This window comes from Indicator indicator, chromosome 29 (genome assembly GCF_027791375.1).
Source record: "Indicator indicator isolate 239-I01 chromosome 29, UM_Iind_1.1, whole genome shotgun sequence".
Taxonomy (NCBI): Eukaryota; Metazoa; Chordata; class Aves; order Piciformes; family Indicatoridae; genus Indicator; species Indicator indicator.
Window position 1 is genome coordinate 7,925,696 of NC_072038.1, and position 134,310 is coordinate 8,060,005.

General features: G+C 56.1%; 13 protein-coding genes across 15 annotated transcripts; 4 read left to right on the forward strand and 9 right to left on the reverse strand.

Annotated features, from left to right (window-relative positions):
- Window positions 1-2,243: 2,243 nt before the first annotated feature.
- Window positions 2,244-5,900, forward strand: FSCN2 (fascin actin-bundling protein 2, retinal). Of its 2 annotated transcripts, none has more exons than XM_054393936.1 (5): window positions 2,244-3,066; window positions 4,650-4,806; window positions 5,252-5,415; window positions 5,448-5,618; window positions 5,695-5,900. In XM_054393936.1, exons 1-5 carry the CDS (start codon window positions 2,244-2,246, stop codon window positions 5,898-5,900), a joined length of 1,521 nt encoding a protein of 506 aa, XP_054249911.1. The 2 variants fall into 2 exon arrangements, with proteins under 2 accessions (XP_054249911.1, XP_054249912.1); XM_054393937.1 differs by having other exon boundaries at window positions 5,252-5,373; window positions 5,451-5,618.
- Window positions 5,901-7,907: 2,007 nt separating this feature from the next.
- On the reverse strand, window positions 7,908-17,303 carry FAAP100 (FA core complex associated protein 100). Its single transcript, XM_054393933.1, has 9 exons — window positions 17,139-17,303; window positions 16,054-16,172; window positions 14,316-15,280; window positions 13,074-13,224; window positions 10,988-11,760; window positions 10,020-10,156; window positions 8,741-8,857; window positions 8,150-8,236; window positions 7,908-8,033 (listed from the first exon to the last, which is right to left on the reverse strand). Exons 1-9 carry the CDS (start codon window positions 17,301-17,303, stop codon window positions 7,908-7,910), a joined length of 2,640 nt encoding a protein of 879 aa, XP_054249908.1.
- A 457-nt stretch (window positions 17,304-17,760) lies between these two features.
- LOC128976727 (uncharacterized) lies at window positions 17,761-18,907 on the reverse strand. Its single transcript, XM_054394074.1, has 4 exons — window positions 18,817-18,907; window positions 18,487-18,616; window positions 18,210-18,406; window positions 17,761-17,996 (listed from the first exon to the last, which is right to left on the reverse strand). The coding sequence occupies exons 1-4, from the start codon at window positions 18,905-18,907 to the stop codon at window positions 17,761-17,763; spliced, it is 654 nt and encodes a 217-aa protein (XP_054250049.1).
- A 1,913-nt stretch (window positions 18,908-20,820) lies between these two features.
- Window positions 20,821-55,254, reverse strand: NPLOC4 (NPL4 homolog, ubiquitin recognition factor). 2 transcript variants are annotated; one of them, XM_054393748.1, is made up of 17 exons: window positions 55,227-55,254; window positions 51,997-52,077; window positions 49,436-49,548; window positions 47,666-47,845; window positions 44,485-44,533; window positions 43,617-43,711; window positions 42,181-42,304; window positions 41,404-41,583; window positions 39,385-39,471; window positions 37,213-37,284; window positions 36,399-36,525; window positions 34,165-34,325; window positions 25,952-26,023; window positions 23,828-23,923; window positions 22,724-22,840; window positions 21,369-21,471; window positions 20,821-21,059 (listed from the first exon to the last, which is right to left on the reverse strand). In XM_054393748.1, exons 1-17 carry the CDS (start codon window positions 55,239-55,241, stop codon window positions 20,902-20,904), a joined length of 1,830 nt encoding a protein of 609 aa, XP_054249723.1. In that variant the 5' UTR covers window positions 55,242-55,254; the 3' UTR covers window positions 20,821-20,901. The 2 variants fall into 2 exon arrangements, with proteins under 2 accessions (XP_054249723.1, XP_054249724.1); XM_054393749.1 differs by having other exon boundaries at window positions 34,165-34,336; window positions 36,395-36,525.
- Window positions 55,255-55,881: 627 nt separating this feature from the next.
- On the forward strand, window positions 55,882-57,377 carry TSPAN10 (tetraspanin 10). Its single transcript, XM_054394076.1, has 3 exons — window positions 55,882-55,959; window positions 56,375-56,976; window positions 57,071-57,377. Exons 1-3 carry the CDS (start codon window positions 55,882-55,884, stop codon window positions 57,375-57,377), a joined length of 987 nt encoding a protein of 328 aa, XP_054250051.1.
- Window positions 57,378-57,653: 276 nt separating this feature from the next.
- On the reverse strand, window positions 57,654-58,159 carry PDE6G (phosphodiesterase 6G). The gene is made up of 3 exons (XM_054393733.1): window positions 58,014-58,159; window positions 57,847-57,887; window positions 57,654-57,730 (listed from the first exon to the last, which is right to left on the reverse strand). The coding sequence occupies exons 1-3, from the start codon at window positions 58,157-58,159 to the stop codon at window positions 57,654-57,656; spliced, it is 264 nt and encodes an 87-aa protein (XP_054249708.1).
- Window positions 58,160-59,947: 1,788 nt separating this feature from the next.
- OXLD1 (oxidoreductase like domain containing 1) lies at window positions 59,948-62,192 on the reverse strand. Its single transcript, XM_054394077.1, has 2 exons — window positions 61,941-62,192; window positions 59,948-61,257 (listed from the first exon to the last, which is right to left on the reverse strand). The coding sequence occupies exons 1-2, from the start codon at window positions 62,190-62,192 to the stop codon at window positions 60,850-60,852; spliced, it is 660 nt and encodes a 219-aa protein (XP_054250052.1). The 3' UTR covers window positions 59,948-60,849.
- Window positions 62,191-65,107, forward strand: CCDC137 (coiled-coil domain containing 137). Its single transcript, XM_054394078.1, has 7 exons — window positions 62,191-62,236; window positions 62,290-62,428; window positions 63,011-63,141; window positions 63,335-63,545; window positions 63,868-63,950; window positions 64,079-64,158; window positions 64,898-65,107. The coding sequence occupies exons 1-7, from the start codon at window positions 62,191-62,193 to the stop codon at window positions 65,105-65,107; spliced, it is 900 nt and encodes a 299-aa protein (XP_054250053.1).
- A 2,805-nt stretch (window positions 65,108-67,912) lies between these two features.
- GPRC5C (G protein-coupled receptor class C group 5 member C) lies at window positions 67,913-71,060 on the reverse strand. Its single transcript, XM_054394079.1, is given in 10 exon segments — window positions 67,913-67,945; window positions 68,143-68,289; window positions 68,503-68,597; window positions 69,199-70,264; window positions 70,422-70,526; window positions 70,528-70,575; window positions 70,578-70,630; window positions 70,633-70,759; window positions 70,762-70,851; window positions 70,986-71,060. Coding segments are annotated over 10 exon segments (1,839 nt in total).
- Window positions 71,061-80,841: 9,781 nt separating this feature from the next.
- Window positions 80,842-83,983, forward strand: BTBD17 (BTB domain containing 17). The gene is made up of 3 exons (XM_054393922.1): window positions 80,842-80,935; window positions 82,155-82,431; window positions 82,903-83,983. The coding sequence occupies exons 1-3, from the start codon at window positions 80,842-80,844 to the stop codon at window positions 83,981-83,983; spliced, it is 1,452 nt and encodes a 483-aa protein (XP_054249897.1).
- Window positions 83,984-85,896: 1,913 nt separating this feature from the next.
- Window positions 85,897-93,291, reverse strand: DNAI2 (dynein axonemal intermediate chain 2). Its single transcript, XM_054394080.1, has 13 exons — window positions 93,109-93,291; window positions 92,377-92,538; window positions 92,139-92,260; window positions 91,430-91,572; window positions 90,687-90,800; window positions 88,475-88,614; window positions 88,110-88,232; window positions 87,563-87,786; window positions 87,192-87,330; window positions 86,723-86,869; window positions 86,339-86,554; window positions 86,080-86,250; window positions 85,897-85,905 (listed from the first exon to the last, which is right to left on the reverse strand). Exons 1-13 carry the CDS (start codon window positions 93,289-93,291, stop codon window positions 85,897-85,899), a joined length of 1,893 nt encoding a protein of 630 aa, XP_054250055.1.
- Window positions 93,292-95,953: 2,662 nt separating this feature from the next.
- On the reverse strand, window positions 95,954-102,934 carry TTYH2 (tweety family member 2). The gene is made up of 14 exons (XM_054393845.1): window positions 102,806-102,934; window positions 101,931-102,103; window positions 100,571-100,682; window positions 99,965-100,185; window positions 99,778-99,873; window positions 99,617-99,689; window positions 99,459-99,528; window positions 99,247-99,302; window positions 99,062-99,154; window positions 98,890-98,982; window positions 98,658-98,800; window positions 98,360-98,545; window positions 98,180-98,258; window positions 95,954-96,034 (listed from the first exon to the last, which is right to left on the reverse strand). Exons 1-14 carry the CDS (start codon window positions 102,932-102,934, stop codon window positions 95,954-95,956), a joined length of 1,605 nt encoding a protein of 534 aa, XP_054249820.1.
- Window positions 102,935-103,851: 917 nt separating this feature from the next.
- On the reverse strand, window positions 103,852-105,998 carry RPL38 (ribosomal protein L38). Its single transcript, XM_054393902.1, has 5 exons — window positions 105,960-105,998; window positions 105,707-105,739; window positions 105,300-105,360; window positions 103,996-104,118; window positions 103,852-103,911 (listed from the first exon to the last, which is right to left on the reverse strand). Exons 2-5 carry the CDS (start codon window positions 105,707-105,709, stop codon window positions 103,886-103,888), a joined length of 213 nt encoding a protein of 70 aa, XP_054249877.1. The 5' UTR covers window positions 105,710-105,739; window positions 105,960-105,998; the 3' UTR covers window positions 103,852-103,885.
- Between the last annotated feature and the right edge of the window lie 28,312 nt (window positions 105,999-134,310).

Genomic DNA, 134,310 nt, shown 5'->3' on the forward strand with positions numbered 1-134,310 from the left:
GTGAGTAAGGACCGGGCAGGGCAGGGCCGGCCCGGCCCCCGGGGTGCCCCCGCGATGCGGGGCGGGCGCAGACAGAGCGTCCCGGCCGTATTTGGAGACATCAGGCCGGTGGCACCGGGACGCCCGGCCCCGACACCGCCCCGTGGACCTTGGCCTGGCCGGGGAGAGGAGGAAGGGCCGCACCCCGCCCCGCCTCGCCGCCCGTCACCGTGGTGATGCGGGTGTGTCCCTGTGTCTCCGGCCCCCTCCCTCGCTGGTGCCAGTGCGCAGGCTCCGTCGCCGCGGTGACACAGTCACAGTACCCTCCCGTCGCCCTGGTGACGGCCGGGTGTTGGCGCGGGGAGGGCTAACAATGGGGTGATGGGGTGGGGTCCCCAGGGCACCAGTACCCGGCACCCCTAATGCTCCACCTGACCCCAACCTCATCCCCAACCCCGACACTGATTCCATCCTAACCTCTCGGACTCCCACCCCAAGCCTCGGCGCTGACTGCCCTCGGGGATGTCAGGCACAGCTGAGCGTGCCCCCCGTACCGCGTCACCCACCAGCTCTACATCAGGACTGGCACCACACTCGGGGGGCATCCAGCCCAGCACGCCTCAGTCCAGCACACCCCAGTCCACCCAGGAAGGGCATCGAATGGAAACCAGGGTGGGGCCTCCAAGTCCGGGTCCCTGTGATGCTGTTGTGAGGAGGGAGGAGTCCAGCTGTCCCCAGGCTCTGGTTGTGCAGGGACAGGCTGCACCATGGGAGAGGGCCCCCCCGCGATGGGAATCTGACCCCCACCGGGGGGGGGCAACATGTATAAATACAGCTCACCGTTGCTCGGCCAGGCAGGTGCTGGTGGGCACCCGCCAAGAGCTGGTACTACCACAGTGCCAAACCCTGGGGGATCCATGCCTTTCCCCCCTCCCCAGTCCTGGACCCACTGGACCCCCTCAGCCTTTGCAGGACCTTGACCCACTTATTCCCCCCCATAGCGAAAGCTGACACGTATCTGTTTCGGCAGGGGTCAGTTACACTGTGGCACGCAGCACAGCCATGGCTCGGGTAACGCAGCAGCCGGGGGAATGCAGTGCCCCCCCCCCCAGCATGGTAAGAGAGAGACCAGCCATGAAAAAGTCATGAGGCACCCAATCCCCAGGACCTATTTTCAGGAACAATAACTGGGCACCGTGCTGACACCAGAGCTTCCAGGCTGGGGGGAAGGTGACAACAGAAGCATCAAGACCTGGTCCTCACTGTGGTACAGCAACATCACTGGTGCATGGCCATCACAGGTGGACTGAGTGTCTCAGTGCTCCAGTAGCCATGTCCAGTGCCAGCGTTGCCAGAGCCCATTCCTGAGTGTGCCCAGGTGTCTCCAGTGGAGTGTGGACAAGGACAAAGGTCCCTCCATCTGTGTCTGCTCCAGCTGAGGGGTCTCAGCTGGGCAGGGCAGGAGTGGGGACTGTCCTCTGCACCCCTGTCACCTGCCAAGACAGCACACCCACACCAAGGTCGTGAGCTTCAGGTGGTCTCAGTCCCATGGTGGTGGAGGACTCCACAGACTGGGGGATGGGGGATCCCAGCCATCGCCCTGGTGGGATTGTTGGGGGGGCATCTGTGACCCCGATCCTGCAGGAGGGATTTGGGGCCACAGGACAGATGGAGGCCAAGGGCCCCAAAGCAGGATAAAAGGTTTAAACTAATCAAAATGCCTGGCTAATTGGTAAAGGCGCTTAGGGGCTGGCCGGGAGGCGGCACGGCTGGAGGTGACCTGCTGCTGAATCCGAGGGGCTGGTAACCTTAGCCTGCCGGGAACGGATACGCCGGCCCGTGCCCGGATCGGGTTCCCACCCAAGTTTTCCACCCGTGGCTCTGCAGCAGGACTGGCAAGAGCCGGGGGCCGCGGTGACGGACGGTAGTGTGGCCACGCTACCTGCGGAGCCAGCCGAGGGCTTCTTGCGGTGTCCCCTCGCCCAGGGTTTCGGTGAAAGCCCCACTCCAGGTAGCGGCCACGTCGGTGCCCGCCGCAATCTGGACGGATTTCGTAATCCTACCTGCGGCTAATTAAACGGTCTGCGGCCCCCGGTGCCCCCCCCGCCGTGCCCATCCGTGCCAAGCCATCCCAGTGGGACCAGTGCAGCAGCGGCATCAGGGCAGCACAGAGATCAGCCGACCGGTCCCGCCGCGGCGCCTGGGTTCGGCAGGGCCGGGGAGCCCCTGCCGGCCCCCTGGGGGCCATCCCACGCCTGCGGAAGATGCCAACGAATGGGATCCACCAGGTCCTGAAGATCCAGTTTGGTCTGATCAACTGCGAGAGCCGGTATCTGACGGCAGAGAGCTTCGGCTACAAGGTGAACGCCTCAGCGCCAAGCCTCAAGCGGAAGCAGATCTGGACGCTGGAGCAGGATGAAGCCGACAGCTCGGTTGTCTTCCTCAAGAGCCACCTGGGCCGGTACCTGGGTGCTGACAAGGATGGGAAAGTGCGGTGTGAGGCCGAGCAGCCGGGCCGGGATGAACGTTTCAGCATCATCACCCAGTCGGACGGGCGCTGGGCGCTGCAGTCGGCCCCGCACCGGCGTTTCTTTGGTGGCCGGGAGGATCGCCTGTCCTGCTTCGCCCCCAGCGTGACGGAGGGCGAGCTCTGGACCGTGCACTTGGCCATGCACCCCCAGGCCAACCTGCTGAGCGTCAGCCGCCGCCGCTACGCCCATCTCAGCGCCCACGAGGATGAAATTGCCACCGATAGCAACTTGCCATGGGGAGTGGATGCCCTCATCACCCTCTGCTTCCAGGACAAGAAGTACAGCCTGCGCACCGCCGACGAGCGCTACCTGCGCTGCGATGGCACGCTGGTGCCCGAGCCTGGCGCCGGCACCGGCTACACCCTCGAGTTCAAGGCAGGAAAACTCGCTTTCAAGGACTGTGATGGGAAATACCTGGCACCCACAGGGCCCACTGGCACCCTCAAGTCCGGCCGCAGCTCCAAGCCGGGCAAAGATGAACTCTTTGACCTGGAGGAGAGTCATCCCCAGGTGGTTTTCACAGCGGCCAATGGCAGATATGTCTCTATCCGGCAGGGTAAGGGCTGCCTGCAACCCACTGTCTGCACTCTGCTCCTTGCCTGCACCCTGCTGCTCACACCCTACTGCCTGCTCCCTGTATGCACCTTGCATGTGCAGGGCTCTCTGGATGTGTGTAATGGGATGAACAGAGGGTTGAGTGGGTGTGCAGGGCCCCATGGGTGTGTGTAGGGGGATGTATAGGGGTGTGTGGGTGTGCTGGGCTTCATGGATGTGTGTAGGAAATGTGTATCTGTGTGTAGGACTCCGAAGGGGTGTGTATGTGTGTGTCAGGCTCCATGGGGATGTGTAGTGGCTGTGGGGATGTGTAAGTCTCTGTGGGTGTGTGTAGGGTTCTGTGGGTGTGTGCAGGGTTCCATGGGTGTGTGCAAGGGTGTGTAGGTGTGTGTAGGGATGTGTGCATGCAGAGCTCCCTGGGTGTGTATGGGATGTGTGTGTACCCATGTGTGTGAGCAGGGTCCCGTGCAGTGCCTAGGTGTGCATGCATTTGCGTGTGATCCATGTTTGTGCATGGATGATGCTGTGTGTGCACACATGTGAAGAGCCCAGTGCAGCCTGGATGTGTGTGTGGCTCTTCCCAGCATGACGTGTTAACAACTGTGTGTCTGTGTGTGTGTGCACAGCTGTGCAGTGCTGCACGTGTGTGTGCATGACTCTGCAGTGCTGCATGTGTGTGTGCACAGCTGTGCAGTGCTGCACGTGTGCATGACTCTGCAGTGCTGCACGTGTGCACAGCTCTGCAGTGCTGCACGTCTGTGCACGGTTCTGCAGTGCTGCATGTGTGTGTGCACAGCTCTGCAGTGCTGCATGTGTGTGATGTGTGTACAGCTATGCAGTGCTGCATGTGTGCGTGTACGGCTCTGTAGTGCTGCACGTGTGTGTGCACAGCTTTGCAGTGCTGCATGTGTGTGCGTGCGGCTCTGCAGTGCTGCACGTGTTGTGTGTGTACAGCTCTGCTGCATATATGTGTGCATGGCTCTGCAGTGCTGTACGTGTGTACACGTGCACACAACTCTGCAGTGCTGCACAAGTGTAGGACTCAGCTGAGTGCTGTGGGTACATGCGTGGGGCTCTCTGTGGTGCAACGGGTGTGTGAGGAGGTGCGTGGGTGTGTGTTTGCACACACAGCTCTACCTCTGCCCTCCCCTGGCACCCCACTGCAGGCTGGAGATGCTGGGCAGAGCTGTGCCCACAGCTAGACCCTGCAGCTGGGCACAAGGTGTTGATGGGCCCCTGGCTCCTAGAGCACACAGGGGTCCTTGAGGGGCCCTGCTTGGCCAGGCAGCAGTGGCTGTGTCGTGCCCTCGGCTGCCCTGTTGTCCCCGCGGGCACCAGGAACGCAGCATCCCTCTGCCAAGCAGCTTAGCGCCGGGTGACGGTGGCAGGCAGGCTATAAATAGGGGGTTTGTGCGCCGCGGCGCTGGCCAGATGGACAATCAGATTAACCAACCCAATTAGCGCGATTGTTCGCAGAAGGATTTACCGCTGCCAGGGAGGGTCTGGGGGAGGGAAAGCGCAACCACAGCTCCTCGGCACACCTGGCTGGAGCATGGCAGTGCCAATGGCTGCTCCCACCTGCAGGCGTCAACGTCTCAGCGAACCAGGATGAGGAGCTGAACCACGAGACCTTCCAGCTCCAGATTGACCGTGACACCAACAAGTGCAGCCTCCACACCAACACTGGCAGCTACTGGACCCTCGTGGCCCATGGGGGCATCCAGGCTGTGGCCACTGAAGTGTGAGTGGAGCTGCATCATGGTGGGGGACTCTGGGGGAGGGTGGGCAGGAAAGTGAGATGGGGCAGATTTCACTGGCTCATACTTATTGTGGTCTTCCAGTATCTTAAGGGGGCCTACAAGAAAGCTGGTGAGGGACTTTTTAGGGTGTCAGGTAATGACAGGACTAGGGGGAATGGAACAAAAATAGAAATGGGTAGATTCAGATTGGATGTTAGGAAGAAATTCTTTACCATGAGGATGGTGAGACACTGGAACAGGTTGCCCAGGGAAATGGTGGAAGCCTCATCCCTGGAGGTTTTTAAGGCCAGGCTGGATGTGGCTCTGAGCAACCTGATCCAGTGTGAAGTGTCCGTGCCCATGGCAGGGGGGTTGGAACTAGATAATCCTTGGGGCCCCTTCCAACCCTAACAATTCTAAGATTCTATGCTTTCCCTTTGCCACCAGCGGTGCCAACACCATGTTTGACATCGAGTGGCGTGGGCGGCGGGTGGCCCTGCGCGCCAGCAATGGCCGTTACGTCTGCACGAAGAGGAACGGGCAGCTGGCAGCCGTCAGCGATACTGTAGGTAAGTGCCAAGGGTGGGCAGGGAGTCCTGGCATTGATCCCCTACCCTGGGGTGCTCAGGGCCAGGCTCCCGCACAGGGGAGGACGAGGAGTTCACTCTGAAGCTGATCAACCGCCCGATGCTGGTGCTGCGAGGTGAGCATGGATTCGTCTGCTACCACCGTGGCTCCAACCTGCTCGACTCCAACCGCTCCGTCTATGACGTCTTCCACATCAGCTTCAGCGATGGCGCCTACCAGATCCAAGGTGGGCAATGGGGCAGGAGAGGGGGATACTAGGCTGGGGGACTACTGGCCAGACCTCACTGACGGACTCTCTGCAGGCCAGGGAGGGAAGTTCTGGTACGTGGCAAGCAGTGGGTCGGTGTGCAGTGATGGAGACCTCTCCGAGGATTTCTTCTTCGAGTTCCGGGAGCGGGGCCGCGTTGCCATTAAAGCCAAGAACGGGAGGTACTTGCGCGGGGACCCCGCCGGCACCCTGCGTGCTGACAGTGAGTCCGTGCTGCGGGCCACGCTCTGGGAGTACTGACGCCCCCTGCCGTGGTGTCGCCCGGCCCACCCTGCTCTTGGGCTGGCTGTGGGCACCAGCTCATTCCCTGGCAAAGGATGGCAGTGGAGCCGGTGGTGGCACTTCTATGGCAGCTGTGTTCTTGACTCATGGCATTAAAGTCGCTCTGTATCACAGCACCTCACCTTCCTTCCCCCTCCCAATGCCCAATCCAGGGTCTGTGACCCTGGACGGAGGTTGCTGTCTTGTGGGACCCTCCCACACTCCAGGAACAGGCTGATCCTGCCCTTTGATGACACCAAGTTGCACTGGAGTGTTGATCTGCTGGAGGGCCGGGAGGGTCTCCAGAGGGATGTGGCCAGTCAGGATCAATGGGCCAAGTCCAGTGGGATAAAGTCCAACAAGGCCAAGTGCCAGGTCCTGCACTTGGGTCACAGCAACCACATGCAATGCTCCAGACTCAGGGAAAGAGTAGCTGGAAAGCTGCTTGGTGGAAAAGGATCTGGGGATGCTGGTCAACAGCTGGCTGACTATGAACCTGCATGTGCCCAGGTGGCCAAGAAGGACAACAGTTGCTGGCCTCTATCAGCAACAGTGTGGCCAGCAAGAGTAGGGCAAGGATTGCCCCCCAGTACTCAGCACTTGTGGGGCCGCAACTCAAATACTGGGTTCAGTTTTGGGCTTCTTACTCCAGGAAGGACACTGAGGTGCTGGAGCATGTCCAGAGAAGGACAACAAAGCTGGTCAAGGGTCTGGTGAGGAGTGGCTAAGGAAACTGGAGTTGTTTAGCCTGGAGAAAAGGAGGCTGAGAGGAGACCTTATGTCTCTCTACAACTCCCTGATAGGAGGCTGCAGTGAGATGGGGCTTGGTCTCTTCTCCCAAGGAACAAGCACTAGGACAAGAGGAAATGGCCTCAACTTGTGCCAGGGGAGGCTGAGGTTGGATATGAGCAAAAATTTCTTTCCTGGAAGGGTTGTCAAGCTCTGGAACAGGCTGCTCAGGGCATTGGTAGTGTTCCCATCCCTAGAGGGACAGGAAAGCCCTGTAGATGTAGGTGATGCTGAGGAACATGATTTAGTGGTGACCTGCCAGTGCTGAGTTTATGGTTGGACATGATGATCTTAAAGGTCTTTTCCAACCTAAACACTTCCATGACTCTTCAGTCTTGTCATTGGCACTGCTTTGGGCTGCAGAGATTCCCAGGCTGCCACGGGTACGGCTGCCAGGGGCAGTAACCCCTTTGTAAGCAGCACCATGAGGGGCTGTGCAGCAAGCTAGGGCCCTCAGGGATGCCCATGGAACTTCTACCAGGCTAGGGAAGCAGGAGCAGGGGGGCTGGCAAGGGCAAGGCCCTGCTGGAAGATGGAAAGCAAAAGAGACTGGCACTGGCTGAGCAGCACACAATCATTTTCATGGCAGACAACAGATTTACAGACGCTGGAGTGATGCGGGGCAGGACTGGGCCAAAAGCCCCTGGCACTGCCACAGAAATACAAGATCCTTTATAGAAACAACGGGGGAGCGGAAAACCCCCTCCCCTGCCCAGCAGAAAATGGGGCTCCCCCGGGCGGGTGCCCGCTGGGCACCCTGGCACAGCACCCTGTTTGTCCTGATCCTGAAAGGCGAGGTGGGGCAGGGGGCACAGCCCACAGCCGGCACGGGAGCCACCGGGAGAGTACTAAACTACCACAGCTAGAACGATCCACAAAACAAGCACGGCCCTAGGGAGCTGCCCACCGGTTGTGGCCAGGCTGGGGGGGACGACGGCAGAGCAGAGCCGGGCCAGCCCAGCAGCGCCCCCTCTGCCGCCGGCCCCCCCCTCGCCCCTCCGGTGCTGCCGACAACACGACCACAAAACACGCACAGACACCCCCACCCCCACCCCACCATTGCTGCGGCCTCTCCAGCCTCGCCGCCGGCCCTGCTCATCCTCCGGTGGGATTCTCTCCCCGCTGCTGGCCCGGTGGGCTCCCAAACCCCGGCCAGCGGGGCTCATGGCCCCCAGGGCAGGCTGGCCACCCCGCTGCTCACAGCAGAACCAGGCTGGGGTTGCGCAGCTGCCTGTAGATGTTCAGGAGCTTCTCAGCCGTGGCAGGTCCCTCCTCGCCGAGGGCCGGTTGGTCACGCAGGGTCTGTGCCTCCTTGAGCAGCATCTGCGGGAGGGAGATGGAGCTTGAGAGGTGTGCAGCCGCAGGAAAGGGGGTCCCAACATTGTGCATGCCATGGGGAGGGGAGCAGGACACGGGGAGCGCCCACCCTTGCGGCTTACCTCATGGTTGGCTTGGATTTGGCGCAGATACTGCATGCGGAGGTCAGGGGGTCCTGAGCCCTGTGCTGCCTGCTCCAGCACCAGTGTCTGTGGGGAGCACAGAACTCTGCTGGGCTGGGTGCTGGGAGAGCTGGCTGCAGCAGCAGCTAATGCTAGTGAGCCCCAGTAGCACCCAGCCCCAGGAGAACCAGCTGCAGCAGCACCCAGTGCCTGGGAGTCCTGGCCATGGCAGGAGGTAGGTCTCTGCTTGGAGGCTGCACTGCCCAGCCTTTCCTAGGCCTGGCACCCTGTTTACTGGTGCTGAAGTGCTACAGGGAAAGCTGCCAGGCTTCCTTTAGCTGCCAAACTGACTGCTCAGGGCAGACAGCACCTCCCAGGGCTCTGTAATCTGAATGCTCAGAGCTGAGGCTGGAGCTCAAGAAGGGAATGAGCTCCACCAGGGTCCCACTCCCCAGCCATGCCAGGCTGGTTGCCACACGGTGGTGCCAGTGAAACCCTCTCAGAGCCCCTGACTGCACCCCCAGGCCTTGGCTTGCTCAGTATTCCCTTGTCCCAGGAACACAGCCCAGTTGTGGCCCTGGTGAAGCATACCTGGATGCGGCGGATGACAGCGTGGTGCATCCTGCACATGTGGGCCAGGGATGGGCTCTCCATCAGGATCTCCACAGCCTGGATGGGGCCTGCAGGGCTAAGGTCATTCATGGCCACCTAGAAGAGCCAGCACATCCTTGCTGCCATCATCACCGGGCAGAGGAAGGGACGAGGGCAGCCCTGGGTCTCCTCCCTGTGGCCACAGCATTCCCCAAGGGCTCTCCTCCTCTCCCTCCCCGCAACCCATTAATTCTCCAGCCTGGTACAGGTAAACAAAGCAGAGATGCTGCCAGCCCAATTGGTCACATTGGACCCTCTCATCCACCCCTCTGAGGGGAATTTGTCCCCATCCCAGCGTCAGTGCCCACTGGGTCAGCAAACCCTTGTGAGCTCATTCTGCCCTGGAAGATGTGGCTACTGCAACTGGTAGAGCAGCTGCTGGGGATGAGTGGATGCCTACTCCCTGCCACCCCAGCAGATTTAATCCTGCAGGCTTAGCCCAAGGAGAATTAACTCTCTCACTAATCACTGTGGCCATATTAGAGCTCTCAAGCATGATTCAACTTGTGCCAGGACACTGCCACGCACAGAGCCCCTCAGCACAGGGTCAGCCAGCCATGGTGGCAAAGCTGGGCAGCTTTTCTGTGTGAAAGCGGATGGGCTGCAGTGAGCAGATCTGCATCCCAAATCCAGCCATGTGTTCCCCTCACTTCACAGCAGCCACCCAAACCAGCAGGGAAAGTCCCTTTTCTTCCTGCAGCCGAGTCCAACAGCAGGTCAGGGCACCTGAGGCTGTTGTGGCTCAGGCAGGGCTGGGCAAGAGATGGCCAGGAGCAGCAGCCACAGAGCTCCTGTGGAAAGGCAGCAGCCAAGACAGCCTGCAAGGGTCTTGTGGGCCAGTGAAGGGATACTGGAAGGTGAGTGGAAATTGCCTTTGCCCTCCTGAGGCCAGGGTGCTGTGCAGAGACAATACAGCAGCCCAGTGCCCTGCCTGGCAGGGAAACAACAACATCTAGGGTATGCAGACCCACCAGAGAGGAAAAGAAGTGGCCACAGCCTTTGGGAAGTCCCAGTCTGGGAGAAGGGAGACCAGCAATGTAGCCCAGTACACAAACAAGCCCCAGCCCCACAGAGGCTCCCAGGCTGAATCTGGACCCACAGACTAGGGTCAGTATGGTGAGGCCACGTATCACCAAGCTCCTTGGCAGAAGGGAGGGGCTGAGGGCCAGAGATGGCTGGGTGGGATGGAGTTTCTCTGCAGGGCTAACCCCTTCCTTGCCTCTCGGACAAGCAGCTGAACCTCGCCTCCGTCTGGTGCTGTGCCGCGCACCGATGCCACCTCCCCAGTGCCCAGCTCCTGAGCTCCAGGGTTCTCAGCCAGCAGCCAGTGCAGCATGGCACAGCTCAGCGGGACATCTGGAGACAGAAGGACAGAAAATGGAGCTTGTTACATGGAAGAATGGGCTCAGCAGACCCACTCAGGCTGGAGCAATGCCTGAGAGAGAGCAGAGCCAGGGAGGCCAGGGATAAGGCAGGGACTTGGTCACACAACAGCCATTATGTTTATCTGCCAGACGTGTGCCCAGGTGGTAACTATGAGGGGGTCCTGCAGCCCTCTTGGCCCAAGGAAGGGGCTGGTGACCCCTCCAGACTGCACACATGTGCTGTGATGGTTTTGGGCCCCGTGCTCCAAGGAGGACATTGAGGTGCTGGAGCATGTCCAAAGAAGAGCAATGAAGCTGGTGAAGGGTCCAGAGAACAGGTCTGGTGAGAAGCAGCTGAGGGAACTGGGGTTAGTTAGCCTGGAGAAAAGGAGGCTCAGGGGAGACCTTGCTTGATACGACTCCCTAAGAGGAGGTTGGAGTGAGGTGGGGGTTCGTCTCTCAAGGAGCAAGCAACAGGACAAGAGGGAATGGCCTCAAGTTGTGCCAGGAGAGGTTTAGGTTGGACATGAGGAACAGTTTCTTCCCTGAAAATGTAGTCAAACCCTGGAACAGGCTGCCCAGGGTGATGGTGGAGTCCCCATCCCAGAAGGGATTGAAAAGCTGAGTAGATGTGGAGCTGAGAGACATGGTTTAGTGGTGACCTGGCAGTTTGACTTGATGATCTGCAAGGTCTTTTCTAACCTAAACAATTTTGTGATTCTTTTCCATGATTCCATCCCAGCCTCTCCTGAGATAGCCACAAGTGCCTCTGCCCAAGGACACACCCCAGGAGCTCCTGGGGTGCTCCTCTCTAGGAACCCACCTGAGCTGGAACTTTTCAGCGCATTTTTCAGCAGCTCTGAGGACACCCTGATGGATGCTGCTGAGGGTGGCAGGTTCCCCTCTCCAGGGGCTTTTCTCTCCTCAGTCTCAGTCTGCTCCTGGGACACTTGGAGAAAGGTCTCCACAGGGTCTGGGGGAGTTGGGGGAGCAGCTGCCTGTGGTGAAGCATCTGGCCTGGGGGTGCTGCTCTCAAAACGGAGGCACTGGAGCATGTCAATGGTGCATTCGCTGAGGGGCAGGCAGATCCCCTCTCTGTCTGGGGAGAGGATGGGTGAGTCGTCAGGCAGGAGATCATCCAGGGCCTCAGAGGAGTCAGAGCCACTGCCCAGAATATCTCTTAAACTGTAGTAGAGGGCACAGGAGATGGTCAGAGGCAGGTCCAGCTTGGTATCCGCAGAGGAGCCGAGGGGCAGTGTTAGCTCCCTCTTGTTCCCAGGGAGAAGCTGGTCAATGGGGAAGGTGAAAGTGGTGGCTGAATCCACAGAGTCCTCCTCTAAGGCACAGGGGCCGGCCAGGAGCTGAACACAGAGGGTCCATCCCTCCTCCAGGCTGTACTCGCTGCAGTTCTCCAGCAGACAGGAGATGGTGACAGTATCTTGGAGCAGGAGGCAGCTCCAGTTGGCAGTGACAGTGCAAGCAATGGGCTTCTGGCCCTCTTGGCTGGACAGCAAAGCTGCACTCACATTCATCACCTGGTTCAGACTGGCCAGGGCTCGGTTCTTCTGGTCCACTGCCTTCTTCAGGAAGGAAACTCTGCAAGGACAAAGAAGACGGGTTTCTCTCTGGCCAAATCCCCAGCCTAAGGAATTTCAGCAACAGCAAGTGCAAGGTCCTGCACCTGGGAAATAATAACCCCCTGCACCACAACAGGTTAGGGGTTGATCATCTGGAAAGCAGCTCCACAGAGAAGGACCTGGAAGTCCTGGTGGAGAAGCTGCCCCTGAAGCCCTCGTGGCCAAGAAGGCCAATGGTCTCCTGGGGTGCATTAAGAAGAGTGTGCCCAACAGGTTGACGGAGGTTCTCTTCCCCTTCTACTCTACCCTAGTGAGGCCACATCTGGAGTACTAGGTCCAGTTCAAGAGAGATAAGGAACTTCTGGAGAGAATCCAGTGGAGGCTACAAAGACGATTAAGGGACAGGAGCATCTCTCTGATGAAGAAAGGCTGAGAGCCCTGGGGCTGTTTAGCCTGGAGAAGAGCAGACTGAGAGGGGATCTGATCAATGCTGATCAATGGCTAAAGGGTCAAAAGGCTGGGGCCAGACTCTTCAGTGGTGGCTATTGGCAGCACAAGGGGTAATGAGCACAGACTGAAACCCAGGAGGAAAAATATGAAGAACGTGAGGAAAAACTCCTTTGTTTGCTTTAGCAGGGATGTTGGGCTAGATGATCTCCAGAGGTCCCTTCCAGCCTCCACCATGCTGGGATTCTGCAGGCATTGAAGCAGCAGAACAGATGGTGGCTGGGATGCTGGTTAGCACTGGGAACGTGGCAGAGGTCAGTGCTAAAAGGTGCTGAGCTGCTGTGGTAGATGAGCTGAGCAGCCTCTGGCACAAGCCTGGTACCCTGAGCCACCCCAGAACTTCCCAAACTCCTCCTCAAGGCAGCTCAGACTCACAGCACTCTGCCCACAACCCCCATTGGCTGAGCTGACCCTGGGGAGCAGCTCCAGCCAGCCACAGCCCAGGGATCCCCCTGTAAAGGGAGGGGGACTTGTCTGTGTCTCCTCCCCATGCCCCAGATGGCGGGGGGGGTGGAGGCACATGCCTGTCCTGCCCGTTACTGCCGACTTGGCAAGTGCTGCCGGGCATCTGGGAATGCCTGGCACCCTGCCTGTGCCACCTTCTGCTACCGAGGCTGTGAATAGCAGCCTGCCTGCAGCACCCGCGCTGCCCTTCAGCACCTTTGCTACCCTCTCGGGGTCACACTGAGCTTCCCAGCCAGGCTCCTGTGCTCTGCAGAGGGAAGTACCAGAGCAACTTCTTCCAGAAACCTCACAGGTGAGGCGCAAATTCCAGGTTGGTGCCCAAAAACCTGGCAGCTTGCAGGGTACGATCAGGAGCTTTACCTCTCTGAGGTGTTGCCTATCCCGGACAGCAGCTCCTTAATCCTCCGTCCAGCCTCAGCGGGCGTCAGCTCCGCGTCGGTGTCCTCTGGGCTGCATAAGCCACAGGACATGAGGCGGCCTTTGGCCGACAAGGCCAGCAGCTCTGATTCACCTGCAGGCAGAGATGGAGATGTGTCAGCTTGGGAAGGCTTCCCTGATGGCTCTGGGGTGGATGCAGAGGAATGGGGGAGCACAGGACAGCACTGGGTGCTCCAGGACAGCAGGAGCTGGAGATATCACCTCGGCTGCTGAGGGATACAACAGAGACAGGACACAGACCATGACAACACAACCACCTCCCTGAGAAGAGGCTGCTCCATTGAAGCGGGTAACACCCACTCCTCATGCCTGTCCTGTCCCCGCCACCCCAGCCATGCTTCCCAGAGCTGGCCACCCCACAAGCCAAGCTGGGGGAGGCACTGGGGAGGCCGCAGTGCCCCAGGAGCCAGTACTGCCATGCAGGGTGCCCAGTAGTGAGAGGCATGCAGCTCCATGGGCAGTGAGCAGGGCTGGGTATGTGCAGGGCTGCCTGCCTTGCCCTCGCTTGGGTGCCCCAGGAGCCTCTCCTTGCTTGCCAGCCTGTTCTGGCCCCGTTTTGCCCCATGCCATGGCCTCAGCTACAGCTATTGGATGTTTTAACCCCCATCTACACCCTCTCCTCCTGAAAACACCTTGCTGTGTGCCCAGGCCATGGTCAGGCACTGTAGGCTGCCCTCGCTGAGGTAGGGGGACACAATTAGTGCCCAAGCTGTGGGGCTGGAGAGCGCAGTGCGTGCAGGCTCCGAGCGGCCACGCAAGAGGTCCTGATGCAGACAGCAGTGTGTCTGAACCCTTTTGCTGGAGCGAGCCTCATCCCGGAGCTCGCTCAGAGCTCCCCATGAGCTGCCCAGGGCGACACGCAGGGCTGGTGAAAGCATCCCGTGGGAAGCTGCGCGGACCGGCCAGCTCCTGCAATGCCGAGCAGAGGACCTGCGAGCGGGAGGGGATGAGAGGAGCCGGAGCTGCCAGCAGGCCTCGCGTTCAGCCCGAGTTGGCATGCTCGACAGAAATGACTTACAAAAACGAGGGGAGTCAACAAGAACGGGTGGAGGACGGAGCCTGATCTGGACCGTACGGAGGGGTGGAGGCGTACGGGCCGGGATAGGCAGCTAGCCTGCCCCGCTCCACCCCTTGCCCCAGTGCACGCCCCGCTGCCAGCAGTACCTTCTGATGCCCGAGAAGACAAGGAAAGAGCCACAACGCTACAGATACTTAAACTGGCCGGGGAGAGGACGGGAGGCAGGACGCCGGTGCAGCTCTCGGCATCCTCGGGGTCGGAGGAGTCTCCGCCCCAGTCCAGGTCGACGGCGGAGATGTCCGAGTGCGTGCTGTAGTACATGCGGCTGCCGCTGCCACAGGCCGCACACAGGATGGGCCCACGCAAGTAGTACTCCCTGAGCTCCGGCACTGTTGCCTCCTCCCTCTGATCTGCCTTGACGGCCACCATCTTCCCGTAGTGGCCCACGGCCACCACACAGTCACAGCCAGTGTCTCCAAAGAGCTGCTCATCCTCGGCATCCTCGGCTGCCCTCCGCTCCGTTCTCAAGGCCCCGATGAAGACGATGGGCTCTTCCAAGTGATGGAGGATCTTCACGGGAGGGTCTTGGTTTGAAACGTCATGGCAGCCGTCGACAGCCGGTGAAGAGCTGAGGGCTTTCAGTGGCACGGAGCAGAGCTGTCCATCCGGGAAGCCGCAGAGGATCATAGGAGACTCCAGCATGGCAGCATCGATCCCAAAGAGCAGGCTGAAGAGAGGCTCTTCCAGCACAAAGCCTCCTGAGCACCACAGCCCCTCCTCGGTCCCCACAGTGCCTGGGGAGGAGGCGCAGCAGAGGACAGGCAGGAAGCAGGAGGGTGGCCCATCCCCGTCATCCCCAGGCTGAGGGCCCGGGCAGAAGCCCACCTCACTGATCTGCCGGTATGGAGGACTCTCCTGCTCAGGGCGAGGAAGCTCATGAAGCTTCATCCACCATTTGCCATGAGCCTGGGACAGGGTTATGACAAAGTTGTTGAGCAGAGTGAACATGGACAGGCTGGAGTCTGGGAAGATGCAGGCATCTGAGTCCACGGGGAAGACGCCGGATGGGCAATTGCTTTCTTGGCCGTCGCCATCCGTCTGCTCCATTAACCTTCAAGCAAAGAGGGAAGAGCTCTCAGCCAAGCCATGGGGCGAAGCCAGCGCTTCCCTTGGCTGCCTTTTTACCCTGGCCCTCAGAAACAAGCTCCCTGCAGCACAGCTTTTAGCATCTGTTGCAAAAGCAGTGACAAGGAGAGAGAGACAGAGCTTCAAACCACACAAAATGCTCCCTATGCCTTCAGGAGGACAGGAAGGGAGATGGCAATGGTGGAAGGACCGAAGAAGGAATGAAGCTGGTGAAGGGTCTAGAGTACAGCTCTAATGAGAAGTGGCTGAGGGAAGTAGGGTTATTTAGCCTGGAGAAAAGGAGACTCAGGGGAGACCTTCTCACTCTACAACTCCCTTAAAAGACATTGTAGTAAGGTGGGGACAGCCTCTTCTCCTAAAGAACAAGTGACAGGACAAGAGGAAACAGCTTCAAGTTGTGTCAGAGGAGGTTTAAGTTGGGCTTTAGGAACAATTTCTTCCTCAGAAGGGTTGTCAAGCCCTGGGCAGTGGTGGAGTCCCCATCTCTGGAGGGGCTGAAAAACTGTGTAGATGTGGTGCTGAGTGACATGGTTTAGTCGTGATCTGGCAGTGTTGGATTAATGGTTGGACTCGATGATCTTAACATTATTTCCCAACCAAAATGATTCTGTGAAGATGGACAGGGACAGGGTAGCAGTAGAAGTCCAATGCTTCACCCGAGCTGGAGAAGCACCCCCAGTACTCCAGGGCTAACAGCATGGGGCTGGCTTGTGTCTCCAGGGATGGTAACTGGCTCACCTGCTCTGCTGGTCGAGGGAGACACAGTAAATGCCGCTGTGGGCGCAGAGGATGTAGAGCTGCCGGGGCTGGGGCAATAGCTCCACATGCCACACCTGGTCAGGGCACCGGTACACAGCCTGAGGGGAAAAGCAGAAAGAAATGTCACTTTCCTAAGGGGTGACAGCAGGTGGACAGGGCTGCAAGCACCAAAGGAAGCATGAAGCCCATGCTGCCAAGCTGGGCAGAGCTCTGCTCACCCACACTGGGCAAAGAAAGAAACCACTCATGAGGCAACGCTCCCTCCTGGGCAACCCTAAGGCAGCTGTGAATTAAAGCTGTTACCTCCTGCTAACGCAGCTTACAGGCAATTTCAGGAATGAATGGATAGATTTTTATCTCGAGGACCTAGCTGGGCTTCCCTGGGTGAGGGGCTCTAAATAAGGACTGGAAGGGGGTTGGAGGAGAAGGGCTGTGGGGAAGGAGGCAGCTGGGGTCCCTCCCGCTCCCTGAGGGGAAGGCAAACAGCAATCAGAGAGCCAGTACATGCTCTACTTTCCTGCAAGGGAGCGCAGTGTAGGAGGCAAATCCTGATATTACAGCACTGGCTTTCTTAGAAATGATAATAAGAACGAATTAAAAAAAGCAGCCCTGTAGAATTCAACACTAACTGCTGTTAGTCACAGCACAGACAATAGCGAAAGCCTTTGTAGGTGACAAATCAAAGAGACGTCACCTCACCCAGGGAGGACGAAAAAAAAACCCACCCCTCTTTCTGGTTTAATTAAACATTTGCCTTGCAAGTTTAGGAGAGGGGCCAGACGGCAGCACACCATCCCACCCCACCCCCGCCCCCAGAAGGGGCTTTGCAGCTGGGTAAAGTGGGTTGGTGCTGCTTATGAAGTTTGTGGATGGGGGACCCTGATGAAGGGATCCCAGGAAGGTCTCTGGTCCCAGACTGAGTGACCAATGACAGGGAACATGATCAGCATCCCTGTCACCTTCGTTCTGCCCCAAAACACTGGTCCCACAGGTTCCTGGCCCCAGAGCACCCTCCTATCATAGGGGACATAGGCTGAAGCCCCCAACCCTGCCAGGCTGCTCACCTTCAGCACCTTCCCCTCCTGGTCGTACACGTAGACAAACTCGCTGCCGTTGGAGAGGTAGATCTCGTTCTCGTGGCACAGCACCCGGGGCTTGCCCGCCACCAGCCCCCCCACCGGGCAGCAGAAGCCGGCCAGGTAATCCACCCGGTGCCCCACATGTGCCATGGTGCCAGGAGGGCGCGGTGCCAGCCTGAGGGGCACAGGGATGGGGGTCAGTGGTTTGAGGAAGGCCCTTATGCTCTAGCGAGCACCAAGGCAGAAGGGGATGGGGCGCCTCTGTGTGCACCTCGGGTGCAGGCTGAGCCCGGACCCCACCCCGGACAAGTGACAGCCACAGCCCCTCAGACCGTAGGCCAGTACCCGTGCCTGTCGTCCGCCCCCATACCTCGCAGGCCCAGCCTCACAGCCCCACCCCAAGCACCAATCCCCGTCCCCCAAACTCCCCCAACCCACATCCCAGCCCCCCACGGGCCTCAACCCCACAGGCCCAGCCCCTGCATCCCAAACCCTCCCAGACGCTCCCCTCTGCCCCCATCCCATCCCACACCTCGACACCAGCTCCCCTCCCACGGCCTCACTTGTCACCCCCTCATCACCCCACGCCTCGTCCCGTCCTCCCCCTTCACCCCCCCGTCGCCTCCCGGTGGGGCTGCGGGTACCGGGCGGGGGGCGCGGGCGGCTCCACTTTACGGCTGCGCGGCGGCGGCCGCCGCAATGGGCGGGGAGTTTGCGACAGGCCGTAAAGCTGCGATGGGCGGAACGAGGCTGGGTGGGATCTCCGGGGACGGTAGCGGGAGACGGTGGGGGGACGGGGGTAAAACCCCCCATCCCGGGTGCGCAAAGAGGAGTGAGGCGATGCTGTGCTGGTGGCAGTGGCTTTATTAATGGCCAGTAGAGGCCGGGCTGGACAGGGTCCTCCCGGGGGTAGAGACTTGCCCCACGGCCGACCCCCTCTGTGCCCCACCCCGGGGGTGCCAGCACGACCCAGCCCACGAGATGGACCCCCCGAGGACTTGGTTGCGACCCCTCAAGCCGGTGCTCGTCGTGCCATGACCCCCCCGGCGCCGGGGCGTGGGAGTTCAAGGGGGCTGCGGGCAGGCTGGGGCAGTCCCCGGCGGTGAGGTGGGGTTCCAGGGCCGCGGGCCCGGCTCAGCTGGTCCACGAAGGCCTCTACTTCGGCGAAGCGGGCCGAGAGCCGCCCCAGCTGCTCCTTCAGAGCGCTGAAATCCCGGTACAGCTCGTCCAAAGCCCCTGATAGTGACCGGATCCTGCGCGGGGGAGATGGGTGAGAGACCCCTGCCAACACTCCCACTAAGGGGCGTTGCTGGTCCCCTCCCGGTCCTCTCACCTCCCGTAGTCCGGTAGCACAGTTTGGTGGTCAAAGAGCAGCAGGTTTCTCATCTGGGAAGTGATGGCAAACTTCCAGTTGTCCAGAACCAGCGTCAGGTTGGCGCAGCCCTTTGCCGGTGCCCTCTGGGCTGCGGGGACCGGTAGGGACAAGCTGTCTGGGGCAGGACCCTCAGCGGCCCCAGGAGCCTAGCCGCAGGCATGGCCCTCACCCCAGCACCCCTTCGGTCCCACACCCATGGGCAGCTGCCCAGTGCCAGGCAGGGTTCAAGCTCTGGCCCTGTTCGTACCCAGCTGGGCAGGGAGGGGATCCCAAGTGGCAGGGGGTTACCGTCCGCTCTGTCCCACGCCGCTGGCTGCCTCCTCAGCTTGGCAGCACAGCCCAGAGCTGCAAGGAGCAGGATGGGGAGAAGCCGTGACATGGTGCTGCCATGGGAGAGTGTGATGAGAAGGGCCTGGCCAGCACCATGACCCGAAGACCCCAGGACAGAAATGTCGAGGCCAGGTGGCTGTGGGACATCATGTCCCCAAGAGCTCTGGGGCAGGGACCCTGAGGCTCGGTGGCCACAGGATGTCACGTCCCTGAGGGTCCTGGCACAGGGACCTTGCGGCTGGGGTGTCATCCCTGAGGGACAAGCTGGGCACTTGGTGGGATGTGGCCCTGTCAGAGCCCTTTCTGCCTCCTACCTGTGCTGAGGTTCCGGCCGGCACAGACGAGACAGCCGCTTGCCGGGCTCGGCTCCCCCGGCTCTGGCTCCACGCAGCTCTTGGCCTCCCTTTTCAACACACTGCTCTGGCACAGGGCCCGGCTGCTCCGGCGCTGATTGCAAACAGACGGCAGAGCCATGGGCAGGGGATGGGGCGTCGAGTGCCCACTGATGGGATACAGCAACTACCTGGTCATCCTGGGGGTACCCCAGCCCTGGCACGGGGAACAGACTGCAGGAGGTAGAGCGCTGACTCTCGTTTCAGGTGCTTTTATTCAACGTTACTCACAGACCCTGTGCTCGGGTCGGTCCAGTCCAGGCACTGCAACACTGCTGCAACCCCAACACCAGCAAACCCCAGGGGAAAAGCAAACCGCAGCCTGTGAGCCCTGCGGCGGGGCTGGGTGGCCACTCCACTATCACTGGTGGGGGTACCAGGGCTCCCTGCCACGCTGCCTGGACAGAAGAGATAGCAACAATGCTATCCTGGTGCGAGATGGGAACTCGCATCTCCTTCCTCTGAGGTCAGGAGTGGTGCCCCAGGGATTTAACCAAGGCCTGAACCCATGGAGCCAGGGAAAGGTGTCTCCAGACCAAGGTGGAGCTCCTGGGGCACCCCAAGCTGCCCCCTCTCCAGCCCCAGCAGCGTGGCATGGGGCAGCCTCCCCAGTGAGCCTAAATGGGAAGCGAGAGCAGGAAGAGCATGATGTGACCCCCAGCTCTGGCTCTGACACTGGGGAGGAGATGCTCCCAAGGAACATGGGTACAGGGGAAGGTGCCAGCTGCATGGGCTGGCTCCTTTGCCCAGCCGGGACACATGGGTAGGTGCCTGAGTTATGTGGCTCCCCCTAGCATGGCCTTGCTACAAAGGAGGGCACAAGCTTCTGCCTAGGGCACCTTGTACCTTCCCCAGCAGCTGAAGCACTCTCTAGGGGGTAACATGGCACACAGGGTGGGGGACACCCCTGCACAGCCTTCGCAGTGAACAGGCAGGACATGGGGTGTGCCCAGCCGTATGCGGAAGCATCTCTGCCCCACCGAACACAGCTCAGCACCGCAGGAGTAGTGCCAAGCCAAGAGCTGGCACATGCCTGCCCCTTGCCTGGTGCCAAGGAGGGGCTCGTCGTGCTCTGGGAGCAATGCCAGCACACAGGACCCATCCTGGCAGAGCTGGCCTGGCGCTGGTAACAGCCGTCTGCTCGCTCTGCCTGCGCCGTTTAGCACTGAAGCTGTCGGCACCCGGGCACCCACAGCAGGGAAAGGGGAGCAAAGCTGTGGGCAAGGAGGTGCCAAAGCCTCTCCACCACCTCCGCAAGGCTGCTGTAGGCAGGCAAGCGGGCAGGAAAGGAGGTTGCCCTGGCTGGATATAGCACCCAGGAGCCCTGATCCCCCTCCTGTAGCACCCCCAGAAGCCCTGAGTCCTGCCAGGAGCAGGCTCAGACAGCAGCTGGGGGTGGCTGGGGCCAGCCTGGCCGTGCAGGGCGAAGGCTGAGGTTAAGCATTGGTTCACCAAGGTAAAGCCAGGATGCCTGGCTCCTGCTGCAACTGCAAGGGAGCGAGGATTAAGGGGGAGGGCTGGAGCCACCCCCTGCCCAGCTTCACACCCCAGGGTGGGGGCTAATGGGGGTGGGGAAGCAGAAGGGAGGATGGGGAAGGAACAAGCACCACTCCTGCTGCTCAAAGGTTTACTCTGGAGTCTGCCAGCATGGCTAGGTCCGGGGCAGGCTGCACATCTCGCAGTGGTCCGTGCCAGGCTGGTTCATGTAGGTGCAGTGCTGGCAGGCCCACATGGCTGCTGAGGCAGCATGCGTCGAGCCGCCCATGGCACCATAGTCCTGCAGTCCTGAGATCTGGACACCGACTGTGCCTGCCAGAGAGAGAGCTCAGTCAGGGCAGGGGGGAGACACTGGGAAAGGGCAGGTCCTGTGCCTAAACCCAGAGCTGGTTCCCTGGTTCCTGGGAGCCTCCCTGCTGAGGCACTGCCCTCGCCCTGACGCTAGCCCCTGCGAAGGTGGTGGCAGAGGTCACGTTGCAGCCTCCCAGCCCCATTCCCTGCTCAGTGCAGTAGGGGCTGCTCAGCACCGAGGAACAGCTTTTCCTCTAACCAGAGCCTCTGGCAGCCTCTGCCCAAGAGACAAGAGCCCCCCCCCCACCAAGAGGGAACCCCCTTTCTTACTGCAAAGCTGCTCGATGGTCGCCCACTGCTCCGATTTTTTCCAGGTCTGGGCAAGCTCCTCATTCTTAGTCCTCACAGCTTCCAGCAACAAGCTGATGCTGTCCTGGAAGTGATAAGAGGGAAAATGGTGCTGGACCAGTGCCAAGGCTGGAGCTGTGATCAGGGAAGTGCCTCCTTGTCCACCAGCTACAGCAAGACACAATCTCAGTGTGGTGGGGGTTGGGAGTGGCCTCTGGAGATCATCCGGTCCAATCCCCCTGTTAAAGCAGGGTCACCCACAGCAGGTTGCCCAGGATCACAGTATCCAGGCGGGTTTGGAATCTCTCCAGAGGAGACCACAATCTCTCTGGGCAGCCTGCTGCAGGGCTCTGGCACCCTTACAACAAAGAAGTTTTTCCTCATGTTCAGATGGAACCTCCTATGTTCCGGTTTGTGCTCATTGCCCCTTGTCCTAGCACTAGGCACCTCTGAGAAAGCCCTGGCCCCATCCTCTTGACCCCACCCTTTAGATATGGATCAGCATTGAGAAGATCTCCTCTCAGTTTGCTCTTCTCCAGGCTCCTCCTTCTTCTCCCCAGGAATCTTTACTTTCCTCATCAGAGATGTTCAGCACAGCATTCAGACATATCCCTACACCCCAAATTCTTCCCTTTCCTCTGCCTGGAAGGGGTCCTCGCCTGCAGCCAAGCACTGCAGCACCCTGTGCAGACTGAACCTGACTCCTGGGGGTGCAAATTCACCGTGCTGGAGCACAGCAGCCCCCGGCTCCAGCCCCAGCCTGATCTCCAGCTGCCCAGGGTCAGCCCTGCGCAGGCGCAGTCACCCTCGAAGCCTCTGGCACACACATGGCCCTTTTGGCCAGCTCGCACTGGGACAGTCCAGCAGCGCAGATGTGAACTGGGGGCCTGGGCAGCTGCCAAGCCCCCAGTGCCCAGCCAAAAGCGGCAGAGCTGCACAGCCAGGAAGTCGTTGGCCTCATGGAGATGGGGGGGAGGGGGGAGCAGAGCTCTGATCTCGTTATCGTTCCAACAGGAATTTCTGATGCTGAGATAGTTTTAAAAACTGTTTCCAGCTCCTGGAGCTGCAGCCAAGTTGGCTCTGTCCAGTCTGCGATCGCACTAACAGTCACCCCCCTCACTGCTCTGAGCAGCACGGTGGGAGCTCTGCATCTAGCTGAGAGCTTTAGTTTCACTTCTTAAACTTTCTACCAACAGCTCAACCTTGAAGGAGAGGTGTTAGGCCAGAGGGGACGTGCCTGGGAGCGGCAGGCTGGGTCTGTCACCTCCAGGCATGTCGCTGACAGCCCAGGAGGAGCTCAGGCAATGCTGACATGACCCTCTCCCCCTGTTACATACCCGCAGAGGCATGACCTCGTTTGTGACCAGGAAGAGCAGCAGATGGAAATCGGAAATGATGTCCAGGAAGATGGAGGAAGTGTTTTGGGACAGGTATGTGGCCAAGCTGTGAAAGTCCTAGAGAGAGGGAACAGTAATACAGTGAAGTCACTTCCCCTACTGTAATCACTTTATTTTCCTGTCCGGATCCACTAACAGACTTTAACATTCCTGTCTCTCTTGGACATCATCTGCAAAGCACAAAGACCCTCCTGAAATCAGATCCCAGACCCAGCTGCAGCTAACAACATCCAGAGACACAGATCTTTGGGCCCACACTGGCTCCAATATGCCATCACCTGAGCCACACCCCTGTGTACAGAGCAGATCTCAGACTAGGAGATGCTGAGCAGACCCCAGGCAGTTCAGCTCAAAGCCCAGTCCCTAAGGACAAGAGACAGATGAGGACAAAGCAGCCCCTTCTTGCCCATCCTCTCCTCTTTCTTGGCTCTTGAATGTCCTCAGAAGTGAGGGCTGACGCTGTTGCTGAAGAGCAAACTCTCCTGCTCTGCTGACAGAGTCACAATGGGCAGCAGCCCCTCCCTTGTGATGACTTCTGGAGGAAGCTTCCGACATCTTTGGCATGAGAAGTGAACTGTTGCTGCTTTAAAGCAACTTCAGCCTTCTCTGTGCTGGCAACGTGAGCACCTTGAGCTGTCCGGCAGCTGCCTCTGCTCAATGCTCTGGGCTTCTGGCAGCATAAGGTCTGACTTTTAAAAATCCTTATAATAAGGAAGAGGAGTCAGCGCTCCTGGAGCTGGAGCAACAGACCCTAGTCAGGGAGAAGTGGGTCCTGTGCTGTTACCATGAGGCTGGAGCCCCCCAACCTCTCTGTGGTGCCATCTAGGTGGCACAGAGAAAGCAGCCCTGGTCCCTGTCGCTGAACAGCTCATCAGCATGCAGACACTGCTGCAGGCAGGAAGGTGCTTGGCAAGTGCTTGACTGAATCATGAGGAGGTGATTTAAGGGCACAACCACAGCTGTCCCCTCGCAGATAGCAGTGAGAGTGAGGGAGGCAGATGAGCTGTCTGCATGAACATGGCTTTCTTAGGAATCACTTCTCACCTGAGTTTCTCCCAGCACGTCACGGTTCTCAATGGGGAATGGATTTTGAGAAATAGAAAAAGTGTAGACTGGATCCTTGGGGAAGGTCGTAGTAATCTGAAAATCCAAGAAAGGAGGATCAGAGCACTGACAGTGAGAAGCAAAAGCTCCTGACAAAGCTCAGCCAGGAAGGGCATGAGGCAACTACAGCAGGGATCTTCTGATGGCTTTCAGCGTTTCCAGCGATATTCCAATCAGCTCCCGGCAACTGTTTCCAACAGAGCTGGAGTGGGATGTACTGCGCTTGCTCAGCACCATGCTGTGGGGAGCATCCCTCTCTCCAAAGACCACTGGGGTGCAGCAGCTGTGCCCTGTGCCCGTCAGCTGCTGCTTGGGGTATCATTCTAGGGGTCATCTTAACACCAAAAGGTGACAGGTCACAGGGTAGCCAGGGGACTGTGCTGCTCCATTCAGGGCTGGAACAGCTGCCAAGAAAACAATTGTTGCAGTTCACTGAACAGAGTCACCCTGGGTGTGCTCACCCTTGCCTCCTCCCTGTGCCAAGAAGACAGGGAATGGGGTAACCCAGCACTGTGCCCTTGTTACTGAGCTCATGAGCCAGTGTTTGGGCCAACCTCTGATGTTTAAACCAGTCCTAATTCTGGGGATTTTGAAGCTTTGGTGTCAAGTTACTGAGTGTTGGGCCCTGTGGGTGAGGCTCTTTGTAGACAGAGAAGCAGAAACACCTGCCAGGACAGGACCAACTGGAACAATGCCTCTCTTAAAAAAAAAGGAAAGTGACAAAACAAGATACTTTGAATACACAGCTTTCCAGCCTGCTCCCAAATGCATGTTCCATCAATCTGTTTTCATCATCATTACACCCCAGGTAGCCCAGAAACAGATGCCTTTACTGCAGGAGCAATAAACGTACCCAGCGCTGCTGGCTGGCACGGGGCACCCGAGGGCTCTGCACAGTGGGCCCCTTGTTCTGGACACGACATTTCACTGTGTGAGTCACACATCCCAGTGCCAGCTCTGCCCCAGTGCTGCTCTGATAAGTGATACACACAGCAGATAGTAACCGGGGAAGAAGGACAAGGCAGTGGAAGCCTCCCAGCTGCCAGCTCCCCTGTGCCCGCGGGATGCTGCCTGTGCCAGGGGCAGCTGGACCAGACCGGTTGCTCTGGGTGAATTTAATAGTTGTTGGCACCACCTCAAACTCCAGAAATATCAGCTGTCATCTGAATTATTTGCTTTCCTGCCTTCCACACCGTAACAGTTTTCTTTGAAGCCAAAGGGCAGAGCCGTGCCCTGGTGCCTGGCAGCGCTTGCTCGCAGGCAGCCAGCAGCCCTGCTCCAGCCAAGCTGTGGTGTGAACTCCCTCCCCCAAGAAAAGGCATTTCTGTATCACCAACCTGGTCTGCTGAGTCACTGAAAGGAGAAGGATTCTTAATTGCTGCTAAGAGAGAGACAACTGGAGCTTTCTAATTAGCGAGGCAGTGGCCAGCACACGTATCCATGGGGCTGGCTGCATGGCTATGTGCCAGCTCACAGCTGTGGTAAGACACCAGGCAGTGCCTTCCTGGGGAACAAACGTGTTTCCTGGCACCACGCTGATCCCATGGAGCACTGCAGCTACCCCACAGCACACCACCTCTGGCCCTCACTGCTAGGAATGCCTGTCAGCAGAGGGGCAAGGAGGAAGAAAGAAAAACTCTCTTATAAGTCATCTAGAAGCTGTGCCTAGTTTGAGTGGCCAAGGCAGCCACTAAATAGAACTGTGAGCAGATCAGCGGCATGAACTGGGCTCTAAACTCATCAATGGATGTTTAGAAAAACAAAAAATGATCATCAGGTTATGGCTGATCCACAGTGGGAAGGTTAAGGCAGTTTAAGTAACTTAACCTGCAATGCATAACTTTATTTCTTCCAAGCAAACAGCCCAAGCTTCAAGGTCAATTTTATCTGCCAGTGGCTTCTTGGTGATTAAGTGCTGAGCTTGGGGCAGTTATTTTAAGCTGGTCTTCCCACAAGATTTGATCCCATACTTAGACTTTGCTTCTAGCCACTATCTGAAACCACCAAGAGCTTCACTCCACCCTGCCCATCTCCTGCTGAAAGCAAAGTGCAGTGAATACTTACGTCTATGATTAGGTACTCAACCGGGAGTGGGCGAGCCAGCTGCGTGATCTCATTGCCAAACTTGTCTATGTCCTGAAAGAAGAAGAGTTTTATTATTCCTCAGGTGGAAGTGGTGTGGAGCCTGAGGGATCCTGCCTTAGAGACACCCACACAGAAGCCTGGAGATCCTCAGCTCTGTCAGATCACTCAGAAGAACCTGTCTGTATGTGGCTGGGTGCTGCAGAGCTGCACAGTTTCCTGTAGCTCCCTGGGCCTACAGGAAGGCTGGAGAGGGACTTTCTACCAGGGCATATAGTGACAGGACAAGAGGTGATGGCTTTAAACTAAAAGAGGGGAAATTTAGACTAGATCTAAGGAAGACTTTTTTTACAATGAGAGTGGAAACACTGAAACAGGTTGTCCAGAGAAACTATGGATATCCTGTGCCTGGAAGGGACTCTTAACAACCAGATTTAGAGGAAAGTGTCCCTGCCCATGGCAGGGGGTTGGAACTAGATGACCTTGAAAGGTCCCCTCCAACCCAAACCATCCTGTGATTCCACAATCTCCATGAGCAAGGACCTCTGCCTCCTCATGAGCCAAGGAAGCCTGTGGTCACAAACCACCTTGGGTCTTGTTTTCTTCAGTCTCACCACCAGAGAGGTGCCTGGCATCACCTAAGATGTGTAAAAGCCATTTATGGAGCAGGACTGTCACAGAAGGGAGGGACAGCACCACAGCTGCTTTCTCAGCCAAGACAAAACCTGACTTCCTGCATCCCACTCTCACTTGGGAATTGAAGATCTGGGTCCTTTTCTCACACACAGACCTGAAGAGCCAGCATCTCACAAAGCACAAACTTGTTTAGCGTTGCCAGACGAATTGAACATAAAGTTTAATTATGGAGAAAAGCGGGCAGCATATGTTCATTAATCACAAAATGACAATTAGACGTGATTTATGTCAAACACGCCGAGTTCAAACACAGCCTCAGAAATAAATTCATGAGACCTGACACTTTTCATTAAAGATTCTGTAAGAGGGGGTTGTATTTTCTACCTAAATCATCACTTAACATGTTATAAATCATTCGCTTGGCCCCATATAAATCATACACCCATAATTTCCAATCAGGGCCCTAACATTAAAGTTACATTTACTGAGCTCTCACAAGTCCCAGTGGATGGAGGCAGACCCAGAGCTGCCACACACCGGTGGAGCCATCACCTCAACACCTTGGTGGCTTTGGGGGACCGCAGCGAGAACCTACGACCCCGGCAGGGCTGTGAATGACATTTCTGGGGGTCTTCAGGAGTGTTTCTTGTGGTTTTGAAGGGCACTCCTCAGGCCGAGCCAGCAGTCCCCATGCACCAGGACAAGCTGCCTGTGGCTGCCATCCCCAGTCCCGGTGTATGCCTCTCCCCTGCTGTCAGCGTCTCAGTTACGTTCCTATTGACACAGCACAAGTATGTGGGGTGGCAGCCAGCACCCCGCTCTCACGCTCTGCTCTCCTGGGACATGGCCCCAGCAGGCTCTGGCACGTTGCTCCCCTCCAGGGAGCAGCCCCCCTTTCTTAAGTCCCCTCCCCAAGCAGCCTCTGTCTCCAGGAATGGTTTCCTTTGTAAAAAAAAGCCTGAAAACCCCAATCTACCTTCCAGTCTTTGAAACTCCTTTTAAAAGCAATTCTGATAAGGATCTTTTCTCCTTGAACATGACAGGTTGTTGGGCCCTGTGGTTATTTCAGCAGTGAGCCTGGTGGCTCATGGCCTCAGATCTCTCTGCCTCTGACAGGAGCAGGAGGAGATGTGGAGCCTTTTCAAGGGAGATCACAGGCCCTGAGAGCTAACCTGCTTCTAGATCTCAGTGATACCACAAGAGGCAGGAATCAAATCCAATCAGACCGAATCAGCTTCCCAAACACAATCCTGCCCCTGCAAGAAAGAACCTGCAACAACTCACACATAATTAGCCCATCTGGAATTCATTTTCAAATCTAATTAAGTTCTAATATGCAGAAACATTTTTCCAGCACCTGTTCAGTTTAATCTCTGCCTCTGGGGATTTCCACATTAAATGCCTCCTTTTTAGTGTCACACTGCTGGGGCCTTCAAGATATGAACCAGACTGTTGCTACCAAACTGGAACCTTGTTCCCCCTACACTGAGGACGTGTCCTGCCCCTCCACAGACAGAAAAGCCTCCCTGCAATGCCAGCACTGTTCTCCAACCCTCACACCCCATTTTATTAGACAATTATGTTTTAAAGGCCTTAACAAATGTCAAGCTGGAAGAAAGACATCTTCATCCTGAACTCAGCCCCAGTACGTTGCTGCAGCCCCCCCAAGCTTGAGACCCCCAAAGCCATTAATGCTCAGCAGTAACCATCTCCAAAGGGAGGCCAGGAAAGGGTTAACAAAAAGTGCAATTATTTGGCTCCTGGACAAAAATCAAGCAGCAAGGCCTGGAGGATCTGGACAATGAATCATCCTGAAGACAGGAGCAAACTGGAGCTTGCTTGAGGTGCTGGGATTAGAGCTTTTGGAGCCAGAAGCTGCAAATGGATGAGGTCAAGTAGGGAGGAGGCCAGGTGCCCCTGGCCGGGTGGCACACCTCTGTGGCACTGCCTGATGGCTACAGTGGGAAAGGCTCTGGGGCAGCCTCGGGGGGTTTCGATAGAGGGTGAGGGGAGCAGCCAAGCCAGGAGCTGTCAGAGCCAGAAGGGAGGCTCCTACTCTGTGTCCCAGGGCTGGACAGCAGTCAGCATCCCACAGTGTTAACATCCCACGCTGTCAGCATCCCACGCCATTGTTCTTCCTCACAGGTTCGCTCTGTTGAAGCGCCTGTAGAGCTGAGCAGCTGTCTGTACTTTGTGTGCTACAGCAGCCCTGCTCTTCCTGCTGATGATTTCCAAGAGCTTCACTGGGCAACTCTGCCCCCTCACACAGAGCAGCTGATGCACAGAAACGAAGCCACTTTTCTAAGAGCAAGCGATAGGTCAGCAAGAGTTGAAACCCTTCTCAGGAGACTCCCTGTGAGCTAATCAAGCATCCTCTTCCCCAGAGCAGCTGGGACATTTAAGGCTAAGAAGGCTTTTCCAGTCCAACCCAAAGCAGCACTGGGAGGAGGCCCGTCAGGGGAAGTCCTTTGCTGCCAGTGAAAACTCACTGCAGAAGCCTCCACACAGCCTGGCTCTTGTGGCTTCCCTGGGAAGAGGATTTCCAAGTAAATGGGTGGAAGCAATGTGTGCCACACTGGGGACAGCCTGGCTCAGAGGTCCTCAGCTTTAAGAAAAGCAGAGCCCTGGCCCAGGGCTCTCCCAGGGCCACAGTGAACAGATGACAAGGCTCAGCCACCGCCTCAGCTGTGGTAAATGCAGCAAGCACACGAGGGACTCTGCGAGGGCAAAGGGCTCTTTCCCAACACTGGTGCCATTGTAAAGGGCTTTCATCTTACACCATCCCAGAGAAATTCTGGGGGAATATTAAGACAGCTGTAAACCACAATTCATTGCAAGGATGACATCTTCATGTTTGCACTGAGCTGACACAAATACCTGCGATAAGAGACAAAGCCAGCCAGTCCCAAAAATCCAATTATTTAAGTGCTTCAAAGGGTCTGCAAACACAGCAATCTTTTTCCCCTATTCAGTGGGAAACTGAGACACCCATGAACCTAACAGTGGAGCAGAGTTAGGCAATGCTGCAGCAATGTAAAGTTAGGGGCTTGGCAGACTGACCACAGGGAGCTGGGAGTGGGTGGAGAGCAGGCATGGGGTGCCAGGAGCCTGGCTAAAGGGATCACACCTGGCTAGGCACGGAGCACCACCTGCAAACATTTTCAGCTCTGAAAAAAATCAACCCATGGTTTGGAATGTACATTCTTAGTGAATCAGTGGGGTCTAGAGCACAAGCCTTGTGAGGAGCAGCTGAAGGTACTGGGGTTGTTTAGCCTGGAAAAAAGGAGGCTGGAGGGAGACCTGCTGGCTCTCAACAACTCACTGAAAGGAGGTTTAGGGCCAGGCGGGGGTTGGTCTCTTCTCCCAAGTAATAGGACAAGAGGAAATGGCCTCAAGTTGTGCCAGAGCAGGTTTAGGTTGGACATTCAGAACAATTTCTTCTCCAAAAGGGTTGTCAAGCCATAGAACAGGCTGCCCAGGGCAGCAGTTGAGTCCCTGTCCCTGAGAGGATATAAAAGATATGTACATGAGGTGCTGAGGGATGTGCTTTAGTGGTGGACTTGGCAGTCTTGGGTTAGCAGTTGGACTCAATGATCTTAAAGGTCTCTTCCAACCTAATAGATTAAAAGATTCTATTTTCTAGAACCAGGGGGACAAAAGAGGCTGCTCAAGGGCAGAGGACAGGGAGTGGAAAATGCCCCTATGTGATGTTCAGCTGGGCTCTCCCTCAGCCAGTTGGGAATCAGGGTGAAGCAGCCATTGCAACATTGTCATCTGTACCCACACAGAGAGCAGTGACCTCGACTTGTGTATCTGTGTCTTGACAGGTATAACTCCTTCATGAGCTTCATTGCATTGAACTGGCCAAGAAGCACATCCTGGTTGTGCAAGATTCCAGCTGGAAACTGTGCTGTGACGCTTCACAGACAACCCAGGAAGACAAGGTGGGCGTTTTCCTCCTTCTGGCTCATCTTACCTGGAGAGGCATCTCACAGCAAAGCAACTTGTAGTCATGGTCCCTAAAGCCCTTGGCTTCCATGCTAGAGCAGAGCTCCAGCCCTCACGAGCCAGGAAAGCAATAGCCACATGTAGAAAGCTCACGCTGCCAATTCCACCAGGGTGGTTCCTCTGAGCAGTAGGGCTAGTGGCCAACATAAAGAGAATGGTAAAGAAATACAGAAATCACAAAGCCAGAGGCTCAGGGAAAACACCTCGCCTGCAGAGATGGGACAGTGCTGCTGCCATTTCCAAAGCCATTTCCATTGGTGTCATTTCCAAAGAAGGAAGCCCACTGAGGTGAGTCACATTCAGGCAGGATCAGCTGCCGTCCCAGGGGGACCTGGCAGCCCCCATTCCTGCTCCACAAACTCAAGAAGGTGCAAGCTGTGGAAAACCAGCTCACTGACCAGAGCCAGCCACTCCTCTCCTTCCAGGCCCCTCTGTCCCTGTGAATTCCCTGAAGCTGCAGCTCTCCTGCCTGCAGCATTACTAGCTCAGCTGCATTTTCTGATGTTCCTTGCTGAAATAACAACACCTACTGCCAGCTGAAGCACGAGACAGTGGAGGTGCAACGTGACTGAAGTGCATCTGTTGGCTTACACTGCACTCAAGATGCCAACAGCAGCACCTTTCCTATTTGCAGTGCTGAAGGTGGATCTACTGCTGAGGACAGATAGGGGAGTCGAATGGATTTTGCTTTGCATCTGGATGCAGAATTATTCTATAAATACATCTGCAAGACACAAACATTGGCCTTCTGGTTCTCATCCAATTAGGATAAATTTGTGTATCTCCTTTCATCCTAAAGGGCTTTTCAAATGAGTATTTGCATATCACACAGAAATAGATGTATGGACTTTTCCTTCTACCACTGAGAGCTTCTCGCTCCAAGGCAAAATGCAGCAACTACCCAAAAATGCAACTTTCTGCCCAAAGCCAGCTCTGGGGGAGCACAGAGGGGAACCCCCACATTGGAGACTAAGGATAAAGCTGCTCAGCTCCTGCAGTTTCAGCAGAGAACAAGGAGTAGGGTGCTTGAAGCAGCTGTCTTCTGCCACCAGGCCAAGCACCAGGCTCCTGCCTCACACTGTATTTAACCAAGGCTTTGACACCACTGTTGTCACCAACCCAGTAACTATGAGGTAGTGTCTCTGACCTCAAGCCTCACAGGTTTAATGAGACCCCAAAGGTTTGCAAAGCCAGGAGTGACTAAGCTTTCCATTCATTTAAGAACATTACCAAAAAAAAAAAACAAACCCCAAAAAAACCCCCAACAACCTCAAAAAGACCTTAAGAGATCCTCCAGCCAAACACGTTTAAGGCTGAAGGACAATTCCACCCGCCCAAAGCAGTCCTCAAGCCTTCCTTGAGTACATCATGAAAAAGGCAATTAGGGAGAAGTTATAAAACACATGAAATAAGCTGCGGCCCGACCCAGTGAATCAGTGGCTGATGGAAATTTCCACCAAGGGCTGGAGCCATCAGTTAGCATTTTGTTTATCTCCCTGCTTCAGATTATGAAGGGGACTTGAAGATCTTCTGGGAACACCCACCAGCTTCTTCCTCCTCCTCCTCTCAGCAGCCGGGGTGGCCCACATGTGGGACACAGAGCTGCAGGACCTCCTGCGAGGCTGCACCCCGGCTGTGGCACGGTGCAGGCTCCTCCAGAGCGGGACTGTGGCACGCCAGGAGATGATCTCATCTCCATCTTCAGGGCCAACCCTTGCACAACTGAGCTCTGCTGTATCTAAATCGGACCTGGCTTATCAGCTCTGAAGAGCAGGCTGGCTGTGTGCTAAGGAAAACCACACCAATCCCACCTACCTGTCCTCTGCATTTAGGCAAGAGGTGGCCCTCATTTTCAGGTGGTGTCAAGACAAGCAGCATAAAGGGGTGGAAGGGGAATCACAGAATGCATTTAATTTACCCAGGCCAGCATTGCCTGGTTTCAGGTTCAGGGCATACAGGAGAATTTTGATCAGCTCTATTTTTTGTTACTCATTTCATCTGTCCCAAACAAAGGCTGCTTTGCTTGTAGGATCATGGAATGATCTGGGCTGGAAGGGACTTTTCAAGGCCATCTAGTCAACCCCCCCTGCAGTCAGCAGAGACATTTTCAACCAGAGCAGGTTGCTCAAAGGCCCTGTCCAACCTGACCTGAGTGGCCAACTTGTACCAGTGTTTCACCACCCTCACTGTAAAAATTTTCTTCTCTTCTAAATATCCCTCTTTTAGTCTAAAATCATCACCTCTTGTCCTGTCACAACAGGCACTGATAAAATGTCTGTCCCCATCTTTCTTATCAGTCCTTTTAAGTACTGATAGGCCACAAGAAGGTCTTCCTGAAGCTTTCTGTTCTCCAGGCAGAGCAACCCCAACTCTTTCAGCCTGTCCTCACAGCAGAGGGGTTCCAGCCCTTGGATCATTTTTGTGGCCTCCTCTGGACTTGCTCCAACAGGTCCCTGTCTTTCTTGTGCCCCAGCACAGCTGGACACCAGAGGGTCTCACCAGAGTGGAGAATCCTGTGCTTCTTAACGGACAGCTTTAATGCAGGCAGCTGAGAGGGCTGGGAATATCAGACACAGACAAGAATGAGATAACTAACTCGGGTGATGGATGGCTAATTAGTTGGCAAGCAGCACCATTAATTCCTCTGTCCTTGCTCACAGGGCACCAACACACATATATGAGAGGCAGTGCTATTAGCCTCCAGAGAGAACCTGTGCCCAAGTTTCTAACTCAGCCCTGCAGATATGTTGGGGCTGAAGATCTCCAGAAAGAACAGTCAAGGAAGTAATGACAGCCCATTCATCACCAACGAGCTGTACTGGGAACTGCTGCAGATGTTACACACAGTGCTCTTGCATGATGCTTCATGGAAGAGTGTTTTGGATCCACTCTGGATGCACATCTCCTCCTCAGGATGAGTTTGGAGTTTACTGTCTGACCCAAGCACAGGATCTGGGCACAGAGAGTAACCCCAGAGAGGATCAGGCTCCGCTCCTGCCCTTGCTCTGAAAGCTTTCATTGCAGAGAAGCATGCACAAGGCTTTCTCTCCTCTTGCTGCATGAGCTACACTCTCTTCTGCTGCATCTGCTGCCCACTTGGTGCCTGGAAGTGTGTTGTACATGACTGAATCCCTGGCACCACCCAAGGAACCTGCCTCTTTCAGCACACCACTCGTGCTAGCACGCACCGCACGGCTGCGCAGTGAGGAGCTGCACTCAGCTAGGATTCAGATCAACAGAGGAGCGTGGCAAATGCTGCCAACAAATAGGGGAGAGGAGGTGGATTCAGAGCACTTGACACAGGCTCTTGGTGGATCATTGCAGACCACCACAGGAAGCTGGATAGCCAATGGCTACTGCAAGCAGAACAGCAGGTTTATGAGGGGGAAACGGAGCTTATGCAATTACTTTGCAGACATGTGGTGAACGGTTACTACTGAAAATAGCTCAGACCTCAAAGACATCCTTTCCTGAGCTGGTCACACTCATCTCCAGACACTCAGCAGAGCTGGTTTTTTGCAGCTCCCCCACCCCAGGCACGCAGCCCTTACCTTATAGAAGACATCAGGCACATACTGCTCGCTGCTGGACTCCTTGGCATAGCCCAGCTCTGGTGCATCTCGGCAGGGCAGCAAACACTCATCCCGGACCAGTGCCATGCACTGATTTGAGACCTGGTACCCTTCAAAGTGGACCTGGTTGTCGGGACCACCTGGAAGAGAAGAGGTTGGTTAAAGATCCCACCTGAGATTGCCCTGTGTTAACCGGGTTAAACTGGGGGGTTAAAAGTCCCCCACCAGAGTGATTTGCCTGCTGCAACTCAGAGAGGCATGAGCTGAAGAGCAACATTACGTGTGAGGGTCTTGCTAACAGCAGAGAATCAAGGAATTGTTTTGGCTGGAAGAGACCTCTAAGATCATCAAGCCCAACCATTGGGACATTCTTCAAGAATGGCAAAATCAAACTGCATGGGAAGTATTTCTAGGCAAGAAGCATTCCGTCTACATTCTACATTTATTTAGTAACACACATTTTCACAGCTAGCCTGACAGGGCAGATTCCTGAGCAACAGCAAAGCTGCCCTGTGGGATGGCACCTGAGAGCGTCACTCTTCTTCAAAACAAAAACCAGGCACACAGCTCCTGTGAGCCCATTTCAGTTCCAAGCTGCAGACTGGGGGCTGGTCACTGAGTCATGCCCAAGCATAAGAAGAAAAAGTGAATTGCCAGCCTGTAAATGGCTGGCTTGGTGGAAATCTGACATGGAAATCCTGGCTCACTGGTAGATCACATGCTTGGTGCTTTAATTTGGATAATGTAAGCAACATCAGGTCAGATGTCATTAGAATACAACTGGAAAGAGATGATACAGACAGATGGTAGGAAAACGTTACTATTTCCAAACCTAGGAATTCAGCAGGGGATAGGAATTAATCCATGCAGAGGATTTAAAGGCAAAGTTGATGCAAACTATCCAAATATATTTATACAGCACAAAAGGAAAGAATCAACTGTTTAAATAGAAACCTGATGGGCTGATTGAACAGAAGAGAATGGAATTATCTGGAACAGAAAAGAGGAAATATTCATTTTCTTCCCTTTGATCTCTAACCTCAATCACTCACTGCTCCAGAACAAACACTCCATAGAAATTAAACCTACACCAAGATAGGCACAAGGCCTGAGCAAAGCTGTCCACCATTTTCTCAGTAGAACACCTTGCTTAAGAAAAAAAACAACAAAACAAAACAAAAAAAGCAACCCATAAATAAATAAAAAAAAGAAAGAGACAATGAGATACAGATCTATCTTCAATGAAAGATGGATGTGATTAGCAGTCTGGAATGTACAGGCAGCTGTCTGACTGCAGAGGCCTGTTAACTGAAAGAGAGTGTTTTCACCAAAAAAGGCTGTGGGAACACTTACAAATCCTGGGCTCAGAGGAGGGGATCTAATATCACACTTTCAGTTTTCACACTGGCTGTTATTTGGAAGTCCTGTGAGGGTTTTTTTTTCTTTTTCTTTTCTTTTTTTCTTCATTGTGTTAAACAGACCCAGAAGCCAACGTATCTGCTCCAGGGAAATTTTAAATGAATACATGTGTCATCCTGTGGAGAGCAGCAGACCAAACTTCTACCACTACAGCTCTCCCAGTGCACGCTGGCATCTCCCAGCACAGCCCAGCACAGCTCATTCCACAGTGCCCCTGGAGACACAACTCCAAAAAAGGCTAAATCAGAGGTGACAAAGCCAAGCGTTTTGCAGCCTTCTCTGTTTTACTCAGGCAAACAATAAAGAAATGTTTCTGTGCAGGGAAGAGCAACAGCATCCTACATAAGGTTTTCCCTGATGGTGACACAAAGAAGAACGAGGTCCCTCCTTTGTGCTGGAGCAGCCAGAGTAACTCTCAGCACCTGGCTTGATGTGGTTCTGCACTGCCGCTTTCAGGCAACAGAATTTAAGGCTTAAAGATTGGAAACAGGAAAGTGAGCAACAGTTATCCCCCTGGCTGCAGGCAAAAAAATGCTTTCTGGATCAGAGAGGCTCCAGGTTTGAGCCTCAGTTAAGTTTCCTGCAGGGGACAGGGTAAATAATTGTGGAGAAAATAGCACAAAGAATGAAAAAATGTTGTACTTGACAGAGCAAGGCAAACCCTATGTTAAATAGGACAGATGGGGACCAGGATGCCTGACAGCTTCTGGCAGAGCTGTATAATCTTCTTCTATTAACAAGAGACAACTCAGATGTAACCCAGAAAGCCAGGGCAAGCTGGGGCCAGTGTATACCTGTAGCCACAACTGTGACAAACTTGGATCCGAAATGTCCATCTGGGGAGAGCCGACAGATGTTGGGCTGCTGGTTCTGAAAGTAGCCAGCTGTGATGCACTCTTCTGCACTCAGATAATACGTGTCCTGAGGGAAGAGCAGAAAATGAATACATTCATGTCAATCAGAAGGACAAGGTGACGTAGCCTGGACCTATTTCCCTGGTCTGCAGCCAAGGCAAACGACCAACACCCCAGCAAAACATGCTTTCGTAGAACGCTGGGGCAGAGACTGGGAAAGAATGTGACGTGTCAGCTCCCCAGCCCCGAGGCTGGCTCTTGCCACCACTGTCCTGCTCCTGGTTCCACCCATCCTTACACACCCTTTCTTTTTTTATTTCTATCACCCTCCTCTTAACAGGGTTTCATTTTCCATATAGGGACATCTTTGATTTTAGAGTTACAGGAAGCCCAGAAGGTCAAAGTTTGAGGCATGGCTCACAAAGCCCAGCCCACAGGAACATCCTCTGACTGAGTCACTTTTGCTCATCGTGTTTGTGCCTCACACCACCTCATTGCCTCTACTCCATTAAACTGTCTTAAACCACCACTTCCTTTGAGCAGGGGGGCGTGAAAGACTGCAGGCAGCTTTGCATCTATCCAAACTTCTCTTTGAACTCAAGCTTCTGAAAGGCCCCATTTCACATGAATTTCATCCTTAGCACTGCTCAGTCCCCTTCTTAGTGCAGCCTGTTTATGTGATTACACAAACCCTCAGTGGCAGCAGCTGGAATCAGCTGAATTTAGCTGATTTAGCTGCACACTTGCATCTCACCTTGTTTCTGCTGTATCGAACAGTCCCTTTCCGTGTGTCTTCAGAGACCAGATCAGTAAATATCCACCCAACCTATAGAGAAGTGTTATAGAGAAAGTTGATTTAAGAAGAAAGGAAAAAAAAAATGCAAAACCCAAACCAGAAGAGCACTTATACATTTTCTCCTAGCAGGACAAGATGTTCTTGGCTCCTCACACAGCCCTGCTGTACGCTGCCTGGAGGAAATGGCTCTCCCAGCTGTGCTGGGCCCATTTGAATCCCATTTCCAGGAGCACCGTGCCAGCTGGCCGGCCACGGGCACCTGCAGCTTTATGTTTCACTATGGAATATTTTTTCATGGAAAGATCTGGAGGCTGCAAGAGGCCTCTCAGCCACTACCTCCTCCCACCCACAGCAGAAAGCATTTCCTATTGAGCATTCAGAGCAGAGTGAGTCGGGAGCGCCAGTGGGTGACAAAGCAGCTCACGTGGTCACGTTGTGAACCTCGCAGTCACTCGTTAAGATCAAGCTCCTCTGCTCCCACTGGAGCATGATTCATTCCAAATCAGACTCTGCTCTGATCCAAAAACACACATTCCTGTTTTCTGCATTGTTTGCACATAGCAGTAAAGATGTGTACACACACACACCCTGCCTGACCCCTTGACACCCCTCAACGGCCCCCTTCTGACCAGCTCCCACAGCATTAACCCTGCAGAGGAAGAATTGCTGATTCAGAGCCCAGAGAGAGAACAATCTGCAACCAGGAGTGAATTACATTGTCCTCCCATCCTTTACTCTGTCCTAGAAAGGCCACATTTAGAGTCCTGGAACTATTGGAGAGAGTCCAGCAGAGGCTACAGAGAGGGAAATAGAGCAAACTGTCTGAGGAGGAAATGTTGAGAGACCTGGGGCTGTTTAATCTGGAGAAGAGCAGATTTAGAGGGGATCTTCTCAAGGATGATCAATAGCTAAAGGGTGGAGGGCAAGAGGATGGGGCCAGACTCTTCTCTGTGGTGGCCAGTGATGGGACAAGGGGCAAGAGGCACAAACTGGAACCTAGCAGGTTCCCTCTGAATGTGAGGAAAAGTTTTTTTGCTGTCAGGGTGCTGGAGCCCTGGAGCAGGCTGCCCAGAGAGGTTGTGAAGTCTCCTTCTTTGGAGAGATTCCAAATCTGTCTGGATGTGACCCTGGGCAACCTGCTCCAAGTGACACTGATTTAACAGGGAGATTGGACTGGACTAGATGATCTGCAGAGGTCCCTTCCAACCCCCAGCATCCTGGGATTCTGTGATACGTGTTAAGTCACATTGATTAAAAATATCTGATGGGAGAAGCAGAGGAAAAGCGTGGAAATAAATAACACACACAGAAGCTTTGCTTCAGACCCTGGCAAAAGGCTGCAGATCTTATCTTCAGAGAACAAAAGGCCTCACCACAGATGTTGACAGTCTACTGTACTGAGTCTTTTCTGATTTGTTTTCTTTAGCAAGTCAAATCTTGTTTGTGTACATCACACTCCTGCCATTCACACGGTACCAAAAAGCTTTCCCCACACTGGAAAATATCTGTGCAGGTTTGAGAGATGTCAGCACAGCAGTGGATCCCAGCACTCCTATGTCCTGACAGGATGACCAGCAGGCTACAGGAACAATAGGAACAGAGGACTGAGGCTCTGCTGCTGCACCTCTAAACCAACTTACAGATTAACTCACTGCAGCCTATCTGGGCAGCATCAGCAGATAGGACTCCCACAGAGGGGAATAAAAACTAAGCAGGAACCTCTGCTCCTGGCAGTGGAGCACAGACTCTGTCAAAAGAAAGAACAAACTCAGAAGGCAACTCCTGCTACATCTGTGCCAAATTAGCACTCACCAGGGAGAAGCTACCAGGAACAGCTCCTATCTGAGGAGAAATAAAGGGAAAACCAGGTTTCTGCTTCTTTGCTGCTGCCTTTGATGTCATTCATGACAGAGCCTGCTGACATCAGCTGCACAGCCCTGCTAGATGCTTGTGCTCAGGAAAGTGCTCTCGTTTTGTTTTCCATACCTAAAAGCCTAAGAGCTACTGACACTTCAGCTCCATTTCAGATGCACCCAAAGGGTCCTGAATCACCCCGTGGAGCTGAAGAGAACTGCTGATGGCTTTCTTCATTGCCCAACAAAGACACATGAGATGTGACAACATCCTAACCTTTCTCAGCCCAAGCTTTGCAGCGATCTCATCCACCACCTCCGCTTTCGGATCGTCTAGGATCTCCAGGCTGTTCTGGGTACCGATCTGCAGTAAAGAAAAACTCACTGGTGAGACTGAACAGGAAAAAAAACACAGCACAGGCCATTGTCAGGAGCGAGGCAGAGGATGGAAGCAGAGGCCTGGGTTTCCCCTTTAGCTTTACCACTGACTAGTTTCACCCCAGAGACCTCCTTTCCTCACAGACTCATCCTGTCAGAGCTCTTCAGCTCTGTTTGCAAACTAAGCTGGGATTTATGAATGAAAGAGTCAGCATTTACAAGCAAGTCACTGCTATTTCCAAGCCCTTTGGAGAAGGCAAGAGATTATAGAATTTTTTCCAAAGCTCTGCATGTTCAAGCTGCCAGTTTTGTTTGTTTGAATCTCTGAGCAGCAGAGAGGCAGAAATCCAGTGAATCCGAGAGCCCACGCCCAGGCCTTCCCCCCACGCTCTGGAAAACACAGCTCCATCTGGGTGTGCTTCAGAGGGTGCAAGGAGATGCCGTGTCAGGCAGAGCAGAGGCTGCTTGCCAGGAGAGCGAAAGCTTCCATGCTTTTACCAGGAGCTTCCAAAGCTGGGGCTTGACAGCAATACTGAAACAACAGAGGGGATGGCTCTGCTCACATTGGAAAGGGAAGAACTTACAAAAGGCATTTCTGTTCTCACACACACTCGCTCCCAAAGAATCCATTTGGTCTTTTGCCACTGACAAATCTGTTGTATTGTAGGCTGCAGAAGTCATCAAGAGGAAGAAAACACAGGACCCACCACGGTGTGTTTGTGTACACTTAGAAAAGCAACTTTGATCAGTGGTGAAGAAGCCCTGTGGGCAAACTCGTCGTCAAGCTGAGCCTTGTGCTGTGGGCAGTGGCTTTTCCACCTCCATTTTCAGTCCTCCCAACACCGAATTCAGCCTTTGGGTTCCCCGGGAGGTCAGGCTCGGCAGGACCGAGTGCGGTGCTGGTGGTGCCGTGCACCATCTAGTGGGGACCTGCTCTGAAGCACCAGACCTCACCCTCAGCCTCTCCAGCAAGGCAGCAGACTGCATTTTTGTCTAATTAAGCTGATTAAATTTTCCAAGAGAGTTGGTAAGAAACTGAAGCAAGGGCCACATCTTTTTTTTGTTTTGTTCCTGGTCTGGAATTTGTTTTCAAGCTGTTCAGAACCAAAACTGGGCAACGAGGGTGGTGAGGGGTTTGGAGAGCAGGTCTTAATGAGGCTGAGGGAGCTGGGATTGCTTAGCCTGGAGAAGGCTGAAAGGAGACCTTATTGCTATTTACAGCTACCTGAAAGGAGGTTGTAGTGAGGCTGGTGTTGGCCTGTTCTCCCAAGTGGCTAACAACAGGACAAGTGGTAATGGCCTCAAGCTGGGCCAGAGGAGGTTTAGGTTGGATATTAGGAAGAATTTCTTTACTGCAAGGGTGGTCAGGCATTGGAACAGGCTGCCCAAGGAGGCAGTGGAGTCACCATCCCTGAAGGTGCTCAAAAAACAAGTAGATGTGACACTTCAGGGCATGATTGAGTGGTCACAGAGGCGTTAGGTGGAAGGTTGGACTTGATGATCTTAGAGGTCTTTTCCAACTTAGTGATTCTATGAAACCCTTGGAAATCCAGTGCCCATGCAAAAATCAAATTTATTATGAAGTTTCTCCAGCTTTAAATCATCTGAGCAGAGAGTAATTAAAAGAAAGTGTTAATATCACAAAAAAGCAAATCTGGGCTTTAAAATTCTTTCAGTGGAAATATCTGACAGGAACATTAAAGGCATTAATCATAGAATGACAGAATTGTTTGGGTTGGAAGATAACTTTAAGATCACCAAACCCAACCAATAACCATTTTCTCACGGCGCTATCTTCCTCATGGAGCCGCAGTCGGAAATGCTGAATGAGGTTTCCCAAACTAAAAACGTGTTTCCATGTTCCTTTCCTTGCTCATCTTTCTGAAGCCCCACTGACACCACAGCACCCAGCTTTTACCTGGGGGGGTTCGTAGATGGCAGCAACCTCAGCCCGGATGCCCAGAGGGATGTCTTTGTGCTCCGTGTAGCGGCCGTAGAGGTACCCGAGGTGCTGGTTTCCTGTCTTCCTCCAGAAGTCGAGGAAGCGATCTGCAATTGTGTGGTTCTCAAACATGATGTTGTCAACATGCCTGTATTTCTGTTTGACAAAGTGCAAGTGTCAGGCCATCCTCCACTCGCTCCGTTTGCCTTATCGCCAACACCTTTCCCTTACAGCCAAATCCTCCCCCAGTCCACAGGGATAGGGGCTTGCTCCCTCCCCTTCTCCCCTCTGCTGCCTTCAGCACTGTTCCCCTGCCCAGTAAGCAGAAGCCATCCACAGGCTGGAGTGTGGGGAAGCACTGAGTACCTCACCCCATGGCACACCATCAGCTTGGCTTCTTTCCTAGGGCCCTTACTCCCAGATTTTTTGCAGCTGACAAAAAAGACACTGAGATTTAAGAGGAAACAAGGAGAAACAGCAGGTGGCCTTCTGGATGCCATGAGGAAAAAGAGTGGAGATTCACTGCTAGTGGTGCCAGCTCAGATGTCCTCCATGTTAAGAGGAAACTGCTGAACTGGACACATTTTGGAGCCCTTTCCTGCAAGGACTGAAGACCTTAGCAGCCATTTCCCTGAGTACTGCCAATACACAAAGGCTTCTTGATCCAAGTTGGCTCTTCTTGAAGACATCTCTCCAAAAATAAAAGTCCCTTCTCAGCTTTAAGCACAAGGACTCCTGTGAGCTCTGTCTCACCTGCCTATTGAGAGTGATGGCACTGGGCTGGCACTTTGTGCAGATGCCTTCTGGCCAAGGAGGGTGCCCTTCACAGCCTGACTTGATCTTGCAGCTGATGTTTTCCAGGGCAACAAACTTCCCCCTGAAAGAAGGAAAAGAGAGGGCTGCTGTTAGCACAGTAAATGCTTTTAGGTCTCAAAAAAAAGATAGAAATATCACCAAGGAGGCAGAGCAGTGGAGACACAGTGGCACCAACGTTTTGCATCTTCAGAGGATCTCAAAGCACTCTGCAAACTCTGATCCCACAGTCCCAAAGTAACCCCCACTGCCCCCTCAGTGAGGGAGGTCAAAGGGATGATATGTGCTCCTCACCCTAGCTCCTGAGCAGGTATTTGAGCAAAACCAGAGACAGAAAACTCACAGGACCCTGCTTAAATAATTTACACAGCACGTGGCAAGAAACAGGGCAAATTAGAGCTCCTTTCATGGGCATGAGGCTTCCTGCAAAGGGAAGTTCCTGTCAAACCAAAGTGTTGCAGATTTGAGATGCATCTCATAAAGACACTGAAAAAAGTCCCAATGGCATTTAGGAACAAGAGTGAGAAGGTTACACCTCTGTAAAGCCTATCTAAAGGAGCTGCCTTCAGAGCACAGTGGGCTCTCCAGCAACACCCAAGGAGACCTTGAGATCCTGCACTGAACATGTGTGCCACACAAAAAGAAATGCTGCTTTCAGGGCTTCCTCTCTGCTCTGCTCTGTCACCACAGAGCAGGACACCTCCTTTTCCAGTTGCTGAGTGGTGAACCACAGCACCACGACAAGAAAGGGTTCCACTGAGCTCACAGCAAGCTTGGGACAGAGCAGAAGCAGGCCCTGAGGAGTGTTACACTCATCTGTCACCGAATCCCAGACTGGTGTGGGTTGGAAGGGACGATCTAGTCCAACCCCCCTGCTAAAGCAGGTCCTCTTCACATCTGTAGGTAAGAAAAAGCTTTGGTGAACAAAAGCTTCCCAAGTCCACCAGTCTCAGTGCCTCTCCGTAAGATCTGAAACCTAAATTTGGAGCTTGGTATTATAATTAGGGAACCTCTTTCCTTCCATCTGGCCTTCTTCCTCTATCAGTGTTTCCTGGAAGCAATTCAACTGAGACAGCAAAGAAAAAAAAAAAAAGAAAAAACAAGACCAAAAAAAGCAAATTTTCTTTTTCCCCCCATGCCTTTGTTTTTAATTTTGTTGCCTTTTTAATTTCTAATTTTTTCCTTCTATTTTTCCTTTCTAGTTTTTTTGCTTCCCCCCCCCTTTTTTTTTTTTTTTTACATCTTGTTTCTCCTTAGATCTTAGACCTCTTTTCCTCAGTAGCTGTATCTGGTGAGATCTCTCTGTCCTTTCATTTTTTTTTTTTTTAAGAAAGAACCTTCAAGCAGATTCCCTTTAAACACAAAGATTTCCTTACTTGTCTGCTCCACCGGTCAGCTTCCTGATGTAGGCATGGAAGGACATGTGCTTCACAGGAGGTTCCAGATGGTTTAAATAATCTTCATCAAAAGGCTGCCAAAAAACACCACACAAAGAGAAGTCAGGGTCAGGCACCTGTCTGGTAACACACTGATCACTAAACAAATGGATGTTCTAGAATCATTCCCAATGCCTCTCAATGTGGAAACAATCAAGAACATTCAGGCTCATTTTCAAGGTGGCTCCCACAACACTGAGGCTTTGCCACAATCAGTTTTATTATCACCTCCCCTTTCTAGAACAGATTGGCTCCACAAATCAGAATGAGCCTCAAAGGTAAAAGGCTTTTTCTTTCCAATATCTAACACCAAACAAAAAGCCCAGCTGCTCAAACAAGGCCAAAGAACTTCCTGAGCATGCAGTGGGGAAGCAGGGGAACAGCCACCCTAGCTTATGGGACTTTTAGGGGATTGCTGCTTCATGTCAAAACTCTTACAGCTCAGCTCACGTCTAGGGGTCACTAAAGCCACCATCAACCTGAACAACATGTGGTTAAACTGGGACATACTGGAATCCATGAGAGAGAGGTTCAGATGAGATCCAGGCAAGAGTGAAGAGGGAGCTTTTCTAAAGTGATTTCTGTTAAATTCATTACTGCAGAAACCCAGCAGTAACTAGAATAAACCCAGGGCCATGAGGGCCAAGGGCTTTAGTGGTCCTGGATGGATTCCTGGCAGGATTCTGACCCAGAACTACCACTTCTGCATGGCCAGCACTCTGAGGAAAAACATTTGTACTGGAAGAACCTGAATCCAAGAGGATGTGCTTTTGTGGCAGTTCCCAAAACACCTTCTTGGGGCTCTTACCTCCAGAGGTACACAGTGGACACATTTACCCAAGGGGCTGTGGTGACACCTATGCAAAGAGAAAGAGAAGCAGCATTAAATCTTCTTTACTAAGGGAAAAGCCAGACTGCAAAAGCTGCTCTGACAGTTGTGGTGTGGAAGATCTGTACAATCACACAGCTCCAAGCAACTCTCCACCCTTCAGGGAATATTACAGAGGGGTCACCACAAGATAAGCTCACATAAAGAGACAGCACCAGCTTTGGGTTAAATCTGAGCCCCAGGTCATGCTCAAACCCTCCTCCTGTCCCTGTGGCTGGCAATTGGCTCTGCTCTCCGACAGCCACGCGAACAGATGGCAGATCACAGCTTCTCCAGTTTTACAACCCTGTGTTTGGGTTGTGTTTCAATTCAGAGAACTTTAGATCAACGTCACAGGGCTGGCCTGGGTGGTTTAAACAAAAAGGATGAATGTTTGAGTTGCCTTTATCAGGCACTAGAGGATGGTGTGAAACAAACAGGGAAGCGTGTGTTTATGGGACAGATAAAGACCTGCTTGGTAAAGTTACAAAACATCTCCTCCTGAGGCAAACACTTTAAAGAAACTCCAAAACAACAACAAAAAAATCCTCCCCACACCCCTGCCCCAGCACTAGGTCAGTGCTAGTTTTCCAAGACAGGCCTCTAGAGAGGAGCAAGGATGTCAGCTGTCTTAAAATGGATGAGATCCAGTTGCAGCGTTGCTTTTAACGAAGTCCTGTGGCAGATAATGTACATAAAGGACCACTAAAGGCTGCTAATGCACTCAGCCAACACCAGCACCCCCTTCATGTTTAGATTGATCTGTGCTGACAAACGCAGGAACAAGCCCAGACACACTTGTTTTGTCATAAATATCCACCGTGGTGCTTTGGCTCCCTGCTAGGAACAATACCTTCATTTATTCTTTTGAAAAACGTGGTTGAGTTAAAGACAATGTTTTTGCCATGGAATGGTGGCTTTTGCCTTTATTGTTTCAGTAATGTGACATTTCCCTCCTTTCTCATCAGCCTGAAAAGGTTAGATAGAGGCTTTGCCATGCAGAGGCAACAGCTCTCCAAACTTCCTCGCTGCTGCAGCACTAAAGATAAACCACATGGAAGAGGACACCGCGGGGAAGGGTGAATGATTCTGCTTCAGAAACATCCCTGCTTGCCTTCTACATTTTCACTCAAGCCCCTTCCAGGGGTTACTTTGCAAAAGGGTCCAGCCCCAAGCCAACAAGCAGTACAGACAGCAGGCCAGGAGCCAGCTGGGGAGCAATAAAGAACAACCATCCAGACAGAGAACATTTTAGCAGCAGCAGTGTAGATTTATGGTGGCATTAACTCACCATTGTATTAGTGCTTTCACCAAAAACTACAAGCTGCTTTGTTTACCTAAGCCTCTTGCAACTAAGAGCTTTGGCAAAGCTAGATGTTGTTGCATTTCTGGAAGCAAAATGGATGCCCTGATTTCACAGAAAGGCACATGATAGAAAGGAAGCCAAAAACTAAGCAAGCAGAGGCCTAAGTCCAACTTCCACGTCTCTGCCGTTGGATATTTCCACTCATTCCCTCCATGTCTGTGTTTTTCCTTTATGAGGAACTCTTATCAATGGATCTTATCAGTGCCTAAAGGGCAGAGGTCAAGAGGATAGGGACAGACCTTTTTCAGTGGTGTCTGGCAACAGGACAAGGGGACATGAGCACAAACTGGAACCCAGGAGGTTCCATCTGAATGCGAGGAAAAACTTCTTTGCTGTAAGAGTGCCAGAGCCCTGGAGCAGGCTGTCAGAGAGGTTGTGGAGTCTCCTTCTCTGGAGAGATTCCAAATCTGTCTGGACACTGTGATTTTTGGCAATCTGCTCAAGTGACCCTGCTTGAGCTGGGGGTTTGGACTACATGATCTCCAGAGGTCCCTTCCAGAACCTACCATGCTGGGATTCTGTGATTGAGGAGTGGCTGGAACTGAAGACACAGAAGTGCTCCTGCTAGGTGAGGTGCCACACACAGTGTTACAGACAGTGACACAGGGTCAGGTTAGCTCTGCCCAAGCAGGCAGAGGCTGCACAGCAGACAGAAATGGTGACAGAGCTCAGGTCTCTCTTTCTACAGACTCTGACAGGACCCACCCATGATTTAGAAACTAAACATGACCTTGGTGTTCAGCCTCAACTGGCTGAGCAATGCTCTGGCAGCAGCTCTGGCCAAAAGTGTGTTTCATAGAATCACAGATCACAGAACCACAGAGTGGCTTAGACTGGAAGGTACCTCAGAGATCATCCACTCCAAACCCCCTGTCATGGGCAGGGACACCTTTCAACCAGACTTGGTTGTCCAAGGATGGTTTGGGTTGAAAGGGACTTTAGAGATCTTCTGCTTCCAACTCCCTGCCATGAAAGACAGTGCCCACTACAGCAAGTTGCTCAAAGCCCAGTCCAACCTGACCTTGAATGTTTCCAGGGACAGAACATCCACAACCTCTCTGGACAACCTGTGCCAGTGTTTCACCACCCCCAAGGTGAAGAAATTCTTCTTAACATCCAGCCTTAATCTATCCTCTTTCAGTTTTAAACCATCACCTCTCATCCTATCACTACACTGATAAGGAATTATCCTGTCAGCACCTCTCCTGCCAGATGAGACCTGGCCCTGCTACCCCATGTGGCCATCACCTCAGGATCCAGACAGAGAGGGAGCTGCATACTGAGACCATATGGACCAGAAGCTACCACAGGGAGCAGGCCCCTGCTCATTAAACCTGCCACACACAGAGCACAACCTGGTACCTCCACACAGCACCAGCTGCCAGGACATCCCAGGGAACAATTCAAAGTATTCATTTTAATCCAGAGAGCTCCAAAGGTTTTAGGAGCACAAGTCCCATAGCAGGGGCCACCTTGGTCAGAACAATAGATGCTCTGAATGAGGCCTTCCTGGCAAAGACCCTGGGATTTTGGTATCTGCTTCCTTCCTTAGCTCACCAGAGCTCAATTTAACCTTCCTGGACAATGGCAGAGGCTGCTTTCCCTTGTGAACGTTTCAAAGGCAGCGAGGTATGGAGCAGGGGCTCAGAGGGCAGTTCCCACCGCCTGCTTCCTGGCTGCTGTGCTCAGACAAGATGTTAGGAGCCCTGGGGAGGTGCAGATGCATCAGCAGGAACAAAGTCCACCCCTACTCACAGCTGCTGGTCTCGATTTCGGTAGATCTTCCCATCCTGTTTGATGAGATATTGATCAATCTCATCTTCCACCACCTGGGGGGCACCCACAGGCCGCAAGTTTTGGGAGACAGAGGTGTCCATGGTCTCTGAGGATGAGCCAGCTGGGCTCAAGGGGTAGAGAAACAGCATATCACCATGCCTGTGGGTGTGGAGAAACAACACATGGGTATCAGCAGCTGCTTCCAGGTAGCAAACCTGCTGGACCACAGAGGAACATGGAATTTATCACAGACAGGAACAAAATTTATCTCAGCAAACATGGCAGCCTGAAGCTGCTCCACCAGCCACCTCTTCCTGCTGCTGTGGTCTTTTGTACAACAAACATAAAGCTTTTCCCAGAATGATTTAGGTTGGAAAAGTCCTTAAAGATCATCAAGTCCAACCATTAACCCAGCACTGCCAGGTCACCACTCAACCATGTCCCTCAGCACCACATCTACTCAGCTTTTCAAAACCTCCAGGGGTGGAGAACCCACCACTGCCCTGGGCAGCCTGTTCCAGGCTTGACAACCTTTTTGGGAAGAAATTGTTCCTAATGTCCAACTTAAACCTCCCTTGGTGCAACCTGAGGCCATTTCTTCCTGTTCTATTGCTTGTTTTTTTTTTGGGAGAAGAGACCAACACCCACCTGGCTCCAACCTCCTTTCAGATAGTTTTAAAGAGTGGGATGATCAAGGAGACAAAACTGAGGGGAAAAAAGATGAAGAAAAAGGCAAAAAAAAAATATGGAGAGAATCAAGAGCTCTGATAGGGGAAGAACTAGTGTGGATCCCTCGAGCCTCCCCAAGGCAGCTGGCAGCACCAACACATTCAAGTGACAAGGTGCTCACAGTGGCAAAAATTCTTGCATTTTTAACCAGTTTAATGTTTTCTTTGAGATGAACAGAAGGAAGACATTCCCAAGCAAACACAAAGCAATTGCACCCTTTAGCACCTCTGGTCTCCCCAGGAGCCTGGCTACAGGAGGGACCATCAGCTCTGGCACTGATGCAAGGGATGAAAAAGGACAGTGAGAGTGAAAGCAGGGAGAGGGACTTGCTGCAGGCTGGAAAAGGGGAAGTGGGAGCCCTGCTGCTCCCTCACCACAATAAAGAAACACAATGCAAGAAAGGGCTGAAGGAGCTGGGGTTCTTCAGCCTGGAGAAAAGGATGGTCAGGGGAAACCTTACTCTCCACAGCACCCCGAAAGCGTGTTGGAGCCAGGTGGGGTGTGGTCTCTTCTCCCAAGCAACAAGTGATGGGACAAGAGGAAAAAGCCTCAAGCTGGGACAGGGGAGGTTTAGTTTGGACATGAGGAAAGATTTCTTCTCCAAAAGGGTTGTCAAGCTCTGGAGCAGGCTGCCCAGGGCAGTGGTGGAGTCCACATCCCTGGGGAGATTGAAAAGCTGAGTAGATGTGGTGCTGAGGGACACAATTTAGCGGTGATGTGGCAGGGCTGGGTTAACTGCTGGGCTTGATGATCTTAAAGGTCTCTTCCAACCAAAACTATTCTGTGATTCTATGATTCCAAGTGCCCTAAGAAATGGCCACCACAGCCTTGCATGCAGTCCATTTAATCTCCCTCATTTCAAGCTCACCTCTTCAAGCAGCTGGTGAGTGACAGCCGAAAGCTCAGGACTGCTGTAACATGGCCCAGCTGGGAGAGAAGAGCTCAGGCACGCTTGAAGAAGAGGTTCCCTGTTGTACAAAGCCCCCCAGCTCCACCCCAGCACTCTCTCTTAGGACTCACTTGATTTTCAGTAAGCTGAGGGACTTGTTTTGTGATGCTGTGATCTCTCCTGTCCTGTTTCTGTTGGTGTAGACGGAAAATCCGTTATTCCTGAAACCAAACTCTTTTGCAACCTGAAAGAGAGAGAAGAATGACAAGGTTTAAGAGACCTCACAGCCCCAGTCAGGTGCTGAAGGCTGCTCAGAGCAAGCACTGAGCCCAGGGAGCTTCTGCTGTAAGACTTTAGCTGAACTCAGCCACGTTTGGGGAGAGCTCAGAAAAACAAAAACCTGGTAACAGAAACAACACATCCAAAAAGCAACTGAAACAGAACAGGTCTCTCCACAAGACAAATGCAGTATTTTAGCTAAATGAAGGCAAGTGCTAACTTGACTGAAAGGAGAGACTTTCCTTTCCATGACCCCTGTCCTCTTGCTCTAGCACACACCAGCTAAGTCATCCTCATCTATCTGCAACCAAGAATTCCTTGGTATAGATCTTCCCTCCTGAGGATCTTTCGCCCTCAGCTGTGCTCTCATCTACACAAGTTTCACTTCAGCTCTTCCTGCTGTTCTCCTGTTTTCCTTTATTTACCTCTTTTCTCAGGATGGAACTTACCCTCACAACACCCACTTTCAGCCCCCAGGCAGGTTTTTATCTTGCTTACCCTCTTACCAGTTCAGTTTAAGGCTGATATACTTCTAATCAGTCACATGCCTCTTCACAGCAATGGCAATTTTCACATTTGGCCACTTAAAAACATCATCAGCTTGGAAGTGGCATTGAAAGGTTCTCTAGATGTCAAGTCTCTTAAGTTAACAGCCTTGATTTTTATTAAGTACATTTCCCAGGGGCTTTGGCAGGGCTCAGGGAGAGGGACTGCACACAGGACAGATCTAACAAGCCACAAACAGAACTGTCACACGAGCAAAGTCACAGAAAGCACTTTCTCTGCTGTCAGCTTTGCTGTGGTATGTCCAGCAAGTGATCTGCTGTGTGAATGGCAGCACAGCTTCCAAACAGCTCATTTCCTGCCCAAGTCAGCTCATCAGGCCAGAGACTTCACCATTTTTGAGGGAGAGACAAATTCTACAATACAGCAACAGAAGGCTTGAGTTTGTCCCTAACTTGATTCTAACCTGACCACACCTCAGAGTTCACGTTTTTAGTATTCTGAGCTTGGATGTGCTACAAAAGAGAGAGAACTATGCCTAAGGAGGCCCTTTTCACCCTGAAATGTGCTCCCTTGCACTTCTGCAGCTTCTCTGAGTCACCAAGATCTTTATTAATGGCAAACACAGAAGCAGCCATCTGATGTATCCTTAATTACTTAGCTTATCCTTAATTATTTAGCTAAACACAAACCCCACCATATGGATTAACGCTTGGGTGTTGAAATCCACAGTTATTAACATGCACAGATTTTAGGTAGTAAAATTTGCAACATTTCTCTTTCAACTAAGCTCTGCATCAGGAAAAAAAAAATAAAAATAAAACCCCAACAGTTCTTGTTTTCAGCTCAGCAAGAGGAGAGAGTCAAGAGGCAATTTTAGTGAGTGCTTTTGTTCCGACGGGAGCGGATTGTTCCACTCAGCCTCGGGTAACATGAACCCTTGAAACTGAGCAGCTCATTTTGCACAGGCCCCAGAGATTTTGAAAGCAAGGCTTTTGCTGAGGCTGTTCAGACTGCAGCGAGTCTCTCTGACCCTGAAATCCACCAGGATTTTCGCTTGGGCAGGTGGGGGATCACTGTTGTGGTCTGGGCCCAAGCTTCGAACAAAGCAAACGACTCACAAACAGCAGCAGGTTTTAGTCTGCTCTCCTTTCCCCTCTCAGGGGGAAAGGAAATCTAGCTGGCAAAAAGAATGGCCCCTCAGGAACACAAAGTAGTTTTCTTACCAAGCAAAGAAATCCTAACTGGGGGGTTCCAGGTTACAGTGGAGTTCCAGGAGGGAAGGAAATGGAGAATTGCTCACTTTGAAATAGCAAACTCTAAACATGGAGCAGCTGCATCAGACCCAAGAATAAGCTACAGCCAGCTCCAAACTGACAACGCTCATTGTGTTCTCCTCAAATCAAGCTGGAAATTTTTCCAGAGGCTCCAAGACTCTCACAACCCCTCAAGATCTTGACTTAATCCCTTCCCTGCTCTCTCCAAAACCACACTGGAAAACCAGTGGCACACAAAGCACATCCAAATGATATTCAAAGCACAGATCAAGCAGCTGAGCTTGATCTATGAGGCCAGTCCCCTGCAGCACGCTGTGAGTATCACACAGCTTTCATTTCTGTGGGAGAACGCTAAACACATGTCCTCCCCCAGGGAAAGCTCCCACCCCAGGGAACTCCAACTGAAAAGCTGAGTAACTTTTCTTCCTTAATGTTGTTATTTTCCCTTTGGAACAGGCATAGGTTTGGCTACACCAATAAAAATGCTGTTTCCCACAGGCTGATCCTCACTGCTGTCAGCACGTTCGCCCAGCAAGTGAAGCGTGGATCACCTGTGAGCAAGAGCTGAGGTGCAGGAGCAGCTCAGCCCAGACCCACAGGGAGCAAGGAAGGCAAAGAAAGGCTTGAGGTACCTTCTTGAGAAAGGTTGCCACCGTTTCTCTCTTCGTGGCTGTGATGCGTTTCACTCCATCTGGTGACTGCACGCGGATTATCTGTGGGGTGAAGAGGAGAGCCTGGGTTAGTGACAGGGAGGACAGGGCCCATGCTGTCCACAGCCTGCTGAAGCCACACTGTTCAGTTTTGGGCCCCTCACTCCAAGAAGGACATTGAGGTTCTGGAGTGTGCCCACAGGACAGCAAGGAAGATGGTGAAGGGTCTAGAGCACAAGTCTTGTGAGGAGCAGCTGGGGTTGTTCAGTCTGGAGAAAAGAAGGCTCAGGGGAGACCTTCTGGCTCAATATAACTCTCTGAAAGGAGGCTGGAGTGAGCTGGGGTTGGTCTCAGTGGCCTCAAGTTGTGCCAGGGAATGTTTAGGTTGGACATGAGGAACAATTTCATCCCCAGAAGGGTTGTCAAGCCCTGGAACAGGCTGCCCAGGGCAGTGGTGGAGTCCCCATTCCTGGAGGGATCGAAAAGCTGTGCAGATGTGATGCTGAGGTTTAGTGGTGACCTGTCAGTGCTGGGTTAACGGTTGGACTGGGTGAATTTAATTGCCATTTCCAACCAAAACAATTCCATGGTTCTGTGAAGTTTCATGCACATGATGCAGACCATCTCCTCCTGCTCTTCTGAAGTGTGCAAATGCACAAGGAAGTCATTGGCCTTGGGTACAGCTGCAGGGAAAATTACCCAAAGGCAGGAGGCAGGGCAAGAGGTTGGCACCAAGAAAAATGCCAACACTGCTTTTTTGTTCAAAGCTTTGACCTCAGACATGGAATTAAACTTTCAGGAGAGTGAATCAGAGCTCCCATGGAAGCCATTTATTGCATGTCTACAAACAAATATTGGCCCAACTGGCGCTAATGGGCACTTGTCATGTTTCAACCCCAATGGGGATGCCCAGCTGGACCTTTAATATGCCTAACTTTACACTCTGGGGAACAGAATTAAGACCCAAACAGAGTCAAATGCCTAAAACTGACTGCAATAAATACTGTGGGGGGTCGAATGGTGCTGACGCAAACCGGGGCTGGGCGGGATGGAGCTCTCTGTGTCTCTGCAGCTGCTTCTCTTTCTCTCTGTTAGGCAGGGCAGAACACAGCTGCAGCAGCAAGGCTGGGGGGTCTCTCTCTCAATCTCTCTCTCCGTCCAGAGCACACCAGGGCACGGGGGCAGCTCCCACCAGGCAGGTGCAGGTACAGCAGAGAGTGGCTCCTCACTGCAGTTAGTAACCACCCCCTCTCCCAGCAGACAGTTCTCAAGCAGGTCTTTTTAAGCAGTTTCCCAAGCAGCCCCCCAGGCAGTTTCTCCAAGCAGTGCTCCTCTAAGCAGTCTTTCATAGTTCCACATCTTGCCGCCAAGTAGCAGCCACCTGCCCGGATTGGTCAGCAGAGTGTGTGCCTAAAGCCATCTCCAGGGCTTTCAAACTCGCCCCTGTCTCCAGCTGCTTCTGCTGCCTTCGCTGCCAGGGAATCCCAAGAGTCCTAAGTTCCATCAGTCCAAAGCCCCTCATTTGACCCCAGGGGGCCAAGTGCCAAGCTCCCGTACACCAAACGATTATCCCAAATGATTTTCCCAATGATGCTGAGCCATATACATATTTCTGGTCCCTTACAGCCCTGCACTCCAAGAAGGACATTAATGTACTGGACTGTGTCCACAGAAGAGCAATGAAGCTGGTGAAGGGTCTAGAGCACAAGTCTTGTGAGGAGCAGATGGGGACAGCTGGGGTTGTTTACCCTGGAGAAAAGGCAGCTCAGGGGAGACCTTCTGGCTCAATACAGCTCCCTGAAAGGAGGATGGAGTGAGCCAGGGTTGGTCTCAATGGCCTCAAGTTGTGCCAGGGAATGTTTAAGTTGGACATGAGGAACAATTTCTTCACCAGAAGCGTTGTCAAGCCCTGGAACAGGCTGCCCAGGGCAGTGTGGAGTCCCCATTCCTGGGGACTGTGTAGATGGGATGCTGAGGGACATGGTTTAGTGGTGACCTGGCAGTCCATTGGTGGTGACCACCTGGCAGTGACCATTAACCGCTGGGTTAATGGTTAGACTGGGTGAACTTAAATGTCATTTCCAACCAAAACAATTCCATGATTCTACGAAGGTTCATGCACACCTCCTGCTCTTCTGAAGTGTGCAAATGCACAAGTCGTTGGCCCTGGGTACAGCTGCAGGGCAAATTACCCAAATGCAGGAGGCATGGCAAGAGGTTGGCACCAAGAAAAACATGAATGCTGCTTTTTCAGTCAAACCTTTGACCTCAGACATGGAATTAAACTTTCAGGAGAGTGAATCAGAGCTCCCATGGAAGCCATTTATTGCATGCCTACAAACAAATACTAGCCCAACTGGCACTAATGGGCACTTCTTGTGTTTCAATCCATACTAGTGACGTGTAGCTTCCATCACTAATGAAAGCATGAGGGGAAAAGCCACCGGGCTCAAGCCATTGCTGTGAAACACTGACCCAGCTGCAGCGTGAAGTCAGCAATGGGGAAAAGTGGCGGTTTCAAGGGGAAAAGTCTGGGGACGAATCTTCATGTAACAACTTGGAAGTGGCAAACACCAACCGCAGCGTGGTCATGCCGCTGGGGCCCAGCGAAACGACGGGAGGTGCTCTAAAGAGCACATTCACCTGCTGCTGTGCTCAGGAGGGCAGCGTGCGTGCTGCGGGGAGGGCCACGGGAGGACACCAAGGGACACGAGAGGACAGTGTGACGCCAGGCAAAGCTGCCGGCCTCCCATCGTTACTTCATAGCAGTCCGTTTACGCTCTCCCAAGTATCAGCACAGGCACAAGCCCCGTCTGATGGGAGAGGGACGATTACGATACCACAAACCTCTTCTCTGGGGATCGGCCAAGTTCGGGCACCTTCCCCCGCGACCTCCTCGCCCGGAGCAAAGCGGGACTCCGAGGCCACGGTCCCAAAGCCCACACGCTCTAAGGAGGGTATTTCCATGAGGCAAACCCACGGGAAATCCGCCCACGACACCACTCCGGGGGGCTGCCGGGCCCGGTACACCGCCAGCCCCGGGAGTGCCGCGCTCCTGGCCGGTTCCCGGCGCGATGCCCCATCCCCAGAGGCCGGCGTAGCGCCAGGTGGGTCCTGACGGTCTGAGTGAGCACGGCCCGGCCCCGCCGCCCCACAGGAATCTGCTGCCTCATCGCCCCTCCCCCCGGCCGCCGCCGCCCGGCCCCACTCACGATCGTCTCCGCCATGACGCTGTCCACCGCGAACCGGAGCCCGCCGTGACCGCCCAGCTACCGGTCCGGCCCGGCCTGGCCCGCTCCGCTCCGGCCCGCTCTGCCTCGCTCCGCTGTGCCCGGCCCGCTCCTACCCACCGCCTCCCGGGCCCGGCCCGCCGCCTGTGCCAACACTGCCCGGGCCCCGCGTCCCGGCACCCGCGTTCCGCCACGCAAAGGTTCCTAGGCCGGGAGGGGCAGTGCTCCCGCCACAGCTGTCCCCCGTGCTGCCTCGGTGCTACCACCACAGACGTGTCCCCGGCACCGCTGAACCTGCTTCTTAGTTCCTCTCCCAACTCGGCTCCTTCTTGGTGTCCCCGCTGCGAGGCCCGGGCTGGGTGTGGGGTCCTCCGGTGTCCCCGAACTCTCTGAACGGGCCTCAGGTGCCCACTGCGGCTGGACCGTGTGGGGTCTGCCGGGGAGCTGTCCCCCGTTCACCCCAACCCCCCTCACACATCCTGCTGCACCCTCGGTACTAACCCCGCTATGCGCGGGGGCTGCGGCGGGCGCTGGGGCGGGTCGGGCGCAGCTGTGGGGCCAGGAGTCGCAGCCCTATTTAAGAGCTGGCCGCAGCCCCTCACATGATGGGAGTGTGATTGCCCGGGCTGGCAGCGGGATGGCGCTGAGCAGAACGTGGCTTCCCCGGGCCCGCTGGGCGGCCGGTGTGGGGGAGAACACTCGGCTGCTGCCCCAGGTAATGCCGAAGGCCTCCCGGTCCCCTCCTTCGGGATTCTCAGCCCTCTACACCCCGTGTCCTCTGGCTGGTTGGTGCCAGGGTGCTGGCCCCATGCTGGAGCCCTTGTAGCACCCACACCCCTGGAGATCTCTTTAGGGATGAGTCTGGGGGTCCTTGTGAAGCTCTCCCAGGGTCTCTGGGAGAACACCCACATGCCCCCAGTCTGCTCGGTGCCCCGGGAAGAGTGACAGCTGGGAGGGATGGACGTGGGGGTGCAAGGGGCTCTTGCAAAGGGGGGGGGGGGGGGTGGGGGGTGTAGTGGCTCCAGGATCCTGTGACAGCGGAGGGGTGGGGGTATGTGAACTGAGGAGGGCATTTCTGGGGTTCTGCTGGGGCTACCCCATCAGGTCTGAGTGATTCTCTGTTCATGCAGGCATCCAAGCTGGTGGAGCTGCCCTACTCCTCCTCCTCCTCCGATGATGATGATGATGGTTTGCTGGCCAGGGACATGGACTTTCCCACAGCTGAGCAGGACCCCAGGGCATGGAGCCCTGTCCCCCACAAGCCAGGGACCTTCAGCCAGTGTGTGCGGTACTTGGCCTTCTTCTGGAACCTCCTCTTCCTCCTGCTGGGCTTGCTAGCCCTGGCTGTGGGGGTGTGGGGGCTGCTGGCCAAAGGCTCACTGCAGGGGGAGCGCCTGGCCCCGCTGGGCTCTGATCCCATGCTGCTCTTTGTGCTGGTTGGCCTGGGGACGAGCACTGTCTCCCTGGCCGGCTGCCTGGGCACCCTCTGCTCCAGCCCTTGCCTGCTGCACTTCTTCGTGGGGGCTGTGCTCGCCTTCACGGGGCTGGAGGTCCTGGGGGGGCTGCTGCTGCTGGCAGTGCGGCACCAGCTGCGGGATGCCCTGCAGGATGCCCTGCTCCTCTGCCTCCTGCGCTACCATGATGAGCCAGACCTGCGGTTCCTGGTGGATGAGGTGCAACGGAGCCTGCAGTGCTGTGGCCTTGGCTCTTACCGTGACTGGGAGGTCAACCCGTGAGTTGGGGTGCTGCAGAAGTGGGAGGGGATGCTTGGCCCTGCACTGGGGAATGTGTGTGGACCCCACAGCTCTCCTTGTCCATCCTTGCAGGTACTTCAACTGCAGTGCCCCGGGAGTGCAGGCGTGCAGTGTGCCAGCCTCCTGCTGCCTGGATCCCTGGCAGAATGGCACCCTTGTCAATACCCAGTGTGGCTTCGGGGCCCTGCACCTGGGTGACGTGGCAGCCAGCACCGTCGTGCACCTGGGTGGCTGTGTGGCACAGCTCAGTGCCTGGCTCCATGGGCAGGCAGGTGGCATTGCAGCTGGTGCGGCCATACTGGTGCTGGTTGAGGCTACAGGTGTGCTCATGGCACTGAAGGTCCTCGGAGACATCGTGCCCATCAGGGCACAGGATTGAGAGTGTCAGCAGGGTGGGAGCACAATGGGGTTGAGGACAAGAGGGGATGATCCAGCCCAAAATAAACCTTATCAGAAGCCTGAACCCCATGCATGTCCTGCTTGTCCTGACCCACGCCTTGGGGAGGTGCTTCCACTTGCATCCTTGCCAGCCCCAGACCACAACACCTGCATTCATTCTGGGTTTTAATGAACATTTCTCCAAGCTGAGCCTTGCCACGGGGGTGGGATGGCTTTTATCTACACAGCCCTATAGGCTGGGGTGCCCATGGCCTGCCTAGATGATGCCGTACTGGGCCAGCTCATGCAGCTCCAGGTGGCTGAAGGCTTCCCAGGGACAGATGACGGTGATGTCTGGGGAGAAGAGAGAGCCCATGTCAGTGGGATCCCCCAAGCCTGGCTGCAGGTGGCTGTGCTCACAACAAGCCCCACTCCCCACCCATGGCAAAGCAGGGATGGGACTCCCATACCTGTTCCCAGCCCCTCCATGCCTGGAATGTCATCACCAAACCTGCAAGGAGAGAAGAAAGTTTTGTCCTGACCCCCAGCCAGCCCCCACCCATCCCAGGATGGCACTGAGTCCACCTCCTCCCCACATCAGGGCCCCCTCTGGGTCCTGGGGCTCTGCCCCACTTACCCCTGCACCCCCTTTTTGGGGGGCTTGCTTTTGAACTGCCTTGTCTGCCTCTGCTTGAATTTGGGTGGCCCTTTGCGAGGGGTGGCGGGTCCCCCTGTCACCCTTGTGGCTGATTTGATCTCTGGCTTGGGGAGCTCCAGACTCATGGCTGGGCCAGGGCTGGCAGCCTACCCCAGGTCACAGTTGTCCCTGTGGGTCTGGTGCTGGCACAGGATGGCTCCTCAACCTGACAGAAAGGAGACAAGGGGAGGTCACCAGCTTTTCTACCACCCACAGGCACTCTGTGCCACCAAGCCCACCTTCTCCTGCCTTAGGACCCCCTGGCTGTCACTGATCAGCTTTCCGGGCCACCCTGGAGGAGACTCCCTCTCCTTGCAACCTTGACTTAGCCCAGCTCAGAGTCCACTAATCCCCTTACTCCAAAGGCAGGGAAGGTCATCCTTGGGGACAACAGAGCCACTGCCTCCCCTTGGGATTGTTCCTCCAGCATTTATCCTGCCCCAGCGTGGATGGTGACACCCTAAGGAGCCTCCACCATGGCTCTGTGCTGAGCTGTGTGTGCCAAAGTGGGTTGGCATTGCTGCTGGTGCGGGAGAAAGGCATCCCATGGGGCTTGCTTGCAGCAGGGTGGGTGTCAGGGAGGGTGGGCAGCCCAGGGTGCCCTCGGGAGCAGTGCTGCAAAGTGGGCAGCCATGGTGGACGTTGGAGGCTGCATCCTGCTGCAGTTGTGCCTCCTCTGGGCATGGCAGCCACGCCTCAGCCCGGATGCGGGAGTTTGGCTCCAGCCTTGGTGCAAGGGGGCTCAGCCCCACTGTCAGCCCAGCAGTTCAGCAGGGACCCCAGGATGGAAGGGGCTCAGCTTGGGGAGATGCCAGAGATTCTGCTCCTGGCTGCAAGAATGGCAGGCAAGAGCAGGCTGCTGCCCAGAGGAACACAGCAGCCTGTCCTGGGAGCCCCCATTTCCCATCCCATGCACAGAGCAGAGCCCCTCACTTACACAGCTGCTGCGGTCCCCAAGGCCAGTGCTGCTCCACAGGAGACCTCCGTCCTCCTCCCACGGGCACACGTCCTGTAGACACTCTGGGTTGTTTTAGGGGAGGGCAGATTTATCCTGTGCTGGGGTAATAGGATTATTTCTGTCCCTTCTTCTCCAAGGGGTAATCTGCTGTCCTTCCCCTTGCTCCACCCTGGTGGGGTGGATGGGGAGGGGGTGCTTGGATTAGTGCTGCTGGGAGTGACTGTGTCAGAATGGGCAGGAAATTACCCAGGGGGGATCCTGCCTCTTTGTCCCAAAGTGCTGAGGCATCTCTCCTGGGGGATCCCTTACACCCTGAGTGATCATCCCAGTGCCCATTCATCCCAGGGGCAGGGATGAGATACCCAGCCTGGCCAGTTCTTCGAGGACCTGCAAACTGGGAACCAAACAGGTTGACCCCTACAAGGCAAGGCACTAACAGAAGAAACCACAGGCCAGCTGTGCCAGAAAATACCATCAGCAGAGCTGGCACAACTGGAACCACAGGAACGTGCCAGGCTTTCAGCTTGTACTGGGTGCTGAGCACGGTCTGGACCCAAAACCAGCATCTGTGGAGTGATGCTGCCACGGCTTCTGCCAGCAATGAAACCCTGTGAAAGTCTTGGCATAAGGGCTGCCCTCCCAGCATTGTCCCTGCTGGTGCCACCACAGAGGACATCGTGAGCCCTGCCTGGGTATGGACACTGCGGGCCAAAATTGGGCAGAACTGGAGCTGGGCAGTCTCTGCCTGCCCTGCCCGGCAGCTGCACTGTCCACAGGATGGTATCACTCCAAAGCTTGCCATAATCCCAGCTCTAAAGCAATTACAAAAAGGAATAATCTTGGTACACTTTAATTGAACTTCAGCCTCTGCTACTAATTGCAATTAGTTGGACTCCAACAAATAGGATTACAGGGATCTGGGAGTGTTTTCTATGAAGCCAGCAGACCCAGTTACTTCTCTAGCAATGAGCTGGACCCTGATGTTGATTGTTGAGTTTCATTAGTGAAGGCTACTCAAGGGCTTGGTGAGGGTCTGTGAGGACATGGGGTTTGCAGGAGATCCTGACAGCCCCCTCCCCAGCCCAGCCAGCCAGCATGGAAAAGGGAAGATGTGCTGGGCCTCATTTATGGGGGTTTAAGATGGTGGCAAAGGCAATTGAGGAAGAAAAGGCACTGTCAAGAACAGCCTGGCAGGCTGTGACCTTAGAGCTGGTGTCCTTGCTGGGAAGCTGCTGAGCCCCACGTGCCTGGGGCTGCATGCTGCCTGCATCTCCTGCCAAGGGAAGGGGCAGCACTCTGGGTGCCCCCCTGCAAACCCTTCCTGTGGAGAAGCCCCTAAGAGGCTTAGGCAGCTGGTGGGAGGGGAGTCTGGTGTGGCATCCCAGCCTTCCCCAATCACCAGGTCACAGCCAAGCTGCAGAAGACGCTTAAAGTCCAAGCTGGGGAGCACAAGGACAAAGCAAGAGCAGTGGTGGGGGGAGCCATGCCAGCAAGCCCTTGGCAGGGATTTTTCATCCTGGGGGAGTGTGGCATGTGGCTGCTGGGAAATCCGGGGCTCAGGACACGTGTGAGCTGCTGCCTGTCCCCAAGGGCAGGTTCCCCTACAGATTGAGAGGCAAAGCACAAGCTGGGCACCACCTGTATTGAAACTCACGTGGGATCCCATGCTTGACACTGCCCAGTTCTCAGCGCCCCCCCGCCGAGCTCAACACACATAAGTAAATACAATATATAAGCTGAGTTCAGATCCCACTGTCCAGCCTGGAGCAGAGGCTCCCTGGGGGTGTCACTTGCTGGGTTTTGGGGGATGGGGTAGGATCAGTTCTTCCCCGTGCGCAGCCGGATCTCCATCTTGAGGATCATTTTAATGTTCTCATCCTCCACGTGCTCCTCGATGGCAGCCAAGGCCTGCGCGCCGCCATCCTGGTACCGCTCCAGCAGCTCCTCCACATACCCAACCCAGACACAGTTGGCACAGCCGGTCCCACAGCAGTGCGTGGGTGGTGGGGGAACTGGGGTGGTAGTAGGTGTGACCCCCTCCTCACCCTGGGGGTTGCCTGTCATGACATCACTCCCTGCAGTGTCTGAGCTGCCACCAGTCTTCGCTGGGGTGTCCGAAAGTTCCCGGAGGCCGGAGATGTTGGCAGGGTTGGGGTGCAGGGCCCCCTCCCTAAGTAGCCTGCTGCGGTTGCCAGCACCATCTGGGGGCTCCTGAGAACCATGAACCTGTGCTGATGCCAGTCCAAGGAAGGGAAAACACTGGGGGAGCCCAGTCTGCTGCAGCCCACTCCCTGCCAGAAGACCCCCACCTGCCCCACAGCAGCCTAGTCCCAGTGTATCCCCACAGCCCACCACCATCCCCTATAGCGGCTCACACAGCTCCAGCAACATCTTTGTCCTCCCATCCCAGCACTCTTTGCCGTCCCCAGCTCCTTCTCCTGTCCCAGCAAGCCCCTATCCATCCCATCTCTTCCCTAGCAGCCCCTTGTCCCACCCTGCTCGCCTACTCCATCCCCAGCACACCCTTAACCTCTTCACCTCTCCCCATCTCATCCCCAACACCCCTTTGTCCCCTCCTCCATCCCCAGCACCCCCTTAACCTCTTCACCTCTCCCCATCTCATCCCCAACACCCCTTTGTCCCGTTCTCCATCCCCAGCACCCCCTTAACCTCTTCACCTCTCCCCATCTCATCCCCAACACCCCTTTGTCCCCTTCTCCATCCCCAGCACCTTTATCCCCCCCCGATCCCCCTCGCAACCCCGGTGCCCTTCCATCACCCCCAGCTCTCCCCAACCACTGCTTTAAGCCCCTCTCAAACCCCCACCTTACCCCCGGCACCTCCTACCCCCTTCCATGTCCCACTCCCCTGTCCCCCCTCTCCCGAGGAGTTCCCACTCCCCCACTCACCCCCCGGCGCGCTCCCGCCAAGCTGCGCGCTCCCCGCAGCAACATCCGGAGCAGTACCCGCCTCTGTGCTATCTGAGTGGCAGCTCTCTCAGCCAATGGCAGTCCGGCACAGCCAGCCAATGAGGGAGTGGCGATCGGGTGAGCCAATAGAGAACAGGGGGGCGTAGCCGGAGCGTCGGGAAACCGGAAGTGGCGGTGGGGCGGCCGCGTGGGGTCGGCGGAGACATGGGGCGGGTGCCGGCATCGGGCCATGGCCGGCGACAGAGACAGAGACCAGGACAGAAATCGGGACGGAGGCTAGGACAGAAATCAGGATATGGACCGGGACCTGGACCTGGACAGAGGCTAGGACAGAAATCAGGACAGGGACCGGGACTGGGACCTGGACAGAGGCTAGGACAGAAATCAGGGCAGGGACCGGGACCGGGACCGGGACAGAAATCGGGACAGGGACCGGGGCGGCGCTCGACCGCCCTGCGCCGCACCAGGTCAGTGCCCGGGCAATAGGGTCGGGATCGGTCCTGGCTGGCTTCGGGTTTGGAGCTTCAAATGGATGAAAGGGTACTCAGGGTCGGTTGGGCTCTGGTGAGAGCCATGCTTCCGAGCGCTGGGTCCCTATGTCCCCCTGGGGGACATCAAGATCCCAGTATCGCTCCGTGTCCGGGTCTGCCGGTTCCTCACTAAGGCCAGGTGGTCTGATATCCTGCCATGCTTGGGTCCACATGTCCCACCGTGCCTGGGTGGCGATGTAGCTCTGTGTGTCCCACATACCCTAGTCTGCCGGTGTCTCACCAGGACCAGGTGCTCCGGTATCCCTCGGGTCCCTGTGTCACTCCAAACCCCTGGCTTGGTGCTTGGGTGTCCTGCTGTTACCATGTTCCACCATGCCCGAGTCCCACTGTCTCCTTGTGGACAGATACTGTCCACATGTGTGGATGTCTCACTGTGCTGGGGTCTGCTGGTGCATCACCAAATCCAGGTGCTCCAGTGTCCCACCATGCCTGAGTCCTGGTGTCCCCCTGTGTCTGGGGGGGCAAGACAGGTCTCATACCATGTTTGTTGTCTCCCAGGAAGGAGAAGAAGGTGGACAACATGAAGCCCAAGCACCCTGATGAGCAGGAGATCCCCTTCCGCCTGCGGGAGCTCATGAGGAGCCGTGAGGCCATGAAGCGCCCTGACCCCAGAAGGCAGCAGGGTGCAGGTGGGAAGCGGATATGGCCCAATCTGGGGTGCCCAGGGCCTGTTTGAGGAGCCCATGGTGCAGCTGGAAGCAGCTGGATCCTCCAGTGGGATGTCCTGGTCGCCCCAACCCAGTCATGTCCCATCCCTGCTTTGCCAGGGGGAGGGAACCCCCAGTTTGTCGCTGCTGCAGTAATGTCACCTGTCTCTCCTAGAGAAGAAGCAGCAGCCCAAGGCAAAGGGCACCAAAGCCCAGGGCGACATCCCTGTGCCCAGGTTCAGGAGGGGCAAGGGGGAGTCAGAGCGTTCCTACATCTGCCGCATGGAGCAGGAGGTGAAGCACCTCCTCTTCCTCACCAAGAACCAGGTGCAGCGGGAGCCTGAGAAGGAGGACATAGCACCGGCGAAGTCCAAGAGAAAGAAAGAGTAAGAGCAAGGCCACTATGGCTGCTGGGGCTGGACAGGCTCAGGCCAAGGCTGGTGCCCCAGCCTAGTTGTGGGTGCATGGTGCCTGCTTTGCTGGTGCTGCAGCATGGCTCCAGCATCCGGCAATGATTTAGGATGTGGGTGGAGGGCTTTGGGCCTCATCTCCATAGGGCTGAATCTCTGGGACAGGAGAAACAAGGCTTGTTTCACCCTCCTGCTAGGCTGGAGCTGTGGGGCTTCAGCTTAGGGATCCCATGGGGTGGGAACTTGCTTAGTTGCTCCCTGTCCAGTCACAAGTCCTGGCTGTAACACAGCTCTTCAGGTTTCAGAACAAGAAGCTGGAAAAAGCTCGGAAGAAGAAGGAGGAGAAGAAAGAGGCCATGCTGGAGAAGAGAAGGTTCCAAGGTGGGTCTGGCACAGTGGAGTGGCTGGAGCCACCCCTTGCTCCAGGAGCACGTGGAGAGGTGGGGGTGAGCTGGAGCAGTGTGTTCTGGGAAGCTCCTGCCTGATTCCATCTCCTGCTTCTCTCTCAGACACTGTGGCGTTCGGGGAGGTGGTTACGCAGCCGCCCACCATCACCTCACGGCCCAGGGGCCAGGGCCCTGCAGAGCAGGTGAGCTGTGGGGGTAACCACAGGTTTGGGCTGGGTCAGCAGGTGGAGGGAGGGGTTCTGTCCCTGTGTTCTGCTCAGGTGAGACCCCACCTGCAGTGCTGTGTCCGACTCTGGAGTCCTCAGCACAAAAAGCACATGGTCCTGTTGGAGTGGGTGCAGAGGGGGCTCCAAACACGATCCAAGGGCTGGAACCCCTCTGCTGTGGGGACAGGATGACAGGGTTGGGGTTGTTCAGCCTGGAGAAGAGAAGGTTCCAGGGAGCCGTTGTGGCCTTTCAGTGCTTAAAGGGGCCAGTAAGAAAGATGGGGACAGACCTTTTAGCAGGGCCTGCTGTGACAGGACCAGGAGTGACTGTTAAACTAGGAGAGGAAGATTCAGACTAGACACAAGGAAGAAACTTTTTGCATTGAAGATGGTTAGACACTGGCCCAGGTTGCCCAGAGAGGTGGCAGAAGCTCCATCCCTAGAAATGTTGCAGGTCAGGTTGTATGGCGCTCCGAGCAACCTGCCCTAGTTGATGATGTCCCTGCTGACTGCAGAGTGGTTGAACTTGATGACCTTGAAAGATCCCTTCCAACCCAAACCATTCCATGATTCTATGATCTCACTTCCCTCAAGCTGGAAATCAGGCCTGGAAGGGTAGCAATGGCCTCAGCCTCCTGGTGACAATTCCTTGGAGCCTTATTCTGACTTTTTCCATCCTTTATCCTCTCTGACTTGGTCCTGTCTCTGCCTGCAGGCTGGACGGAGGCAGCTCCTCCTGAGGTCTTGCCTGGGCCAGAGCCAGGCATCCCCAGCAGCGCGGATGTCAATGGCTCGGCAGCGCATCGTGGAGGAGGAGAGAGCCCGCGTCATCCAGGCCTACAGGGACATCCAGAGGCGCAAACGGCAGCAGCGGGAGATGGCACAGGCTGGCAGCACCCAGCCTGGCCAGAGGGTGCCCCGCTGAGCCAAGCCTGGAGGAGCTGGGCCTCTCTGATCCCAACAAGGTTGCACAGGCAATGTTCAGGGAGCCCAGGATTCTAGGAGGGTAGCGGTCCTGATGCTCCTCTTCTGTTGTCAAGTCCTGGGACTTCCCACAGCCCTTCAGCTTGAAACAAGAGCTGGGACCCCTGTGTACCACGGACCTTGTTTGTAGTAAAAGTGCCATTGAGTGCTGATGGCGTGAGTGTGCCTGTGCCTCCTGGACCTGTGCCGTGGCTGGGAAGAGACACTGGCGTGTGCTGGGGCATGCCACATGGTGTTCCAGCAGATGGCAGTCCCAGCCCACAGTGGGCATGTTGTCGCCATCGGGCATGTTGTCACCATGGCACCAAGGCTTGCTGCTGGCTGGCTCTGGTTGGAGGCAGGACTCTCGTTGCTCAGCCTCAGGGGAGATCCTAGTCCTTGGTTGTGACCCTGCTGGCTGCTGCTGCAGCTCCTGGTTGGAGGGGAGTTAGCCGAGCCCTGGGTCATGGAGTGTCCCACAGGCCTCACCTGCACCATATTCACTTCTCACTGTTGTCACTGCTTGGGGACACTGTGTGAGCCCTTAGTCTGCGACCATGGCATTACCACCCAGCCTGGCACTGCCCACATCCCTGCCTGTTCCTGGCAGACACCCTGGGCCATAGTGACTGCGGTGCCCTCCCTGCTCCAGGGATGCTACCACAGCCCTGTGGCTACACCCACACCAATCCCATGTCATCCAGCACAGCTACCCACACCTGGCACGCACCAGCCCCTCAGCTCCCAGCCTTTGGGGAAGAGTCCAGGGGACTGCTCCCAGCAGGGCACAGCCCACATTGCTGGCATGGTGGCCTCACCTGCAGGGCACAAAGGCTGTGCTGTTCCAAGGCCTCATGCCGTGCTGCCGGCACAAAGCATCGCCTGTTGGAGCAGGGCTGGCCCTGGCTCTGCGGCTACCACGGAGGCAGCCGGTGGGATTCCGGCCTTCCGGAGGGGCTGGGGCCAGGCACAGGGAGTGGAATCACTGTAGGTCTGGTGTCCCCTGCCAGAGCTGAATGGGGACAGATTCTTTGTGTCTTATTTCTTGTGTGTCTGCTGCCGTTGGGGTTCTCACCTCTTCCCTTGCACCCTGAGAACTGCTGCCATGTGCCTGGGGATGCTCAGCCTGGCTCAGCGCCAGGTGTGCAGGTGGATGTGTCTTTGTGGCAGGCACACGCTGAGGCCCTGTTGTGCCGAGCTGTGCCAGCTTCCAGGAGGAGGGCACACTGTGGTGACGGCAGCTTGGGGACTTAAGTGCCTGGTGCTGCTTGGAGACGTCCTTGCTGACAACCAGCACCAGGTAAACATGGGTGACGCAGTGCAGTCCTTGGGGGCACAGCCAGATCCTTCTGCAAACAGCTGGCTCCTGCCGCTATCCCTGGCTTTTGGGGCTGTGCCTGATGTGTCCCTGCATGGGCACATGCTGGCTGCTAAGGTCATGGCTGGGACATCACACATGCCAAGCTACTGCACGTCCCTTGTGTGGGCACCACAGCCATTCACGGTGCTCATGCTACCAGCGCAGCTCTGGCTCAAGGAGACCAGGTCACCCCCCTGCCCCCATGGAGCCATTTCAGTCCTTGAATAATTCATGGCACTGCTGGCCGCAGGCTTCCTGCCCAGCAGGAGAAATCACTGTGGAGGGGAAAGGCAATCTGAGGAGGAGAAACCACCCACGACCTTGGCATGTCCTTCGTACCATGCTACTTCCCGCCAGGCAGCCCATCTGCCCATGGGCTGCCGGTCCCTGTGCTGCCTGCCCGGTGCTGCCAGCCCTGCCGAGGCTGCCGGCTCCCAGCCCAGCAGCCCCATCTGTGTCCCTGGCCCCAGCACAACCTGCCATGGTGGAACAGGGCGCAGGGACTGGGGGATGCCAATGGCGTTACCCTGAGCTCCCCCTTGCTCCCTCTTGGCCCCTAGGAGGTGAATGTGAGGCTGAGTCCTTGGCTATGATGGGATCAGGAAGGGGGAGCAGCCATTGGCATGGCTGGGTACCCCCTCTCCATCAGTAGCTGCCTGCTACAGCACCAGGTAGGAAAAACCACCTTTATTGGGGCTGACCTGAAAAAAAAGGGGAAAAGGGATAAACGACAGAGAAAGCCATGAGGAGGGCGAGGGGTGCAGCTCCCTCCCTCTCCCCAGGAGGGATCCCTAAACCCCAAGGGATCTGAAGGCACCAAAAAGGTGGCTGGAGCCATGGGGGGCTGTATACCCAGCCCCAGCAAGGCACTGAACCCCCAGACCCTGAGCAGCCCCACCCTGCCCCAGCAATGGGCAACATGGTGGGAACCAGAGCTGGGGACAGCTTCATGTCACCTTGTGCCCTGCAGTGGGATGGTGCCAGCTCAGCTCAGGGCCTGCGATGTCCCTGGGGCTGGTGAGGGTCAGCATGGAACTGGGGGCTTGGTGCCAGCAGGGAGCCCCAGGCTGGAGTCCCTCTGGCTCTCAGGTGGTGGATGGTCCCTGGTCCGGGAGATGACAGGGTGTCCGTGCATCATGAAGGCAGCAAGAGAACAACTTGAGTGGTCCCATGGGAGCTGGTCCTTGCAGCAGGGACAGAGGCAGGGACATGGGGGTCCAGGAAGAGCTTGTGGGTGCCATGGCCAGGTGGGACTGTGTCCGGGTGTCCTGCGCACAGGAACTGGTTCCAGCCAATGGATGGGGTGGGATGCGCATGGTGGGGCAGTAGGAGGCTTGGTGAGACCTTGGGAGCAGAATGGTGAGGCCACAGCTGTGCTGGTGCTGCAGAACCTGTGCCATGAGGGCTTCACCACCGGTTCCTGCCATATGGGGACTGCACCTGTGGGTAGAGCAGCATGGCACTAGAGTGACACAGTGAAGGCAGGAGCACGGGCCAGCAGACTTGTGTTGGGCACTGCTGGGGTACAAGGCAGAGCCATCCTTGCCCTGCCCTGCCACAGGGACAGACTTTGCCCCTGGCTATGGTCTGGATCTCAGTGCCAGCTCCTCTGCCTGCCGTGTTGCACATTAACCCACCTGGCAGTTCCTGACATCCCTCTGGGTGCCAGCATGCCGGGCCTGCACTGCAAAGGCATCCTCGGCTCGCAGCGTGGAGCTGGCACTGCCAGCTGCTGGGCTGGAGGTGGAGGCACGGGGCAGGATCACATCGTAGGGACCTTCAGTCTGCGGGGCAGACACAGGGGGGTGTAGCGGCACTGAGAACATCCCCAGTCCCGTGTGGTCCTAAGAGAGGAAGGTGGGGGGCGACCCCCCCATCACCCTGTTATAGGGAGCAGGGCAGCCCCCCATACCCTGGCCCCAGTTCCAGTGACAGCCTGTCCATCAGGCAGGTTGCAGCTGTCACCAGGGAGCTGGGTGGGCAGTGATGCCACTTACCGGCCCCTTGTGCATCAGTGCCATTTCGGTGGGCTGGTAGACACTGGTCAGCAGCTGCCCATTGTAACCACTGTATGGGGACACAGGCTTCTTGGCTGCAAAGAGACGGGGACAGTAAAATGGGAGTTCACAGAGCCACCCAACTCCCACCCCACCAGGGAGCTGCTCCTCGTTAGCAGGATTAATGAGCTGACTCAACAACTGGCTGCTCCGTGCCTTTCCTGGGGGACAGGAGGGATGTCCCCAGGGTTTGCATCACCATGCTCCTGGCACAGCCCCAGCGAGGCTGAGGTTTGTTATTGTAGGGTGTCCCAGCAGGCAGGGTGCTGCAGGTGCTGCTGGGGAGTACCAACCCTGCCCCGTAGGCTGCAGGCACCTTTGCTGCCGGTCTCCATCGGGGCAGCTGCCACCACCTTGTGTTATTGTAGGGTCTGGCAAGCAGAGTGGCTTCCCCAGGGCGGAGCGCCAGGAGCCACAGGCACCCCATGCTGAGGAGGGAGCACCCCTGCCACCAATGAGTTCAGCCCAAACTGGTAGACCCAGCCCAGCGAGTTTTTGGGAGCTACAACAACAGCAGGCGTCAGTCCTGGGCGGGCTGTGGACAGACATCTCGCCGCCCGTGCCTGCCACCAGCCCTGGTGCCAGTGTGTGCCACCAGCCCGGCTGTGGAGCAAGAGGGTGATCCCTGGTGCCTACCGAAGGAGGGCTCGTCCATGGAGAAGGCTTTGTTCTCCACGAACATGCTCTGTGACTTCTGCTCCTTGAGAATGGTCTCGTAGCCCACCCCTCGGGTGGGGTAGATGTCATCCTCGAAGGCCTGCTCAGGGCTCTGCCGCGTCACGTGCGTCACCTCGGGGATGACATAGAGGAGGAGGAAGGCACAAGCGTTGGAGACCAGCGCAATGGCCAGCGTGGGGTCATCCCAGCCAGGCTTCTCGCCCACGCGCTGGTTCCCGTAGAGGTACATGGCCGTCCATGCCACCCAGATGGCCATGGAGACACTGGTGGTGGCCAGGATGAAGGCGCCGTGCTTGCGCCAGCGGCTGTAGCGCCCGCAAAGGGCTGGCCAGGCGGTGCCAAAGGTGGCCACCAGCAGGAACATGACGTAGATAAGCGCCATGACGAAGTCGGCATCTGCCAGCTGGCAAGGGTCCGGGGAGCCACCCTCCTGCCGCACCACTGTGATGATGAGCCACTCGGCATTGATGATGATCTCCACCAAGGCCAGAAGCAAAGCCACTGCCAGTGTCACCCAGCCACGTGGGCCCCGGTTCCTCCGTGCCAAGAAGTTGAGGGCCACGGCGTGCGCCAGCAGGCAGGAGAAGCAGATAGCGAAGAGGACGCCAAAGAGGAAGCGGCGGGAGGTGCAGGTGGAGAAATCCGGCCCCACGATGAAGTCAAACGTCAGGCAGAAGAGCCCGAAGGTGCCCAGAAGAAAGAAGACCTGCGTGGCCACCAGGCTCTTCTTCTGAGATTCCTGCACGAAGGGCAGGCTGGCCACCAGGACAATGGTAAGCACGAAGGTGGTGACCACGCCAAGGCTGGCCACAGCCTCCACCACGATGCCCCAGGCTGCTGTGAGGTCGCAGAGGTTGTAGTAGAGGGAGGAGAGGTCCTTGCTGCAGCCAGAAGGAGGGCTGGTCTGGCCACCAGCTGTGGGCAGAAGGGCCAGGGCCAGCAGCACACAGGCAGACACTGCTGGCACTGCTGCTACACCCATCCTGCCCTGCAGTGAAAGCACTGAGCACGGTGTCCAGAGACCCTGCATGGCAAAGAGGATGTTAGGAATCAAGACCAGTACGCAGCTCAGCTCAGCTTCTGGTACTGCCTGTGCCACTCCACTGTGCACGCTCCTGCTGGAACACAGTAAGCGATGGGGTCCCAGCGAGCCCCATCTACACTGGCACAGCTGAGCTTACCCCATGGGTAATGGGACTGGGCATGTCCCTGAGCTTGCCTGCAACCTGGAGGTAGCCAGTCTCTCTGTGCCCCATATGCTCCCTCCTGACATGGGATTTCTCTGGGCTATGGGGCTGTGCCAATCCCTTCCTCCAGTACCAGGAGCAGGCAGCACTATGCCCACCAGGTTTCCTGCGAACTCCAAACACAGGCCCAAGCCAGAAGACAAGGTTACACCTGGGGACAGGGCTGTCCCCTCGCCTCGTCCCTTCGTGTCAGTGCATTCCGCTTTCCACTTCTCCTGTCCCACTTCCTTTCTCTGGCTCCGGGCATTGGCCCAGCACAGGTCCTGTGTCCGGCACTGCTGGCCGCTGGCACACAAGCAGCCTGGCATGGCATTGGTACAGCATGGCACGGCATGGCATGGTGCGGGGGTTCCTGTCCCCACTCCTACGGCAGCGAAGCAGCTGCAAGCTGTGGGAGGAGGAAAGGGGAACCCAGCAGGAGACCTGTGGCAAGGTGACCCCGAGCTGGAGCAGGACCGGTGCCCGGGGCCAGGACCCTCTAAGTTCCCGAAGACGTACCCGGAGGCCGGGATGAGGAAAGGAACCCCCGGTACTGCGCTGGGACCGAGCGCTGCCTGGTACTGACTCTCCCATCACTCCCAACCTGGCCGGTTCCCCTGCACCCCTGACCCCGTTCCCACACACCCTCCGGCCAGTAGCATCCCGGTTCCCCGGTGCTCCCGCCCAGTACCAGACCCCAAACTTGGCAAGAGACGCCCCCAACTCTCCGTCTGGGCGAGCCCGCGGTGGCGGACGGCTCCAGGTTCTCGGTCTCGGATCCCGACCCGTTCCCGTAACGATTCCCGGTCCCCCCGAGGCCCCCTAGCCCCGCTCACCGGCTCCGGTGCCCGGCCGCTTCCCTCGCTCGGCCGTGCCGTGCCGTGCCAGCGGGAGAGCCCCGGTCCCGCCGCACCGTGCGCGCCTGCCCGACCCGGCCCGACCCGGCCCCTCCCCGAGGTGCGGCTAGGGCCGGCCGGGACCTGCCCCACTGCCGTGGGGAGGGGGCGGACCGAGCTGGGCTGGGGTCCTGCACCGGGCGGGAGGAACACTGAACGTGCTAGGGTGGGCGGGAGCGGGGCGGGGTAGACCGGGGGCAGTGGGTGGGATCCTCACGGAGGTATCAGTGGAATGAAGCCGCGGGGTCTCAGCCCCGGACACTGCTGAGCTCGGAGGACAGCGAGGACGGGGGGCTGGAGGTTGTGTGGGTGTTGTGGTGGGGCAGCATCACGCACACGGAGCCTGGCACCGACCTCCTCTCGGTGTTGGGTCGGCGGCACCCGGCTAGTGGGTGGGCTCCGGGAGCAGGGCTTCGTAGACGGCCTTGCCGCCGTGTCAGAATACCGGGCACCCTCCGGGAAACCTCGAGGAACAGGGCCGGAAGGGCCTCCTGGAGGAATGTCAGCTGATGGCTAAAGCTGGAGCCCTTGGCAGGGCAGCAGCGCCCCAGAAAAGCCCTTTCTGCGGGGTGCCAAGAGCCCAGGGCAGCCACCCGTAGTGCCTGCCCCGGCAGCAGTGGCTGTGCAACCCGCGGCGGGGTATGGACACCCCCAGTCATTCCATCCCTGGGGGTTGGGGAAAGGGAAAAGCCCTGAGGGACCCGGGGATGGGCATGGGCACGCTGTTGTCATCCTGGGGACTGGGAACAGTCCCCAGAGGCTTGGAGTGCTCTGGGGGACCCGGGGCCCTGCCAGCCCCAGGGGAGGTTTCCAGAAGGGTGCTGCTACTATTTTGGGAAGGTGAAGCAAGCAGGAGAAGGATGCAGATGAAAGTTCAATGTGCCTCCGGCAGGTCCTCCCCCAGCCGGGGCTGGGATGGAAACAATCCGAGGAGAAAGGGAAGCAGAGCCAGAGCTGGCAGTGCCCATGGCATGAGGACTGGCACCTGCCAGGAGCAGACAACATGTCTGGGCTGGGTGCTGCACCCGCTGCCACTCGCCCTCCTGCCCTTCTACTTCCTAAAGTGCATTTGGCTTCAGGATGGTGTTTTGGGGAGGATCATTCCTCCCTTCTGGATCACATGCACACACGTGTGCCCTTGCACGGGCACCAGTGCAGGGTGGCATGGACACAGGGGCTCTGCAGCAGACTCTCATGCCTCAGTTTCCCTGCAGAGCTGCAGTTCAGCCTGGCAGGGCTTGGCAGTACCCTCAGCTCTCCAGCAGTGGCTCAGCCTTGGATATCCAGTGCCAGGAGCATGGCCTGGCTGCCCTGCCACCCCCGCACTTGTGATGATCGGGGCCCAGACCACGGAGAGGCCATGGAGCACGGAGCATGTGGCTTCCTGCCGGCTGCTTCCTTCCGCTGTGCGGGGCCAGCAGGTTTCCCGGCTGCTGACTCAACACAAGCCCCCCACGACCCCCACAGCTGCCCTGGGGCTGCTGGCTGGTGTCCATCCTGCTGAGGATGCCACACAGCCACACCATTTTTGCCCTTATGTCCCCTGCCACAGCAGGGGATTTCCTCCCTGCTTCTCATGGGGACCCCCCCCGGCTTTCCAGCCCTCCTTGCACACCTTTGGGGTTTTTGTAGGTCCTAGAGAAACACCTTCCCAGGGAGGTGGCTGCAGGATGGGCTGTGATGCCATGTGCCAGCTGCCTTGCAAGGACCAAATGTGGCTGAGAGGGACCAGCTGCCCTCAGTCTCCTCCCATGGCCATGTTCTGGGGTAGTTGGCATCTGGCACATCCCTTTTGGCGAGGGAAGAGCCTGGTCCCGGCTCCCTGGTGCTGATCCCTGTGCCACTGTGAAGGGCTGGGGTGCAGCTTGGCACAGCACCGGGAACCGGGCCAGGCTTCCCTACCGGCTCGCTCCAAAAACATCGGCACGCCGGGCGCATTTTTTCCAGGCTTACCTTTCCCATGGAGCTGAAGGGCCGGGTGGCTGGCACGGCTGGCACGGCCGACTGAACCCCAGTTCGTTGGCAGCTCCTGCTCACCCAGCCGCAGCAGCTCCCTTTGGGAAAGTGAGAGCTCTACCTGGAGGTGGGGGGGGCCGTACCTGGGGCTGGGGGGGGGCCCACTCGCCCTCCCAGCTGCCTCCCCACCACCGTCACCGCTCAGGCCAGGTCTAGGGAGCTGTTATCCACCAGAGCCGGTTCTCTCCAGACCGGAGCCCCTCGCCGCCGGCGGACGCGGTCAGCACATTTCCACCTCCTTCTCCAAGTAAATAAGCACCGGTTGGCGGGGGGGGCTGGCGGCAGTCTCGGCCTGCCGCAAGCAAAGCTCCTGCCAAGTGTAGCCCTTGCCAGCCGAGCCCCCCTGCCCTGTGGCCCCTGCAGCCCCAGCGAAGGGCCCCAGGGTGGGATCCAGCCCTGGAAGCCCCTAGGGGTGGGTGCTCGCCGGGCGGGAGGCACTGGCTGGGTTAATATCTAATCTCTTCCCGATCCTGCTCTCCTCCTGTGCCAGAATTAATGGAGCGAGCACCTCCCAGGTACCACCCGCGCCACCGGGTTGGGGTTTAACCCTGTCACCTGGAGCACAGGCAGAGATGGATCCTGCCTGGCATAAGGTGGCACTGCCAGCAGAGTCTGCCCGTGCCAGGGACTGATCTGGCTGCATTGTGAGCAAACGGGTGCATGGTGCCAGTGTGGGTCAGCCCCACATCCTGGGAGTTGTGGCTTACACCAGAGCAAACTCTGTGCCCCATCCCACCCCAGTGCCAGCCACAGCCAGGACTTGGTGAGGTGGGCAACAGGGGTCTCTGTGCCCTGCCTGAAGGACTCCAAATCCTCTGGAGCCAGCTGAGCCTTTGCCCCCCAGAGCACCCCTGGGTGCTGTCCTGCCCAGTCTTTGGGAATTAGAGCAGAAAGACTGGGCTGTTTGGGGGGGATTATGCTAAGGACCTTACACGGGAATTAGGGCAGTGAGCAGAGCAGTCAGGCTTGGGGGTGCCAATGATGCCAGTTCTGTGCCCCTAAACTGTGCCAGCTCTGCAGGGTGAACCTTCCCTGCCCTCTGGTGGCAGCTGGGAACAAGCGGGCTGCTCATCCCGTGTCACACTAGCTTGGCACTGGTATAACTGGGAGGACAGTACTGGTTCTGTGTGCACTTGAGGCAGGGGGGCATCATGGGCCCCCTTACTTGCAGCCAGTGGGAGAAGCTTCAACTCTTGCACTGGGGTGCTGGTGCTCCTGGCCTGGCCACTTGCAGGAAGCTGGACAGGCAGAATTTTTGGTCTCAGCACAGTGGTTTATGAAGGAAGGACCATCCTCTTGGTATCCAGTGGGCACCGCAGGAGCTCACCTGCATCCATCACCACAGGGCAGCTGTGCCCACTGGGTTCCCCAGGACCTTCAGTGCATTGGTTCAGCACAGGCTGGAGATGATGCAAGAGAGCAGCTGAGAATGTGGCCACAGTCCTTGGCTGCAGCTGAACATGGAAGCCCCATGAACCCCATGGCTAGAGAGACGTCCAGCCTAGAGGGCACTCATGGTGTGGGCAGTGGCTCCTGCCAGTGCACTGGGGCATGGTCTTGCTGCCCTGTAGCTGAGTTTTCCTGGAGGGGTTGAGCACAGGCAGGGCTGAGCTGCCTTCCCACTGTGGCTCAGGCAGAGGTCCCAGGCCTGTAGCAGGTGCTGCTGCTGGGCACAACCACTTCCTCTTGCCATCACCACCAGCACCCACAATAAATCCCAGCTCCGTGGGGTCTGGTGTTGCTGGGTAGTGTCCCTGGGGCAGGATATTGGGGGGTTCCAGTGCAATACAAGGGGCTGGGTGAGCACTGGGACCCCCAGCTGAATACCACCCAGGCTCAGAGGGTTGTGCCAGCCAGCAGCTCCAGTGGCTTCAAGGCTGGGGCTGGGAAGCGAGTGCTGCCAGGCTGGGGGCAGAGATGAGTCCGGAGCACCTCGCCCACTGTATGGCGGAAGGTCTGGCTGACAAAGCAGTACAGGAAGAAGTTGAGGGTGGTGTTGAGCATGGCCACCATGTTGGCAATGTCCAGTGCCAAGTGCATGCGCCAGTCCCTCTTGACTGAGGCCACATAGAGGTGGCAGATCATGACAATGGTCCTGGGAGCCCAGAGCACAATGAAGATGGTGGTGACGGCCAGGAGGAGAGCTGTAGTCTTGCTCAGGTGGGGTCGCCTACCCCCTGAGCACCTCTGCCGCTTCAGCCTGCATATGATGATAGAGTTGGTGACCAGGAAGATGCTGCAAGGCAAAAAGTAGATAGTGGTGCAGTGCACCCATTTGAGCACCTTGTCCAGGGTGGTAGGGGGATCAGTGTCACGCCAGGCGTCCAGCCACCAGTAGAAGGGGATGCCCGTGGCCAGAGCCAGGGCAAAGATGGTGAGGATGATCCTGCGGGCACGCTGCGGGTAGGAGATGGCACGGTATCGCAGCGGGTGGCAGAGTGCCACGTAGCGGTCCACGGTCATCAGAACAGTGACCCAGATGGAAGCATGGTTGGCTGTGAACTCCAGCACATTGACAGTGTGGATGAAGGCACTGGGCACTGCCCGAGCCAGGATAGCCGTCTGCAGGATGAAGCCCACAAAGACGATGAAGACTTGGGTGAGGATGTCGGAGGCGGTCAGGGCCAGCAGGTACCAGTATGATGACTTCTTGGTCCTCGTGGCCAGGCGGAACAGGGCCACAACAGTCAGGATGTTCACTGCAGGAAGGAGAGGGATGTCTCATGATGAGACCCTGGAGCTCACAGCTCACCCCTGCAGTGCCCAAGACCCCAGGAAGTGCCCAGACTCTCCCAGTGCCACAGGATGAGTGGCCCCAGGCCCTGCCTTGGGGGTGGCAGCTATAAATATCACAGTGCAAGGGGGATTTGCTGAGCTGATTAATCTCTTCCGTGTATCAGCCCAAGCAATGCAAATACCATCTGCCACCGTGACACCAACCACACAGAGCTGGGCACTGCAGCTGGGGCTGGCCCTGATGCCAGGGAGGTCATGGGGAGCACATTGGTGTCCCCCAGCCCTCAGGACTCTCCTCCCCATCCCATAAAGCCCCCAGGCTGGGATGGGAGCTGAGGATCTGTTGGGAGCAGAGGGCAAAGGCTGAGCTGAGGGTGCACAGCTCCAATGAGGCAGGATGGGTGCTGCTCCCCACACTGCTGGGCAGTCCCCCACCCCAGCCCCAGCCCCCTCACCTGGCAGCCCCAGCCCTAGCAGGACACTGTAATACACGATGGGGAAGATGCCAACCATGCAGGGTGATCTCTCTGGCTCCAGTTGTGCAGCTTCACTGGCCCACACTGTGCTGTTGGGCACTGGGACCATCACCTTCTGCCACGGACCGACTGTGAGGGGAGACAGGGAATGTCAGGGGACTGAAGGTGGCATCTGAGACATGGCACAGGGTACTCAGAGTGAGTTGGCTCCATGTGTGTAGTTACCTCCATGTCTGCATGAGATGGCACATTTTGGAGCTGCCCACCGTCTGCAGATGTTGCAGGACCAAGGATGCAAGATCCAGCCCCTAAGGGGACACAGGGCTGACAGTGCCACTGGGTCCCTGTCCCCACAGTGGAGGGTGGCCTCACTCCCGGAGATTCTCCTTGTTTATCCTCATCACCCGTTTATCACTTTGAAGGAAATGGGATTAACCCACCACGTTCTTGGGTGGCTGCCAGAGGACAGGCTCCCCTTGGCTCCATGCCCAGGCTGGGTGCTACCCGCTGGGTCACAGCGGTGGCAGGGAGGACCCAGAGGTGCCGGCGGGAGGGGATCCCAGTGGTGCCTAGAGGGGAATCCAAGATGTGCCAAGGAAGAGTCCCAGTGGACCAAGAGGAAGGGGACCAATTCCAGGTCCTTTGCCAGATCCTCAGGCAGAACTGCAGGTTAGAGGGTCTAGCAGCGGCACTGCCTGCGGGTGCGCGTGTGTGCGAGTGCCCGTGCCCCTGCCCGTGCTCGTGCCCCGGGGGGGCAGGCAGGACCTTAGAGCTAGAGGGTTGCGGGCGGGTCCCAAGCTGGGCATGTGAGATTTTAAGCACGGAGGGTTGAGGAGGGGGTGTCCTCGGTTCGAGACGGGTGCAAGGGAGGGTCCTGAGCCCGGCCAGGGGAGGGTACTGAGCACCGCTGTACTCGCAATCCGCACCATAAAGAACCCAGATTAGCTCAGTCACGACGACCACAAACCCGCAACAGCTTCGGAGCCTGGAGCGGTGCGGGGGAGAACACGTCTTCCCAGCCGGTGCCTCCGTTCCGGGCTTCCGCAGCAAAGAATCTGCCCCCCACTCCCTCGAGGTGGGGGGCACTCCGGGAGCCCGGCGAGGGGTTTGGCAGCTGCGCCCCACCGGGGTGGATCCTTGGCAGAGCCCCGGACTGGGGGAGTTGGCGGGAGGAACACGACATATGCGCAGGGGGATGCCAATTAAGTGCAAATTAGATCTGGTTAATCAGCAGGGGCGAGTCCGGCCCCTTCATGTCCTCCCGAGAATTGGGGCATCGATCAGCTGCGAGAGTGCCTTAACCCTTTCCCAGCCCTGGTCCAGTTTGCTCTGCTGGGAGGGTGGTCTGGGGATGGTGTAGTCCTCTCTTTGTCCCCTCCCCCCCTGCCCGGAGTCCCACGCCCCAAGAGAGGTGGGCTCTCACCTCGGTGGCCCGCGTATCACCAGCCGGCTGCGTGCTGCCACTTTCCCTGGGCCTGGAAAGCCACCAGTAGCTGTGTCCCTGCTGGTATCCCTGTCGATGTCTGTGTCCCACACCGCTGTCCGTGTCCCTGTTGACGGCTGAGTCCCCGTTGGTGTCTGTGTCCTCTCCGGTAGCTGTGTGCCTGTTGCCAGTGGCTGTGTCCCCACTGGTGTCTTTGTTACTGTCGTGGCTGGCCGTGTCCTCTCCAGCACCCACAGCATGGCACAGCCTCTCTAGGCATGAGGGACATAGGGCGTGGGCAGAGCTGCGGGCTGGCTCTCGGCTCCCTCAGGGATCAGGGATGGGTCACCTGGGGTGCTGTGCCAGCCCTGAGTGACTGTGACAGAGCTTGTCCCCACCCCAGAGCAATAGGAGAGGTGGTCTGAGTGCCTGGGGGACAGCTTGTGTTCCCCATGATAGCCAAAGGTCTATGTCACCAAGTCAGCATAGCCCTGGCATGCAGAGGGCATGCTGATGGCTCAGGCTGAAGGGAAAGCCTGCCTGTGCCTCAGTCTGCCAAGAAGTACATGATGTCCCCCTGCCTGTCCCTGGGGTCACCTAGCTCCCTGAGTCCCACCCCCTCAGTGCCCTCCAGCTTGTGGGGCTGGCACAGGTTGCTATGCTGAGCCAGCCCTCCGCCACCTCAACCATAATTACCAGGACCAGCAGAACTCCGTCTCTTCAGGGGCTGGAGGATGAATTCCCTGTCCTTTGGTGACCCCCAGCATTGGCCCCGTGGTCCCCCATGGCCTGTGCCACATTACTCCATGGCTTGCTGATGCCTCCATGGGGGACACGAGGGTCCCTGGGCTGTAGCCTGGGCTGGCACCCCGTGTGAAGCTGTTGTTCTGCAGGCAGGTGGTTAAATGAGGCATCAGTGGATGTGGTGAGCCATTAACTGGCTGTGACGCAGCAGGGGCCCCTCGTCCCCCTGCCAGGCTGGAGTGCCCATCTGGGGTCCACACTCTGCTTACACCACGCTCTTGGGGTTCTCCTGTTCCATGGGGCCACAAAGCTTGAGGCTCTGGTGCACTGATGGCTGAGTGTCTTGTCCCTAGCTCGTGGGGCAGGGCCAGATGGGTGATCCCCACCCCCACCAGGAGCTGTGGCAACATCTGCCCACGCTAAACATCTGGAGATGCTGTTTAAGCCTGTGCTCCTCATTCATCCTCCCAGGCCATGGCTGTGCTCATCGATGGGGCTCCTTGGCTCCATGTCCCCATCTTCTGCTCCCACGTGAGCCCAAATCTGTCCTCAGAAGACCTCACAAATGCACCCCCAGCCGTGGTAGCACTGGGTGGCACCATGCCAGGGCTGGGCAAGCTGACGCAAAGGGGCAGATGGCTCATCACACCCTGCTTGGTTGGAGGCCCCCTGCCTGGCACAGAGCCCTGGCCACCACTGTCCTACTCCACCACTAATGGCTGCCTTCTTCTCATGAACTGCCTGCTCCCCATCCCACCAGCCGTGACATGGCATCCACCCCCCTGCAGGTGCCAATCCTGGTAGTGCTGGTGATGGCACAGTATACCCCCATGGGTCCTGGGTGGGCAGTGGGGTGTGAAATGTGTGCCAGATGTGCCATGTGGTCACCTTGTCCAGTAGCTGAACGCAGAGCTGTGGTACCATGGGCACTGGCACTGATCCTGTGCACCAGTGCTAATCCCATCAGCCCAGACACTGGGTAACTAGGAAACAGTTAATATGCCACCTTGGCTGAAGGACACAGCATCTCCCTTGTGCTACCTGCTGTAGCATGTGGGGTCCTTCTGCACCCTGAGGTGACCTGATGCAGTGTTCCTGGGCATGACTAAGGCAGTGAGGGTCCTGCCTGGCACAACAGTGTCTCACCACCTTCACAGGATGCCCAGGTGGTGGGTAAGGAGCTGCTGTGCCTGTCAGATCCAGGGTGTTGCTGTCTGTGAGGTCTCTCCCCATGGCCGGGGATCTTGGTCCGGGCTCCTCCTCACCCCATGGTGTCACTGGCCCAAAAGTGGGGTGCAGACACTCCCTGCTCTTATCCTGCTGGCTCATGCAAATGCTCCTGCACAGAGGGATGCTCATATCCTGCATCAGGATGAGGGGCACCCAGCATCATTCCCAGCCCCATGCCCAAGCCTCACTGGCCCTACATGTGGCACTGGGGCTACAGGGTGTGTGTGTGTGTGTGTCAAATACCACCCTGGCCCTATTGCAAAGCCTCTCAAGAGCCGTCGGGGCGGGCAAGGTGCCAGTGGAGGCCGGCACAGGGCACTCACACCTCACAGGGAGCCTCTTGGCTGCAAAGGCTGGGAAAAGGGCAGGCGGTTCCTGCCGGCAGCCCGGATGCCATGGTGATGGGCTGCTGCCGGCATGAATTACCCATGAGCTGGGGGGGAGCGGGGAGGCCACACCGAGCTGTGCCCTGAATGCAAAGCTCCTGCTGCTGCATCCTGACAGCAGAAAGGGCTGCAGCCATGCATGGATTTGCAGTATAGCACGGGGCTGTGGCACAGCATGGTAGTGCCCGCTGAGAGTGGGAGAAGGTGGCAGAGGGGAGATGCCCCTATGTGGTGTGATGTGGCTTCACCGGGGCACCCTGGCATGCCACACTGGGGTGCAGGGCTGGGGTTCAGAGTCAGGGTGGGATGGACAGGGGCTGGAAGCAGTTCCCTTGGTAACAGCTGGTCCCAGTTTCCACCAATCGATGTGGCGGCACGGGGCTGGGAGGGCTCCTGGCCTACATAAGCTCCAGGCGGGCACTGTGTGCCCGTGCTGTGCTGGCACCCGGCAGATGCGCTTGCGAAGCCATGGCCAGGATGACCGGTGCCCGGCCCGTGGCCACTCACCGCTGGGGCTGTGCCACTGCTGCCTTCCTCCTCCTCCTCCTCACTGTGCAAGCTGGTAAGGGCGGCTGTGGCAGAGGGAGGCGTGGAGGGGTCACTGTGTGGGGGTCCTGCTGCCCTCGCAGCGTGCCAGGGTGGGGCTTTGCAGGGGTGTGGGCGTCTGGTGATGCCCGTGGGAGGCTGAGCACAGCTTTCCAACAGCCTTCATGGCCTCTGGGGAGGGCCATGGATGTGGCTCCTGGAGGTGCTGTGCCCTACAGCTATGCCCAGTGGTGCCCAGCAGGTGCCAGGAGGTGAGACTGCAGCTGTGCTCACCACTGTCTAGGGAAGGCTTGGTGCCATGGGCAGCACTGTCCAGCCCCGCAGGGTGAGGGGCTCCTGATCCCCTACCCCATCCCTGCTCAGCTGGGATTAAGCCGGCACTTAATCCGCAAGATGGGATTTGAGAAAGATGGGGCCAAATTCGCCCTGGGGGAAGGATGCTCCAGGGATAGGGTAGGAATTGTGTCAGGAATGAAGAAGAAAAGAAAAGGGAGGAAGACTCCCTGTGCCCACAGGAGCACAGAGACCCCTGTTTTCATCCCTATCCTCATGGGCATCCTGGCACTGCAGGGACACAGGCACAGGGGGATGGTCACCCCACAATGTGTGCCCAAGCTGGTGCCAGCTGCTGGATCCCAGCACATGCAGCCAGAGTTAGGGAGCAAAACTTGGCTGGACAGGAGGTGCCAGTTCACAGTGGAAGTGAGGAGGCAGAGATGACAATGGGCACAGGTATGGCACAAGCAGGTCTGTGGCACTGACCCACAGTGATGCCGGGACAGCTGGTGTCCTCAGTCTGCTCACACCATGGGGTGGGTGCAGGGGCAGGGGCTGCCTGGTTCACCACACCTGCAGGCTCTTGTGTGCCCCACATGTCAGTCTGGGATGCAGGGGGTCGAGGGCAATGCCCAGGGCTTGCTCTCCCTGCAGTGGGGACAAAATTGGGACTGGAAGACTGGGCTGTGAGCCAGTGCTGCCCGGCACGGGGCCATTTCCCAGAACATCCCAGCTTGGGACATGGTGGTCCTCGCCCTTCTGCTGCAGAAAAACAGTTTTTTGGCTCCCAAGGACACGAATGTCCCCACGTGCCCTTGAATGGATGTGCACAAAGCCAGGCTTGCCCAGCCCCCCATTAACCACGCATTGCCCCACAGCCAGGCCCCACTCTGCTGTGCCCCAGCACCCTGTACCCTGTTCTTGGGGTGCAGCACTGGGACGATCCCATCTCCCCCCAGCACAGAAAGCCGACTTTGGTGGTGATGGCCCTGCAGCCACCATCAACCACTCGCTGATGCTGCTGCAACGGCTACAGGAGCTGCTGCAGAACAGCAACGGCAGCGACACGGTGCTGCGGGTGCGCACGGCTGCCTCCGAGGAGGCCAAGGTCTTCCACACCCACCAGCTGCTGCTCAGCCTCCAGAGTGAGGTCTTTGAGAGCCTCCTGCGCAACCAGAGCGTCATCACCCTGCATGAGCCGCCCGAGACCGCTGCGCTTTTTGAGAAGTTTATCAGGTACTAGGGGACCCCCTGGGATGGGGACACTGGGAAAGATGCAACTCCCCTGGGGATCATGGGAAAACCAAGGGGTGGGGAGACCCTGAGGGAAACAGCCAAGGAGGGGAGGTGTTCCCTTGAGGCCCCCAAGGGCCTCATGGGATGGGATCCTTGGAAGGATGCAGCTAAAGAGAGGGGATGTTCCCTTGGAGACAAGAAGGACCCCACGGGATGGGCATGTTGGGAGGGATGTGGCCAAAGAGGAAGGAGGCTCTCTGAGGGACCATGGGGATTCCACAGGATGGGAATCCCCAGAGGGATGCAGCCAAAGAGGAAAGATGCTTCCTTGGAGACCATGGGAGGGAGCCCTATGTGATGGGAATACCCACAGAGATGCAGCCCAGGAGGGAGGATGCTCACCTGGGGACTGCACTGGGCTGAGAAGGGGTTGTGGGGACACCATTATCACCACCCCACACTCTTTCTCAGGTACCTGTACTGCGGGGGGGTCTCCATCCTGCTGCACCAAGCCATCCCCATGCACCAGCTGGCCAGCAAGTACCGGGTGTGGGGGCTGCAGCGCGGTGTGGCCGACTACATGAAGACACACCTGGCCAGCGAGTCCAGCCAGGGCCATGTGGTGGGCTGGTACCACTATGCCGTGCGCATCGGGGACGTGGGGCTGCAGGAGAGCTGCCTCCAGTTCCTGGCCTGGAACCTCTCGGCCGTGCTGGGCAGCGCCGAGTGGAGCTCAGTGAGCGTGGAGCTGCTGCTGCTGCTGCTGGAACGCTCCGACCTGGTGCTGCACAGTGAGCTGGAGCTCTACACCGCCGTGGAGAGCTGGCTGAGCCGCCGGCAACCCGAGGGGCATGTGGTGGCACGGGTGCTGCGTGCCATCCGGTACCCCATGATCGCTCCCAGCCAGCTCTTCCGCCTGCAGGTGCAGTCGGTGGTGCTGGCACAGCATTACAGCGCTGTGCAGGACCTGCTCTTCCAGGCTTTCCAGTTCCATGCTGCTTCCCCCCTCCATTTCGCCAAGTTTTTCGACGTCAACTGCAGCATGTTCCTGCCCCGCAACTACCTCGCCCCCAGCTGGGGCTCACAGTGGGTAATCACCAACCCAGCCCGGGATGATCGCAGCACCAGCTTCCAGACCCAGCTGGGTCCCAGCAGCCACGATGCTGGCAAGAGAGTGACCTGGAACGTCCTCTTCTCGCCGCGCTGGCTGCCCGTCAGCCTGCGCCCTGTCTACTCGGACTCGGTCTCGGCCGCTGTCCAGCCGGTGCGCATCGAGGATGGTCGCCCCCGGCTGGTCATCACTCCGGCCATGAGCAGCCCTGACTTTGCCGGTGTCAGCTTTCAGAAGACGGTGCTGGTGGGCGTGCGGCAGCAGGGCCGTGTCCTGGTGAAACACGCCTACAGCTTCCACCAGAGCTCGGACGAAACTGCCGACTTCCTCGCCCACGCTGACCTCCAGAAGCGCACCTCCGAGTACCTCATCGACAACTCCCTGCACCTCCACATCATCATCAAACCTGTCTACCACTCCCTCATCAAAGTGAAGAAGTAACAAGGCAGAGCCAGGTCCTGCCACCAAACTGTTCCAGCCCTGGGGGTATCTCCCCCTTGATCCTCCTGCTTGTAGATAGATGGAGGTCCCCACGCTGGGGGAACCCAGGGCTGCTCTCTTCCACTCAACCCTCCCTGGTTGCCCCCTTGGCACATCCCATCCTCATCGTTGGCCCTGGGTGCTTTCAGGCACTTGGGGATGTGGGACACTGGGAGCCCCCTGCCCTGTGCAGGTGGTGCAGGAGGTGAAACATGCAGCCCATGGGCACATCCTGGGCTTCCAAACCCCAAGAGGCAAGAAGACGTAATGCTACCCATGTGATGCCACCCCTGTGGCACCAAGCTCCTTTTGTGTCTGGCAGTGAAGCCATGGCACTGGGTCTGGTTGTCAGAATGGGCAGCCTGGCAGCAGCATCCTGGGGCTCAGAGGTGAGCTGGGTGCATGCTCAGGCTGGGGTGTGTGCTCTGGCTGCTTCCCCAGTGGAGGAAGCTTGGAGGGCACCATTCCTGCTCATGGCCAACAGCTGCCCCATCCCTGCCCAGGCACCTGCCACATCCTTCCAAATAAAAGCATGAAATGAGTGTGGGGTGAATGGGAGCATCTTTGGGGGTCCCTGTCCCTGGGGATGGGCAGTAGCTCACTGGACAGCAGTCACACCTTGACTCAGCATGATTCCTTTTAAAGTAACCCCCTGGAAGGGTGAAAGCCCATGCAGATGCCCTGCACCTAGGTGGTCCCATTGGTACCTGCTCCTGATGGGGTCACTGCCTGGCATGGTTGTGCCCCTCCTTTGGAATTTGGAGAGGGTTAGGTGTGGCAGAGATGGTTTGCACTGGGTGAGCCACCCTTCACTTGCTGAGCAGAACCTGGGGAAAGGTCCTGCTGGGAGGGCTCAGCCCCAGCACTTGGGATCAGAGAATCACGGGCTGGTTTGGGTTGGAAGGGACCTTTAAAGGTCATCTAGTCCAACCCCCCTGTGGTGAGCAGGGACATCTGCAACTAGAGCAGGTTGCTCAGAGCCCTAAACAACCTGACCTGGAAAGATTCCAAGGATGGGGCATCTACCACATTTCTGGGCCAGTGTTTCACCACCCTCAGTGTAGAAATGTCTTCCTTCTCTGTAGTCCAAGTCTCGCTCTTTCATTTTCAAACCAACACCCTTTGTCCTGTCACTACAGGCCCTGCTAAAAGTCTGTCCCCAGCTTTCTTATCAGCCCTTTTAAGCACTGAAAGGCCACAAGAAGGTCTCCCTGGAGCCTTCTCTTCTCCAGGCTGAACAACCCCAACTCTTTCATCCTGGCCTCGCAGCAGAGGGTTGCACCTTTGGCTCATTGTAGTAGCAATGCCACCCCTGTGGTGGCCTCTTCCCTCTGCTGACAGCTATGCCGTGGGGGAGCACAACTGGCAGGTGGTTAATAATTAACTGAGGGCTGAGCAGCTCAGGGCTCCAGCCAGGCTGTGTTTACCCAGTGTTGATAACCTAGCTCTGGCACCACAGGCATCCCTCACAGGGGTGGCAGCAGCTGTGCTTTGCTCAGCACCGGGGCTTTGCTCAGCATCATTCTCCAGCTGCAAAGGGGCATGGTGCTGCACCAGGATGCTGCCACCCAGCTCTACCCTGCTCCTCAGGTTGGGGATGCACTGAAGGTCATTCTGCTGCCATGGGCACCCCACGGTGGTGGGAAGGTGGCTTTGATCCATGGCCTGGTCCACGGAGGAGAGACAAAGAAGGAGAGGATGCAGCTTTCCCACCCTTTACTCAACCCTGCTGTGACAAAACAGGAAACATGACGTGGCAAACTCCTGTTTATTTACCCTGAAGGAAAAAAAAAAACTGATCATGAGGGCAAAGGGCCAGGGAGCCTCTGTGACCAGCACAAGGGGTTCTGTGTGACACACCAGTCCTGTCCTGGCTATGGCTCCTGCAGAGGGGACAGGCATGGGGTCAGGGAGTGGTGTGGCTCCCTCCACTTTCCACCACACCAACGCAGAGACCCCACAAGCTCTGCCTGGCTCGGGACCAGCAGCCTCATTCCCCATGAGCCACCAGCTCTGGCAAGAAGGGGGAAGGTGACTCAAAGCTGGTGTGCACTGACCTTGGCAGCATCCTTTTCCTCCTTCTCCTTCTTCTCCTTCTCCTCCTTCTCCTCCTTCTCCTCCTCCTCCTTCTTCTGCCTCTTCTCCTCCTCCTCAGGCAGCTGGCTCTCTTCCCCTTCTTCTGCCTCTTCTCCCTGTGCAGCCACCTCCTCTCTCTCGAGGTCTTTCACCTAAAAGGCAGAAGCTGACCCCTGTCCCCTGCCCCAGGCCAGCGAGTCCCTGCTGCAGTTTGTTGCCAGTTTGTCCCACCCCCAGTACCTTGCCACGCAGATGCTGGGGCTCTCTTCGTGCCCTCTCTGCTTCGATGACCTCAAAGAACTCTCTGCGGGCACGGTCCAGGACCTCCTGGGGACTCTCCTGCAGCCTCTCCTCCGCCTCTGTGCCCTGTCCCTCTGACCTGGTGCGCTCCTTCAGCCGCATTTCCCGGTGCCTGGCCTCCAGGATCTTCTCCCGCTTCGTCTCCCGCTCGAACATCTAGGGCAGGAGGGGTGCTGAGGGGAGCAGGGGACCCCGGGGGACAGCTCCCCAGGGCTCACTGGCAGAGTGTGCCAGCAGTATGGCAGCAGTGCCATGACCTGTCCCAGCAGTATGGCAGCAGTGCCATGACCTGTCCCAGCAGCTCACAGCTCAAAGCAGACGTACGGCAGTGGCCAGGTTCTTCTCGTTCCTCTGCAGGGTGCAGAGCCCAGGGGAGATTTCCAGCAGGGTGACAGTGCCCAGCTTGGAGCCGCAGGCAATGACACGGCCGCAGTCCTGCAGGCGCAGGCTGGACAGGGGCTCGTCACAGACCTGGGGAGGGAAGATGAGGGAGTGGTGGCACTTAGCCCTGAGGTGACACCCTGCAGGGATAGTCAGGCAGGATGAGCTGACAAAGGCAGATCCAGATGGTTGCCAAGAACAGGAGCCTACATGGAAATATTTTGGGTACAGCAGGCTCCAGACACAGCTCAGGGGAGCTGCTGCTTGATGGAGCTCTGCCCAAGCAGGATGGGACACCATCCCCTGGCTCTGTGGCGGGCAGATCTGCCCAACACTCTGCTGCCAGTGCTGGCTGGGGGCAACCACTGTCCGTCTCTCAGGGTGAGGGACCCAGAGCTCCTGGAGACACAACCTTCAGGGTGAGAGAAGGGTCCTTCTGCTTGAAGAGGAAGTCCCAGACATCCAGGGTCCCATCTGATCTGCTGGTGAAGAAGACAGCTGGCCTCACAGTGCTCCAACACCCGTCTGTCAGGTAGGAGAGGTGGTACCTGCCAGCAGACCCAACACAGCAGGGATGGACTTGTGGCTCCCATCCCTCTGGCCAACAGCCAAGATCCCAGGCCTGAGCATCCCCCATTCCAGCACCCTTGGCCATACTGACACTACTCTGCTTCAATTGTCCCAACGCCTCCTGCCTGACTGAAACAGACCAGACTTTGCTGGCCCCCTGCCCCAGACATGCTCTTCCACAAAGAGCAAGGGCAAACACAAACCAACACCTACTTTGTGCCCATAATTGATGATTCCTTGGTCTCCTCTGACCAGATCCGAGCAGTCCAGTCACCAACTGTCAGGAAGACTTTGGGGTAGAAGGGGTTCCTGGCCAGAGCATAGACAGGTCCATGGTGGCCACTGTAGGTGCCAGCGATTTTTTCTGCAGGTGTCTTGGCCTTGCGGTTGCAGGCAATGATGATGCCCTGCTCTGTGCCAACCATGAACTTGGTGGGCTGAAGTGGGGTGGGAGCAAGAGAGAGCAGCCATCAGCAGGCTGGCAAAAAGGTGGTGCAGCCACTGCCTGGGGAGAATGGAGCCCTGGGACCCACTATGAGCTGGGGGATCTAGAGGCTGGCAAGACCCTGTGCTTTGGGAGAACATCAGCTCCTAAGTCTGTAGGATGGGTGAGAACATGCTGCCAGCTGCAGCACAGTGCTCTGGGTCATTCTGGGCATCAGATGCTGTGCCTCTGGAGCTCTGCCCACAGGCAGGAGAGGGCACAGCCGGCCTGGCTTGGTTCATCTTGGCTCACCCTCCTGCCCAGTTGAAGGCTCACCATGGTGGGCTCAAACTCCAGTGTGACAGCACCAAGGGCATTCTCCAGCAGCCCTCTCCGGGTGGTGTCCAAGACCAGTGTCTCAGTGGGCTCAGAGAGCTTGCGGATGTCCCACCACAGCACCTGCAGGAGCAAGCAGTGGGAGGGAGCTGCAGGGGCTGCTCATGGCTCAGCCATGGGTGCTGAGGAACCAAGTGTCCTGGAGCCAAGCAGCTGCCCTGTGCCAACCTGTGCTGCCAGCGCAGGGGCCTGGTTCTCATGCTGTCATGGCTGGTGAGGGGCAGAGCAGGCAGGGGAAGCTCTTTTGGCTGCCAGTGAGCTCCCTGTGTGAGTGCCCAGCACCCTGCCCTGCCCCTGCCCTTTACCTGCCCGTCAGTGGAGGCAGAGAAGCATTCGGTGCCCGTCTTGGACTGCAACCAGATGGCTCCATACACAGGGTCCCTGTGGCTGACCTCCACGGTGGACACCTCCACAGGCAGCCCTCCTTTCCTGGTGTCCCAGTAAGCTGGGCAGGAAAAGAAGCTGTTAAGATCTGCACCAGTTCCCTTGCCCATCCCCTCTGCTTGCCACACATTTCCTGAGATGATGCCCCACTGTCCAAGCCAGAATGGGGAGGAAATCGTAGCAGGTGCTCCTCCTCCACTTCCCAGCCCCAGAATCGTGGAATCATTTGGGTTGGAAGAGACCTTCAAGATCACTGAGACCAACTGTCAGTTCAGTACTGCCAGGTCACCACTAAACCATGTCCCTCAGCACCACATCTACACAGCTTTTCAACCCTTTCGGGGGCAGGGACTCCACCACTGCCCTGGACAGCCTGTTCCAGGGCTTGACAACCCTTTTGGGGAAGAATTGTTCTGAATATCCAACCTAAACCTCCCCTGGGGCAACTTGAGACCGTTTCCTCTTGTCCTTTAAAAAGAACCATGCCTGCACCCTTCAGGTTGGGATCCCCCCAGGGATGCCTCTCCTGAGTGCTAATGCAATTTGCACCTTCTGCAAACACCCAGCTGGCTGGTGGTAACGCACTCAATAGCATTTCCTCAGCCATCCTCTCTCCCTGACAGATGCACTTCAATCCCCAGAGACAATAAATCCTCCCTGGCTTCCCCCCCCAGCTCTGCACAAGGGGTTTCAGCAGGACCAGACACGGTCTAAGCAACCCCCAGCTCCTTGTCGGCTCCAAACAGCAGCTCTGACTCTCATCCCTGCTAAAAGCCAGCCTGTGTGACCTGGCTGTGCTCTCCTCCTGCGTGCCTGAAGGGCGCCGGCTAACCAAGGCAGGTCCCCGCTGGAGAGCAGCCACCATCCTTTTGTCCTTCCCTGCCTGAGGGCAAGCCGCAGCGCAGGGCTGGCCATGGTGCAGCGGAGGTCAGGCACCGAGCCGCACACGCTCCTTCTTGCTCACTGCTAATTAGGCGATTGGATGTGACGGGGTGCGCTGTGCTGGGCCACGGCCACAAGCCTGGGGAGCACTGGGGAGAACTGGGTGAGATCCCTCCCCTCCATCACCTGCGGAGCGTGCAGGAACAGCCCATAAAGCACCTCCTGTCAGAACTGATTGCTGCTGCAAACAGCCAGGAAAAACATCACAATGAGAGCAATTAAATCAAAGGGCTCCTGTGGCCAAGCAAATAACAGAGCTGTAAACGAAGCTGGCAGAGAGGGGACCTTTTCCAAGCACTTGGAGCAACAGCAGGAGAACGATTCAGTGGATGAAACAATGGCAGCTCTCCTGGGCTTTTGCCATCTGAATTTAGGGGCTGTGGGTAAGGAGGGAGCACAGCATGTGTGCTGTTCAGCCCCCTGATCAGAGACAGAGAATCATCAAATATTTTAGGTTGGAAGAGACCTTTAAGATCTTCAAGTCCAACTGTTAACCCAGCACTGCCAGGTCACTTCTAAACCATGTCCCTCAGCACCACATCTGCATGGCTTTGACATCCCTCCAGAGATGGGGACTCCACCACTCTCCTGAACAGCCTCTTTCAGGGCTTGACAACCTTTTTGGGGAAGAAATTGTTCCTAATGCCCAGCCTAAACCTTCCCTGGTGCAACTAGAGGCCATTTCCTCTTGTCTTATTGCTTGTTCCTTGGGAGAGGAGTCTGATCCCCACCTTGCCCCAGCCTCCTTTCAGGAAGCTGTAAAGAGTGAGAAGGTCTCCCCTTGGCCTCCTTTTCTCCAGGCTAAACAACCCCCAGGTCCCTCAGCCACTCCTCACAAGAGTTGTGCTTCATTGCCCTTCGTTGCCCTTCTCTGGACAAGCTCCAGCACCTCAATGACTTTCCTGGAAAGAGAAGCTCAAAACAGAAAACAGCTCTTGCTGTGACTGCAGCTGCCTCACTGCCCCAAGTGCTCAGGAAGGGCTCCCAGACACAGTGTCCCCTCCTCCCTGGGGACCTGCTCAGGTGAGCACATGCCTGTCCTCCACAGGAAAACCCCAGGGCTCCAGGCCCTGCAGCCACAGCACTGGTGGTGCTATGCCCTTTGTGAGCATGGCAGCACTGGAACCAGGCTCTTCTGAGTTAAAATGAAGCCTCATTAGTATGACCTCATGCCTAATCCATCTTCCTTACCCATCTGCCCATTGTAGCATCCTCCCAGCAGGATGTGTGAGTCCTTGGGGTTGTATTCCAGGGTCACAAGAGGGGATGATGGCTTGAGAACAAGCTCTGGCTTGTTGGGGTTTTCTGCCAAGAGAGGATGAGCAAAGAGCAAAGAGCCAAAGCAGTTTGGAGGGCAAGCAGAGCAGCCTCCCAGTGCCTCACCCTGCTCCTCCATGCCCAGGTCCCTGCCATGCACACAGTGCTTGCCCACCATGCTGGGGGAGGTGGCCATGTCACCAGGATGCTAGAGAATGGAGTTGCCCTGTCTTGTCCTGCCATCCTGTGGACAGACCCATGGTACCCCAACTCCTGGTACCCCAATCCATCTTGTGTTTTTCACTCCAAAATACAGCAGCTCTCAGAGAGTCTTTGAGAGAACAGGCTTGTGTTGCCTCTTTCTTTCTTTCCCAAGCTCAAGTGAACCATACAAAGACAGGAACCACATCAAGAGGAGCGTGGCTCCACTGCTTGTTGTGGTCACAGGCGCTTTAGCTCATGAAGTCATGTAGTGGGATTTTAGCAGTGGTTTTCCACCTGTTGGCCAGCTTTTAGGTCCCATTTCTCCCCTTCTCTGCATTGATCTCTGGGCAAAGCAGAAACCAAACCCCTGTTCACCCCCTCTGGAGGGTTGTGAGGTTTCATTATGCTCTTTGAAGACAAAGTGCTTCCGCAGCGGCAGCATTACTGACTGATGAGGCTTCCCTTCCCCTTACCAAGGTCCCAGATGTAGGAGTCAAAGCTCATGTTTTTCACATTTTGCTGGAATTCCAGGCTGCAGTAAGCTACTGCCAGTTTCGTGCATGTGTCAGGGTACCAGGAGAGATGCGTGGCTGTCCTCTTGGTTATGTTTGGGTCCCTTTTTGATAAGAGGGCATCAAAGAGAGATGTTAACTTGCTAACAGCTCTGTCCTGCCCTGGGATGATTGCCTCCCAACGGAAGCTGTGGGAACCCCAATTAAAACAAGCTGTAGCCCTTGAGCATTGAGTGCAGGAAATGTTTCTCTTGTGGGTTGGGCAAGGGGAGAAGGGTTGATGATTTAATAAACTCTTTCCAGTTATACATTTCTAAGAATCCAATTGTATTACTGGATCTGATTTCTAGAAATGACCTAACAGCCCCTGACATTTGAAAATAATCTTTGAGGCACCAAAAAAAAAAAAAAATCCTGTCTAAAGCCCTGCTAGAAGATGCTTAGAGCTGCATCTGTCTGTGGACTGTGCTACCTGTTTCTAAAGCACCCAGGCAGGGAGGGGAGGAATAGATGGAGGTATGGAGCAGAAGGGCTGCAACAGGTCTCTTCCCCCATAAAGTGCTCTGGCACTACTCTAAAGCCACTGGCTTTTCCAACTCCTTTGCCTCCAAAGGCAGTGTAACAAGCAATAGCCCACTGTGGATCTGGAGACCCCAGCTGGTTGTGCTACCTGATGAAATTGATGGTTTTTGCAAAGGGAGTCTCATCTTCCATCTCCACCATCTCCTCCTCTCCAAAGTACTCCTCATAGATGTTGACGGTATTGTTCTGCCTGACACAGTGCTCCATCAGCTGCAGGGAAAGCACAGGCTGAGGCTGTGCTTCTGAGGAGCTGCCTGGCTGAAGGAACTGCCATCAGCTGGGCACAGGGAGTGGGAGGTGAGGAAAGGGGACAGGCAGGGCCTTACGGTGCCGAGGTGCATGATGGTGTTGACGTAGTTTTCGTCTTTCTCCACCTTCTTCCTGAAGCGGGAAGTTTGTTCTGCCTCCTGTGGCTTGATGTCTTTGGGCCACCCACCCTCTACATGGTTGATACCACGGGATTCCACCTTCACACTCTCAGTGTTAACCTGGGGGTGGCAGAGAGAAAAGTATGGAGGAAAAGGTCCAGTGAAAGTTCTGAAGATGAGGGGACTGGAATAGCAGTCTGGGGAGGAAAGGCTGAGAGACCTGGGGCTGGTCAGCCTGGAGAAGAGTGAGAGGGGATTTTCTCAATGCTGATCAGTGGCTAAAGGGTGGAGAACAAAAGGATGAGGCCAGACTTTTCAGCGATGGCCAGTGACAGGACAAGGGGCAATGGGCACAAACTGGAAACCAGGAGGTTCCATCTGAACATGAGGAAAAACTTTTTTGCTGCGAGGCTGCCGGAGCCCTGGAGCAGGCTGCCCAGGGAGGTTGTGAAGTTTCCTTCTGTGGAGGGATTCCAAATCTGCTTGGACATTGTGATGCTGGGCAACCTGTTGTGCATGACCCTGCTTTAGCAGGGTGCTTGGACTAGATGATTTCCAGATGTCCCTTCTGGACCCCACCATGCTGAGGATTCAGGGATTCTGTGACAGCAGAGCAAGAGCCCCAGATTAAAAGGTGCAAACCATCCCTTTCTCCCCTTGCTACGGTGCTGCCTGGCCGGCAGCTCTCACCTCATGCTCTGACATTTCGCAGCTGTGCTGGACAGAGCTGTCCACCGGGTCCCTGAGGATAAAGTTGTTGGCCATGCTGGGGTCCGGGGGAATGTCCACGGTCAACTTGGCCGGCCGGTCGGAGAAGCAGCAAGGCCGGCCAAACTCACTGCGCTTCCGCGTGTACACGTAGGAGATCTCCATGGCGGCCCTGCCAGGAACGCCTGGAAAGGGATGGACGTGCTCAGGGATCCCCCGGCCCCAGCTGTCCCGCTGCAGCCTGGCCTGGCCGGGAGCCTCTGGCGGGGCCGCGTCTGCCGTTGCTCGGCAACGCCCGAGGGGAGCCACGTGACGCTGGCCGCCATCTTGGGGAGGGCAGGGCGGTGGTGTCACGTGCCGGCCGCCGCTCGCCGCCATCTTGGGGAGGGCAGCCCCAGGCTGGGGAGGAGGCTGCAATTAGCAGGGGAAGCTGGAGGGGTGCTGGATCTGCTGCCTCCAGTATGGGCTCCGTGGGGCCAGGTCTAGATGCCTGGTGAATGGCATCAAGTTAGGCCAGGGGAGGGCCTAAGTTTTTCCTAAGTTAGGAAAAACTTCTACTGAAAGGGTGCTCAAAGACATGAACGGGCTGCCCTGGGAAGTGGTTGAATCACCATCCCTGGATGTAGTGAAAAGCTATGTAGATATGGTGCTCAAGGGTATGGTGTAGTAGAGGTCCTGCTAGAGTTAGGTAATGGCTGGACTTGATGATCTTAGAGGTCTTTTCCAACCATAGTGATTCTGTGATTCTGTCTCCCAAGCCCCAGCCCTGATCCTGAATCACTCCATGGTCTGGGTTAAAGGTATCTTTCAAGGTCATCTACTCCAACTAGCACAGGTTGCTCAGAGCCCCAAATAACCTGACCTGGAATGGTCCCAGAGATGTGGCATCTAGCACCTCTCTGGGCAACCTGAGCCAGGGTCCTCACCACCCTTACTGTCAAACATTTCTTCTTTCTCTCTAGTCTAAATCTCTCGTTTAGTTTCAAACCATCACCTCTTGTCCCACCACAACAGGCCCTGCTAAAAAGTCTGTCCCTCTTTCTTATGGGCCCCTTTAAGTACTGAAACCACAAGCATTGGCTCAGCCCAGAAACCTCTGAGAAGGAGATAAGTTTAGTATAAGTGTTTATTGTCTCTTCCCCAAAGGGCACATACAAATCAGGCTGGACTCCAGCTCCTAGACGGAGTCCGAATGAGGTTAGTTCACATGCGTTTAAAAACAGCTCTTCTACCAGTACCATTACATCCAAACAGTAAAAGCCAAAACCAACCAACCAACCAAAAAAAACCCCAACCCCAAAAAACCAAATCAAACCCTCCCCTCCCCCCCGAAGTTTCCAACAGCAAGTAATGCTAGTCACACGTACCACGGACAGATGGTGTTAGGGGACTGACAGGTATGTACAGGTTATCTTTAAAAGACACAGTGAGTCACTGCTATCAAGTAAGATCTCCCCCCAGCTTGCCCAAGGGGGACAGCCTGGCCACCCTCAAAGGGCAGCCCAGCTGCAGCACTGTTAGCCAAAAAGCAGGGAGGAAGGGATGGGTAACCACCACCAGACAGGGAAAACCTTTGTCCTCTGTTGGTGTGGGTACAGGAAGAGCCCTGGAGTGAAGCAAACCCTGGTGAAGCCACTGCTGCAGTGTCAAATGTGGTAACCAGAGCTGAACTTGCCCTGGGTAGAGGATCAGTGGGCATGAAAACACGTACCACCCTGTCTGCACCCCTCAGGCTGGGAGTTCTGGGTCCATCCCCAGAGAGGGGCTCTCCCTGCTCAGGGTGAGTGAGGGACTGCCATGGGGAAGGGGACTTGGCTCACAACCTCCCAAGGCAGCCCATGCTGAAACAGGCAGTTACGAAGGATCTAGTTCAGCTCATGCTGGTTCCCTCTGGCTCAGCTCCCAGAGCTGCTTCACCTGAAGCCCTGGCAATGCCAGGCAAGTTCCCCAGGACCGCATCCTTCCCCAAGGATGTCCCTGACTCTCTCAGAGGGGATTCGTGGCTTCTTCAGGGCTGTCCTGCAGAAGGAGGGGAGCCTGCCCCGGCCCTTACTGCTGGCCTGCCTTCTTTGGGGAGCTGAATCACCAAAAAAGAGCCCACAAACCAGCCAAAAACCCACTACCAACATGCACTGCAGGAAACCCCACGCTGGGACAGAGGCAGCAAGTTGAACTGCACCCCTGCCCTGTAGACAACTCATAAAACCCAGGAGAAAAAGCAAAGGAATAACCAGCAAGGCCAAACCATCCCTAATTCTACAGCTTCTGAACCTGGGGCCAGGGTGGAACAGCAAGGGGGGCACAGGGAGCTGGCAGAGGGGAGCAGCCGCTGTCCCCCCAGGTGCCGGGAAGGGTCTGGGATCACTAGTGGTTGGTACTGCATTGCTATGGGAGTGAAGGGACCGCTGCTGGGACCCCTCTCCAAGGGGCTGGGGGGCAGCCCGTGGTCCCAGGCTTTGTGCTCCAGTAAGAGGGAGCTGGAGTAAACTCCCTTCTGTGGCGTAAAACATCCCCGAGCTGGTGCAGATGGGGTGGGGATGGAGAAGCCGGCACAGGTGTGTGAAGCATCTCCAGTCCTGCCCAGCCATGGCACTGCCCGGCTGATGGCCAGGGTCTGGTCCCAGAGCTGCTGTCACCCGTAAGGCAGGAAGACTTCAGACAGAAGCTGCCGAGGCGGAGAGGAGGAGGGGTGTGGGGGGGGGCAGAGGGCTCCCCACCGTCAGGGTTGGCACTCTGGCTGCCACCCCTGCCCTCCCCACCGCCTTTTCCAGGTGTCTTTGGTTGCCGTTAGGGAAATGCCGGTGACTTCTCCTCCGGGGCGAGCAGGTTAGGCTGGGAACTCGGTGCCGTGCTGCCTGATCTGCTCATCGGTGACAGACAGGTAGGTGGCTCGCATGCTCGGGGAGTACTGCAGGGAGAGGAGAGGGGGGTCAGCAAAGCACCAAACCTATGGCGTGTCCCACTGAGCCCCTCCCAGCTGCGGCCAACCCGACCCCTGCGCTGCCAAGCGCTGATGAGCTGCCAAGGAGAAAGCCTGAGGATGGAGATGGAAGATTGCTTCCTGTTTCTTTTAATCCTCAATTAATCTGCCAGGAGTAAGGGGGCCAGACCCTAGTCAGAGCTGCTGAGGGCTAGAAGAGAACCCCCCCAGACAAGGTGCTTCAAATGCTTCAGGCTCTGCTTTGCCCCTTCCCCCACTGATGGGATGCTGTCAGGTTTAGAGAATCACAGAATCAGTTTGTTTGGAAAAGACCTTTAAGAGCATCAAGCCCAACCATTAACCCTGCACTGCCAGGTCACTACTAAACCATGTCCTCAGCACCACATCTACTCAGCTTTTCAATCCCTCCAGGAATGGGGACCCTACCACTGCCCTGGGCTGCCTGTTCCAAGGCTTGACAGCCCTTTTGGGGAAGACAATGCTTCTCATGCCCAATCTAAGCCTCCACTGGCACAACTTGAGGCCATTTAGTCTTGTCCTATCACTTGTTCCCTTGGAGAAGAGACCACCCTCACTTCACGACAACTTACTTTCAGGTAGTAGCAGAGAGTGAGAATTCTCCCCTGAGCCTTCTTTTTGCCAGACAATGTGCAGGCACTGTATGATGGCAGAGCAGGACCCAGGCTCAGGGTCTCTTCTCTGTGGCAGCTGAGCTGGGTTTACCCCCTTGATTCTCTCCTTCCATGCACAAACCCTGCCCTGGGTTTGCCAGGGCTAACTGGGTGCCCGCACTGGCAGCTGCTGCAGGCTAAATCCCCGGGGGCTTCCCAGCCATGACAAGGTGTCCCCTTGTCACTGGGAAAGGGGGTAGTGGTGAGCCCAGGGCAGAGACCCAAACCTCCAGCTCCCCCCAGCCCTACCAGTGCTGCAGAATTCAATTTCCCCAGCTTTCTGCAAGAGGCAGGGACATCCTGGCCAGGCATTAAGGAAGATTATTCCGAGTTTGTTATTTTGGACCGTGAAAGTCCTTCCTCTGGGATCTGAATCCTGGTTAAATTAGACCATTCAGGGTGGGCAGAAGTGCTCAAATTAATCCCCCCCCCCCCCGGAACCCCTGCCCCTGTTCATCCTCCTGTGGGGAAGAGGGTTGCCAGCTGCCAGGTCTGTGCAAGAGGATTACAGCTTCCCGTGCTGGCACAGTTCCACACTTTCACCTGATGGCAAAAAAAAATCTTCCCCAGAACAGGCAAGCACAGTGTCCCTGCCATCTCCCCATCCCCACAGCAATGCCACTGCCATGGGGTGAGACAGAGTGGGGCTTTACTGGTTCAGATGGAGACACTGAACCTGATTAAACACTGTCAGAAAAGGAGGGGGGAAGACTACGTCGAGAAGGGGATGGACATAGGAACCACTTCCCAATGTACAGGAGCTGCAAATCCTCTGAGCTGGGGACAAAAGTGGTCCTCTTCCTCCCAAGCCTTCCACAACCTCCCCCAAATCAAAACAGCCCCATGGGAAAAGGGAGCAAGGGAGGGACTGAGGAGGGGAAGGAGGATGGGAACCCAGCTGCTGCCCCGGGATGAGGAGGGAGAAGGAAGTGGCTGAACTTACTCTTGATGGGCAACTTAGCTCCAAAATAATTGATGCAAAAATAATAATAGTAAAATAATAATAAAAAAAAAAGAAATAAAGAAATAAAGGAATAAAACAGGCATTAACAGAGCAGGGAGGGTTAAACAAGCAGCGGGGAAATGTAAACAGGCACAGGGGGACTGTGACAAGAGTCCTTTGAAAGTCAGAATAAATAAGAAATAAAGCAGAGAACAGCAGCTATTTTGGTCTCCCGTGAGCACGTGGCTGGTGACCTCTCCCCACAGCCTCCATGGGCCAGCCAGGAACTGGGTTACAGCAAGACAAGCAGGACAGAAACGCTCGCAGATGGGGCATGTCCTCTGCAAGGGCAGGAGGAGGGGGCCAAGCTCACCCATCGCCACCCTGGGAGACCTCACATCAGTGCTCTGGGCAAAACTGAGAGGGGCTTCGTGGCACCCAGCTATCCCCCACCCCAGGGTGTCACAAGAAAGACTTGGCCTCGGCTGCCCACCGTACCGTGGGAGGAGGAGAGCCTCTGCCGATCAGGGGCACGTTCTCGTAGCGCGGGTTCCCCCCGAAGAGCACGGCCTGGTTCCTGGGGGGGGACAGCTCGTCAGAGCAGGCGACACGGTGACACCCACAGCATCACCCTGCATCCCCAGTGCGGGATGACAGCAAGGGAGGGCAGGGTCTCACATGTACTCAGAAACGGGGGCGTTGGAGATGGTCTGTGCTGGGGGGTGCAGGCTGCTCTGGCTGCCCAGGCTGCTGCTGTAGCTGCAGAAGCTGCGGAGCTGCCCCCGCGCCGGGTTGTGGCTGGCGATGCGGCGTGCCTGAGGGTTGAAGGGGTCTTCCTCATCCATGTCATCATAGTCCTGGTCCCTGTGGGGACGAAGTGCCAGCACTCAGCCTCCTGGCCCCAAAAGCAGTTTCCTTGTGCCACACACGCAGCCCTGTCCTCCCCAGCCATGGCAGAGCCATGTGCCAAACCCACCGGCCAGTGAAGAGCTTCCAGGCGCGTGGCATGGCACAGATGATGGCAGAGAAGCAGGCGGCCACCAGCAAGGAGAAGAGGATCAGGTAGAGCAAACCCTCCACCCCATCGTAGCAGATGCCAATGAGAGCATCCAGGTAGTCCTGCAGCAGGAGATGGGACAGGGCAGGGATGATGGCAGTGGGTGGGTGACCCTAGAGGCCATTTGTCTCCACCCATACTTCTTCCTCACCTTGTGCAGCCCCCGGCAGTCCAGCATGGCTGTGAGCTGGTGCAGGCTGGTCTCTGAGGAGTTGAGGAGCTGCTGGACCCCCAGAAGGTCTTTCTGTGGGAGAGAGGGAGGTCAGGGAAGCACTAGGCAGGTAATGGGGTGTCACAGGGCCCCAATTCCCCCTACCTCATACCTCAGCTGTTGGGAAGAGGGGCAGAGCAAACTGTATCAGGCCCTGGACCTGGATCTGCATAGTAGTGAGCGAGCGCTGGAAGACGGTGAGAGCCTGCAAGGGGGGAGCAGGGAACAGTCACAGACCCAGCCAGCCCCTGGGGACACCCCCTGGCCCTGAAGCAGGGTGCCCAGTTCCCCCCATACCTGCTGGAAGGGGTTGCTCAGGCTCTGCTCACAGTACAGGTAATAGCGAACCACCTCTGCAAAGCAAACAGGAGACACTGGTGTGAGTGTCCCGAGGGGAGCAGCGTGGGGGTGGCAGAACGGCAGCGGATTGCACCCGACCCCCAGGCAGACTCTCGGGGAGAGCTGGGGTCCTGCTGTGAGCAAGTCTCCACCCTGCAGCCAGCTCTCACCTGCAGTGATCTCACTCTCTGTCTCATTCATGATGAACTTATCTGGGGCCACACAGAAGTCACTGGTACCCTGCAGGGACAAGAGAGACATCGCTGGGGCTACGAAGGACAGGAGGGGTACAGCTCAGGCACAGCTGGTACCATCCCTTCCCACTCACCACTGCTGCTGCTGTGTCCAGAGCCATGGAAGCCCAACTGAGGATGAGGGTCAGCAGCCCACAACACAGCATCCTGCAGGGAGAGGGGTGAGCATGCAGTGGGGTCCAGCACTGCTGTCCTCAGCAGCTCTGGCACTGCGGGGCCCGGCCGGGGTACTCACGTGGTGAGGAGGCAGCGAGAGCGCTTGGCCAGCCCCAGGCAAGCCAGGAGGCAGACGGTGAGGACGAGGATGAAGAAGAGGAGGTAAGCCAGCCACCTGGGCACAGAGAAAGCCTCTGTCATGCTTGCCCACCTACCCAGCCCCACCAGGGGATGCTCTGGCAGCCCAGCACCATGGCCCCACTCACCTGTAATACTCGACGTAGGCAATGTCACTGGCCAGCGTGGTGAGGTTGGCACTGGTGCCCTGCCAGCTGGGCAGCCCTGAGAGTTGGAGGACAATGCTGCTGGACAACTGCTGCATGAACTTGAGGGTCTGCAGGTAGTCCCCCCGTGTGGCCAGGAGCTCATTCAGCCGTGCCAGGTGCTGCTCCAAGCCCACCTGCATCTGCAGTGTGGTGCCCGCAACCTGAAGACAGTGGGATGGTCAGCATGACATCGGGGGCTTCCCTGCTGTCAGCCCCACATCTGGGAGAGCCATTTGCCCCTGTCTCTGGGATGTCAATCCTCCTGGAACATCAATCCCCTCAATCTCAAGCTGGATCCACCCTTTGGGATGGCCCTGCTGTGGCCCCTCTGGCCCTTCCTGGTCACAAAGGCCCCATTCTGTGGGGTGACGTCACCCCTCTGCACTTGGTGTGGGCATGGCCGCCCTTGGGGCCTGGCTGGCAGTGCAGGATGCTGAGGTCCCTCCTGCTGGATGCATCCTCCCAGTGCTTGAACTAAACCCAGAATGGGGATCCAGGGTACATGGAGGGGGGTCAGATGGGGAGCACCCTGCCCCACAGCCCTACCAGCGTGTCGATGCCAGTCAGGGTGTGGTTGGCATGGTCAAGGGCATACAGCAGTTGGTACACTCCATCGTTGGTCTCACTGTTCCCGTAGAAGCCGACGCCAACAGCTGTGCTGTGGGCAGAGAGAGGACCCCAGTTAGAGGGGAGGAGGCACAACTGGACAGGGCAGATTCCCTGGACCATCCCTGGATCCCCCACAGTGGCAGGGCAGAGCCAAAGCAGATGGGACATGGGCAGCGCCATAATGGGGACATACTCCCTGCTGGCACCCACAGGGCCTGGGGACACCAGGGCCTGGAGCTGCTCCGTGGGCTGGGCACTGGACAGAGGGTTTGAAGCTTCTGCCAGAGAGATTGAGCGTGGAGGGGCAGATCAGAGGGGTCTGCTGGAGCCATGACTCCAGGCCCCATGGTGAGCACACCGCAGTTTCAGCACCCCTCAGCACCTGGTGTGCCAGCAGGTGAAGCGGGGGTGCATGCTGGAGCTGGCTCTGAGGAGGGATGTGCCCCTGCCCTGGCCCAGGCATGTGCCAGCACATGGCCAGCATGCACAATGCTCCCTTAGCACAGCAAACACCACTAAACCCAACATCAAGTGGCCCATTCGCCACAACCAGGCCTTTAACAGCTGCAAACAGACTCTTTGTGGCTGTCAGGGGTGGTTTTGAAGCCCCTGAGGAGCTGGGGAGGCTGTGGGGTGCCCTGGGGCTGGAGCAGCGGCAGGATCCTGGGGGGCGGGATCCTGGTGGGAGCATGTCAAACTCATTAGTGCCATTTCCCTGCTCCATACAATGCTCCAAGGCAGCCATCTCGCTCTGCCCAGGCAAACCAGACCCTTTGTCTGGCAAATGGGTCATGGCTGGGCAGCCAAAGGGCTTCCTGCCCCGTTCTGTCTGCCCTGCCCAGGCCAGGCCTGCTGGGGGGCACACAGGCTGGCTGGTGGGGGGTCCTCCCAGCCACAGGCTGCTAGAAACTTAGATGGGCTTGGAGCCCAAGCCAAGCCACCAAAGCACTGCCGGGTGAAGTGTCCCCTTGCCTGATTGCTCCGGTCGCAATTAAGGCTGGGCACACAGGGACCTGCCAGCTGGGTCACGCTGCCGTCCGCCATCTGCTCTGGGCTGGGATTAGCGACCCGGCCCCGCTCCCACCCGGGATTAGCTGGGAAGGCAGCACAGCTGCAGCAGGGCCAGGCACAGGGCTGGCCTGTGGTCGATCCCCAGCATTGCCCCAACATCAGCAGCTGTCTGGAAGGAGGCAGGGATGGACCACATTTAATTGCATGGATCTAATTAAAAGGACACATGGCTGGAGCGTGGAGCCCCCTCAGTGACAGGGGGACAGCACTGGGTCTCCGTCCTCACCAGCAGATGAGCCCAGCGGTGACAGCCATCCAGGTGACACAGCAGGAGTGGGGTCGCTTGGTCTCAGGCTCATGGTCCCTCTTGCAGCAGCACAGGCAGATCAGGTAGATGGTAAGGAAGAAGAGGTTGAGGCCGAGGCAGACGGCGGCCACCAAGCCCAGGAAAAGCAGCGACTGGGAAGAAGAGAGGGGACAGTCAGTGCCCCGTGCCCATCACGTGCGGTGGGCAGGATGCGGCCGCATCCAGCGCCCCGTGGGACGGTCACACGGAAAAGAGGAACTGTTCCCGCTGCCCCCACGTCAACCTGCAACCCACTGTGGGTCGCAGAGCCTGGGGTACAGCAGCCCCTCCAAGGAGTGGTGGGGCACTGGTGCTGACACCCCCTCATTTAAGGGGTGCCCTGGGATGCAGGAAAGCTGCAGTGGATTCCAGGAGCAGCGCACGGCACCCGGCTGCCCCAGAGTGAGGGGTGAAGTCCCCCCTTTTCCCTCCCCTCGAGGGGTGCTGGGGCACCGGCGCTGCACCCCCTCCCTCATTTAGGGGTCACAGCGGTCCGTGCTGGGATGCGGGGGGGCTGCAGCGGATGCACGGCACCCAGCAAGGCCAAAGCGAGCGGTGAACCCCCTTTTCCCCCACCTCCGGAGGGGCGTGGAGGGGTCCGGCGGTGCCGGTGCGCGCTGGCCCGGCGGGGGGGCCCCGCTGCCCGCCCGAGATGAAGGGCGCTTTGTGAGATCAGAGCTGGCGCCGGGCGCCGCGGAGGGAAGGGATGGGTTAGGCGGGGGGACGGACGGGACGGGACGGGACGGGACGGGGATGGACCCCACCCGGCGAGGGCTCCGGGGTCCGCGGGGAGGGGGAGTCCCGGGGGTTGCTACCTGCTGGTAGTCGGGGTCCCGCGGTCGGAAGTCGGCGGGCACGGGCTGCAGACGCAGGCCGCGGTGCGGGAGTCCGTGCAGCCAGGCCGCCCACCACGGCGGCAGGTACTCGGGGCGGGCGGGCGGCATGGCGGCGCCGCGGGGGGGTACCGCCGGGGCCGGGCTGGGGCCGCGCTGGGGCCGCCGGTGGCGGGGGCCGCCGAACCGCCACGCCGCGGGGCTCGGCCCGCCCCCCGAGAGCGCCCCGCCCCCGGGCCTGGCCCCGCCGCCCGGGGATCCACCCTCCTGGAACCGCCCCCAAACTCCGCCCCGCCCATGGGATCGGGGCCGGTCCTGGGTGCCCGGCCCCCAACACCGCTCAGTGCTGCCCCTTAGGGACACTGCACCCCATCATTGCCCTGCTATAGGGGCGCTGCACCCCAGTCCCCTGTTCTAAGGAAACAGCACTTCACCCCCCACTTCCTACAGCAGCACTGCACCTCGTCACTGTCCTGCTACAGGAACAATGCATCCCATCCCCTCCCTGCTACAAAGGAATCGGTCACCTCCCTACAGGGTCACGGCTCCCCTTCCCCTCCTTAGTACTACAGAGCAACAGCACCTCATAAGCACGCGGCTACAGCACTGCACCCCGTTCATCACAGCTCAGTGTCCCCACTGCTATAGATACCACTCCTGTCACCACCCTGCTAAAGGGGCATCACACAACCCTCTCCCTGCTGGAGGCACTGCAGCCCATTCCCTCCCTTCACCACCTGCCACAGGCCCAGTGCCATAGGGCAGAGACACCCCCGTGCCCGCCCCCCTCGTGGGAAACACAACGGTGGCTAGGTGCGACAGATAGGGGTGCTCCCAACCCTACTGGGGTCCCCAAGTATCCTGGAGCCCCTTGCTTTGAACTGTGGGACCTGCTGCCAACACCCCAGGCCGAGGCTTGAGAATGGGACCACTGGCATCTTTTGCTGCACTCCCAGAAGGGGAAGCTGGGTGCTGGAGGGCCTGGCATGGTTGGAAAGGACAGAGTTGACACCAGGGAACAGTTCAGGTTTTATTTATTGTAATAAAACTGTTGAAACAGACTCATTTCAGCTCCTTCACAGCCAGACCTGGGGAGAAGAAAGAAACAACGGTTGGAGGGGCCTTGCCCATAGCCCACCTGGTTAGGGGGACCTGGAGGAACAAGGGGTTACCTGGGGGCAGGGACTGCTTCAGCTTCTCTGCCTTCTCCTTGTCTGTGATCACCAGCGTGTACAGGTACCGGCTGCAGCGCACCTTGAACTTCACATTGTCCTTGTTCTTCTTGATCTTGACCGCTGCAGGGTAGAGGAACAGGTCAGAAGTGACTCCCACCCCAGCCACAGGGACGGTGACAGCCCTGCCCGGCTCATCTGCACTGAAGAGAACCCAAACCAAGGTATTTATCCCACACTAATGTCCCTAACTGTCCCAGATGAAGAGTTCCACCTGTCACCAGGCTCCTCAAAGCTTTATTTTGGGACTGTTTCACTTCACAGCAGCAGTTTACAAGAAAGGTGACGTAACTGTTCTTCATACTCTAACTGTAACCTGTAACCGTAATCTACAGAGTTCACTCCAGGCTCATCACTTCCCCTTGTGATCTCCTGCAACCCCAATGGCACTGGAGCTAGTAACAAGCTCCCCATTTCTGCCACCAGTGGTTCCCATGTCCTTTATGTCTTTATGAAGCTGAGCACTGGGCCAGCTCTTCTCCTTTCCCTCCACAACCCTTGCAGCTCAACATTACAAGAGCTACTGCAGAGCTGGAGCAAGCTGAAAGGTGTGAAGACGCCTGCCAGCAGCTACAGCAGCATCTTGGCGTTGGAATTCTCCCTCCTCGCCCACGGCGGTGAGTTAACAAAACACTTCCCAAAGGAAAAGCGCATCTTCCCGGTGACAGCTGGATCCAAACAAGCAGCAGAAGAGGGAAAACTCTTCAAGGGTTGTTAAATACCGAGACAAGGCAGCTCCTGTGTTTCAATTATAATGGTCTCTGTATGTGCAACAGAAACCCTCGCGTTCGAGTGTGATTCACTTGTCACTCTGACAGAACTCCTCAGCGTCTGACACCTTGCAGATTTTTTGAAGGCTACAAGGCAGAAACTGGGAGCTATCTGTGAACAGCTTCCAGGAAGCTGCAGCTGGGGCTTAGCCAAAACTCTCCAGGGTTAAGAACAGTGAGAAAAATTGGGCTGAAGGGGTGTTGAAGCAGCAGCCCCTGGAGAAATCCAGCCCTGGACCCCAGCCCTCAGCCATCACAGCATCCCTCTACCTGTGGGTAGGACCTCAGTCATCATTGAGCTTTAAATGTCACCCACATGATTCCCCAGCACTGTGTCCCCCTCAGTGCTTCCAAGCCAAGCAGCTGCTCAGTCTCAGTGGGAAGCCCCCATTTAGGGGTAGAGCATTTCCTCTGTCAGAGCACCCCACTACATTCTGTCACACCCTGAGGCATGAGTAGCAGCCCAGCACTCACACTTTGCATCCTTCCTCCTGGCTGTCAGCAGAAAATCTTTGATCTCCTCAATCTTGCGAGGCTGCAAAGAAAAGTCAGTCAGTGCACAGAGACCGGCAGAAATCTTACTCCCCCTGGTCTCTGCTTGAGCCTTGGGCTGGCTGTGTGCCCCATGGTTTCCCAACAAAGTTCCCCCACCCACCCCAGGTCAGGGAAAGCCTTTCCTGACAGCAGGATCAAGCCCCAGCCATAAGCCAAAGTGGGGGTCGGCAGAGTCACCCTCAGAGACCCCACATCCTCTACCACGCCCATTTCCAGGGACACCCTACTCCCGGGATAATGACCCTCCCGATCCTACCAGGCTCACAAGACACCCCCAACCCCACGGGCTGACGGACAACGCCCGTCCTCCCCGGGCCCCTTCTCACCATGGTTCCAAGCTGGGCTCAAAGCGCTCCGACCTACGGCAGAAACAACCCAAGATGGCGTCAGCGCAATCCCACTGCCCATCAACGGCCGCCCACCACGGGCTTCCCCCGCGCTGACCACCCGCCAACGGGTCTTTCCACCTCCCCTCTCCTCCCCCGGTGCGCCCCGGGGCCGCCCAGTCCCGTACGACGGCGGATGGCGGCGGATCTCACGATGCCCCCCCTCCCCCCGCTTCTTCCGTTCCATACTCACAGCAACCGTCTCTACGCAGTGATCGGAAGTGAGCGCTTACTTCCGCATCCGAGTCTTAACCCCCACCCCCTCGAGCGCCGCCACGGCTCGGGCCGAGGGACAAAAAGGGTCGAGGTCGCGATCGTGCCGGTTCTGCGATGAGTTCGTGGCGACTCCGCACCCGCTGCACGGATAATGGAGGATGTGAGGGGAGCACCGGCCAGTCCCGGCTTCTCCGATTCCCACCGTGCTTCGCCGCTGAGGGGCACGGCTACCTGGGCAGGCCGTTGCAGCCTCCTGAGCCTCAGCATGGCTCGGTAGGTGGGGAGCATGGCGCAAGACCGAAGGTGTGCGCCATGGCTTCCCCCGAGTGGTGAGGGGTTCGTGATCTCGAGTAGAGCTGTAATGGAGCAGGTTTGCCACAAGAGGGAGCTTCAGTCACGCTCAAAACACCGAACCCACCCCCAAATCCCTGCAGAATCCTTGGGGGTGGGTGGTGGCGGGCGAGGGACTCTGTCTTGTCCGTGTACCAGTGCCTCGTCTCCCCCTCCCGCGTCCTACAGAGCAGCGCTGTTTTGTGGCGGGGTCAGTGGGGTCGTCGGGAGCAATGGGGATAGTGGGGCCGGGAGCTGTATGCCCTCCCGTCGGCCACGGTTTCCAGCTGTGCCCCAAAGCCTCATGCTGGAGGTCCTTTTTTGGGGGTCACCCATCAGGGGATGTGCTGCCCTATGCTGGCCATGAATACTGAAATCCATACCGTGCCAGGAACGCCCCCCATCCATGAGGGACCCGCCATTTAGGTCCTTACCTGGAGGGGCTGGATCCCTGGATGAGAGGGTAACGGGACAGGTTGTCCAGGTCCAGCATTCCCAGGGCAGAGAAAGGGAAATGATGGAGAAGGCAGCTCTTGTGTGGCTGCTGTGGCACCCTGGCCTGGCACTCTGGTGTGGCACCTTGGGGACATGCATCACACCTGCCCTACAAAGCCAAGCTGTCTCCAGGACTATGCCCTGATGCCCTTGGTCCCCCCTCGGTGGCTTTCTGTGGGGTGAACTTCTGTGGGCACCCATTCTGTGGTGGTTTGAGCTGATACTGAGTGCCAAAGCTGCCAAAGCTTAATTACCTGTCGGTTCCTGATCTTGCAGCCACCGTGGGTTTGGAGGTGGGTAATTAACCACCTTCTGCTTTTGATTACTGCTGGTGGAGTGATTTTGTAGCACGCATGTGCCCATGGGGGACCAGAGGGTTGTAGGGCTGTGTCTTGTGTCTTCAGTGTGGATGTGTCCTTGAACATCCTGGTTGTTCAAACCCCTTGGGATGTGAGTCCATGGGCACTGGCAGCTCTCCTCAGTGATGGAATTATGTTTTGAGGAAGAACAAGGAGGAGGAAGAAGGACAATGACATGTCTGGAGGAAGGGAGAGCTCTTCCCATGTCCTCTACTAGGTCTTGTTCCTTTTTGTCCCCATTGCAGTTGGCTAAAGGTTGCTTGGGGTGCCCTGCTGTGATGGGAGAGGGGATTTGCAGGGATGCATCTCCTCATGGTGCCCCCACCATGGCTCCTGTATGCCCACCCATGCCTACTGCCCCATGCCCATAGCCCATGGCCACAGCCTTGTGCCCATCACCTTGTGCCCACCATTCCATTCCCATCACCTTTCACCATCACCCTGTGCCTGTCTTCTCTAGAGACTTTCAAGACCTGTCTGGATGTGTTCCTGTGTGACCTGCCCAAGGTGATCTTACTTTGGTGGTGGTGGGGGGTGTGTGTGTGGAGTCGATGATCTCCAGAGGTCCCTTCCAGCTCCTACCATTCTATGATTCTATTCCCCCATCACCTTGTGCTCACCACCCCATGCCCATCATCTTGTGCCCACTGCTCCATTCCCTTGTCTCCATGACCTTGCATCCCATAGCATTTCCACCCAGTCGCAGTTCCACCAGTGGCTCCCAGTGTCACACCACTTACTGGGACAAAGCTTAAAGCCAAGGAGGGAACTGTGAGGCTCCCACCAAGGGGTGGCTTTTGGGGTGGGACAATCCTTCCTCGTCACCACAGGAGTTTGTAATTGTTTGATTTACTTATCTCATCTCTTGACGGGCTGATCTACTCCACTGCTTTTTAATTGCCTCAAAAGTTGAGCAGTTTTTCATGTTTTAAGGAGTGCTGAATTGTATAATTAAACCACTAACAGTGTAAATCAACAGTGCAGAAGAAAGACAGCAGAGAATTAAGCAAGCTCCTTGGCATGATAATAAAACCAAACCGGCAGGAAAAGTGCCCATTACGGCACCCAGGCTGAATGCTAATGCTCGGCCGAGGGGAGCCAGGCACCGGCCGGCTCCGGTGAGGGGCTGTGAATGCTGGCACGCTGTGATAACCTCCCAAATCCTCTGTTTTTTGGCCCAAAAGCACAGTGAGGCTTCACCATCACAGCCTGACATAGAGCGTGTGGGTCAGGCAGTGTCTGCGTTCCCCTCCGCTGCCGCCCATCCCTGCACACCCTGAGCAGCGTCACTCCGCTTGCTCCCTGGGAACAGATTCACTTTTACTTTATTAATGTTATTTAAAAGCTGAGTGGGTGTATAAATCAACAAAAATAATTCATGAGAGTCATTAGCTCCTCAAAGATGGGATCTTTTTGTGGCTGGCTTTAAATTAAAAATAAGAAAAAAAATCCAAACCCACAAAAAAACACCTCAAAAAAAACCCCAAAACAACCAACCAACCAACCCCAAACCCCAACACATTCTGAAACTGCAGCTTTTAAAACACATCAAATACATTTCCTCCCTGCCTCCCACCGGCCTGGGCTCTGCTGCCTAATGAAATTCAATTAGCATCCTTAATTCACCCGCTGACTACCGGGCTTATATTAAAAAATCATTCCAATTCTGCTTGGGAAGCGCTGTGCCAGCACTGCAGTTCTGTTTAAACCCTGTGGTTTGGGGGGATATGCTGTGAGCCCCTCGCCCTGCTGCAGTGTTTGATGAACAGCTCCTCATCCTTCTCATCCTCCTCCACCGGCAGCTCCGGGAGGCTCCGATGAGGTGGATATCGACGGAGCCTCACGCAGCAGACCTGGGATGCCACATCTGGATCGCAGCACCCTGCCGACACCCAATGCACCCCATCTCCCCCTCCCCAAATGCAGCCCTTGCCAGGATTCCCGGGGCGGGGTGATGTCCTCCAGTGTCTCCAGGGACAGCGGGGACCCTCCAGCGGCTCTGGCAGGAGTTTCTTTGCAGCAGGAGGTTTTAACCAGCACGTTGGCAGCCGGTGAGATCTGTGTGTTGCCCGGCGATTAGATGGTATCGGCTTATCAGCCGCAGCAGCACCGGGGGCTGCGGGGAGGGGGATAACACCGAGAAATTAAAAAAGGAAAAGAAGAAAAAGCTGATGTGATTTTCCTCTCTCCTCTTAAAGGTCTGATTCAAAGTTAAACAGTCGGGGAAGATAATCTGCCACGGGCTCCATTGCTCGGCGTTTGGTCACCTTGACCTCGGAGACCCTCGGCTGGGGGCTGGTTCCTGGGGACCCAGGCGGCTCACTTTCGGTGCTCGCCCAAGAGCCGAACGAGCCAGACGGGGTGGGTGGGGCAGGGTGCTCCGTCACGGTGGTGTTTACACACACAAGGGCAGTCCTGGGTTTATTATGCATAATGACACTGTCCTTATTGGAGTTGCAAACCATTTTTCCTGGTGGAGGCAGAGAACGGCCGTGCAGGATGGGGAACCGCGGCTGGTCTGTGCATCAGGGCAAGCTCCGGGCTGTCAGATAGGTCCCGTGATGGTGCTCCCTGCAGCCCTCGGGACAGCAGCATTTTGTGTCTACCATCTAGACCCCCGCCCTGACTCTGCTACATTGGCTCCAGTGCATCCTGCTGGAAGCTGAGCATCTCCTCTTCTTCCCATTCAAGGCATGTGCCAGTGTCCAGGGAGCACTCTGCCCACCCAGGGAGCACCCTGCTCACCCAAAGTGCCTATGGTTTCCTTCTCCTCCTGCTCTCTCCAGGGACATGACCATCACTCTGCTCATTGACCCCTTGTGACACCTCCAGTTTACTCCCATCTCCCTGCAGGAGCACTGCTGATGTTTCACCACCCAGCAAGGACTTGTGGGAGAGGCAGACCTCCTGGAGAGTCAGCAGGGAAAACCCACAGCTTCTGGGTCCCACGGCTGGTTGGAGTGTGGGAGGCATTGCCTGTCCTCAGGCATGTGCTATCCGCACTCCAGGAGATGTGCAGGAGGTGTGTCCACAGAAGTGTGTGATCCCACCTCAGGGAGCTGCTGGCACGAGCCCCATTTTGTGGCTGCACCCTATAGCTGCTGAGCCCACCTGGCTGAGATCATGCCTGAGACGTTCATTGCTGAGAAGTGCATGGCTGAGACATGAAAGTTCAACACATGGAAGCTCAAGGCATGCATGGCTGACGTGCAAGGTTGAGATGTGCATGGCTGAAACATGCGTGGCTGAAACATGCATGGCTGAGATGTACAACCTCAGGGATGGGCAGGATGGAGATGTGCATGGGTGGGATGAATGTGGCTGAGATGTGCATGCCTGAGGGATGCAAGATGGAAACCTGAATGGAAGTGCATGGCTGAGATGAGTGTGGTTCATCATACAAGCTTGAGATACGCAGCTCAAGACATGCATGGCTGAGCTGGACAGGACAGATCCATGCAGGCAGCCTGAGTAGTGCACACCTGAGACAAACCTGCCCAAGCCATGCACGCCGGCACCCAATACGTGTGTGGCTGATGTGCCCACCAAGCAGTGTGTGCCTAAGCCGTGGTGCCAGTCCCAGCATGGAGGCACCACACCAGTGCAATCAGCTGCCATCCAGCTCTTGGCTTGTTCTCCCAAATCTCACATCCTTCTTCAGCATGCAAAAGCCTTTCTGCAGGCAGGCGACGTGGTGGAGGTGTGGAGCTGGCAGAGTTAATAGGAGACATGAAAGGACATGCTCGCCCGGAGATTCCCCTATTCAGGGAACAAACTGCAGCAGAAATTGATTTTTTCCCCTGTTTACTTGAGTTTCTCCCCCCGGTGCAGATATAAAAGGCCTTGGATGGCGATTACCTGCTCCAGAGTGCGAGTGCAATTTGCTGGATGCGTTTATTACTAACAGGGACAGAAAACTCTTTCCAATCACTCGGCATTTTCTTCCCCCCCCCCATCCCTTTCTCTCTCATTCTTTCTCCCTTTCTTGGTTTTAAAGCAAAGGGCCCTGGCAGCACACTGCCGAGAGCCGATCAATTCACTCCTGATGGCAGCTCCCATGCCCTCGCATTCATCAGCTGGGCTCTTAAAGAGCATCCGAAGCTTCAGGGACGACTTGGGGGGGGGAGAAATAATAAAAAAGCCCCTTCGGAGGCGAGATCATATTTTCTCTGTCTCTTCCCCTTTTGTTCTTTATTTGCGGAGGACAAAGGCAGGCGCAGGCTCGAGGGGGGGAACAGGCAGCGGAGGCAGATGAAATCCCAAGAAACAAAAGAGCCTGTTTTCATGGAAATGCCCTGAAAAAGGGGGAGAAGATTTGGGAAGGAGGGGGCCACGGGGCTGGGGGAACAAGCTGGGAGGGGGCTGAGTTCAGTGGCAGTATCGTGGTGTGGCCAGAGCAGGGAGAAGGAGAATAAAGGCGGCTGGAAGTTTTCCCGCAGGCATCGGGAGCCGTTTGAAGCTCTTGAATATATATATATATTTTAATTAAAGCTGGGCTGGGCCAGATCCTGCCTGGGAGGAACAGCCACACAGGAGACAGGATCAGTATCTGGCCTTGGAGTGGCTCCTGCTTTGCTGCTGTTTTGTGGGGGTTGAGAGAGACCAGAGCCAGGGGGGGTGGTGGGTTGTGGTGCAGCAGCAGCAAAGTCATTTAATACCTGGGTCCCCCCATCACTGGCCGTGCTCAGCATCCCTCCCTGAGAGGCAGAGGGGCAAATCCAAGGGGATAAAACCCAGCCAAGCAATGAAGCAGAAGGGGCTGGGGGTCCTTATCTGCAGCCCATGCCACCAGCACTGTCTTTTATTTGGCCACCCCTGTCATGGATCACTCTGGTTTCAGCAGGACTGTGGGAGCACCTGAGCATGCAGAGCAGAACTCCAGGGCCAATGAGGACATGGGGTGAAGCTCCTTGGAGAGGGATGGGGTTGGGGGTGAGGATGCATCTCCAGGATGAGCTTTGGCTGAAGTGATGATGCAGGGAGTGGTCCCTGTGCCAGGCCACAGGAAGGTGGCACTGTGTGTGTGTGGCAGCTGATGCTGAGGGTGAACAGCTTTCTTGCCTTTAAATGACATTAATAAAGTAAAAGTGATGGGTGAGAGAGTGCAGGGGAGCAAAGCACAGACTCCCTCCCTTTCCTGTCTCATGCTCTTGCTGCATGGATAAGTGGCCAGAGCTCAGGTGACAACAAATGTGGTGGCTCAGCTGTTCCATTGGATCCACTGCCAGTGGTGCTGGCCACATCCAGTAGAAACCAGCCCAGCTTCCCACCTGGCACCATGGGCAATGCTGGCAACAATGAAAACAGAGCCCAGTACAGGCTCTGGGCTCCTGCTTGCACATTATAGCCACTGAACCCCACTGGCCCAAGGAGATGCCAGCACTTGGTGGGGGATATGTTGATTCCATGGTTTGCTGTTTTGGAGGTGCCAAGAGCTTCTCCCCTCCTTCCTCCACACTTGCCAGTGCCCATATGAGCCTGGGAGAAGCTGGTGATGTTGGTGTTCCTACAGTCAAGGTGTGGTGGCACCAGGAGCTATTCATCTCGTGGAGTGGGCACTGCTGTGCTCCATGGCACAGCACCAGGGTGCTGGTGCCAGCAGATCCAGGTGCTCTGGGAAGCAGGAGTATCTACCTCTCCAAAAGGGGTTTCTGCAACTCATGAAGATGTGCATAAAAAAGGGAGAGGTCTCCATCTTAATTGCATTTTATTATGGCTCTACTTGCCCACCTCTCCTGTGCCAGCCTGTCCCCGCTTGACCCCCCGTGAAGCCCAGCTCCAGGATCCCCCCTCTGAAGTCAGTGAGGTAAGAAGGAGCTGAGTCCCAGAGCTCAGCCCCAGTGCTCCCCTGGGCATCACCTGGACAGACTGGGGCACAGGGCATGATGTGGGGCAGGGTTTTTGGTGATGGGCCATGTCCTGCAGGCTGGGACCTCCCACCTCAGAAAGGCACAACCATTCTGTATTAGGCAGGACATTCCCAGCTCTTCAGGGACCTGCTGACAGGGTGGGAACCCCAGCTGTGGATCCTGGTGTGTCATCCTGCCCAGTCCTGCAAGCCCTGATTCCTCATACTGCCTGGTCCCCGAGGAGGGGAAGCTGAGGTTGATGCCCCAGCGCTACTCCTCACTTCCCCTTCTTCACCTGCAAAGGGGATTTGCTGTGGTTAGGGGCACAGCTCAGGTGCCATGTTGTGTCTTCATGTGTCACCTGTGCCAGGCTATGTGCCCCTGATGTCTCCTGCACCTGCCTTCCTGGGGAGTCACCATTAGTGACCCAGTGATGCAAATACCAGCCCAACACATCCAGGAGCTGAGGTTGCTACAGGCAGAACCCCATAGGTGCTGCAGGGAGGGAGGGTGCCATGCATGGCCAGCCCCAAAGGTCCCACTCCAGGCCCCTGGAGGGTGCCAGTGGCTGCAGGACACAGTCTGGGCAGGTGGGTGACACCGATGTGTGCCATCAGCGGTGGCACCATTGAGGCAAGGGCAAGAGCAGCTGTGGTGCCTGCCTGGCTCCCCGCCACCCCGTGCAGCTCCAGCCGTGTTGGGTGTCATCCTGCAGAGGAAGATTATGGTAATTTGCCTCCCCCCCTTATGCATAATTTTCCGACTCGGCTGCAGCAGAGGCTGTGCGGAGAGGCTGGGTGATGGGAATGTCATCTGCGATTCGATTATCTCCTCCTGCCTGATGCCTTGCTTGGCTTTTTTTTTTTTCTTTTTTTTTCCCCCCCTTTCCTTGTGAAACCTTCATCAAAATATGTAAATCTAATTAAGACAATTACAGCATGAGGACAGCTGAAACCCACCCAAAGCCACATTGCCACCAAGCCACCTCAGCTGAGCCGCCAGCAAGAGAGGGGGACTGAGGCTTTGGAGGGGTTTGGGATTTATTTTTTTTTTTTTATGGCTCTGCAGGTGGATGGATGGGGCTGGTGGTCCCTCAGCCCCATGCATGGTGCTGCTCATGCTGAGGAGGTGTTGGCTTTGGGGTGCGTGGTCCCAAGGGGACAGAAGTGCCTCGGATGTGTCCTCAGTGGGCATGCCACCCAGGTCCCACTTCTGCCGGGGGATCCAGAGGCTGCATGTTCCTGCGACACACTATCCTCCTCCTTGCTGGCTGTCATGAGCTGGAGGGGTCACAGCACCTTGCTGGGGGCAGCTTCCACCCCTGCACGTGGCACACCCTGTCGCCTGTCCCCGAGGTGCCCACTGTGCCTCTCGGCGAGGAGGGGCCACCCCTGAGTCTGCAGCTCCCTAAAGCCTCATTGATATTCAGTCCCCGCGCGGTGGCAGCTGGCTGGATGGCAGCAGAGTGACAGCGGTGACAGGTAATGCCAGCCACGGGGACGGCGGCAGCCGGCGGGCCGGCAGCGAGGGAGCAGCTTTGCCTGCGCCCACAGTCGGGGTCCAGCTCCGTGTCCCCACATGGGACACACTACGGCAGGATGGGGAGAGTCCGTGGGAGCTGCATGCTCCCTGTGCCCTGCCGGGGGATGTGCTGATGTTTAACGTGGGATGCTGGGGATGCTCTGACAGGGGAGCTGGGGTCTAGCTACATGTCCCCACAGTGGGACAAGCTGTGTGAGAATGGGTAGAGCCCCCAGGGGCTGGACGCTCCAGGACTCTATATTCTGCAGTGGGGTGTGCTGATGCTCACCCTGGGATGCTCTGATCAGGAATTTGGGGTTCAGTTCTGTGTCCCTACACTGGGACAGGCTACAGGACAGCCCCCAGGGGCTGGATGTGGAAGCCCTCTGTGTTCTGGCAAGGATCCACCAGTGCTAGGATGCTGGGGATGCTCTGACAGGGGAGCTGGGGTGCAGCAAGTAACCTTGGGACAGCTTCAGCACCACATGGTGCCCTCCGTCAACCCTCTGCCCACCTTCAGCCACCCACACCGGCCAAGCAGCAAGAAGGCCGAGCAGGGACGATCTGGGACGTTGTGACCGCCCCTGAGGGGGGTGGGCAAGGGCTGGTGGCTGGGCAGAGCCAACCGCATGGGCAATTAAAGTAAGTGCAAATTGTCAGGGCCTGTGATTAACGCTGCCTCCAAATCCGCATGAATATTAAACGCCGACATTGCCCAGGCTCCCTGCACAATGAATTCTGTATGAATCTTAAGATAAATCGTTTGGATAACTTAGAGGCAGCTGTACTCCCTCGCCACCAACTGCCTCCAAAAATCATCTCACGTCAGGCGAGAGGAGTCGGAACAGAGACCAGACCAACCCTGGGAATTGCCGCTCAGGGATCAGCGGTGCCAGGATCAAGGTGAGGGTAATGCAGGGCACCTAGGGCTCCCCAGGAGGTGAAGGCAAAGCTCTTCAGCTCTGGCTTGCTCCTAGAAACCGGTGACAAATCCTGTTGCTTGCTGTCGTCTTTGGCCAGGGAACATTTGCTTTGCCTTGGAGGGGCTTCTTCCCAGAGGGGTAGCATTTGTCATTGCTCTGTGATGGTTTTGTGTGGCTCAGTACATCCCCCCCCTGAAGCACTTTTGACACTTAGTCCTGTTAGAAGTGCATTCTGCTCCTCCAGCACTGGCACAGAGATCCATCTTGCTGGTTCAGAGACCCGCCGTGTCCCTGAGTTCCGCCGGGATCGGTTCCCATTGGCATGCAGCCGCCGCGCCTGCCTCGTGCTCCTGGTCCAAATGCAGCAGCGGAGCTGCCGCGGCGTCCTCGGAGGCCTGGGGGCCTTGATTGCATCCTCACACTGCCATAAATCAGCCCCGGGAGCCAGGCGGCGCGAGGCTGGGAATGGCAATGTCGCAGCGGGCAGGCAGCAGACGGGCAGGGGACCAGCATCGCTGTGTCACTGCGTCCTGGTGGGACAGGAGCTGCTCCTTCCCTGGGGGGGCTTGGTGGAGGGTCTGTGCCCCCACGTGCCCCCATCTCTGTCCCTCCTTCTGCAGGCAGGATCCCAGTCCTTTGACTCCGCTGCTGGCTCAGAGGAAGGCATCTGTCTGTCCCCCCTGAGGTGTCAGAGGAACTGAAAATATGGCAGACATTTCCTCAGTCTAAATTGCCCTGACCCCAGCAGGCTGCACACCTCCCTTATCATAGAATCATGGAATAGTTTGAGTTGGACTGAATCTTTAAAAGTCATCTAGTCCAACCCCCTGCAGTGAGCAGGGACATCTTCAACTAGATCAGAGCCCCATCCAACCCTACCTGCAATGTTTCTAGGTATGAGTCTTCTGCTGCTTCTCTGGGCAGCCTAGGCCAGTGGTTCACCCCCTTCATCATGAAATATTTCTTCCTTATCTCTGGTCTAATCCAACACAAATCACCTCTGCCTGTGTGTGAGGGGGCTGCAGCTCTGTCCACCCCCCCCAGACCCTTGTCCCATCCCACCCACACATACCTATGGGTCTGGTGGTGATGGAACTGGAATCTGAACCCCAGTCCTGCTCTGGACCCCCCGGGTTTGGGCAAACCCAAGGGGTTTTCCTTGGTAGGGACCTGCTGCACGTTGCCTCCTCCTCCTCCTCACCCTTTAGAGCCCAGGCGTGGCGGCATCCTGCCATGCCCTGTCGGCGATCTGCCACGGCGGTGTGCTGGGAGCTGTGAACCTGACCCTGAGCTGCCAAAAGGCCGTCAGACAAATCAGCAAATCAGGTGCAAACAGCAAAAGGAGATTAAAGCAGAGAGGAGCAGATTGAACCAGGGGCCATTAACAGATTAAATCATTACACAGAATCAGATCAACGTGCAAATAATATGAATAATAAACATGGCTCAGAGGCACCAGTTCCTGCTTCCAATTTATTTCAACCAGAAGATGAGGGCTGGTGGATGTCACCACCCATGTAGCCTGAGGACAGTGGTGCCAGCACCTGGCTCAGCTCCCAGTAGTGCAGAGGACATATGGAGGAGCTCCACGCCTGGGGAAAGTGGCACCTCTTGGGATGTCCCCATGGGTCACCAGCCTTCAGAGAGCCTGATGCATCCCCAGGGAGATGTGCTAGTGGGACACAGCCCCTTTGTTTGGGGTCTAGGCCAGGCTCACACCACCCAGCATCCTGTTCACCCCAGCAAGATCTTGCAGCCTCCGTCACACCAACACCAGCGTCCCAGCATGGCCCTCAGGGGTTGTATCCCTGAGCCACAGCACCTCATCCAGCCTTTCTTAATTGGGAATTATCATTAGCAGCAACATTTCTCCTGGGAGGAATCTGCAACCCTCAATGGCAGCACCTGAACATGGCCCTATGCCATGGCTATTGGCTGTGGCTGTGCCCCAGAGAAGATTTCTGGGGACTGTGTCCATGCTCCCCATGCTCCCTCCCTACCTCTCCAGGCATCACCAGGCTGTGGGATCCTAGCCTGGCAGTGGGGCTGGCTGGGGAGGAGGCATCTTCTTGCCTTTGGAGACACTCTGCCAGCTCTGTGGCCTTTCCTTCTCCTCTGAATCTCCTTTTCAGTTGTGTTTTCTCCTTCACTGCCTTGTTTCTCCTCCAGAGAAGGAGAGCAACGACCACATCCCTTCTCTGCCAGCTCCTGCTCTGAAGGGCTCCGGGGGCTGACTGAGGCAGCAAAGACGCTGCCATAAAAGGCTGCAAACAAAAGGCAAACATCTTTTCTTCCCAACTTATTTTCATGCCCATCACCAAAACCCCCAGGGAGCTGGAGACAAAGCCCAAGCAGTCCTGCGCACGATCGCAGCGAGGGGTTCAAGTCCTCCCTTGGCCCTGGGAAGGTTAATTCACACCTCAGCCACTGTCCCTGCATCTGTTCTGCTGGTCCCTACATTTCTGCTTGCCCAGGAAGGCAGGACAACGTCTGAGCTGCTGCGACAACACCCGGGAACAAGTATTATTATGTGGTGTGACAACGTTTGATGAATTCATACGCGCCTGGGGGAAGGGACTAAGTAGGTGAATAAAGTGAGAATATTCCCTGTGACAATCAATACCCTGTCAATGGAACCGTCTCCACAGATGTGACATTCTGATTTTTCTTCTTTGGACGCACACTAACTGGATTGATGTCCTCTTAAAGTGGGAACAGCAGGGAGCGAAGTGCTGCCGGCAAGCAGAGGTGGTGTGGGCACGGCTGCGGGGTGAGGAGGGCAGAGTGGGGTGGTGGGTAGTGGGTGATGAGGCCAGGGTGATGGAACTGGGGTGATGGAGCTGGGGTGATGGGGCTGGGGTGATGGGGCTGGGGTGATGGAGCTGGGGTGATGGGGCTGGGGTGATGGGGCCAGGGTGATGGGGCCAGGGTGATGGAGCTGGGGTGATGGAGCTGGGGTGATGGGGCCAGGATAATAGGGCTGGGGTGATGGGGCTGGGGTGATGGAGCTGCAGTGATGGGGCTGCAGTGATGGGGCTGGGGTGATGGGGCCAGGGTGATGGAGCTGGGGTGATGGGGCCAGGATGATAGGGCTGGGGTGATGGGGCCGGGGTGATGGAGCTGGGGTGATGGGGCTGGGGTGATGGAGCTGCAGTGATGGAGCTGCAGTGATGGGGCTGGAGTGAGTAATGGGACCAAGGTGATGGGTTGGGATGATGGAGCTATGGTAGCAGTCTGGGGTGATGAGTTGGGGTGATGGAGCTGGGATGACTGGTTGGAGTGATGGGGTGAGGGCAATGGATTGGGATGATGAGTGGGTACAATGGAACCAGCACAGCATGTTGGAGTGATGGGGTGAGAGTAATGAACTGGGATGATGAGTTGGTACAATGGGGACAGGGCAACAAGTTTGGGTGATGAATTGGATTAATGAGTTGGAATGATGGGCCCTAGGTGATGTCTGGATGGAGCCAGGGCAATGACTTGGGGTGGTGGAAATGGGGCGATGGACCTGGGGTCAGTGGAGCTGGGGTAATGGGTTGGAGTGATGGGCTGAGGTTGTGGAGCTGATCCAGGGGCAAGGAGATGCCAGAGTGAGGAGGTGCCTGGACCCTGTTCTGGAGTTGCAGCTGGTGAAAGGGAAAGACAGAGTGGGGTGAGCTGAATGCAGAGCATGAGGAGGACCATGTCTGGGAACTGCAGGGACAGGAGGTATTTGCAGGTGCCTTCTGGACCCATACTGTGACTGCTCTCCCCATGGGCCCTTCAGCCACCAACTTGGGATCCAGTCATCCTGGGACCCAGCCAGCCTAGCACTTGGTTAATCAGCTTTCACCCCACTGGCATTTGCAGCACTCTCATTGCCAAGGTCTACAAACATCTGAAGGGTGGCTGTCAGGAGGATGGAGCCAGTCTCTTTTCAGTGATACCCAGTGACAGGACTAGGGGCAACGGACTTAAATTCAGTCACAGGAAGTTCCACCTCAACCTGAGGAAAAACTTTCTTACTGTCAGAGTGCTGGAGCCCTGGAGCAGACTGCCCAAGGAGCTTGTGGAGTCTCCTTCTCTAAAGATCCTCAAAACCCACCTAGACATGTTGCTGTGTGACCTGCCCTGAGTGGTCCTGCTCTGCAGGGGCTTCTTGATCTCTGGAAGTCCCTTCCAACCCTTCGCACTCTCTGATTCTCTGAAGGTGCCACCACATCACCCACCAGTTGCTCCCTCCGTATCTCCGGGATTCCCGTCACATCCCCGGGCCCTGAAGCTAATGACTCATCCCCAGCACGGCCATTTGTTTGTGCTGGTTTCAGACAGACTAATGTTTTTAATGGCACATAATCATTTTTCAGAAGTCATTTGATGCTACTAATCATGGCTGTGATATGCCACGACGGGATGTGTAATGACATGCTGAACAGGAAAAATGGCACTCGGATACTTGGTTCTTCCCGGTGTAATCTATATTTTACCACATCGCTCTGCCTAATGATACTTATAGCTCTTAATAAATGACTACTTAGGCACTTTCTTTTATCTTTTTTTTTTTTTCCTTTTTTTTTTTTTCCCCTTCAGTGGGCAATAAAATAATTTTGGATTAAACCAGAGGAATGGGAGAGGGAAGTGGTGGTGGCTGGAGAGTTTCTCCTGGTGCATGGGAAGCGTGTGGTGAGTTCACGGGAAACAATTTTTTTCCCTGCTCGTAACTTCTGTAGCCTCTCGGTTAAATTAACAAGTGTTTAGAACCCAGAAGTTAAAATAAACCAGTTTTTAATGAAATTTTATCACTGCAGTAAGAAGAGCCTCCTTGGCTTGGTGCCCAATGTCTTCAGGATGAATTAGTGTGCAGTTCCTTGTGCTCTAACTCATTTTATTGCTTAATTAAAGGGACGGTGGCAAATTATTTTTATCTTTTTTTTTTTTTCTTAAACAAAACTTCACCTTCCCTGGGCTGCTAAAAGTCATTGATGTCAGAAAGGGAATGAACTTAGAGCATCAAATGTGCCCTTTCATCGGGAGCTTGTTTCCTTGGCTGTTCTCTGATGCCTGCTGGATTGCAGAATTGTAGAGTCATTTGGTTGGAAGAAACCAGCACTGCCAGCTCACCACTAAACCATGTCCCTCAGCACCACATCTACACAGCTTTTCAATGCCTCCAGGGATGGGAACTTCATCACTGCCTGGGGAAAGTCTGTTCCAGACCTCTGACTACCCTTTTGGGGGAGAAATGTGCAACCGAAATCTCTCCTGGCACAACTTAAGGCCACCATGAAGGGAAGAGCTCAGGTTCAAGGCCCAGCAGCTCTGAGCTGTGGACGAAAAAGAGAAGGATGAGGATGGAGGAAGGTGGGCCACTGTAACCCCTCCATGGTCCCTGAGGTGCAGGGCTGTGGGGTGCAGCACTCTGATTTCACCCTGGCTGCTGCGGAGTGAGCTTGGCTCCTTCTCATCAGCACCAGGTCGCACGTCTCTGCCCAGACTTGTGAGGAAGAAAAATTGCTTTTGCTTACATTTTTAATCTGTGTGTAATTACCTGCTGGGCTCCTCAGGAGAATGCTAACCACCAGCACAGCCTCCCTGCCAGGCAGACTGATGCCTGCAGTCCGCTGGCATGGCTCATGGGCACAACATGCCACACTGGCTCTGCTGGACAGGGACAACCCACCCTGCGCCTCTCAACAGTGATGAGTTTCCAGGCATTGATCAGCTGACATCCAAAAGCATGGCACTTCCATTCCATTCCATTCCATTCCATTCCATTCCATTCCATTCCATTCCATTCCATTCCATTCCATTCCATTCCATTCCATTCCCATCATGTTTCATGCCATTCCATTCCATGCCATCCCATCCCCTCCCATTTATCCCATCCCTTCCCATTCATCTCATCCTATCCTATCCCATCCCACCCCATCCCTCACTTCTTTATCCTGTCAGCACATCAGCTGTGTTGCTCTCCTCCCTCCCCAAACCTACCTGGGGGTTTGGGGACTCCTCTTTCAATGGCCACAGTCACCCCTGACACCTCTCCTTGGCATTCCCATGGTCCCAGCCCTCTCTCCCTGAGGGAATAACCCAGCCAGCGCTTCTGCCTCTTCCTTTTCTCCCTCCCCTTATTACCGGCAGCCTTTCCGCTCGATCCCACTTACCGTGGGAAATGGGCTCTGCAAAGTGCTTGTACACAATGACTCCTAATGTCCTGGGGAAGCAAACGGAGGATGAGACCTAGAAAAAGCTGCCAATTACTTAAAGCATATAGCCACAGCACCGCCGTTAGCGTAATGGTGGGGAACGGTCCCAGCGCCGCTCGTGCCGCTCAGCACCACAAATTAATGCTGCAGAGCTGACTTGAGCTCCAGCCTCCCCTCGCTGGCCAGGAGCCATTAACCTTCCCCTGGTCAAGGTGTTCCAGGTCTTGCTGTTGCCTTCATTGGTCTCCAAGGAAATGCAACAAGAGCCAGTTGTCGAGGATGAGGCGTTGGCAGTGCTGGTACTGCTGCGGGGATGGAGCTGCTGAGAAGGAAGTGTGGTAGGGAGGGGAGCAGGTGGGGGACAGTGGCTGTGCACACGTGTTCTTGTGTGTGCATGTGTGTCCATGTGTGTTCATGAGTGCTCATGTGCATGGATGTGTGTTCATGAGTATTCATGTGTGTCCATGTGTGTTCATGAGTGCTCATGTGTGTGCATGTGTGTTCGTGAGTATTCATGTGTGTCCATGTGTGTTCATGAGTGCTCATGTGTGTGCATGTGTGTTCATGAGTATTCATGTGTGTCCATGTGTGTTCATGAGTGCTCATGTGTGTGCATGTGTGTTCGTGAGTATTCATGTGTGTCCATGTGTGTTCATGAGTGCTCATGTGCATGGATGTGTGTTCATGAGTGCTCATGTGTGTGGATGTGTGTCCATGTGTGTGGATGTGTGTTCTTCTGTGGTCATTAGTGTTCATGGGCATGCATGAGTGTGCAAGAGCCAGAGGGCAAACATGCAAAGTGCAAAGCGTGGAGGGTGGCTTCAACAAGGACAAGTGTAGGCTCCTGCACCTGGAGAGGAATAACCCCCCCCCCCCCCGAGCCACTGCAGGTTAGAGGGGTTGACCTGCTGAAAAGCAGCTCCACAGAGAAGGAGCTGGGAATACTGGTGGAGAAGTTGCCCATGAGCCAGCAATGTGTTCTCGTGGTCAAGAAGGGCAATGGTGTCCTGAGGTGCATTAAGAAGAGTGTGACCAGCAGGTCCAAGTATGTTCTTCTCCCCCTCTACTTTGTCCCAGTGAGACCACATCTGGAGTATTGTGTCCAGTGCTGGGCTCCCTAGTTCAAGAGAAACAGGGAACTACTGGAGAGAATCCAGCAGAGGCTGCAAAGATGATGAGGGGACTTGAGCATCTGTCTGACAAAGAAAGGCTGAGAGACCTGGGGCTCTTCAGCCTGGAGAACCTGAGAGGGTTTTTTTCAATGCTGATCAATAGCTAAAGGGTGGGAGGCAAGAGGATGGGGCCCAGCATCAGGACAGGAGGCAATGGGCACAAACTGGAACATGGGAAGTTCCCTATGAACATGAGGGAACATTCCTTCCTGTGAGGGTGACAGAGCCCTGGAGCAGGCTGCCCAGGGAGGTTGTGGAGTTTCCTTCCCTGGAGAGATTCCAACCCCTCCTGGATGCAAACCTGGGCAACCTGCTCTGGGTGATTGCTTTAGCAAGGGGTTGGATTGGATGATTTCCAGAGATCCCTTCCAACCCCCATCACTCAGTGATTCTGGAGAGGTGACCTCAGTGCTCAGTGTCGTGGCTGTGACACTTCGGTGACAGCTTTGGAGCCGCAGCCCAGGCTTGAAGCTGCTGGTGCTCAGTAGATGGGGCTCCTGTGGCTGGTGGCACATGAACCTCCACATTGAGCCCTTTCCTGCATGATGCCACCTCTCCTCAGACGGGGAGCAGCATCCTGCTCGCTCGGCACAGGGCTGGGCAGATAAAGGTGCTAATGAGGCAGGGCACTAATTAATTGCAGCGGCGGCTGACAGAAGAGCCCTCAGCCGAGTGCCGGCTGTCACGCTGAGTGCCAGCCGTGGCGCTGCCAGGTCGTTAGGAGTTTGTGTGCCAGCTCACAAGGGAACCTGGGGGCTGAGGTTGGCAAAGCCGAGTCCCCCTGTCCCCAAAGTGCTGGTGGCCACGTGGCTGCCTTGGCTCTGTGCCGGGCACCCCTTGCCTCAAATCTGCCACAGCCAGGATGTGCCAGCTGTGGTGGCAGCCCCACAGGGATGCCCTGCTCAGGCAGGTGTCCAGAGAGCTGCTGTGCCATGGTACCTCCAAGGCTGTAATTGTTGTAATGTGAAGCTCCTTTTTTCCTTCTTCCCTCCCCCCCCTCCAAACCAGCAAATCAATTTGATGGTGACAGGAGTGAGACCCTTTACTATTTGTGCGATTTACGTGGTGTCACCCGGTCTCCTCTATCCATCATCCTTAATTAATTAGAATGTAATTACTTATGGATTCCTCTTTCATTATTCACAACCCCAGTGACCAGAGTAAGGATTCCCTGTCCCTCTGGTGCTTTCCTGACTGAAGGAGGATGCTGAAGAGAGCTCCCAGTCAAAGCCTCGTCTTGGGATGCATCCCTCCTGGTCAGCCCAGCTCTGTCAGCGTGGCCAGTGGTGAGGGCTGTGGGTTGGCAAATGAGGCAGCAAGTTCTCCAGCTCTGGCTCTAGTCACTGCCACTGGATGCCCAAGCACCAGCTCTGTCAAGGGGCACAAAATTAGCTGAGACTTCCAAATGTGGTGAAAATCACAAGTTTGTGAGGGTGGAGAGAGTGGGGAGGGTGCAGGAGGGTATGCAAGGAGGGGTCTGAGATCATGGGGACACTCATCCATACATCCCAGGTGCCTCTGCCCGGCATTGTCCATCTCACTCCATCAGCAGATGACCTGTGGAACTCCCCGGGACCACGCACTGACCCGAGCAGGCAGAGCTTGCCCTCCTGTCCCAGCCTTTTGCCCTGACTGCTTCCCTCCCTGACTCTGCCATTAGAGCTCCCTGGGAGGTTTTTTTCCCCTTATATAAAGAAAAAGGACAATGTGTTCATGTTTCTCTCTCCTGGTCACTCGGGCTTGAATTATTTCATCAATCACAGAGCAGTGGCAGAGGTGGCAGGAGCCAGGCAGGCTGTGAGAGGGAGGTGAGGAAAGCTGCCTTGCTTGGCTGGTATGGGAGAGAGAGATCCAGCACCAGCATCCTACTCCTACAGGGCTGTGCTGGGCAAACCTCCCCAAAACCTTACAAGGGTCTGAGCATTCCAGCTCAGATCTGTGGTGGACCTGAGATGGGGCTCCAGTGGTGATGGCATTGCCAGGTCCTCTCACAAAAGCTTGGCCAACACCCAGGATGGCAACAACCACCCATCACCTGGCTGTGGCATCATGTAGGCAATGTCCTCACTTTTTGGTAAATCTCCTTCCTGACCAGCTTGCTCTGACAGAGGCAATTTGGCAATGAAAATGCCACTGGTGGTTACCTGTGCATCCCACAGGCCCTGGATGAAGCTGATCTCACTTGAAACCCTGGCAGGGTGGGACTGTGGTGCCAGGCTTGTTCCAGAGCCTGCACAATACATTGAAGGTGCTGGCAGAGCCTTGCTGCTCTTTGGCTGTGAAATAAGGAATATCCCAGTGGATCCAGGACAAATCTGGCATTCCTGTCATCGCAGTGCCCAGCTCGGCAATGTGTCATGGAGTGGTCCTGAACCGCATCCAGAGGCTTTACCATCTGCTGTGTGCTGGAAACATGTGGGGACAAAGTGAGTGTCACTTGTGCTAATTCTGCACGATGGAGGCAACTGCTTTAATGGCCTTTGAAGAGCTGGCACGCAGGAGCCAGCCCCAGGATGCTGCCTCCCCCTTTCCACCTCAACGAATGGGTGCTGCAGCTGTGGCACATCAATCCTTCCCTGTATCCCATGGGATGGATCACTGTCCCCACCAGCCAGCAGCATGGTGGCAGAGTATGAGGGCACAGGGTGCCACCAGGCTTTGTTCAAAAACACCTTTCCTTTGGCTAAAAATGTAGATGCCAAATCTTTGTGTTGTGGGGTTTTTTGTTTTATTTATTCAAACCTGTTTGTAGCAGTGTGGTGACTTCCCAGCAGGTTCCCCCTCCCCTGGGAAGGCAGCAGGGTTGAAAGCAGCTGGATGAGCTCCCTAAACTACTGTGGGGCTGGAGACAAGACAAGGACAGGGACATCCTCAGCTTCCTGCTGTGCTCCAGTATGAAGGTCCTGATCTGTGACCAGAGATGCCAAGGTTGGAGGGCAGCAGTAAATCCAGCACAGAGCCCTAATAAATCACAGTGACACAAATCCGTGGGGCCATGCCACGTCTCAGCAGCCACCTAATTAAAAACTGGGCTAAAACAAGGCAGGAAAATAACTTAATTTGGGTGCTGTTTTTTTTTTTTTTTTTTTTTTTTTTCCTTTCTAATGGAGTGGCACTTTTATGTGTTGGGTGAGAGATTAGAAAAATCTTAATTAGGTTTTAAGTTTGGAATGGGCACAGGGACAGGGTCAAGCCTGTACCTTAATGTCCTTGCACGCTGGGGATGCTGTGGCTGGGTGTGTGCCCTGCAGCTGCACATGGATGGCTGATGTTTCTTCCCTGCCACTTCTTCTCCTTTTGTTTTTGTTTTGTTCTTCTTTTCTTTATAATCAAAACTTCAAATTGGACTCAAGGCAGCTATTTATAAAGCTGTCGGGCAGCCTGGCAGCTCACTATCAGATTTCTGCTGAATGGGCTGCTCACAGCTGTCACTGAACAGGCAGGTGGAGCTGGCACAAGGCTTGGGGACACGACAGAACAGGGTTTGGGGACATCATGGCACCCAGCAAGGTGACACTGTGGCTTAGGACATGAGGACATTGCAGTGTAGGGTTTATTGACTTCATGGCACAGTTCGTTGAGAAATAGAGGACATCATGGTGCAAGGCTTGGGGATGTCCCAGCACAGAGCTTTGGGATGCTGTGACACGGGGCTCCAGGTCATCACGGTGCAGGGCTTGGAGAGACCACAGCACAGGGCTTGGGGACATCATGGTACACAGCAAGGTGACATTGTGGCACAGGACAAGGGGACATTGCAGTGTAAGGCTTGGTGACTTCATGGCACAGGTCTTCGGGAAATAGTCACACAGATCTTGAGGACATCACAATGCAGGACTCGTGGCTCCAGGTCATCCTGCTGCAGGGCTTGGGGACACAGCAGTGCAGGGCTTAGGGACATCAGAGCACAGGGCTTGGGGACATCATGGCACTGGTCAAGGGGTTATCATGGCATGGGGTCTGGGGATATCATGATGCAGGGCTTTGAGACATCGCATCCCGGGAAAGGCTCCAGTGAGCAGCTCTGCCATTGTGACAGCTGTGGCCCCTTGGCATAACCCTCCTCTGTGCCCACTGTGAGGCCACAACCCCCTGCCAGGGCCAGCAAGGGGTGTCCTGACCCTCACCTCCCTGAAACTCCCCCTTGCAGCTGAGGCAGCTGGAGTGCCCCGTCCGGCCCTACATGGGGAAATGATTTAGACACTTGTATTAAAATGCAAATTTCTGCCTGGCTTTGCTAGTTTATCATCTGACTTGTTATACAATTTGCCAGTTATAGAAGAAAAATTACCATAATGGGCCTCTGGGGAATGGTTGTAAAAAGGATACCAAACATTACTTATCAGCCCATTCCACCACAATTATCGAGCTCTTTTCTTCTCCCCCCAGCCCCAAGGAAAATTAAACCATCAATGGGATGCAGGGAGCCGGAGGGAGTGGTGGTGGCAGAAGCAGAGCCCCGGTGTGCTGGTGCGAGTGTCCTCACTGCCTGCCACCCCACATCTCACCCTGTCCTCCTGACAAAGCTTCTTAATTGCCCAGGGATGCAGAGGTTAAACACACCCAGCCCTCCTCAAAGGAAAAGCAGGGGTGAGTCTATCTCAGAAGGAGCAGAGAAGAGAGATGGGGAAGGGAAGAGCTGTTCTCCAGTGAGGAGAACAAGCAAACCTTTCATGTGGCTCGGGAGAGAAAGGATGAAAGTCTCCTCCTTTATTCCAGGGAGACAGCTTAGCCCTGCCCTTCTGAACTCCGTTCTGCTGTAAACGCTTTGGCACCGCTGAGGCACCTTTGGAGAGGCGAGCGCTGGGGGGGGGGGAGGGCACAGCCAGCCTGCTGCCTGCTGCTGCATCCCTGCCATGTTCTACTTTGTTTCAGCATCTTCTGCAGTGTCCTAGCTTCTCCTAGCATCTCTCAGCATGTCCCAGCTTCTCCTGGTACTTCCCAGCATCTCCCAGAATCTCAGCATCTTCTGGCACATCCCAGGTGCTCCCAACAGCTCCCAGCATCTCCTGGCATCTCCCAGCATCTCCTGGCATCTCCCAGCATCAGTCAGGGGTACCAGACCTCAGTTTAGAAGAAGTTTAGATACTGGGTGCAGGGGAGGGGGCTTCTTTTCAACCTCTTGAGCACTGGCAGCACCATCCTCAGCCCTGTGCCAGCCCTGTGCCACATGTGTGCAGCACCACACAACAAACTGCAGCTGATTCCAACCAGCAGCTCCGGAAAGTCTCCAAAGCATTGTCCTCAAACTTGGGTGATTTTTCTGCTGGTTTGGAGCTGAGCCACAAGCGTGAGATGTGAGGCACTTGAATGCACAATTTTCCATGCAGATCATTTCCTAATTAAACCACATCCCAAGTGGCTTCACCCGAACTGGGAGCCCTGGCGACGGCACCAGCTCCCAGGGCTGCAAACTGCCAGGGGCTGGTGGTCAGTGGCACTTATGGGTGGCCCCCCACCAGCCTTCTACTGTGCCCCACCCATCCAGGCTCCATGAAGGAAAACCAGGATCTGCCAGCTGTCCCCCTGCTAGGAGCAGGCAAGATGAAGCAGAGCCAGTCCTGAGCCCTCTCAGGAGATAGAGAATCCCTTTGACTCATCTGTTATTGCTGGTCAGTTCCTCTGGTAGCATCATCAGCTGCTCCTCGAGAGCAACGTGGATCCAGCATGGAAATGAAACCAGGAAAGATGGCTGAGCCCATGCAAACACCAGGGAGATGCAGGAGCTTTATTAACCATGTTCCATGTGTGAGCTGGCATCTCCCAGGCCTGGACATGGTAGGAACAGAGGTAGAAGGGCTCTGCTTGGACATATCCTTGTGCCAGGGACTCCATGCCTGAGGTGTCCCTTGGGAGTTGCAGTGGACTGAAAGGGAAGCAGGCTGCTCATGGAGGATGGGGATCAGGGGGTGCCAGGGGGAAGTCCCCACATTGGCTGTGGGCTCCCTGAGGCATTTTCAGGCATCATTGTGTTTTGTCCCTCCTGAGGCGCTGGGGCCATGCTGGAAGTCGCCACACAACATTAGCTTCCTATCACAGAGTGATGTAGCAGAAAACAGCGAATTTCCCCAGCAGTGGGGTGTTGCAGATGATGGGGGAGGCGGCCAGGGACTAGCAGGAGGCAAAACCCACATTTTGTGGACATCCTGGTCCCCCCAGCCCTGCTTCTTTTCAGGACTTGATGGTGTGGCTGCAAGCCCCAGATGTCCCTATCCTCATTCCCTGCTCTATGTTGGCCAGCCCAAGGTCCCCAGAACCACAACCCCATGGGCCCCATCCACACAGGTTTCACTCTCCTGCCTCATCCCTGCCTGAGTCAGCCCAGGAGCCATAGTATGACCCCATCTGTGGCTGGGATATGCCTCTGCTGGGGAGGCCACCAAGCCTCTCTTCATCATGAAAGATGCTTGTCCCTCAGAGAAGGTAGAGACAGGGAGCAAGTGAGTGGCATTGTGTCCCCAGGCTGTAAGGAGCATCATTCCTTGACCTTCTCAGTCTCTGAACCTACCTGAAAGGATGTTGGTGCCATGTAGAGTCTGGTCTCTTCTTCCAAATATGACAAGAGGAAATGGCCTCAGGAGAGATTTAGGTTGGACACTAGGAACAATTTTTTCCCCAAAAGGATTGCAAGCTCTGGAACAGGCTGCCCAGGGCAGTGGTAGAGTTCCCCATCCCTGGAGAGATTGAAAAGCTGAGTAGCTGTGCTGCTGAGGACATGGTTTAGTGGTGACCTGGCAGTGCTGGGTTAACAGTTGAAGTTGATGACCTTAAAGTTCTTTTTCCAAACAAAACAATTCTATGATTTTCTGATTCCACAATCTGCAGCCGATGCCACCAAGCTGGGCACTACAGAGGAAGGGTCTGCACAGGAGAAATATTTTTAGCTTTCTCATTAACTGAGTGCTTTCAAATTAGCCTTCTATTAACCTCAAAGCAAAATGAAAGAGTTGGGAAGGGAGTGTGGTGGGTTTCCCCCCCCCGTGCAGAATATCAAGGTTTTTGTGATTAATGTCACATTTGCCTTGAAGCTTTAATGAAGTTGAGTTGTGTAATATTGATCTTCAGGGGAACAGCTGAGCTGCTGGTAGCTGGGACAGTGCCTGTCCGTGTGTGAACCTCTGCCCAGCTCCTGCCTGCGTGGGCAGGAGGCTGGGAACCGACACCACTGGGCACGCCGGCCGCTGGCACCTTGGTCACAGAGGTGTCTGTAGCCAGGGAGATCTGGATTTGATACAGTCATAGAATGCAATTACAGATGGGTTTGGACTGGAAGGAACCTTTCAAGGTCATTTAGTTCAACCCCTCTGCAGTCAGCAGAGACATCTGCAACTAAAGCAGGTTGCTCTGAGCCCTGGACAAGCTGACCTGGGATGGTTCCAGGGGTGGGGCAGCTCCCACCTCTCTGAGCAACCTGGGCCAGGTGTCTCTCTACCTCCAATGTAAAGAATTTCTCCCTCCTCTCTAGTTCAAATCTTCCTCTTTTGGTTTAAACCATCATCCCTTGTCCTGTCACAACAGACCCTGCTAAAAAGTCTCTCCCCATCTTTCTTACCGGCCCCTTCCAGTACCAAAAGGTCTCTCTGGAGTCTTCTCCAGGCTGAACACCCCCAACTTTCTCAGCCTGCCCTCACAGCAGAGGGGTTCCAGCCCTCAGATGATGTTTGTTAGAACTGTCCTCTGGACCAGTTCTAACAGGTCTATGAACTTCTTGTGCTGAGGACTCCAGAGCTGGACCCAGCATTGCAGATTCGGGCTCATCAGAGCGGAGCAGAGGGACAAAATCCCTTCCTTCACCTGCTGCCCATGCTGCTGGAGATGCAACCTAGGTCATGGTTGGCTTCTGGTCTGTGAGAGCACATTGTATTCACTGGACAGGTGACACCCTCCCTGCTGGGCAGCGCCTTTGCAGGGACAGACAGGTAGCCAGCACCCCCAGGCTCCCATTTGTCCCAGTCAGAGTTCAGAGAAGCATTTCCCCCCTGGCTGCACCATGATGGGCCCTTGCTTGAAGCTGTCCAGATGTGGCCCTGCCAGCACTGTGTAAGAGCTGCTGCACTCCCAGATCTCTCCATCCTGTTCCAGGTTTTTAGCAGGGTTCCCCGAGGTCAGAGAGGTGACTCACTGCATCCCGGTCACCCTCCAAGGTGTGCCAATAGGTTTTGGTCTGTGGCTGGAAAGCCTTTTGCGGCTGCTCATAGCCTTTGGAGAGCTGATTTCACACTCATTTGACTCCATTTTTGCAGTTCTCCAGCATGTCTCTGGGGAGGTTGGGAGGGAAATAAAGGAGGGATGGAGATGGAGGAGAGATGGAGATAGATGAGTGATGGAGATGGAGGAGGGATGGAGCTAGAAGAAGGATGGAGCTAGATGGGTGAAGGAAAGACAGAGGAGGGATGTAGCACAGCCTGGAGCAGGGCTGGCACCACATGCAGCCTTTCTTGGTCCTTTCTGTGACCTATCATGTGTGGGTCTGCTCCAAGCACAAGGGACTGTCCGCAGCCTGAGACCACCTATGGAGCCAGATCAGGCAGAAGCACAACGGGAGGTGAGAGACAAGAGACTCACAGCACCAGTGTGCTGCAGCTCCCACCCACCCCCTTGGGACCCCCAACATCATTGCTGCCCCCTGGCACGCTGCGACTGAGCACATCCTTGTGCCACCTCTGATGAAAGGAGACACGAAGGTGTGTGCAGAGACTCCCTAAACAAACCCTGCACACCCATCCAGGGCTGATTTCCATTAAGTGGAAAGCAGAAATAAGGGAAACATCAAAGGGAAATTGGAAAGACAGAAGGAAAAAAAAAAAGAAAACTCGGGGATGGAGAAGCAGGGTTGGGAGAGACAGAGGAGAAGAAAGGGAAGGGACTGTGCTGAGCCGGCGTCCGTCCTGCAAATTGGAAGCGCTGCTTGGAGGTGTCCACGGGCGACCTGCCAAATCAATTGATTCAATCTGTGGGCAGAGCTGCCTTTTTTTATTTCACACCAATTTTCACGGCCAGCGTTCGATAAAAATGGCAGAGATGCCGGGAAGGGAGCGTGGTGGTGGCGGGGGAGCAGGGGGGGAACCGGCGGATGACAAAAAAGAGATGGAGAGGAGGAAAAAGCAGAGGCAGAGATGTGCTGGGACATGCCTGGGGATGGTCCCCTGTCATCCTCCACTGCCCTGCCCCATCTTGCATGCAGCCCCAGGCCTCCTCCACATCCCACTGGGAAGCTTGGGCTGGGCATTGACATTCCCCTCCCCACCTAGGACATGGGGATGAGGGGGAACCCTTAAATCCCATCAGCTTCCCACCAGAGGTGTGATGGGAGCTACCCCTCAGCCACAGCCACAGTCTCTGGCATATCACAGCTCCGTCCTGGCGAGCTGGGGAGCTCAGGCAGAGAAAAATACTCACTGACATCAAGGTTATGTAGTCCTGGGCTGACAAGATAGATTATCTCCTGCAATCCATCAATTCCCTGGCTCCTATTGCATTTTTCCTTTTACTCTTTCTTTTTTTTTTTTTTTGTTCTTTTATTTTTCTTTCTTTCCTCTCCTTTTCTTTCTTTCTTTTTTTTTTTTTTTTTTTTTTTTTTTTAGAACAGAAAACGTTTTTAGCAACTGTAATAGCCACCAAGAGCTGCTGTGGAGCAGGCATGGGAATCTATCATTTTTATTTGGCTGGGTCTGATAATAAGTAAGCTCAGGCTGTAAATCCTACGACCTTGAGAATTAAATAATAACAATAATAATACTAATGAAATCCTACCTAACTCCCCTCTCCCCCTTTGGCAGGTGGGAAAGGGCTGTGATTTTCCCTGGTAATTAGGGTTGTGCTGAGCTCCCATGGAAACGCTGTGGATGAGGGGGTGGCCAGGGAGTGGTTGTCTTTTCCCCTGCCCTCCCCCTGCCCATGGCTTCTCATCCTGGGGACCCCAAATCACTGAGTACCGAATCACCCAATTCACTGGGTGCCAAACCACCCAAATCACCGGGTGCCAAATCATTGCCAGCAGTGACAGTGCCAGCCTTGGTAAAGGGAGATTTGCCACCAGCCTTTAGCTGGTGAGACTTTTCTCCTGGAAGTGTTTAATTTTGACATTTCCTGACTTTTTATCACACAATGGCATTTTTCTTTTAAAGTCAATATATCAAACCTCCAACAAAAGCCCAGTGACTGGCAGTCAAAACATTTTTCTCAGAGCTGAGCGAAGCATCCTGGCTTTGTGCCAAGATGTCCCTTTTCCTGCTGCTGCTGTGTCCCCCAATTCCCCTTTCCCTTCCCTCTCCCCAGGGCTCATGTTCCCAGGGTGATTCTGACTATCCTGGGCAGATCCTTGACAGCTGGACTTGGACTTTCTGGTCCTTCCTCTCCCTTCCTCATGCACGGCTTGTGTTCCCAGGGTGATGCTGACCATACTGGGCAGATCCTCATCAGCTGGACTTGGACTTGATGGTCCTTATAGATCCCTTCCAACTCAAGATGTTCTGTGATCCTGTTTGCAGCCTCATGGCACACTCAGGGATGCAGCGAGGCTGGAGCCAGCCTGGCAGTGTCAATAACTAAGGGGGAAAGTCAACCTATTCCTTTAATACAGGAATAATTCTGCTAGTGTGACTGACTGGCAGCAGCTCTTATTAAATGCAGGAGTGGCAGGATTTCCTGGTGTGGGGCATCCCTGATGTGCTGGGGGTGGCTCTGCCTGGACCACCACAATGCTTCACAGGGTGAGTGGGTGGAAGGATGCGGGCATAAGCCAGGAAGGCAGCCCCTGGCACAGGAGAGGTCTCAGCCCAGTGCAGGGACGGGCTGGAGGGGTTGGGATGTGGACAGGGGGATGAGTGGCACAGGGGTAGTATTGCAGTGGCACAGGGGTGACACAGTGTCACTGTCTGAGTGTGAGCTGTGGGAATGTGCCCTGGTGAGGTTGCAAGGAGTTTCAAGGAACTTTTGCAGTGGAAAATGAAAATTTGGGGATCACAGGAGATTTCCTTTCACCCTATGGGTGCTGCTGTGGGAGCAGTACCCTCATGGAGCCCACTGGCCTGCAGCAGTGGAGACACAGCCTCTGCCAAGGGGGGCTTATTGCACCACAAATTATTTGGTTAGAAGAAGGTCTTCAGGGGCTGAAACTGCAGAGTGTTTATGGTGTCACATCGGCTCTGTGTCCCCTTAGGGCTGGCTGGGGACCTCCAGCAGCACAGGCACCAGCAGCTGCTGTGGCGATGGCTGGACTCGCTCTTTGGTCCCTGCTGCTCGTCCCTGCCACTGAAGCTATTAAAAATCTAACAAATGCTCTAAATTAAATAGTGCTTTTGCACATATTAAATGAACCTCCCTGCAGCAGGCCGGGAGGTTGCCAGAGCCCTGTGATGGATGTGCCTGGGCAGCAGCAAAGGAGGCTTTTGGGGCTGCAGGGAGGAGCTTCATCCCCCTTGAGCAGCTACTTTGGGGCTGAGTAGACCCTCCTGCCTTGTCGAGGTGTGCAGAGCCCTGAATCAGTGCA

Excerpts from the sequence above, each read along its gene's own strand:
- FSCN2 (XM_054393936.1), top strand. The coding sequence starts at position 2,244 with ATGCCAACGAATGGGATCCACCAGGTCCTGAAGATCCAGTTTGGTCTG. Across the intron at positions 4,807-5,251 it reads CAGGCTGTGGCCACTGAAGT|CGGTGCCAACACCATGTTTG; the intron begins GTGAGTGGAGCT and ends CTTTGCCACCAG. Across the intron at positions 5,619-5,694 it reads TGGCGCCTACCAGATCCAAG|GCCAGGGAGGGAAGTTCTGG; the intron begins GTGGGCAATGGG and ends GACTCTCTGCAG.
- FAAP100 (XM_054393933.1), bottom strand. The coding sequence starts at position 17,303 with ATGGCACATGTGGGGCACCGGGTGGATTACCTGGCCGGCTTCTGCTGC. Across the intron at positions 16,173-17,138 it reads AGGAGGGGAAGGTGCTGAAG|GCTGTGTACCGGTGCCCTGA; the intron begins GTGAGCAGCCTG and ends TTTTCCCCTCAG. Across the intron at positions 11,761-13,073 it reads ATAGGCAACACCTCAGAGAG|AGTTTCCTTCCTGAAGAAGG; the intron begins GTAAAGCTCCTG and ends TTGTCCTTGCAG.
- LOC128976727 (XM_054394074.1), bottom strand. The coding sequence starts at position 18,907 with ATGTCACGGCTTCTCCCCATCCTGCTCCTTGCAGCTCTGGGCTGTGCT. Across the intron at positions 18,617-18,816 it reads GGCGTGGGACAGAGCGGACG|CCCAGAGGGCACCGGCAAAG; the intron begins GTAACCCCCTGC and ends CGGTCCCCGCAG. Across the intron at positions 17,997-18,209 it reads CAGCCCCCTTGAACTCCCAC|CATCGCCTCACTCCTCTTTG; the intron begins GCCCCGGCGCCG and ends CCACCAGCACAG.
- NPLOC4 (XM_054393749.1), bottom strand. Across the intron at positions 44,534-47,665 it reads CGAAATCGAGACCAGCAGCT|GTGTCACCACAGCCCCTTGG; the intron begins GTGAGTAGGGGT and ends CTCTTTGCATAG. Across the intron at positions 41,584-42,180 it reads CCATCACTCTCAATAGGCAG|AAATACAGGCATGTTGACAA; the intron begins GTGAGACAGAGC and ends TTTGTCAAACAG.
- TSPAN10 (XM_054394076.1), top strand. The coding sequence starts at position 55,882 with ATGGCGCTGAGCAGAACGTGGCTTCCCCGGGCCCGCTGGGCGGCCGGT. Across the intron at positions 55,960-56,374 it reads ACACTCGGCTGCTGCCCCAG|GCATCCAAGCTGGTGGAGCT; the intron begins GTAATGCCGAAG and ends CTGTTCATGCAG. Across the intron at positions 56,977-57,070 it reads CGTGACTGGGAGGTCAACCC|GTACTTCAACTGCAGTGCCC; the intron begins GTGAGTTGGGGT and ends CCATCCTTGCAG.
- PDE6G (XM_054393733.1), bottom strand. The coding sequence starts at position 58,159 with ATGAGTCTGGAGCTCCCCAAGCCAGAGATCAAATCAGCCACAAGGGTG. Across the intron at positions 57,888-58,013 it reads CCCAAAAAGGGGGTGCAGGG|GTTTGGTGATGACATTCCAG; the intron begins GTAAGTGGGGCA and ends CTCTCCTTGCAG. Across the intron at positions 57,731-57,846 it reads CATGGAGGGGCTGGGAACAG|ACATCACCGTCATCTGTCCC; the intron begins GTATGGGAGTCC and ends TCTTCTCCCCAG.
- CCDC137 (XM_054394078.1), top strand. The coding sequence starts at position 62,191 with ATGGCCGGCGACAGAGACAGAGACCAGGACAGAAATCGGGACGGAG. Across the intron at positions 62,429-63,010 it reads ACCGCCCTGCGCCGCACCAG|GAAGGAGAAGAAGGTGGACA; the intron begins GTCAGTGCCCGG and ends GTTGTCTCCCAG. Across the intron at positions 64,159-64,897 it reads GCCAGGGCCCTGCAGAGCAG|GCTGGACGGAGGCAGCTCCT; the intron begins GTGAGCTGTGGG and ends CTCTGCCTGCAG.
- OXLD1 (XM_054394077.1), bottom strand. The coding sequence starts at position 62,192 with ATGGCCCGATGCCGGCACCCGCCCCATGTCTCCGCCGACCCCACGCGG. Across the intron at positions 61,258-61,940 it reads TGGCGGGAGCGCGCCGGGGG|GTTCATGGTTCTCAGGAGCC; the intron begins GTGAGTGGGGGA and ends GCATCAGCACAG.
- BTBD17 (XM_054393922.1), top strand. The coding sequence starts at position 80,842 with ATGGCCAGGATGACCGGTGCCCGGCCCGTGGCCACTCACCGCTGGGGC. Across the intron at positions 80,936-82,154 it reads CCTCCTCACTGTGCAAGCTG|CACAGAAAGCCGACTTTGGT; the intron begins GTAAGGGCGGCT and ends ATCTCCCCCCAG. Across the intron at positions 82,432-82,902 it reads CTTTTTGAGAAGTTTATCAG|GTACCTGTACTGCGGGGGGG; the intron begins GTACTAGGGGAC and ends ACTCTTTCTCAG.
- DNAI2 (XM_054394080.1), bottom strand. The coding sequence starts at position 93,291 with ATGGAGATCTCCTACGTGTACACGCGGAAGCGCAGTGAGTTTGGCCGG. Across the intron at positions 91,573-92,138 it reads AAAACCATCAATTTCATCAG|GGACCCAAACATAACCAAGA; the intron begins GTAGCACAACCA and ends CTTATCAAAAAG. Across the intron at positions 87,331-87,562 it reads TCATCAATTATGGGCACAAA|CAGGTACCACCTCTCCTACC; the intron begins GTAGGTGTTGGT and ends TGGGTCTGCTGG.
- TTYH2 (XM_054393845.1), bottom strand. The coding sequence starts at position 102,934 with ATGCCGCCCGCCCGCCCCGAGTACCTGCCGCCGTGGTGGGCGGCCTGG. Across the intron at positions 100,186-100,570 it reads TGACTGGCATCGACACGCTG|GTTGCGGGCACCACACTGCA; the intron begins GTAGGGCTGTGG and ends CACTGTCTTCAG. Across the intron at positions 96,035-98,179 it reads GAGGCTCTCCTCCTCCCACG|TACTCCCCGAGCATGCGAGC; the intron begins GTACGGTGGGCA and ends CTCTCCCTGCAG.
- RPL38 (XM_054393902.1), bottom strand. Across the intron at positions 104,119-105,299 it reads CAGGAGGAAGGATGCAAAGT|CGGTCAAGATCAAGAAGAAC; the intron begins GTGAGTGCTGGG and ends TCTACCCTGCAG. Across the intron at positions 103,912-103,995 it reads GAAGCAGTCCCTGCCCCCAG|GTCTGGCTGTGAAGGAGCTG; the intron begins GTAACCCCTTGT and ends TCTTCTCCCCAG.